This window comes from Cornus florida, unplaced genomic scaffold (genome assembly GCF_030987335.1).
Source record: "Cornus florida cultivar Cherokee Brave unplaced genomic scaffold, ASM3098733v1 CherokeeBrave_3.0.0_Hap2_Chr05, whole genome shotgun sequence".
NCBI classification, from domain to species: Eukaryota; Viridiplantae; Streptophyta; class Magnoliopsida; order Cornales; family Cornaceae; genus Cornus; species Cornus florida.
In genome coordinates this window covers 100869825-100994964 of record NW_026775575.1, presented here as the reverse complement: position 1 = coordinate 100994964, position 125140 = coordinate 100869825, and the positions used below count along the sequence as shown (strand labels likewise).

Below are 125140 nucleotides of genomic sequence, written 5' to 3'. Positions count from 1 at the left end.
TATATATATATGTGCATGTTTGAATTGATAGGAAGAGTTACTTCCTAAATTAAGGCATTGATTAGTGAAGGGCGTGAAAGAGCTTCTTCCTACACACAAATAGAAAGCTTCAATTGATCTCATTCTAAATCAAGACTTCCAATGTGAGGTATAGAGCCGTTTCCTTGATAAACTAATACATTGATCCCTTATGTATATGTGAGTGAATGATTTGCCTAAAAGGATACACAGTGACGATCATTCATACGTGTGACATGAGTACACGTGTGAGTGATCATGGTCGTTTGTTACTGCACAACGTAATGCATTGTACTGTAAAATTAGGGAACATTATACCGTAAAATTAGAGATCTATATGTATAGAATTGGGGGTCGAAATTGAGATATCCATATTGGGTACATGAGAATGGTATCCAATCAAATAAAATTCTTGCTAAAGCTCAATGACCCTTGAGAGATTTTATGATATAGAGAAGATTGACTTGGTCAGCTAAGAAAATGTTGAACAGTATTGCAGTTCGCTACTTCCATTTAAATTGCACACAAAACCAACAGGATGCCTAATTCCATTATAGAATGACTGATTTTTTTTTTTTTTTTTTTTTTTTTTTTAGTTAAAGGGTAAGCATTTGACATCAGTATGCCTCATTCAACGACAATCTTAGTACTTAATTATTGAGAAAAACCATTATCTTAAAGATTATGTGGAGACTCGATCAACAAATTAAGATGGATTCTCTAAGATGAGCCAAATTAATAAATGCAAATTTTGTACAAAAGAAATAACGACATGTGACGGAAAAATTAAGATGGTTTCGCTACGCGTTTATGAACGTTCCTTAATCAAATCCCAACGAAGAAATTAATTAAATTAGGCTTGATTTCAGGGCTCGTTGAGTGGTTACTGTCAGATCATAAAAAAAAATTCCAAATATAGAAAACGCCATGACTTCAAAAAACATAAAGATTTTCACAGAATACAGCACCATGCGTCAGTATTCAAGGTATCAAATGATATTCCAAGATTATCAAATTATATTTTTACTTTAAAAAATTCAAAACATTTTTTAAGGTTTTCAAATTATCTAAGGTTAGTATATGAATTTTATTCATGTTAAACCGAGTCCAAACATAGGTCAAAAGTGATCCAAACTATGTAAGCTTTTACCAGCTTATTTCCGAAGTTCGATTAGAACACGCTTAAGTTTTTCAAAGTGTGATTGAACGTCATAAAGCACACTTCTGAGATACTCCGATGTACCTTCCATCTCCATAATTTAATCTTCATTTTGAATTTAAAATCATACAGAAAGGTTATAAATGGCTAAGCGGAAGCGATGAATATTCAACAATGAATTAAGAAACAACTTTAAATCCACAAATTTAAGTTATTGTATTAATAATTGAATACCTAATTTTGTTCTCTACATACATGTGTTTATAATGAAAAAGGAAACTGTGACTAAAAATAAACCTAAAAAGAAACTTTAGCTAAAAATTATGAAAAAAATAGAATAAAAAACTCTTAATCAATAAAATTACTGAAGCACAATTCGTGTCTGTTTAGGCCATAAATAACAAAAATTCTGAAATATTCAACGTACTTTTTATACGATAGAAAAACTCGATTTTGAGGCCCTAAATGATGGAATTTAGTCAAAAAAAAAAAAAAAGGGCACAACAAAGTGACGAGTAATGCTCATTGGTTCATTTGTACTCGAAAAATTGTCCTTTCGACACTCTCCCGAAAAAACTATGTCCAAACATTCTCTTCTCTGTAATCCACGGTTAAACCTTCACTTTTCACTTTGAACGCCAAAGAAAATACCCATTAAACTACAATTTTTGGTAAGCCATCAAATTCAAACATATCATTTTCTAGACATTTAATATTCTGATAGTACTTTTGTTCAAACTGCGTCATTGTTTTTGAATGGTTGATTTGGAAATATATAGATTTAGTATTTACTTGTGGTATTATTTTGAAAATGAAGGCATTAAACCATAACCTCCATTTCTGCTGAAAAGCTTTCAATTGCTTCCACTTGCAAGAACTTATTGATATTTTGGTGGGTAGTTGTCCGCTTGTACTTAGAAATTGTTAGATTGTTATTGATGGATTTGATAGTACAGTATTACATAAATGCTTGATTAGATGACCTTCAATGGGCTCATTCATTCATTTCAATCATATCATATTAACATCTTTAAGTCATCGTCAATATTAATTATGTAATCCATCAACTAGACCCTTTAGTTGACATAATGTCATCTCAAGTATCGTGTCTCCTATATTCCAAAAATATCTTTTTAAAAATCGATCAAGAGAGGATTACGTATTTATTTCATGATAAGATTATAAGATAGAATAGATTGATTCAATTTCGTATGGACTTTTTACTCTCTTCCAGATAATTCGAATTAACATTAGATATTATTAATGTCTCTAACTTTCACTTGTAGAACTCTCATCTAAAGTTTTCTTTTCCATTTGTCTATCACGTACACTAAAATATAATACTGTAGTAGTTAATTAATGTTATTGCAACCAAAATTCAAAAGAAAACAAAAGGATTGTTTTTTGGTAAATGAGCAAAAAAAAATAAAAAATGGTGGTTAATTTGCCAAACATTGCCTGAGCTAATTTGAAAGATTAATTTCAACTAAATGTTATTGCCAAACAAATTTCTTTAATTTTGCTTTTAGAACTGACCGCGATCGAGTTCAAGGAATGGCATTAACTAAAAGCAAGAAAAGTAAGTTCACTAGCACGTAAAGGAAGCCTCCATATATTGCCTCACATAGTGAAACTTTCACACACAAAATCACATAGTTGGACCAGTGAAGTGAAGAGAGTCAAGAGACCCCCTTTTCTGATTTGATTGTCCCATCTTCCAAATAAGTATTAACTCAATTCCTCATGTTGAGAGCAGAGAAAAAATTCAGCCAATTATCGTGTTCGGACACTCATCCGTGGATGCCAAAAACAACAACCAGATTACAATCAATAATACTGAACATACTTGATCAAACCTTACCTTTCAGAACCAAAATTAGTGTAAACCAGGGAAAGATTTGTAGCTAGCTAACTAGGGTTAACTACAACAAAACTGACCTATAGCAGCGGAAAAAATCGCCGCTATAGGGTGAGCAACCTTTCCACCTGCATTTTTCACAAGAGTAGAGAGACTAGAAAAGAAAACATGCACAGAGAGGACGTTTAGATGGCAGCTTATTTTTGGCCGCCAATAAAATTTAGCCCTCTAATCCGTATTTTCTTGCGGTGGTTTTTCGCCAAGTCTTGAGATCGACAACGTTCAATTGGAGCCTCTGTCATAAGTATGTGATGGTTTTGGTTCACATTTATCCGGATGCAGCCTCTGCCGTACTTATGTGATGGTTTTGGTTCACATTTATCCGGATGCAGCCTCTGCCGTACTTATGTGATGGTTTTCGTTCACATTTTTCTGGATGCTGTTTGTTGCATGGCCGATGCAGGTTATGCCTCAACACACTATAATCAATGGTTTTTGCATCCGTGGTCACATGACTGAGCAAGAACAAGCATGTCACGAGCACTATGATGAGCAAAGCTCTTGTGCCTTTGGACATGCTTGTCATTTAAATTGATATAGATCAATTTGCATGCAGATATATGCATGTTTGAACTTATAGGAAAAGTTTCTTTCTAAATTAAGGCATATATATATGGTTTGTGAAGGGCGTTAAAGAGCTTCTTCCTACACACAAATGGAAAGCTTTAATTGATCTCTACCTAAATCAAGACTTTCAAATGTGAGGTTGGAATAATTGAGTGATTTGAAATGTGAGGATGGAATAATTGAATATTTCACTTTCTCAATTATTCATGTTTCATGTGTGTTTTGGTTAAGTTTAGATCTAATTAGGACTTGAATAGCATAAAATTAATACGTTAGAATTGATTCTGAGCAAGTTTCGTCTTGCACTATTCTCCACCTGAATAGTCCAAGATGAATATGGACCGGTACAAGTGTTCTCTGGACCAAGTTAGACCCGCGCAAACCAACGACTGCTGCACCTTCGTTATGAATTTGTTTTTTGAAGACTTGCTAAAGACCGAGTTGGCTTCGAAAAAGTGGTTAAACAAATTTGAAGTTAAGTGCATAATATAAATTGAAACGAAATTTGTCAATACGATGACCTTATGGGAACATTTCTACACCTAGTTGAAGAGTAAGCACGATTGCCACCAATTAATTGGAAATGTTACAAACAAACTTAATTTGGATAAGGAGACATGTTAAGTCTTTTCCTTTAGCATTGATATTCCTACATGTCGAGGGTGAGTGATGTCCCACATTTTGTTAGTTTTTTCAACCAAACAGAAAAAAAATGTAAAAACATTGCATGTAAGATTCTTGGAGTAGTATACTTGCAAGAGAAACCCTAGAAATTCTTATATGTAATTAGGTGCCAAGAATTAACTAGTATGTGACACGTGAATTTAAATGGCATGGTGTCATCCTTGCATTAAATATTTTTTTGATATCAATATCTAAGTCATACTTGCATCATTGCATAAACGCTTGGTAGAAATAAAAAGTTGGTGCTAAATGAAGTCTTCATGGATCGCTTAAATTTTTTCCCCTTTAAGTCTAACTAATCCAATTATGATGTGCCATCCAAGTTTCATCACGAATTCATGCACTAGTTATTTAATCACTTAATTTAGGATACAATTAAATACTAAACAGAAAAGTGAAAATAAAACTTAGCGTCCGTTAAAATATTTTTTGGAAATTATTTTTCGGTATTTGAAAGATTCAAGTTTTGAAAATGATTTTCCATGTAAATTATTTTATCTTCAAATGACTGAAAATAATTTATCAAAAAGTTTCCGTAAGTCATTTTTTGCAGATTATCATAGATCATTTAACCATTCGTATTCTTATTGAACCCCTATTTTCCTTCAACAATTAATTTTTTTCAGTTTATTCTCTCTATATGCATATATAGAGTGAGAGGATAGAGAAAGAGCAACACAAATTTGAGTTTATTGAGGAACAATTTAGACAGAGAGTATGTTCTGATATAGAGAGAGAGTGAAGAGAAAAAGTAGCGTGTAGAGGGACGGTTAGCATGGAGAGGAAGAAAGTAACGAATGAGAAAGGGACAGTTTAGGGGGTTGCTCATTACCCCCACCCCCGAAAAATAAATAAATAAATATAAATTAAAAAAAAAAAAAAAAACAGTAGGGAGCAGTACTAATAGTAGATTGCAAAATTTGTACTATACTTTTAGCTCCCTCGATCCATATTGGAAGCATGAAAATCACTTACTTTGACTCCTTGCTCCAGGTTGGAAGCATGAAATTCAAAGATGTGTAGAGTGCTCACAGCGCAAATAAGGTCATAATTTGACGCCATCAAAAAAATTTTTTTTTTTTTTTTTAAATCTTCTAGTATTATTATTATTATTATTATTTTAATCTTCTTGAAAAGAAACTCTCATTTGTCAGATTCAATGATATCGTATTCAGTGATATCAAGTCTTTAATCTTCTGATAGTTTTGTTCAAACTGCTTCATTTGTTTTGGATGGTGGATTTGGGAATATATGGATGTTGTATCTACTCCTGGTATTATTTTGAGAAAGTAGGCATTAAACCCTAACCTCCATTTCTGCTGAAAGCTTTCAATGGCCGGCCACTTACAAGAACTAGTCATTTTCCGCCCACTCATCCACATGAACCCGTCCTGTCTCTCTTTTTCTTCATCCCTTTCTTTCTTTCTTGATATTCAGTGGGTAGTTGTACATTGACAATGGTACATTATTAATGATTTGATAGTAGAGCTAGAATTATGGGGCTCATTCCTTCATTTTGCTTCGAGCTTCTGATTGACATACTTTGGTTAAAATTTGCTTCATTTAAATCATATCATACTTACATCAATATTAATCATGTACTCAATCGACTACGTACCCTTTCGGTTACAAGTTAGTTGTCACCTATCTATTTCATTATTAGATTAAAATCTAATAGTTCATTAATGTTATCGCTACCAAAAGAAAAGAAAAGGTTTTATTTCAGTTACATGTTATTGTCAAACCACCAATTTTTTTTTTTTTTTTTTTTTCCTCCTTCTAGAACTGACCGCGAGTTCAAGGAATGGCATTAACTAAAAGCAAGAAAAGTAAGTTCACCACTAATGGAAGCCTCTATATATTGCCTCACACACAAAAATTCACATAGTTGGGCTCGTGAAGTGAAGAGATTTGATGGTCCCATTTACCAACCAAATATGCAACATTCATTTTTTCCCTCATTGTCTAATGAGTCATGCTAGGTGTGGTCAGTCCTACTGACATATGAATTTAAGTATACGCACCTATCATTTATTAATTAGAGCTCCCAACAAACTTCTTCACTTAATTGATTTTGGCTGTTATTTATTCATCACAAACCCTTCTTTCACACTTCATAGCCAACATTGTTGGAAAACAAGGTGAAATGGGATACATGGTCATGTCATGGCTCTTCTTGACTCAATTCCTAATGCTTCATGCTGAGAGCAAAGCCAAAGTTCCCGCTATTATCGTGTTCGGAGATTCATCCGTGGATGCCGGAAACAACAATCAGATTCCTACCATTGCTCGGAGCAATTTTGAGCCTTATGGCCGCAACTTTGCTGGTGGTAGGCCAACCGGGCGATTTTCCAATGGCCGGATTCCTACTGATTTCATCTCCGGGGCTTTTGGGCTCAAACCAATCGTCCCTGCCTACTTAGATCCAATGTATAACATATCGGATTTTGCCTATGGTGTCACTTTTGCTTCAGCAGGAACTGGCTATGACAATGCCACTGCTGATGTACTAGTAAGTCCCCAATATTCATATATCTGTCTATATGCATAAAAGTTCACTGATTTTGTAGTATAATGGTTCACTTTTTCTTTTCTTTTTTGACCCAAAATGGGCTTTTTGTGGGGCTTTTGACCCGTTTCTCTTACGGTTTTTGGAGTTTGCTTGGAGATAGCACCTGAAAGCCATAATTCAAAGAGTGAGAAAGAGAGAGAGAGAGAGTGAAATCTTTCGCCAAATCTTAACGGTGGAAGTAGACTTTATGCTGTACTGTGTTGGTGTGTGTCTACTTTTCTGCCAAATAATTTTTATTATGTTCTTAATTCGCGGTGTTTGTCTATCATGCTTGACTTTCTACTGTTATATTCATGCCTTACAGGATGTGATACCACTGTGGAAGGAACTGGAATACTACAAGGATTATCAGAAGAAACTGAGAGCATTTCTAGGTGTAAAGAAGGCCAATGATAGATTAAGTAAAGCATTGTATGTTTTGAGCATGGGAACAAATGACTTCCTCGAGAACTACTACACACTTCCTGACCGGCAATCGCAGATGTCCATAGACCAGTATGAAGATTTTCTCATTTCAATCGCCAAAGGTTTCATCCAAAACTTGTACGGTCTAGGAGCTCGGAAAATATCCCTCGGAGGGCTTCCTCCCATGGGGTGTTTGCCACTGGAGAGAACAACAAACTTCATGAATGGATATGAATGTATGGAGAGTTACAACACGGTAGCTTTGGCTTTCAATGACAAATTGAAGGGTTTGGTGGGAAAACTAAACAAGGGCCTACCAGGGATCAGAGTTGTCCTATCAAATCCCTACCAAATTCTCCTGCAGATAATTCAGAAACCTTCCTCATATGGTAATTAAATACCTTTAATCACCACTCCACGTTTGATCATATATATGATTTATCTCTATCACTAATTTTTTTCTTTTTCTTTTTTGGGGCAAATAACTTCAGGCCACCGTTTGTACTTTGTAGGAGATTTGAATCATCTTTCTTTTACTTTGAAATGAGAAAAAATACCGTTATATCACATGTCCAAGTAATTTTTTCACTAGTTAAGTCATAAGTTTTGGAGTAGTTAGCTAAATAAGGAGGAAATGTATTAACAATATTTAACTTATTTCTTTCTTTTCTTATAGATCGACCATGTCTAGAACTAAAATATTTATACACTTCCTGTCTGAGACAACTGTATAACTTCCCCTCCCTTAAATTTGTCATTGAAGAATTTAAAGTATCATAGTGGATATATTTAGTGTTTGTATATAAATATTTATCTAGAATTTGACTCAACACACACGTGTGATCGCTGTGTGTCGTCCGATGAATTACAAAGTAAAAATTTTTCCAACTTTCCAAAATTGTAGTTAAGAGTGGAAACATTTGTAACCGTTTGATCTATAATGAATCCTTGGTTTCTTGATTGGCAGGATATGATGAGGCAGCAGTGGCATGTTGTGCAACCGGGATGTTTGAGATGGGTTACGCCTGTGATCGATATAATCCATTTACATGCACGGATGCCAACAAATATGTATTTTGGGATTCATTTCATCCTACTGAAAAGACTAATCATTTAGTTGCTGATCATCTCGTTAAGACTGTTCTATCTGAGTTCCTTTGATATGTGTCGTCCTAGCTACTGGTTGAACACAAGCAGCAGCTAAGGGTTTGTTTGGTAATAGTGTGAGACTTGAGTTTTCTTCGTGCCTATATGTAAGTATGCTTTTAATTAGAGCATAATATTTATTAGATTACTGTTGTTATTCATTATATTTTTATTTGCTTGTTCGATTTCTTACCATTTTGATCCAACAAAATAAAATTATTCAATTAAAATTTCTGGTTAATTTGAAGAAAAAAAAGGAGAGAACAGAAGAAAGGAGTGTTGTTCCAAAAGCTCCCACCAGCGAGTAATGGAACACAACAAGCAGCTAAGAGTTTGTTTGGTAATAATTTTTGTTTTGTGACATCAGTCCCACTGATATTAATCAGTCGGAATTAGGGGCGGATTCAGAAAATTATGTGAGAGGGAACGGTCTTTGACAATATAAAGAAAAAAGAAAATTCAAACCATTAATGGGGAGCAATAGTGAAATTTTTCTATATTTCCAATGGGGCCGGGTAATATAAGAAAAAAGCACAAGTATAATACCGAAAATAAAAATTCCAGTGGAGACAATTGTCTCCACTAGGCCTTACGTATATATGTCCGTGCGTGTCTGATTTTTGAACTCAAAATCATTATTTGCGTAGTTAAAATTGCCCGACCTTTGAACTCCGAATCACTATTCTTTAATTTTTCTCAGGCGACTAAAACACAATTTGTTTCCATAGTGGTGACACACTTCTTAGAACATCTCCAATGGCCTCTCAAATAGGCTTTCAAACTCAATATATAGTAGATGGATAAAAATAAGGCACTCCAACTCTCACATTTTGAGATTCTCAAATGTATTCTCAAATGTAGTAGCTTTCAAATGGTCTCTCAAACTCAAAATATAGCAAGTGAATAAAAATAGACACTCCAATAGGCTATCTCAAAAGTCCTTTCATATTTTGAAATTGTCAAAAGTTGTTAAAATGAAAATAATGCACCACAATGGGCTCTCAAAACATGAAATGATTGTTGTATCAAAAAATAACGTTTTGAATGAAATGCACCATTAAACCAAAATGATAAAAATATAACATTTTGACATTGTATCTCTTCTTAAAATATAAATTTAGTATAAAAAATATGGCATTTTGCATTCAACATGAGAAAGATAGAGAATCTAAAGAACAACTATGGGACAACAAGAAAAGCAAGACATGTGCGGATCGTTTAGCAATATCTTTGTGCGAACAAAATCATAACACTAGTTTAAACACATAGGGACATACAAGTTTTTTCTTTACCTAATCTGTCGAAACCTCAAAATTATCTTCACCTTGTTCCATTCTTTTTGGACTCACCGAAAAAGTTCAAATTAACAACCAATCATGTATACGGATCACATGCTTTTAATAATTCTTTCTTGTCTAAGTTCGAGACCTATTTGTATTTTTGTATATTCCATGGCCCTCGTGAATGCCAAAAATAACAACAATATTAATAATAAAGTAAAATAATAACGGCTTCATATTTATTATATCAATTCATTTCGTTCATTTCTAAATAAAATAGATTTTTTTTTTTTTATTAACGTTTATTGTTGTAAGTATGATCCTCTTTTATGGACAATGACGAAGATGTGGAGTTGGTATAAATTCCAAAAATAACAATAATAATAAGAGTAAATTAAGGAAAATTAATAAGGCTCTATGCTTATCATATCAATTACAACGTTGTTCATTTCCGATAAAAATTGTATTAACGTGTAAGTTAAGTATATATGATCCTCATTTATGGACAATGACAAGAAGTGGAGTAGGTATAAACCTACCACAAAAATAATATATTGTTGAATTACAAATAACTAATTAATAACATGTCAAAAATATTTCACAAGGCACAATTATATGGACAATTATTATGGAAGAAGGTCAAGTTTACAAATTTAATCTTTGACATTTCACAAGGCACAATTATATGGACAATTATTATGGAAGAAGGTCAAGTTTACAAATTTAATCTTTGACATTTATTACATATAAGTGTTTTTACACTGGATAGTAGGAATTTTTTTTAACTAATTGTACTTAAAATTGTATAAATTTGAGATTGAACTCAAGCATGTGCAACCAAAATAATAGAGGTCTTATTTTTAGGTTTGAATATTATGACTAAATGCGAATCCAAAGTTGGACTCGCAATTCAAAGTAGTTGAAAATTTTATTTTAAATATTTTTTCCCCAAATAGAAGTTGGATATTAAATATTATTATATTAGTGGGGAAACATTAGTCTACAGAAGTGTACGCCACTGGATCCAATCGAGGCTCTCCTTGGTTATTCCAAATTATGAATTGCACTCTCAATAACCCACGCGCTCTTCTAAGATTGTTTGGCAACACTTCCCACCAACTTGACAAATTACACACATACATGCATACATACATATATATATATATATATATATATATATATATATATTTCTTAATATTGTGCCTCTAAACTAAAATTCTGACTCCACCCTAAATATGGTTAGATATTAAGATAAATATGGCTAAATATTAAGAATATCTATCATTTATTTTGTAGAGGTGAGCATGAATTTAACACAAGTTATGGGGTTGGGACAAGTTTTGAGAGACATTTGTCACGCCGGTGCCTCCCTTTATACTTTTATTTTTAAAAATTAAAAATTATATATATATATATATAAGTATATACATTATTGTGTTCATATTTATACATATATATCATTATTTACTATGTGCTTACATGGTATAGAATTTATAGTTTTTATCAATTTATTTATATAAATAACAAAAACAAAACAATAAAAAACGTAAATCGGCATGGTAGGGTCAAATACACCCATCTCCTTACGAGGTGGGTATGATGATTTGTGAACTTTAAACCCGTCAAGGGTATAGGCCGCGGGTATAAATTTACTCATAATTCAACATTCAGATACAAAGTTGTCTAAATTCAACCATACCCACCCCAATACCATCCCTATATAAAACATGCGATTCAAAAAAAAAAAAGGCATAGCAATGATTCTCAAATATTTATTTCTAAATGATATTTTGAATTTATTATCCGGCTCTAATAAAGATAATTTTGGACTTACAACAAGTTTAATCTATACATTCTTCAAATTTTCAAATACTCCCAACAAATTATTTTGGTATAATATTCTTAAATTAATTAACCTTTTATATGACTAAAAATAAATAATACGGAGGAAAAAATAATCTAAAAAGTGAAAGAAATATATATATATCAAATTTAGTATGTAGTCCAATTATATCGAGGAATATTCCTCCTCACGCGCCATTATTGTCTATTTGTGGAAAGCTGAAACTCTTAACCGCGCGTGAGACGTGAGTTTTATTTTTTCCTTTCTTTACTAAAATAGAACAATATAAAAATAGAGTAGAGAGTAGAATTTCAAAGAAAGACTCCTTCAAAGTCCAAAGAGAAGCTCTAACAAAAACCACCACAACCAAAGCCTGAAACAAAATCAGACCATGAAGAAGCTCTACAGCAAAGGCAAAGTGCATCCATCACCGCCGGCCATCGCCGACCATTTATCATTGCTTCCCGCCACAATTCTCACCCTCACGGTGGCTCTCTCTCCTCAAGACAGAGAAGTGTTGGCCTACCTCATCTCCTGCTCTCCAACATCCAAAAACTTCTCCGGCCACCAAAAAACCACCCGCAAAGGTGGTCTTGGTGGCGGAAGCGGCGGCGGTAGTTCTAAAGACCACCCTTCGCTGTTTCAGTGCGACTGCTTCCGGTGTTATATGAGCTATTGGGCTCGTTGGGACACCTCACCTAACCGTCAACTCATTCACGAGATCATAGATGCTTATGAAGATAGGTTGTATCAGAAGAACAAGAAGAAGGATGTCATGAAGATCAAGAAGGAAAGAAGAAAGCGAGTTTGTAACGTGTCCGACGAGGATCAGCGCGACTCCGGTGAGTCGGAACCGGTGGTGGAGGTGAGTTGCGGCGGTGGTGTTGAGGTGAAGGGTGAGGATGGTGGACAGGTGGGGTTGGAGAATAAGGGATCGTTGAGAAGGCTTGTAAGCTTCATTGGAGAGAGGATTTGGGGTGTTTGGGGCATATGAAAATGTTTATCAAGGACAAGAAAATCAGAAAGTGGTGGGTTTTTTTCGTTTTTTTTTTTTTTCTCTACATTGCAAATTTCTCTTCATTTTATTTTCCATTATTAGCTCATATTTTGTACATGATCATCCTAGTTAATTTTGTAATGTAATTAAGAAGATGGGGTAATTCTAAGACTATCTATCTTTCTTTTTCTCTCCCTCTCCATTAAAATCATAGTATATAATTTGTCTATTCATGATCTTAGAGTTATAGTTGGATGCATATAAATTTTTCAGATTTTAATTCCTTATAATTTACCATTTCAATTTCAATTTTACTTTCGTCACCCTAATTAATTTGACTTTCGAAATATAGTTAATTTGTATTTATTTTATTTGTTTATTTACTTTTATTTCGGTTCTTTGGGTCATCAGTTAAAGTTTATACAATGCCAACATTTCTCAGCATTTTTTTTTTTTTTTTTTCTCTTTAGCATTTCTCTCTCTAGCTATTTTCCCATCAAATTAATGTTAGTACTTTTTCCATCGTTAAATTATTTTAAATAGATTGATTTTTTTTTTCATCGTAAATTTTTATTATAGAATGATGTTAAAACCAAGTCGACCTATTTTTAACTCAATTTAAATACTAGAGATCTTTCAATAATTATTGTGTAGAAGAGAATGATAGTTAAATTTCTCAGTCTTATAAATAGGCAAAGTAACAATTATTTAATTAATTAAAAAAAAAAAAAAGACTGATTCAAAGTGCATTTTATAAGTTGAACGAAGCAATTATTTTCTTATTTGAACGTGTCAAAGGTCAATATTGGGTGGTGCTGATCAGCGACCATAGAAGAAAAAAAACAAAGCTGGCGTACGAAGACTTTGACTTTTCTACCTTTGGCCGGTGAATTCGAATCTCTCGTGCTCCTTCATTCAGTATACGGACTCGGTTTGTAACGCCCCCGCGCGAGAGAGAGTAGTTTATTCGACTCGCTGAAAATAAGTGGGTGCAGATACAGTACGATACTCATGTTGCACAATATTGAATTCGTAAAGCACATTAGTTGATGTTTGGAAAAAAAAAAAAAAAAACTTACTCTTATTTTTTTTTTAAAGGCATGAATTGTCATAAATTAGATTAATAAATATAGAGAATCAAAATTTGACACTTTAAAATTGATAGGAGGTACTAACCCACTGAATTTTGCGTCCTTCAATTTTTTGTTATGTGAAGTTCTACAATTATTAATTACTTAATCCAGCATATTTTTAGTTAATATGTGAATTATTTATCATGATTATACATCCTACATAAGTTCACAAAATAACACATGAAAAATGACTTTGCTGCCGGAGCCACAAACAAAAAGAATGTGTATTTTTTTTTTTTTTTTTTTTTAATTGTTACTCACGCACACTTGTCATTTCTGAGACTTGAACTCCTAACCCCCTTTTAAGAAATAAGAGGCTGATATCGTTAGGCCACCGACCCGTTGGTGAGGGTTTTGACATTGATGGTGTAAAACCTTGATTCCAAGAAAATAAATAAAAAAATCACAAGCCCATACTAGCCCATGACATTTTTTTTTTCCTAATTGTTACCACACATACTTGTCCTTTTCTGAGACTTGAACTCCTAACCTCCTTTTAAGAAATAAGAGACTGATATCGTTAAGCCACCGACCCGTTAGTGAAAGTTTTGACATTAATGGTGTAAAACCTTGATTCCAAGAAAATAAATGAAAAAATCACAAGCCCAAACTAGCCCATGAATTATTTTAACCAAGATTCACATAATGACACATGAACGTTTTCAATGAGAAAATTTAAATGGTGCTAAATCGATACTTGGTGGTTCAGTTCAATTTAACTCTTCGATTATAAAAAGTAGGGATAAGTGTATAAAATATCCCTAATGCTCTGTTCGTTAGGAAGGAAGAAAATTGGATGGAAGGGAATGATGAGACATCCCTAGGGAAGAGATTATGAACTTCTCTTGTTTTGTTCGGTTGGATGGAAGAGAAGAGAAGAACCTATCAAATTCCTTTGTTCGTTAGGAGGGAGGGATGATAGAATTTAAATTTATTTTTACCATTATACCCTTCATTATTTTTTTTCTAGTTATTATCTTTGTTACTCATTTGAATAGTACCATTAATTTCACGACAATTTGTTGTTTGCTTTATTTATATATGTATATATATAAAATCATATTTCATCATGAATAATAATAATATAAAAAAGTACCCCACTATCTACTTGACAAATATTAAACAGGCTAATGGTTGATAAATATTAAACAGGCTAATGGTCGGCAAAACACTAGACAAGTGCATATATGTCTACTACGAGCAATTGGTCAATCAAATATTTATTTCCTATTAAAATTGCACCATTTGTAGTCACATAAATTGCCTTCAACCATTTAAAATGACAAACACTTGCCAAAATCAAAATTCCAAAAGACATAACTAAAATCCACCATTCTTATGAGGAAAAAAAACACATTAATGTCAAAGAATGAAAATAAATAAATAAAAGAAGAAATCCGGTGAAGTTAAAGACTCCAAAACAATAAACATTCAAGAGTTGGTTGAAGTTAAAGACTTCAAAATAATAATCATTCAAGGGTTGGTTGCATCATCCATCATCTTGTACAACAAATCCTTGTGTCTCTCAGATGGCACGGCAAAGAATGCACTTTTGTGAGTCTGACTTTTAATAAGAAATATCAATGCATCCAACTGAAGTTCCTCAGGTACCCCAATGTTCAACAATTCTGCAAACATTTCATCTTCTGAATAGTAACGTGGTCGAGCTCTCTCAGAAATAACAATTCTTTTTTCTGCAATTGCAAGCCCTCTTTCCGCAACAAGATTTCCCTTCTCGATTGCCTCTGTTACTTTGTTAATTCCACCTCCGATAACTTCACACTTTTTCTCAAATAAATTAATCACTGACTCCTTTCTTTTTGTACCCCTTGAAGATGTAACAGCTTCTGAATTTGGTTGAGAAGATGCACTCATGGGAGAATTTTTTTCATTGTTGTTTGAATTTTTATTAGTTTGGTTCGAACTTCCATCTCTTGCCCATCCTTGAACTTTTTCTTTTGCACTTACAGCGCCATCACCATTAGCTCTATCTTTTGCAAAAAGATCATACAATTTCTTATAAAATTTTATTTTAGTATGCCTCCATTTCGATGCTGATGGCTTTGCCTGCAAAATGTTTATTATAAATAAATAAATCATAACAACAATATTTGTTCTATAAATAATTTCATACCTCTGTAAGGGCCTTCCAAACTTCGGGTTCTGCCCCGAGCAATTTTGTTTCTGGACTCCATGAAAATCCACTTAAATTTTTTAATAGATCATAGCATGTATTGAAGTTAAGTTTCAAGGTTTTCATCCGGTTTTTTATGTGGTCCTTATCAAATGGATAACCAATTTTTTTAGTGTATTTTTTTTTACGACATTTGAATATGCTGTAGAGGTGAATGTTCCATCAACTCTATTACCATTTTCTTCTTGCTCCAACAATGCATCAATTAATACTTCATTCATTTCTTCTGTCCATCTTAGTGCATCATTCTTATTTTCAGTTGCATTTATATCTTTATTCGCTTTCTTCATCATTTTCCAAGTCTGCATTTTTCAATGTCATATGAAAAATAAATATAAGAAACAATTAATCACATCAACAGATTAACACAAAAATTTCACCATATTAGAGAAGTCACATAGACTATAAAAATGTAGGAGGTTTTATTGCTCTACTAATACGACACCAACAAATATTAAAATAGTTAAACAGGAAAAACGAAAAACAAAAAAAACAAAAAACATAATTATGCTCCATGTCCTAAATAATCCTCCCACATGCTAGCTGCTATTAAATTCCTTATAGCTGCTCCTTCGATAGCATCTGCTTCATTATTACTTGTATCAAGGTTTTGTCCATTGTCTAGATCAGCATTAACGTGATCGCGATCAACTTCTGCAATCAATCTTTCATCCGGATCAACACCCATTAGATAATTATGAAGTATACAACAAGCCAATACAATTTCTGTCACGGTGTCAACTCTATAATGAGCTTCTGCCCCACTTGAAATAATTGGAAATCTCTTTTTTACTACTCCAAATATTCTTTCAATTACATTTCGTAAAGAAGAATGTCGGTGGTTAAATAACTCTTCCATATTCTCTGGTGCACGTGATGAGTATTCTTTCAAGTGGTAGCGCACACCTCTATATGGTGTAATTAGCCCACTGTTTAGCATGTAACCTCCATGCACTAGATAATATTTACCTATAGCAATAAGTAATAAAAAAATCATTTATTTGTTTAAAAATTAAAAACTATATATTATTGTCTCTGAATTACCTGTATGGATGATTAGTTTATCTTAACGCTCTTTTAGTGCATTTTTAATTATCCTTGAGTCAGTTGCAGTTCTTTCCCAACCCGGTAAAACATACGTAAACTTCATGTCGAATGAGCATGCTGCTAAGACATTTTGTGTTGGGTAGTCTTTTCTTCCTCGATATCTCGGTGCATCTGTTTTAAACACTTTGACACGAATATGAGTTCCATTTATTGCTCCTACACAGTCCTGTAATTATTGAAAGCACTTGTATAATTTTCATATGTGGATATAATAATGTGAATTAGTGGTTTAACATTCTGTTACCTTGAAATACGGAAAGAATCTATTGCTGTTGAGTATTTCTGGAGGGACGTCTGAACCACTTGGTTGTTGTAGAAAAATTTCTTCTAATGTGATTATTGGTCTTAACACGTCATGGAAATGACGACTAATAGTGTCACCGGATTGGCAAAAAAAAAAATCAAATGGCACGGTTTTTCACATTATGTGCTAATATATAGAGAAACTTAGCCACTTACTCCTCGACTAAAGCATTTTTATTGTCCTTGAGGCGACCAGTGCCACGGAGTATATGGCACAACTTGGCAAATGCATGTGGCCTCATACGAATTATGTCATGACAATTTTCATTTGAAGCAAGTTTATTCATTAGTTGTTCTCTTGCTCTTTGTTTGTCTTCATTGATGTCGTTGATAGGCCTATCTATATAATGTGAACGGAATACTTCTCCCATCAAATAAAGAGCATAAACAACATAACAAATTACTTGTACCGCTACCATTCGCCGTCGTTGTTCCCAAGCATTCAATTGCCCTACTCTATCTTCCCACCAATTTTCTTCGCTACACTCATCTAAATTCTCCTCTTCATTCTCATCCCAATTATCATGTATATTTTCTCCAAAATTATCATGCCAATTATGTTCCTTGTCCATCTACCAAATAAATGTCATTTGTATCTAAATAATTAGTGAAACAGTTATTCAAATCACACACAATGTTATAAAGGTAAAATGTTTAATTAATATATATATATATATATATATATATATATATATATATTTCTCCACAGTTATACAATTATTTAATAAATGTTTAATTAATATTTTTATTTATTAAATGGTACTGTTTAGGCATTTGATGAACAATGAAAACCTACCCACAATTTTTGATGGATTTGCAGAAACATGAACATTTCAGGTTCTTGTGTCTTCCTTATTTATGCTATTTTCTATGATGGTAGTTTTTGTAATGATTGTTAGAACACCAATTATTCAAGTTAATTTATGTAAGAACTACAGAAACATGATGGGGTTGTGATAATTTTTTACATTATGCTAAAATATCTGACTTGTAGAAACAAGCTCTTCTGCTATTGTGTTGAATTGTGTATTCAAGTATCTGTGATCAGGCCTGTCATCCTTAGATTTTTAACCTATGCTCTGTTCGTGGTCAGAACAGTTTAGCGTTTCATAAAGCACTCTCAGAGCAACCTAAGGATCCTTTGGTAGTCGCTGCATTTAGCCTTGCCGTCCACAATGGTGGAGATATGTCGGAAGCCTTAAATATAACGAACAGTATCTCCAGAGCACATGATGACATCTTAAGTTAATTTATTAGAACCTCATAATCTAAATTCTGATGCACTGGTGGATGAGGTTATGAACAGTATCTCCAGAGCACATGTGTTATATCTATTATTTTAAGTTAATTTATAAGATAATATAGAAATCCTATATTGTAGATTATTTAAAGTTCATATGCAGCATAGCAAACAGTAGATTAACATCCGATTTCAAAATTTTCACCTTGCATCAATAGCAATATATATATATATATAACACATGAATCAAATCTACTTGTAAATTTTGTCGATCTATATATATGTATAGAGAAGAGAAAGTGCAAGAGAGAGTTTCTTACCTGCGTGAGAGAGATCGCTGGAGAGAGATCGCTAAAGAGAGTTCAACGTGAAGAAAAAATTTGTTTCTTGATAGGGTTTTGCGTGAGACGAGATGTGTATAGGGTTTATTTTTTAATTTTTGGGAAGGATAATCATGTAATTTAATAACTCCACTTGTTTTCTCTCTTGTCTTCTGCCCAAATTTGGACGGATGAAAATTTATAAAGAAGGAGGAATAAGCCATCCCTCCTATTATCCTTTCTCTCCATGTCTCCTTCCTACCGAACGAAGGAATTTTGTTCCTTCCCTCCTATTTTCCTTTCACCCCTCTTCCTTCCTTCCTACCGAACAGAGCCTAAGGGCCAGTTTGGTTGAGAAGAAATGAAAGGAAAAGAAAAGAAAAGAAATGGAGAAATACGGAGTTTTGTGTTTGGTATAAACGTTTAGAAGTAAAAAAGAGGAAATGGAAGGATTTTGAGGGATATGTTTAAAGCTTGAATAGTTATTTTGTTGTCCCTCTAAAAATTAAAGGAAATGGAAAGAAAGGAAGGGAAGTGGCAGCATTTTTAATGAAATTTTTAGCATATCAAATTTGCCCTTATATTTATAAAAGACAAGAACCATGGAAAATGTTATATTGGTAAATTCATTAAAATAGTTTTGTTTTTTTTTTTTTGTTTTTTTTTTTTTCAAACATGATTATTATCATTTTCTTCATTAGTCAACCAAACACGATAAATAGCTCACACTATCCTCTCATTTCATTTCATTTCTTTTCTCTCGTAACTAATGTTATCCATTCTTTTCTTTCCACTTTACCAAATATAGCCTAAAATATACTCCGCGTACCACTTTTATCCCTATTTGAAAATGTGTGTAAAAAACACCCTTAATATTTTTCGATCATTTTACAAAATTATTTAATTTTATATATTTTATAAAATAGTTCGAGTAATTTAGTCAACTTGGGATTTAAATTTGTTAGAGAATCTATTTGCACCAAATTAAAACTTTATGATTATTTTTTTTTATGAGGGATATGATATGCAGTGTCTTTACATTTAAATTTTTATATGAGTATTTAAATTTGTTAGAGGGACCCTAAAAAGTAGACTCACAAAAATAAATAAATTTGAATATTTTAGTTTTGGTTGAACTGAACTCGTCCTCAAGACAAAAAGAGTTGGTTTATTAGATTTAGTGAATAAAAATAATAAATAAATAAATTAGCTTATTTTGATATTAATGTTGTGGAGAAATGGACCACAAGTCCAAACTAGCCCGTGGATAATGCAAATCAAAGGTCACATAATGGACATGGATGTTCAGAACTTCAGTGTTTTGGGCCTTGCGGTCCTTGTCTAACTTAAGTTTTGAAAGCCCATCTTCACGGCCTAACGTAATATCCTAATAGCAAAACGTTCCCGGCGTAAATTAGCTTCCACCGCCGATTTCCGGCACTCCCAACTCTGCTTCTAGTATTCTCTCTCCAAAATTCTTCATTTTTCTAGAGAGAGAGAGAGTCCAGATCATCATCAATGGACGTACTCTTCAACTCAATCGACGTCCGAGATCTCCTCTCATCCCACGACCTCGACGACTCCTCCCCACTGTCAGCACCCGATCTCCGCCTCGTCATCGATCGCCTCCAAGTCCGTTCCCTCCATATCAAGTCCAAGGTCCAGAGCTACATTCTCTCTCATCACCAGGACTTCGCTTCGCTCTTCGCCCAATGTTCCGACGCCGTTTCGAGATCCGAACAGATATCGGGCCAAGTATCCGACCTCCTCGGGCTCATCTCGGACCACTCGGTCGACGTCGAGATCAGAGACGTAGTGGCGGAGATCGGGAGGAAGCGGAAGGAGGCCAAGGAGAAGAAGGAATTGTTGGAGTTGGTGAGGGCAATTGTGGAATTGAGCGAAAAGTTGGCGCGTGCTAAGGCGGAGATGAGGGCGGGTAGGGTGATTGAGGCGGCGGAGGCCATGACGGGGTTGAAAGCAGCGTTGCGGATGCGTGATGAGGCGGCAGCGACAACGGAGGAGAGAGAGCCAATGGTGTATGCTTTGTTGAGGAAGGAGTGGACGGAGTGCTTTGAGGAGGTAAGATGGACTAGTCTCTTGTGTGGTTGCTGAGAAAACTGAGGAAAACAAATTTTTTGAAGATTTTTTGCATAATTTGTTGTTTAATTTATCTATAAGCCAAATGATTGTACACCACCAGGTTTTTTGCCTACTGAAAGAATGACAAATTCAGTTAAAAATAACTATTAAGTATCTGAGCAAACTGAGAAGAAGGGAAGAAAATTTGTTGAGAGAAATGTTTGAAGATTTATATTTTTTAGTGGCTTGTTTAAGTTTGAAGATTTATATTTTTTAGTGGCTTGTTTAAACATGGAATGATTGAACTTAATGTGGACGAGTTAATGTGCTTGAAGTAATTGAATCAATTGCTTTTTCAACCAAATGAATGGAAGAATTTGATGTTTTAAATTCTTTTTCTTTTGTTCTTTTCCTTTTGTCAAGCAACTGAATGTTTTTACATTGTTTTTTGGTCAATTTTGAGTTATTTATTGGTGATTTTTATTGAGTTTGTGATTGTCTTTTAGATGAATTGGATTTGGGTTTGTAGATACAAGAAGTGCTTGTGAGGTTTATGGGGAATGCTGTGCGGTTTGAGCAGAAAAGTAATGCAGTTCGAGTAAAGTATCGGGGGAGTATAAACAAAACTGATGGGATTGAGCTTCATACGGTATTGAAAGCAATGGATGTAAGTCATAGGATTGTGTTCTTTCTACTTCAATTAAGTTGGATTTTGAATTCTTCTGGCAGGATTTTTGCATTTATGTTTGAAACAGGAAATACGGGTAAAAACTTTGAATCTTGGAGTAGAGGCGTATGAACTAAACACGCCCTGCCCCATATAGAGAAACACCTACTGATTTTGGAATTTCGTATTTAACTTGCTTTTGGAAGCTCAGATCTAAGTGATGATTTCACTTTTTGTGATTTGGGTTTGATGTAGGTGGTCGGAATTCTAGATTATGGGATTGGTAAAGTAGCAGACTTGATGATTAAATATGTCGTCACTCTGGCAGTTAATAGTAGATCTCCTTCTTCATTCGTGGAGGAAACAAATCATGACTCAGGACATTTGACCGATGCTGTTCTGAAGATAGTCCCTTCTTCTGATCCTGAGGTAAATCTTGTGATTGATGTTATACCAATTCTGTTTGGAGTCTTGACTGAAAGCTGTAGTTATATAAATAAAAAAATCCTAATAGTAGGGCATGCAAAGCAAATGAAATACCAAATTCTTCTTGGTTAACACTTTATTAACTGCCAAGCAAGAATAAGCACATGCTAAGCAACATCAATTATTTGTTCTGAATCTTCTAATACATAATTTTCTGAGACATAATAAGTATTTTACTTCTCACGTTTTAAATTTGTGTATGTGGTCCCTAGCCTAGCTGAATAGGTACTAGTTAAGAAGTTCTAAACTCTAATCCAATTGTTATTCTTCTAAGATTCTGAGATAGAAAGGTAATTGTTAATAGTTTTAAACTCTCTCATGGAGCTCCAATATCTCTAATTAAATTGTTTCATTCGTGCAAAATGAACTTCAAACTTTGAGTTTACCTGTACAGTATTTGTACTGATATATGCTACACATGTTATTCTCCTTTAAAACCTTTTGTTATGTGATAAGTCTCATACATTCAATCCTTAACTCAGCGTTTTCTTGATTAAGTTTGACATGAGATTGAACTACAGACATTATACAAAATCTATGTGATTGGAGACACTGGTCTATGAGCATAACCTCCTGCTTTTACATAGTCCCTTATGAAATGTATTTAGTGTGGATGCAAGCCACAGCATTGCATTTGTTATGCAAACTCGATCATGGAAGATGGGAATGCAAAGAGCTTGTTTCTTCCACTCACAATTTTGTTGAATATAGAATTAATGGTGGACCTTCAGTGTCTATGTTATATCAATTTATTTAACTTGCTAAAATGATATGTTCAGACACAACTTTTGTGAAAATTAGAATCCATAAGTTCTTTTCTAGAGTATCCTGAAGTGGGAAGATTCTGGTCGAATATTTAATTTATGGCTCAGGTATCTTTGGACTTAGATGGATTTTGTATCTGAAAATTTATTGTTCTAGTGTACGCTTTCTTGATTTCTCCAAAGTGGTGCTGGTTGCACTATAGTACAATGTATGGAACAAAATGATCCTCGTGTTATGAACTTATGATGCTATTAGTATGTCGACTGCCTTAAATGCTTTGCTCTTGGATTTGCTAACGGCATCTGCAATTTTTGTTGTACTTTTAGATTGAAAATGTTGATGCCGGAAAGATCTATTCAGCAATTATTCAGGCCATTAAGTTTATCTACAATTCAATTTGTTTTCAAAATGGTCATTGGATGCGATGTTTTGGAAGATTGATGTGGCCTAGGATGTCAGAGTTGATTATCTCCAATATCCTTTCTAAGGTTTGTTTTCCAAGTATTTTATTGGACTCACTAGGTTTTCCTATACTTCACAGTTTTGTCTCAATCTGGTGAATAAATTTTTATTACTTGAATTAATTATTTAATCTTCCTTTTTTACCAAAATAATAATAATAATAATAATAATAAATAAATAAATAAATAAATGGTTACTGAATAATCGATTAGAATTTTGAGCATTTTGTGTATGATTATTTGTGGTTGATTCAGCTAAAAAAGAAAATTCCGTTGTGCTTTTATATTTTTGTGATGTTATTGCTTTAGAATAGATTTGTCAGATTTGATTATGATGTTATTGCTTTTTTTCATAAGCAAATATAAGGTTGTCATGCAGCTCATACTTATCCCTGGTAACAAACTGTTACTTTCAAACAAGAATCTTATTGTATCATTTTAAGAGATTAAATAAATAAAAGTGATAAAATCAGTCAAAATAATCCAACCCAAACATTATCTTACTGTTCTTGTCTTTTCAGCATTGATGACAATCCGTGTTCTAGGGTGTAAATTTCTGTAAAGCATGCTTAATATATGTGTTCAACAGTACTTATCAAAAAAAATATATATTTATATGTGTGTCCTACAGTAGGAAAACCTTTTCATAACCAAGAAAATATATTGCTAATTGTCGTACAACCACACCGTCCAATCCACAAAAGGATGGACCATTTACGTGACAGTGTACCATTGCAAATTATGGGAAGGGTTGGGTATTGGAAATTTGTTACCTTAGAAATTATTCTGAAAGTTGTATGAGCAAATTCCAAAATGGATAAACAGGTTATGTGGTTTAGACTTAAAGAGAGGCTAATAGGTTTTCAACTTGTTCTTTATTCATTTGTTAATTTTAATTAAATCACTTAGCCACACAACGATTAAAACACAGAACACAAAATGAAATCAGTAAATTAAGGGCAAATTTCAATGTGAAGGACCTAAATGGGGAACTATCATGAGACCTGTTACAGAGCTCAACAATGCACTATGTAAGAGAAAAAGTTCAACTTTACCAGCCAATTCAGACTCCACTCTCTAAGTTTAGTAGCTCTTTGATGTACTTTCTGTTTAGTGTCCCCATTAGTCGACACAGCTCAATCAGAAGTAGGTTATATCATTTAGCTTATGATAAGTTTCTTCTGTAGTAAATTGTCATGTTTTACTAAGAAGATACAATTGCAGCTTCTTCTTCTTCTTCTTCTTCACCATTTTGAGAAGTTCCTTCTGTAATTAGTGGAGTAAACATTGTCATGTTTTACTAAGAAATTACAGTATTCGGCTTCTAGTTCTAAAGAAGTTTCAGGTAGTTTGTTTGGGAACATAGTTTTCATTTTTCTTGTGAGACCAGTTGTCAGTCAGGACCAGATTGATTGGTTAATTTTACTTCATTGGTTTGTCAACATGGAAGCTTAAATTACTGCTGCCACCCACCTTTACCATTGTGTAAGCAGTAATATTGCTTGTTGCATATGTGATTCACTTATGGCTGTGCTGTATTACAAAGAAACTGCTATACATAAAAGGGTTTATATACAAAGACAAGAAAGGCCTATTTGCATAATGGCCATGAGCTCTATATACAATTACAATCTGATCCCAACATAAATATACATCTACATGTAAATGTTGTAACACTCCCCCTCAAGCTCGAGAATATATATCATATAATCCCAGCTTGGAACATATCACCTTTAACTGATTATGACCAAGAGCCTTAGTAAACATATCAGCTAATTGATCTTCAGACTTCACAAATGGAGTAGAAATGTTCCCACTCAATATTCTCTCTCGAATGAAGTGGCAATCAACTTCAATATGCTTGGTTCTTTCATGAAATACCGGATTGAATGCAATGTGAACAGCTGTTTGGTTATCACAGAACAATGGAATAGGACTCTTGACTATTAACCCAAGTTCCTCAAGAAAATGTTGTATCCACGTTAACTCACTAGAGGTATGGGCTATCGCACTGCACTCTGCTTCAACGTTAGACCGTGCTACCAATGTTTGCTTTTTACTTTTCCATGTAACAAGATTTCCACCTACAAATGTGCAGTAGCCTATACTAGATCTCCTATCTAAGGGAGAACCAGCCCAGTCAGCATCTGTGAAACCTTCCACCCTAAGATGTCCATTTGATTTATATAGCAACCTAAAACCTGGAGCTTGCTTGAGGTATCGAATAATTCGAAGAACTGCATTCCAATGTGGCATCTTAGGAGATCCCATGAATTGACTTACAGCACTAACTGCATATGAGATATTCGGTCGAGTGATAGTGAGATAAATTAATTTCCCAACAAGACGTTGATATCTGCCAGGATCATCAAATAGATCACCTTCATCTGACAAAAGTTTTGTATTTGGATCCATAGGAGCATAAACTGGACGACCACCCAACATACATGTTTTTTCTAATAAATCCAACACATATTTTCTTTGAGATAAACTTATACCTTCCTTGGATCTAGCAACTTCAATACCCAAGAAATATCTGAGTTGACCCAAGTCTTTAGTGTGGAACTGATTTTGTAGAAACAACTTCAATTTAACTATACCTTCAGAATCATCAACTGTGATCACAATGTCATCTACATATACCACAAGGAAAATGAAACTAGCTTTAGTGTGCTGGTGAAACACCGAATGGTCTATCTGGCATCTTTTAAGACCAAATGCTAATGCTGCCTTAGAGAACCTGCCAAACCAAGTCTTTGGAGATTGCTTCAATCCATACAGGGCCTTCTGAAGGCGACAAACGGTATGACGATACTCCCCCTGAGCAACAAACCCAGGTGGTTGCTCCATATAAACTTCTTCAACTAAGTCACCATATAAGAAATTATTTTTCACATCTAATTGAAACAATGGCTAGGCAACAATGGAAATAAGGACCCGGATACAAGAAATCTTTGCAACAGGGGAAAAGGTCTCAACATAATCAACACCATAAGTTTGGGTGTGCCCCTTTGCGACAAGACGAGCCTTCAAATGCTTAATAGACCCATCATGAAGGTATTTGACAGTGTAGACCCACTTACAACCAACCGGTTTGGAACCAGGAGGTAAGGGAGCAAGATCCTATGTCCCATTACGATGAAGAGCATCCATTTCATCAACCATTGCTTTGCGCCAATCGGAATTAAAAAGGGCATCCTGCAAAGTCTTGGGTAGGGGTGCACAAAAGAACCGTAGAACCGGAACCAAAATTTCGGTTCTCATGGTTCCGGTTCCGGTTCCTAAAATGAGAAACCGTTGAGATTAGGTTCGGTTCCGGTTCCGGTTCCGGTCTCACTGTTTGGTTCCGGAACCGAACCGAACCGATATATATATATATATTATATTTGATTATATTATTAAATATTAGTAACCCTATTTCTAAAGCTTTAAAACAAAATATTTTAGGGCAAATCATTTTAGCCTCCCCAACTCCAAGCGCCTCCATCTCTATTCTCGTTCTTTACTCTGAACTTGCCCTCTCTCTCTCTGCAACTGTAAACTACAAAATCTACAAGAATCAGAAGTTCAAAACCCATATATTTCAGATCTAGAAAATCTACAAGAATCAGAAGTTCAAAACCCATATATTTTAGATCTGTCTGCAAGAAGTTCAAAAAATCAAAACCCATATCTTTCAGTTTCCACCGCCCGTTGTTTCAGTTCGGGTTCGCCGCCGTTCGCAAGCTTCAGCCGTTGTCTCTCAACTCTCAAGCTTGCCCCTTTCTCTCTCTGTGAGACTGCTAACTTGTATGTATGGGTTTTGTTTTAATTTTTTTTCTAAATCAACTATCAAGGTCTATAATTCTTGATTTTGTGTATTCTTGTTTTGTATATCAAGGTCTGTAATGTGGCCAGAGATTTGTGTTTGTGTATGCATATATATATATATATATATATATATATATCAAGGTTTGTAATTCTTGATTTTGTGTATTCTTGTTTTGTATATCAAGGTTTGTAATTATTGTGGCCAGAGATTTGCGAAGTTGATTCAGACAGTCAATGGTTCCTTGGAACCGAACTGGAACCAAACCGTGCGGTTCAGTTCCAGATCTCAACGGTTCGGTTCCGGTTCCATTTTTAAGGAACCGTTAAGATCGGTTTCGGTTCCGATTCCGTCAGGAACCGAACTGAACCGTGTGCACCCCTAGTCTTGGGAATAACAGTAACAGATAATGTGGATAAAAAACAGGATAAAGAGGGTGAAACATGATTATATGAGACAAAATTAGAAATGGGATGTGCAGTAACACAAGAACGAATACCTTTACGGAGGGCAATAGGAAGATCATCAGCAGGAGAAGGAACCTCAATAGAAGTAGACAATTGGGGTGGGGTTGCCTGTGATCGTCGACCATACACTTGTAGTGGTCGTGGTGTGACAGACTCTAATGAAGTAGACACAACCGGTAGCGGAAGCAACAGATCAGTATTTAAAGATGAACCACGGGCAGAGAAGGAAGGAGTGTCCTCAAAAAAGGTAACATCCATACACATAAAAGCACAACGAGTGTTAGGATCCCAACATTAATAACCTTTTTGAGTCTTAGAGTACCCACTAAAGACACACTTAATGGCACGAGGAGACAATTTATCAGTGCCAGGACGTAATATGTGAGCAAAGCGCACACACACAAAAACACGAGGAGTAAATGCAAATAACGGTCGATTAGGAAAAACAACAGAATAAGGGCATTTCTAGTTAAGAACGGAAGATGGCATACGATTAATTAAATAGCAAGCAATTAAAACAGTATCGCCCCAAAATGGCTTTGGAAGATGCATATGGATTATTAAAGTCTGAGCTATTTCAATTAAATGCCTATTTTTCCGTTCTGCTACGTCATTTTGTTGAGGAGTATAAGAATAAGAAGTTTGGTGCAAAATACCACGAGAGTCACAAAATGTAGAAATAGCACCTTTTACATATTCCATAGCATTATCAGATTGTAAAATTTTTGTAACACAGCCAAATTGGACATCAACAAAGGTAACAAAATATGAAAACCCTAAATTACTCACATGACGCACAGGACCCCAAATGTCAGTATGTACCAATTCAAATAAAGAAGACCGGCGATTATCAACTCAGGGAGGAAACGAGACTCCATGGTGCTTGCCTAATTGACACGACTCACATTCTAAAGTAGACACTAACCCAAGAGAAGGAATGGCAGACTTCAAGTACCTTAAGGATGCATGACCCAACCAATAATGCCACTGTTGGGCATTGGCTGAAGCTTATGAATGGAGAGCAGTACCACTAGTAGACGACTGACAATCCAAGTAATAAAGACCATTTTTCGCAAAACCACCACCAATTGTCAACTTCGTTTTGAGATCCTAAAAGACACAAAAATGAGTGATAAAAGGTTACAGAACAGTTGAGTGCCTGAGTGGGCTTGCTCCCTGATATTAAATTGAAAGGAAACTCAGGAACCAATTGCACAGAAGATAACAAAATGGAAGAAGTGAGGCGAATGGTACCCTGCCCAGTAATGGGACGAGTCCTACTATCAGCGAGAGTAACAAAAGTAGGAGAAGTAACCTTATGAAAATCAAAAAATAAGGATTCATTACCCGTCAGATGGGTAGATGCACTAGAGTCAAGAATCGAAGGAGAAGATGAAGATGGAAAGTGTGAAAAACATGCAATGTTACCTGATTAGGCGAAGGAAACAACACCGTCAACAGTTCCGGCTTGTGCCGAGTTAACTAATGAATTGAACTCGGCTCTGGACAGTGTGACACTATCAGTACTAGAAAATTTTGACATTGGAGTTTTTTTATTTTTTATTTTTTAAAATAAATAAATGTGTTCCCAAATAAAACAAACTCCCGAGAAGCCTAAAGAGCCAAACAGGCCAGGAGACAACAGAGGAGAGGGAAACAAAGAATTGAACAGCAATTAAACAAGGGAAAAGGAGAAAGAAAGAACACACATATATATATATAAGGAACTCACAACCTGATGTGAAGAATGACTGAGAAGGCAAGACAGAAAACTGGACTGATTTCAGATCTCGTAAATGGGTCAACAGAACCGGGTTGAACCATAACCGAATCTCTGCAAACCTGGTTTTAGTAAACCAAGGTTGGGATAGCTTCACATCCATAGCCAAACACAGCTCTTCTTCTTCACTGTGAACGCCGACGAGGACCACAATCTGCTGCCGACAACAAACACACAAGGATCTGAGGTCAAGAATGGAGAATCGAGACCTCCACAAGGCGAAGCCCCAATCACAAACACGGTGAAGCCTCTGCAAATCTCTCAGCTACAGCAAAGAACCACACTCAGTTCCAAATGAAGAAGCATACCACAAAATAAGTCGCAAATGGCGATTAAACAACTAATCCACAGTTGGCGACAACAACACAGACGGTCGTCGATGAAGAAAACGGCCACAATCAGGAACCGCAACACTGGTTCGAAACTTCCGTCAACACTCGCAGTGACAACAGCCTCTGAAAATGGTGATGAAGATGATGACTGTTCTCTGCTTCGTTCTGGCTATCTGGGCAGTCCAAGAGCAGTGCTCAGTTGGGTGTGACCTTGGATGTCACCAAAGCCCTATCTCTTCCCTCTGCTTGCAGTGCTCTGATACCATGTGCAAGTTTACATGAGAGAGAGAACAGATGGAGGCGCAGCCCCTTTCTTTTTCATTACTTCAACCCCAGACATAAAAGGGTTTATATACAAAGACAAGAAAGGCCTATTTGCATAATGGCCACAAACTCTATATACAATTACAATCTGACCCCAACATAAATATATATCTACATCTAAATGTTGTACCAGTTTACTAATGTAGATTGAAATTTCTACAATTTCTGGTTTCAGGTTATCCCTGACGATGCTTCCAAACTTTCTGACTTTCAGAAAGTAGTAAACCTTACATCTGAATTTGAGACTAAGTTAAAGGAAATGATGTTCATTGCGCCTGATAACAAGGATGAAAGATTGAGCAATTTTGCAGACAATGTTGAGGTTCACTTTGCATCAAGGAAGAAAGTTGAGATCCTGGCGAAGGCGAGAAATTTGCTTCTACAATCTAACTTCAACCTTCCTCAAGTGAGTTTGATATGCTGTAACGCTGTATTTATGTAGTTATTTGGGATGTTTTTGGTTTGAATATTGAATCTTTCTGCAGGACTATACAGGGAAGGCTACTAAATTGAAGAATGATGGAAATGCTGAAAATTCTCCTGATGGTGTTGTTGACTTGCTTTTTTTGTCTGAGAGGTGCACAGTGTCTAAAGCAGCTTCTCAACTAATGGAACTAGTGCATCAAACCCTTAAGGTGTTTTATTATTATTTTATTTTTTTCCCGGAAGGTAACCCTTATACCTAAAGAAGAATATTCATCTTCCACCCAACAACCAACCCCCCCACACCCCCCCAAAATGGTGGAAATTTAGATATTTCTTTTCAATTTTTAGGTGCCTCTGCTATCTTTATATGTGTGTGTGTATAAATATACACGATCCTTACATTATTGCCCATGCATATAAGGAATTGGGTGATGCAAGTTTTTTTTATTTTTTTTCATTGGCAATGCAAGTTTGATGGGCATTCATTTTTACAGTGGTCTTATTATAACTGAGCAACGTTTGTACTATTTCTTGAGCAAGCAATTGAAATAACGCAACATGTGCAGGATGTTTGCTTGTCTTCGACAAGAGTGGCACTGCAATTCTATCATGCTGTTAGAGATGCTCTACTTCTTTATGGAGCTGTTATTCCTGTCAAGGTTAGTGAATGGCAGTTACATGCAGGAAAAAGAAAAAGAAACAAAAAAAAAAAAAAAAAATTAAAAAGGAGATAGAGAGAAAAGAAAGGTTCAGCTTGAGACATGATTTATGTTTATTCTAGACGTATTGCATATTGCTATTCATGCAATCTTCGTATGGCGAAAGAAACTTACTTTTCTACTATTTCTTGCTCTTTACTAGAGCTTTTTGATGATCTCTCTACTACCAAAAGGAAAAAAGAAAGATTATCTCTCTTAATTTTCAAAGCTTGAGTGAACCACCAGATGTGTTATATCTAAAAGTTTCATGCTGTAACTTATTCATGACTACGGTGGTAATCTATTTTTTTTTTTACTTGTGAAGCTAGAAAGGCAGCTTGATGGCATCAATCAGGTTGCTGGTCTAATTCACAACGACTGTCTTTATCTGTCTCAGGAAATTCTTGGGCTTGCATTTGAGGTATGGTTGTGTGATCTTATGCAATTAACTTATTTACATTGATACTTCTCTATATTATTGTGCATCCAGTCTATTATATTGGCTATTGGACTTAAATATTCTTGTTAGATTAGGAGGTCACCTCACATTTTGGTAAATGACATGTACAACATTTAACTCACCACATACACCTATTTCAGAATTTAAGGCTAGTAGCAGAAGTGTATTTTAGTCCTATCAGTATGGTTTCCTGAGTGGGTTCAGGCATATAAAACTTATGCTAAAATGGGGTTATGATGGGAATCAGGGTGTTTAGATAACTTAGATGAATCCTAAGCAGGTTTTTGTGTGTGAGTGGTCGTCTTTTTTTAATCTGTGTAAGTAAATGATTGCTTTTGAAATGTACAGTTTTTTAAATTCGGCCTTTTGGATTTGTTTTGACTTTTGCTCCTTCTTGTTACCTTTATATTATATTATTGTAAATTATGTTATAGGATTTATTAACCAATTACAATGAAGGAACATAAAAGAGAAATTTGTTGTTATAGTCAAATTTCAAGAACGGCATACCTTGCCTAATGTTGATGGTTAAATCCTGGTTATAAATTGCTTGGGTAGAAGTGTTATGGTAGTAACCTCAACTTAGACTGAGACCAAGGTTTAAGATTTTGAACTCTTAAACCAAACTATCAAATGTTTATAATATTTCTTTAGATTTTGCTTGGCTTTAGTCATGCTTGAAGTGAATTAATAAAACTGATTTATTGAAGAATAAAAATGATTGAACAATGACCTGGCAGACACACAGAGCTGATTCAACTTTTCTTTTATGCTTCATTTGGCATGATGGAAGCATAAGTGGACAGAATGGGGGATAGAAGGGATGGAAGATGCATCTCTAGTGAAGGAATGGTGTCCTTCCCTCTTTTTTTTTGGTTGGGTGGAAGGGAGGGGAAAGAGGTGACCCCTTTGATTGTTTGGTATGAGGGAAGGGAAGAGTTTATTTCTTTTCTACAATTATAACCTCCATTATCTAAATTAATACACAAACAAAGGTTGAACAAATTTTAATGAAGGGTAATTTTGTCATTTTACAATTTATACAATGGTTTTTGTGATGCTGTGGCCCAAATTTTGTTTTGGCCTAAGTCTCGTTGTGACCTGTTTTGACCCGAAAAATGGTGGGAAATTTGTTTGATATTTTCTATTGCAGGTCATGGACCCTGTTTAGTACTCACGTGCAGCCCGATATAAAAGGGCATTTAGGGTTTAGAGTGGGATAACAAGAGAAAACTAAAAACCACAGGAGAGAGAGAGAGAGAGAGAGTGTGTGCTAGGGTTTGGGGGCCGAAACTTGTAATATGTTGATTTTCGCATAGTGAAGTCTTTCGCTGGATCTTCACCGTGGACGGTCTTTGGCGAACCACGTAAATCTTTGTGTTCTTTGCGTGGCGTATTATTTTTTTCTATCGTGATTCTTGATTGTGTTCTTGGTTCGCAGTGTTTGTCGTAAAGTTTTCCTTCTTTTCCAACCTCCATTCCATCCCCTTTTAGGAGAATGAAAAATGGTGTGCCCGGACGGAAGCATCATCCCTCCATCGTTCCCTTCCCTCTTCCTCTCTCTCATACCAAAAAATAGTGACCTGCTCTATCCTTCTTTTCCTCCCTCCGTTCCTCTTCCTTCCTTCCTACCAAACAAAGGTTTAGTCATGGAATTGATCTGATTTGTCCTGCAATAGATAAACCTTTTGTAAGCTCATACAGGTGTACTCCACTGTTTCAGTATCGCTCAGACTTTCCAAGTTCCATCAAAGAGCTTGCTGTGTTTATTGATTTGGCTCCAAGATTCCAGTTTATGGCAGAAGAAATATTACAGAGACAGATTCAACTCGTCATTTATAACTTAAAGGAGGTATACTTGTTGAAATGTAAACATGGACCATATTTTCTTTTTACTCTTTTATTTATTTATTGCTAGGCTTCTTTGATTCATTACTCCGGAAATCTTGTGCTTTATTAGGCTATTGATGGTGCCGATGGATTTCAAAATACCCACCAATTGCAACACTATGGGTCTGCAAAGTTTAGCATAGATCAGGTAGCAATGATGTAAATTAATGGATGCATTTTTGTTAAAATTATTTTTTGCACCTTTTGTTCTTATCTGGGGATAGAAGTAACTGTTTCTTGATCAGGTTGTTTTCATCCTTGAGAAAGTACGTATGATTTGGGAGCCTCTTTTGCTTCCATTGACTTACAAGAGAAGTATGTGCATAGTTCTGGAGTCAGTTTTTTCTAGAATGACTAAAGATATACTCCTTTTAGATGACATGGCAGCGGAGGAAACATTGCAGGTGCAATCAATGAACTTTCGTTCGTAGTTTCTGTCCGTTGAAATTTTGATTATTAGAGGCTTACATGTTATTATGTTTCAGCTTCAAAGACTCATTCATTTGATGTTGGAGAACCAATCTTCTTTATTGGACTCACTGGTTGCTATCAACCAAACAGGGAAGTCGTCACAGGAGGGCTTTACGTACTCTATAGACAATCTCATTCCCTCCCTACGTAAATTACGCAGACTGTCAGGCATGATTCCTTGACACATTCTTTTGTGATATTTGATTGTGATTGTTTAACATAGTCGTTGATTTGCAATTAAAAAACTAACTCAAATTTACCTCTTTCTCACATAGATTTGTTGGACATGCCTTTAAAGTCTATTACAGCAGCTTGGGAAAGTGGAGAGCTGGTCAATTGTGGTTTTACATCATCTGAGGTACAATAAGATGGATAAGATGAATTTGAACACTTCCAGCCATTAGATTCACATACTCTATTCCATTTTGGTTAATTATATTGGCAATCAACTCGTAGATTTTTAAGCAGAAATCTTTATAATGTTCCATGTTGGTAAATCATAGTGATTGGACAGAGTTGCTTTTTTTTTTTTTTTTTTCCCTTTAATATTCAATGTTCCTCTGATATCTGCAACCCTTTTCTTTTCTTCAATGGCCATTTTCTTGTATAAATTTAACTACATGGTCGCAAATTTGAAGATTCAAAACCACATCTATTAATGATATTTGTTACCATTTTTCTGTCATATATATTTGATCCCTCTTCTATGAGATTGTCTTGTGGATGAAAAAATATTTTGTTCCCTGGGGGACTGACTATATAGTACCTCCGGCCATTGAAAACTCGCTATTTTCCTTGATGATATGAAATCATTACAGTACTCACTATTGGCTGGGGGTACCACATTGTTGGTTCCCCCCGGGTACCCAATAATTTATCCTTGTGGATTGATGTTTTATAACCTAAGCTGTTGACTTTTGCAGGTGGAAGATTTCATCAGAGCCATATTTACAGATTCACCTCTGAGGAAAGAATGCTTGTCAAGAATCGGAAATTCCTACTTTTAGAAGTTTCAAGGGCAGATATGACCCCTCCCCCCCTTCCCCCTTTTAAACCAGCAGGTCGAATTTGCCCGTTTCTTAGATTTTTTTTTCCCCGAACCAACTAACAAAAAGCAGATGCAACTCTCTCTAAAGTTTTTGTTTGTATTTCTGTATTTATAGAGTTGAACAGGAAAATCTTCTATCCAAGGCATCATTTTGTAAAATATGTGCTTGTAGTGACTTTGATGAAAAAAGAGGAAAGAGAAAAGTTGATTTTAACAGGAGATTGTAAAGGACTTCTAATATATATATATATATATTATATGCGTGTGAGTCTATATACGTATATATGGGTGTATTCCTTACTTTGGTGGTGGAGGGCTGATCCTCCGAGACCTCCATGATCTTCCAGTCAGAATCGCCTAAATTAACCTTCCCACCTTTGCAGGAAGGAGACGCTCTCCCCCACATTAAGTTACCAAAAGTTTCAATTTTTTCCTTCAGCTCATGGCCATTTTTGCATCCACAAATGTTGAGTATAGTTTTGTGCAAAATAAAATTTCTCCTTTGATATTGGGTACAGTCTCTTCATTCTTCTCGTTGTTAAATTATAAATGAAAACCGTGAAGGGATATCATACCAGTGCAAATTCGTCATTTCAGTCTACACTCTATAGAGAAATATTTGAACCTATGGATGCTACACAATCAATAACTAAAAATGATACCTTCTGAAAAAAAAAAAAAAATAGTAACTAGAAACTGAAGCATTTATTCTTTAGCGAGTTCTGGAGTTTGAAGTAGAAATTGATACATTTGTTTCGCCATCAAAGAACGGGACCAACCATTTCATATGAACCTATTTGTTTAATCTAGTATGCTAAAAAGAACATCTTGATTGAATGAAAATAGACAAAGCTTTGTTATGCAATAAATTTTTTATAGGTAAACTAGTTGCTTTAGTACAGCAACAATCAAGCAACCGAAGATGCATTGCTTGTGAGGTATAATGCTCATAACATCAAAATCATTTCTATAAGATGTCACTCTTTTCCTTCTAATTAAGATTAACTCCGAACTGATTATCGTTAATCCTTGTTTGTAATTACTCAGCCATAAGTTCATCTAGGGAGAACTCATCTTCTTCAACAATTTCTCCGTCTTTGCCATCCCATGGCTCGGTGTTAACAATCAGAGGTGTACTCCCTAGACGCAGATTACCATTTCCCCCGAGTCCAGCTTTTTTCACAAATTCTCTGAGAAATTAAATGGACTGTATTCATGGTTGCTTCATTTGATATCATTACATTTAAATGGAAACGGAAACAAGATACTTACACTATCTGGTCATGCTGAAACGCACTACGAAGTGGTGCATATGCTCCTTTCTTAAGGTTCAGGGCTACTAAAGCTGGGTACCCGTAACCACCAACACGTACATGCTTTTCAAGATCTGGCTGCTTACCTGCACCCGCCCAAACATAGCTGCAATATATGTCAAATCTTAATTTTAGTTATAACTGGAGACTATTGTCCATCCATTGAGCCATACAGCTTTCATGTTTCTTTCAGCATTTTAAAGGTGTATTCATATGATGTTAGACAGACACTCTGCTGCGTTGAATCTGAAAATGATGAATCTCATGGTGGGAATTTAAGAAGATGAACGAAGATGAATTTAAGCAAAGGAAGCATTTATTATTGCCTGTAGGAACTCATTTTGAACTTCTCTGCCACTGATAACAACATATCTAGGTACTTGTTCCTTCCTTCTGCCTTGGAGTCCAAAATGTCAGGGAGGAAAGAAACAAAACAAATGGCAGCTGAACCACACTTCTCCACCATCACATCCTACACCGAAAGATCACAAAATGTCATTTACCATGGAAATATTTCATACAGAGAATATTTGGTTGGAACAAGAAAGCATACTGGGCCAGTCAACTCAGTCACTTCAGGAGGCAAAACATTTGTTTCGAGCTGCTCTAGAGCAAATGATTCAATCGCCAAGGCAGACATTGCACCTTCATAAGGGGATGGACTCTTTTTGTCGGCACCAAATACCAAGATAGTGGGGAAATCTTGCACGTTGTACCTGTTCATTAGAGACTGGTAACCACACCGTCATTATAACAATACATTTTGATAAGCAAACAAGCAAAGCCAATAATTCTACACCAAACAAATAGTCATCATATTTATCTTATGTCTCATCTTCAGAATCAAACTGGTGCTAACGCGAAAATGTCATCTTGTTTTCATTGCTTCAGGGGGAGAGGTTCTTCACCTATGAAGTATGAATTGGACACCAGAAGCATACAAGGAAAGGAAGTACCGAATATGGGCACAAATTATGATGATAAGAGAAACCTGGTGGTATAGGTAGTTCAAAAACTCATTTGTACCCAATATAAAAATAAAAAAATAAAATAAAAACCCTAACAGAAAATAATGGACACCCACAATGCTTCCGATAAAGCTAAAGTCCAAAACTTGGGAGGACAAGTTAAGAAATCCAGTGAGTTAATTGTGGTGACAAATTATTATTACATAATATAAAGACAGGTCAGAAAGGAAACAGGTTGTCAATATACCAGGTCAGGAACAAAATTCAAACATTACCTCCTCCGCAACAGAGTCCACATGACCCAACTTCACTCTGCCCTTCAAATTATTTGCTGCCTTCTTCCAATCCGGAGCTAGCCTCTTGCAGTGTCTACACCTTTAAATGAAAATAAGTTGAAAAATATATATATTACTAGAGCTATAAAATTGATATGTTATGGATATTAAAGCACTAGTCGATGCAATCTAAGCCCAAACATTAGGACTTGCTATTCAATTTATACCACATAATTGTGTAAATATCTAAAGATCAAGCGCCACGAAGAGGCAAATTTCAACTTCTTGTTCTGTACATTCATTTAATGACAATACTCTTTTAACACCATTCATATTAAGATTTTAGTTCCCAGCAATATTTAGTTTTATTTTCAATAGATCTGTCACCTGCAGATCCCAGAGATCCCCTCAAAACTCATTCAAATGCTCAAGCAAGTACAATTTGCACCAGCTTGTGCCAAAACATCTTGTACTCATAAATTTCATTAACAATAATCTCTGTGAGATTATAGTAGCATTAGCCAAGAATGAATTAAGTTACAGTTCGAAGTTCTATTCTAAATCCTCAGTGACTTGAAATTTGTCCAGTGAGTCGCCTTTAAATTATATACTAAAAAAATGAAATGTTCTTTTGAGCACTCGTGCTATATGTGGAAAGTGAATAATCAGCCAACCACAGCTAACACAAAATCATCCAGGAGTACTGGATATATTGACCATAATCTATACCAGTCATATGATGTTACGATTCATGATAGATCAGAGCATCTAGTGACTGGCCTTCAAAATATAATTAATATTTTGAATTTTCTTAAGAGCACTTATGATATATATGGACAGTGAAAATCATTCAAAACGGTTAAAACCTAAAACCAGTAAGCAATACTTACCAAGGTGCAAAGAACTCCACAATCCAAAGTTCTTTACTTTTAAGCACCAATTCATCGAAATTAAGTGAATTCAATTCTACAGATGCACTAGGCTCAGATTTTTCATTTGATCCTCCCAATGCTTTTCCATTTATCCTCTCTTTTAGAAGTGCCTTTATCTGTAAACAACTGAAATATCTTAGCATTTTCATTTCTGATAACTGGTACCTAGAATAAGCTAAGATGTGTCGTTGCTCATAACGATTTAATCAGGAGCTTCACAAGGAAATATGGTACCATTAATTGGGTACTCCATGCACACCTCAAAAAAAAAAATTAATTTTCAAATTCTAGGTATTTGAAAATGCCATTGCATCAATGGTTGTTTGCCACCTTTTTTTTTTTTTTTTTCTTTTTTTTCTGACAGTACAAAGAGAACTAAAGAACAAAGAGAACTGATTTTAAGGCTTGGAGGAGCCAAGTGGACCAGATGTCCCACTCTAGATCTCAAACTAACTTAGAGGAGGCCCATTTACTAAGAAGATTGGCCGGCTGCACATCCGAGGAGCCCAAACCAACTTAAAAACAGAATGGGCTTTCATGATTTGTTGAATGTCGTCTAAGATAACTGACGATAACTCATTAGTGGGAGAATAGCTTGTTATGTTTAAACAATTTTCAAATATATATTAGTTTTTGCTTTTGACTATGTAACTGGGCATGAAACTCTGGCATCATGAAAATCATTCCCACATTTTACCACAAACAAGTTCCATAAATAGCATTTAAGCAGTTGGTTGCTTGGTGCATCATATTCAAAGAAAATTGCATTATGTTAAAAAAAGGATTGATCCTTTTTCTTCTAAGATAATTAGATAAATAAGAATACATCACACTTTTCTTCTCTTTTTTCTTTGCTCATTTAATTATCAAAAGGAGATGCAGTGCAACATTTTATGCCACAAAAGAAGAAAATATAAGAACAAGATAAAGCTACTGTAGATGGAATTTTTAAGTTGAGTAGATAAATGTAATAACCTGTTGGACTGCAAATTCTGCAATGGGTTCAACATCCCTAGCTCCTTTGTAATCTACTGGAGATTTTCCAGCTGCAAACACCTTCATTGTTGGAAACCCTCTGATCCCATATTCCTGGAAGAAAAAGAGAGGGGAGGGGGGGTTTTAGGAAGGGGGATAATGCATTAAAATAGCACTAACAAAATTAATCATCATTATAAATTTTTAGTTACTACTACAGGAAATTAGATAAATGAAAGCTCCAAAACAAGTGAAAATTTAATCTATGTGCCATTGGTTATTATAGTTTCTTGTTTCTTTTAATTTGTATTTGGTTTATTATTTTACTTTTTGGAATGCGGTGCCATTGGTTTTTAAAATTGAGAATATGACATTTCGTGACAAGCCCTATAGCTATAGAAAGCAAATTGAATGATCAAGATAAATACTAGCACCAAGAAAATGCCAATAGTTCAGGAATCAGATCCACTGTTCGAATTAGATTAGGTAACTAATTCCAACTAGATTATTGCACAGTTGTACTGGTCATCAGTCCATATCAAAAAGAAAATAGAAGTCCCTAATTGTGTTTATATTGTTACACCTTTATGATATTCAACTTGCAATAACTGCCAGTGCCAGCCCAGCATATTTGATTTACTTCGTTTTATGTAAACGCAGCTCACTTCTTTTTTCTCCCCTTGTGAAACCTTTTACGCATATCCACTACCAAAAGAATAGAACAATGTATCCCATCAGATTATGTTCAGAGGCAGTCGATCACAAAAACAAGAAATAGAAAAGCTAAAACTAGGTATTGTTTTGTTAATATTTTGGTAATAACTTCTGTGTGTGTGGCTTTGGAGCAAATTAGTGAAAAAATGCAAAGAAAGTCATGTGTGATAATAGACTATAAAAGTCATTTTATAGAGGGAAAAAAAAAAAAGTGTAAGACATGCTTTTAAGTTGAAGTAGAAAAAAATTCACTTGCAAAAGAAAATTTTACTTTCCCTCTGGTGCTAGTGTTATCATTACCTCTCACAAACCTTACTACTACCACCGTCTCTGCACAATATGCTACCATCTATCAATCAGTGTAGATTTTTTCAGTTTTTCTCAACCTTTATAAGATTTTACCATCAATAGTTCAATACAAACAATTTACCACCACCTAAGCTAATGCAGCTAGCACTACTAGACACTCTTCTGCCTCCAACATCAATATAACTGTCGCTAACATTACCGCCATTATTGTCACAACCATTAGGTCCTCCGCTATCCGAATACTATCTTCCTTGCATCACCAACAACTTATTCCAGAAATATCACCAAACCAAACTGCCACAGCGACTAATATGACCATCACCCACAATGACCATTACCAACTATGCCACACCCATAAATGCCATACAGTTTTTTTTAAAAGCTCCTTTTAATTTCTTTTTCAGAGCCCAATCAGACGGTGCCTTAATGATATCTACCGTTTTTTAGTTCTTACATTACCTATGGTCAATCAATCTTGTCATTGCTCATACTGCATCCATGGACAACAAGAAAACAACATATTTCTAGTAATCACATTAATCACATAAGAAGAAATATATCAACTATAGAAAACCTGAGCAAGAGACGGGTGAGCAGCAGCATCAAGAGCTGCCACAGTAGCCACACCTTCCAAGACTGCTGCAACCTTTTCCCATGTGGGTGTCAGAACCTGACAGTGGAGGCACCAAGGTGCAAAGAACTCAACTAGAATGACCCCAGTTGAATTTAGGACCTGCCATCATTCCAAGCCCCGGGAAAAAAAAAAAAAAAAAAAAGTAAAATAAAATAAAATTTGTTAGAAATTTAGATACCTATGTTGTTCCAAAACACTTTATTTTTTTCTTAGGCAAAATAGTCATTGTCCAGTAATTCTAAGAAGCTTCATTTTATTTATTTGTATCCTTTTTATTGAGACAAAAGGTGACAAAGGCCTAAGAAAATATTAACTTTGCCAATTAAAATTAATATAGAAAAAAAAAAAAAAAAAAAAAAAAAGAAAAGAAAAAAAAAAAAAAGAAGAGGTAAAATGACGTTAAAATTAAAAAATACAAAAAAAGGTACATTAAAAAGAAAACAAATTGAGACTCACCACCAGTCCTCATGCTTATTTTTAGAAAGGAAAAAAACTGCATTAGCACATTGGCAATTTGGAGCTCCTGCTTTAACATATAGATAAAATTGCACACAGAATCATAGTTTGGAAAGGACCTCTTGTAAAGAAAAAAGGGAACGAAGAATAAAACTAAGAAAAATTCATCAACAATTTGTATTCGAATCAATAAAATCGTTTCCCTAACAGCGCTAAACGAAATTGATATGTAAATGTCGAGAATATATACATATATACCAGCAACTACACACCATCAAATAGACCCATTTTAAATGCTAAAACTAAAGATTGATAACGTTTATATTTAAAGGTTTTTGCATGACCCATTAACAGGAATTTGAAAATTGACTCGGATCTAAGATTTATATGAACAGACACAAAGTACCCATTAATTAAAACTTGAAAAATTTTGGATAAAATTATCTAAATTGAGATACAAGGGCATCTAATTCGACGATCGTGTCAAAATTAGAGATTTTTATGAGCATTTACCTTGGACTTGAAGTTTGAGGGGTTTAGTTGAACAACTGGGGATGACGGACCGTACAATGCAACAACGCGGGAAGAACTGAACTCGGAGATTAATGCCAACAACGAAAGTGCGATCAACACTTGTGATGAATGATGCATTCTCTTTCTCTATCTAAAAAAATTGTCTTGGCGCGGCAATAAAATCAGAATAGAAAACTGTCGACGCAAAGAAGAAAATTGGATAAATTACAATCAATTACCTCCGTCTAGTTAGGATTTATTACACTTTCCTCCCCTGTATTTTAGATAATTATATTTACCTCCATGACCGTCAGTTTCAGATGATATGTGGCAAAAAATTTTAAAAATATATCTTTCAAATTATTGTAAATTACAATTATACTCCCAATGGCATTTTGGTTAATATAATTTTCTTTAGTTTAATACTACTATTTTATTTTTAGCATACACGAGCAAATGAAAAAAAAAAAAATTACTTTTTTATTTTTAGCACAAGGAAAAATAATTTCACCAAGTATGATGATATACGGATCATGTGTAAATTTTAATTACCAAATTTTACAAAAGATGTATTACGCTTCCATTAATAAATTTATTCACAAACGTGTTTGTAAACTCACGAGTCGAACTAAAATATACTTGAGGTCGGCTCGTTTATTAATCGAACAGATATATTTTGTTCGGTTCGTTTATTAAATAAATAAATGCGGGCCAAACTTTTAGCAAATTGAGCTCGAACTGCTCGGGAATAGATTGGCTTGTTTGCGGTCCTGATAACATGATTATTATGAAATTCTTGCACTTTAAACTATTGTTTTGAACAATAACAGTTGGTTCGATTTCAGCAAGCAATGTTATGTTAAAATTTCATGTTCTATGTTTGAACTTGGTTTTGATGTGATAGGCCCAAATTGATTTTGAAAGAAAGACAAAATGGTTGTTAATTTGGTGAATGTGCTGAATCAGAAATTTTAGGGTTGTGGTCCTTGAGGTGAAATCTTAAAGAAGCAAGGAAGGTATGATTGTATAAGTTACGCTAGGATGAAGACCCAAAGTTTGGGTATTGAGAGTTGGGACTATGTCGCTGCGAAAAGTTGGCCCCTGGATACCTCTCACAGGGCTACCATTGGATTTGATAGATGCAATTCACCAAATGTATGACAAAATATGAAAATTGGGGATATCCTCTGATTATTTAATTTGGGTATTGATTTGAAAAGTTTGGGTCAATTTGGCATGCGTTATGATATTATTTTTCTGATATCGATATTTAAATTTGGACCCATATTATATTTGGGACGTATTGATTTGAAATAATTTATAACATATCAGATTTTTTGGTCAAAACCCATATCACAAAATTGGTGATATTATGTGTTTTTATATTATAACAGAGGAATTAAAAGCAAATTTTTTAATATCTCAAAACAAAATTTCGTTACCAAATATGATTTCGATTTTTACCCAAAACACTTCTACAACAAAATAAGTGTTTTGGTATTGACAAAAAATATAATGATTAAAACACATCGCATGTCAAATGGGTCCTTAGATTTGAAAACTGATGGGTGTACTTCATTATTGGATTTGACGGGCTGGATTTTTAATTGCATGATTAAATCTTGTTTAACAAATTTATAATATGTCATGTTTCATGATAATTTGGAAGAGTGTCTTTTTAAAATAATCCGGTTATAGTTGTTCTCATCAGTTTTGTATTAGTCTTTGTCAAACTCTTTTTCTTTTTCTTTTTTTCTTTTTTTTAAATAAATACTTACACACAACACAAATAAGGTTGTACTAACAGGTTAAACCTAGTAATTATTATCAAATTCCTTTTGTTACGCAGATGGCTTTCATTACAACAAATGAGGTTTTGACATTATTTTTTGGCAGATAATATTCTGGATTTTAGTACACTTTTCATTTATTATTTATTATATATATATATATATATACACACACACACACACACACATTTATTTGAGTAAATTGACATCTTTTTGGAGTTTTCACCTATTTATTAAAGAGATATGATGGTTGGGCCAAATTGGACTTGGGCCTATAGTATATACACAATGTAGGTCGCTCCCCCACCCGACTCTCTCATTGAAACAAACAGCAGTCAGCAAAGGCCCAAATGAAATGCGGGTACGTTCAACGAAAACTCTCTGCGAACAAGAAGGCGATAGCCGCAGTGTGACCACAACCCATCGCCGGAACCCTTCAGGTGAGTTCTACTTTACAACTTTCTCCTCCTCTTCTTCTTCTTCATCATCACAAACCCTAGTTTTCCGAAAAACTATAATTTCTCTTTATTTTTTCTTTGCCCTTTCACAACAGATTTTATTTCCTTTTTGTTTATTTCTCTTGGTAAGTTTCTTCAACCTTTCCGCTCGATCTGTTGTCTGCAACAAAATTCTCATTTTTTCACTGATTTTCTGCTCTTTCTCCTTTCTCACCCCTCTTTTATTTTTGGCTGCGTTTTTGAGAAGTGGTGGCTACCATGACACTGTAATTTATAGCTTATTACACTGGACAGTTTAATTTGAAAAACTATGGAACGTGGTTGCTATTATTATTAATTTAGTTGAAACTTTGTAAACTTGTGAAAATAGAACTAGCGAATAAGTGAAAGAAAAAGAAAAAGAAAAAAGAAGGAATTTGTCTGCTAACTCTACAAGTTACGGATATTTTGTCAACTGCTTGCTGTAAAAAAAAGGTTGGTGTTTTGTTTACCTTTATCTGTATGGGTAATTTTTGATGCTAAAGATATAATGTTTTGATGATAAATATGTGAGATTCTGGATTATTTTCATGATTATGTATGCCATCTTCTTGACTCACTGACTCTTATAGATGCAAACCTTATAATTATATGTTGTACAGTTAAAACTTTAAATGATTGTATTGTTCCATTGCTTCAGATTTTCGGTGTTATATGATTTATTTGTATGTTTTATATACAGCATGGACCTTACTTCACTCAGGCTCTCACATTGTCTTGCGCCTTGTGTCTAGGCTCCAGGGGACCTTTTGTGCTTAGTGCACCTTGAGGTCCTTATGCCTTTCAAATTTTCAGTAACTATGTCGCCTTAAACTTTGTTTTAGGGGGGTCAAATAACCCTCTAAATTTACTCAGTTTTTTTACAATTACCCTTTACTATCATACTACTGTGAAGAGAAAAACACAAGTAATCACTTGCAAAGCACGACATATGATATGACTATTATGACTGACCATTATGATGACCATATTTGACCCATAATAACCATTTTCTAACCCAAAAAACCAAACCCCCTCTCTCCCTCACACACACACGCACCAAGTGAAGCAAACAATAAAAGGAACAAGTATCCTTTTTTTTTTTATTGATAAGTAAAAGGAACAAGTATCCTTACAGTAGTAAGGAAGAATAGGAATACTCCAATCACCGTCGGAGCCTTAGATTTCTAAAGGGAAATCTGGGAAAGCCTTAAGAGAAGTTTATACTCTGAAAATAACTCAAAATATGATTATGACTTGAATACAATAGATATAGAGGTCTGTCCTTTTTTATAATAAGACTATTAATGACTCTTCAATTTTCTAGACTGACACTTGACTTCTCCTAAAATGACTTTTAGACTTCCCTTCCCACACTACATTAATAACATTTTACCACTTCCATAAGTAAACACCTAGTAGTTCCAAAGCTTAATTAATTAGTACCCAAAAACAAGAATGATTCTTTGACTTTTTTCCCCAAGGCACTTTCCAAGGCTATTAATTTTTATTTGCACCAAGGTTTTAAAATTTCTATTTAGCTGAATTGGTAGTCAAATCAGGATCCCAACATTCTTGCGATCCTATAGAGATCCAATTAGGTATTTACCCTGCTGGGATTATTTGTGGGTTTGGGATTGATTCAATACTTTTGCATCGTAGAATTGTAGGATCAGAATCTGGTCAGGAGTTTATTAACTATGACATACACACCCACACAAATTTTGCAGCAAATATCAAAACCAGACCAAAGAGGCATCTTAGAACCATTTAGCACATAAGAAATGATCACTCCACAAAAGGAGTGAGGTCTATGACAAAGCTTATTGGCAACCTATATTCCAGGGACACTTAAAAAATGAGGGAAGTATTCGTATTAGACACTCAACAGTCGAACATGAGTCTAGGATGTATGTCTGACACTTACAACTATCACAATGTATTAAGTTTAGTAAGGTAGTAGAAGATGAAAATATAACTATGGCAAATCAAGACCAAAGGGTCGCTAAAAATAACCATTTTTGATATTTAGGGTCCACAATACAAGGAACAATAGGTGGTGATGTAGTAAATAGGGTTGGAGCAGGGTGGATAAGATGGAGACAAGCTAGTGGCGGTCTATGTGATAGACAAATACCAAATAAGTTCAAAGAATAAGTTATAGGACTGTTATTGGGCCAACTATGTTATATGGAATGGAATGTCGGACGTTAAAAAAGAAACAAGAATGACGGATTCATGTGGCTGAAATGAGAATGTTAGGATGGATGCTAAGAGTAATTAGGAATGATATGATTAATAATCAACATATGAGGGAAAAAGTGACGCCTATTAGTGATAAAATAACAAGAAGTAAGGTAGACCCATCATAAACAACAGAGACCCATGGATAAGAAAAGGTGGATTTATTTACGTAGAAGGTAAGAGACAAAGAGGCTGACCAAAACTCATTTGGGATGAAGTAATATAAAATGATTTTAGAAAAATAAATATAATAGGAAACATGGTTTGTAACAGAAAAGAATGGAAAAAGGGAATTCATACGGCTGACCTCATTCATATGGGATAATGGCAAAAATGATGACAACTTATGGTTGGACATGGACTTAGTAAGCATGTACAATAATTCATATTTATTATATAATTATAAGTAAAACTCTCTTATTAAGTTTCTTTTGCTTCTAAACAAGTAATGCTAGGAACACAAACAGAATATCAGGAGAGTAAGAACAACAACCTCTAGGGTTTAACGAAGGGTGTAGCACAAGTGTCATTTCCTCCTCAGTGGAACAAATGGGTATATGTGTTCAACCAAAAAATAATTTAAAAATAAATAAATAAATAAATAAAAATCTCTATAGTTTAGGCATTCATTGTTTCCCGTTAGCCTCCAATTGTTTTATCACTCCGTGTTTGGTTACTAAAATAATATATATATATATATATATATATATATATATATATATAAACTAAGCCATGTAATCATGGTAAGAGAAATTAGATATTCAAATGATAAATTTAACAATAAAAATGTTGAGAACTGAGATTACAAGCCTAATAAAGAAAAGTTAAATGGGTAACGAACAACGAAATGTAACAAGTAAAACTTGCTTAGACCCTAAAGCAAATATTCAGTTCCGCAAGAGAATTAAGTTGTTCTTAGATGAATTTGGTCTGCAGTTCTTCACTGATAATAATTGAGAAGAGAACTTACTAGACTTGAGACTAGGGTTCTCTCTGAAGAAGAATGCGCCGAGGAGAAGAACCACTGAGGAGCTATTTACATTGAGAGAGAGAGGGGAAGAGGGGGGGGGGGGGGGGGGGGGTGGCGTGGGGGAAGACTTGAGGGTGCATATGTTCCGACTAGGTAATGATAGGGTTGGATCTTAGTCGCACTCTCTGTTTGTGTTCCTAACAGAATGTTTAATTATTATGCAGATTTTGTTGTAGATATTTGATCACTTGGAGATATTCATGTCCATTTGGGTTATTTAAAAAATATACGAGAAAGGGAAAGGAATTAAATTTTTATAAATTTCAAATTTTCATTATCTGGGACTAAATAGAACAAAATTATCTACTCAATGGAGCCTAATTTGGCCTAGAGAGATTACCTTCTTCTTTATTTATTTATTATTATTATTGTTATTAATTTTTGGTTTGGGGTGGGGGGGGGGTAAAATATTTCAAATAATTTATTGTGTATAGTTTCCTTAGCAACCAAATGGAAGGTAATGGAAATGATAAGTGCTTAAGGCCTCATAGATTGATGCTCTTAATATTCTATTGTTCTTGCTGTTTTTCTGATTGCCAAATTTATGTTACATATTTTTCATCCAGATAAATATACGTGTGTTGGAGGTAGTCAATGGGGCGTAATTTATCAAATGACTCAGAATCTCCGGTTAAAGGACGTAGATCTCCGAGTAGAAGAAGCCCATCTCGAAGAGAAAGATCTCCTGTTCGGCATAGGAGTTCACACGCAACAAGCTCACCACCAAGAGAGAAACCTTCTAGTCGCACCAAGTCTACCAAACACTCAAAGTCAAACTCTCCAGTTTCTCGTTCCCCTTCACCGCGGACAAAACGATTAAGAAGAACTCAAGTTGAAAAAGAGTTTGAGAAAGGGAGTGATAGGGAACGTGAGAGGAATCATGTTAGAGGAGGCAACAAGGCTACACACAGGGAAAGGGTTTCAGATAGGGAAGCTCCAAGTGAGAGAAGGGATAGAAGTTCAGGAAGGGATGCTGTTGATAGAGGTTCTTCTCGATCAAGACATGGGCGATCAGCTTCTCCTTCAGATCATCATCACAGGAGTAGACACAAATCTCACTCCCCTCCTTCGGCTGCCAATGACAAAGCACGTCACAAGGTTTCTGGTGATAGCCACTCCTTTTACTCCTTTTACAGACATATTATATATAGTGTTTATGTTCTTGCATTTGAAAAAGCATAACTCACAATATCTCACTGATGCTTGCATACACTGCCTTTCAATTATTTTTAGTTTGAAAAAGTGCATTTGTAAACCATAAGATCCCCTAGCTTGTTTTTTAATCCCCAATTTGGTTATTGCCCATAGGTTATTGATTTATAGTAAATAAATTATAAAGGGGCCTAAAAAGGGGCCTGCAGTAATTTAAGTTGTACTTTTCTGGTTTACTACATTTACATATGCATTGTTTGTGGTGGTTCATTTCCCCCTTGCTTCTAGCTTGTACCATTTGAGTGATCTTAAAGAGGCTTTCTCCTCACAGAGTCAATTCTTTAGTTAGAAGTTCAATTGCTTCATCTATCTTGGGTTTGCCTCGTCTTTGCTTAGATCAAAACAGGAATCATTTTAATATTTGAATGAAAGAATGGCAAATTGTGAATTTAATTTAGTTGTCTTATGTTTAATCTATAATAGCCTTATAAGTTTTTTATTTCAATTTTTTTTTTTTCAAATTTCCTTTATAATGATTTGTTAAGCCTCTTACTGATTGATATGATATTATTTTGTCTGTGTTCATAATTCAAACATAAATTTATGTTCTTTTACTCTATCTCTATGTTGTTGAGATAAACCAATTTTATTTTTTCTATTTGATTTTTTCTTAAAAACACTTGACATAGAAAGTGCTTTTTTTAGTTAATGTATATATGCTTGACATATAAATTAAATTGTTTTTCTTTTAAATGTATAATACGTAATGCATAAGATTCAGTGTTGTTTCTGCCTTCATTGATGTTCAAATAGAGTGATTGACCTTAATTCAATCCTTTCAGGGTACAAACTCAAGAGAAGATGAACAACGCCCAAGAGAAGATAAACAACGGTAAGCTCTTGATTGTACTTTAAACTTTTGTTGAAATTAATCAAAAACCCCTCAGATACAAAATGTCTGAAGTTAGCTTTGCACACACATATATTTCAGATTTTGCCATATAAAACAAATATTAACGTCACCAAATTGTTGAAGCAATATACGAAACCCTATTTTCTTACAAGTTACATGAATTTTCCCGTAAGTTCACAATCAGTACATTTAGGGAAAAAAAAAAAAAGGAGGTCACAAACAGTACGTGAATTATTTGCGTATGAACATCTTTTGTTTTACGGTAAAATAAGTTCAATCAATTGTGAATGTTTTTTTTTTTTTTTTTTTTTTTTTTTTTTTTTAAATGTACATTTAGGAGGATGATCCTCCTCCCTAATGGGCGGTTAATATGCATTACAATCAATAGTTAATATTTAGTTCAATAACTCTCCACATAAGTATCAATATATTTTCAAACTCTCTACTTTTCTAGAATCTTATCCAATCTATCAATTTTTCCGAGCGCTTCAAAGTTCTAGGGTCCTCCATCTCTCTACAACATTCCATACTTCCTTATTATTTCTTGTCGTTTATATATAAAAGAAAATATATGAGGCATAAGAAAAGAAAAATAGTATATGTGGTAAAAAATTTAATGGCGAACTTTGAAACAATAAAGCTATTATATCCAAACATATCCTTATTCGTGTTTTTTCATTTTTCGTTTTTGTATGCCGCTTTTTTTTAACGTTTTTTAAACAAGAAAAACAAATTATATTCGCACGTTTACAAACACACACATATATATATTTTGATAAGTACAAGCATGTATTTTTATTTATTTATTTATTTGATAAAAACAAACACGAATTTTTTCAATACCGTAATTTTAAGTACAAATACATATATATGTTGACTCCAAATTGAGTAGTGGGACTCCGGGGGTTTTGTGCAAGCTGGATATCGAGAAGGCATATGATCATGTGAGTTGGAGTTTCCTCCTCTACTTGATGGAGAGGATGGGATTTGGGGAGAGGTGGAGGAGATGGATTCTGTTTTGCATCTCTTGTGCTCGTTTTTCAGTTCTTATTACTGAACCTCCGATTGGTTTTTTCTCTAGTTCGAGGGGATTGAGACAAGGGGATCCTATTTCTCCGTTCTTGTTCCTTTTTTGTGATGGAGGCCCTTAGTAGATTGATTCAGAGGGCAGTGGAGTTGGGGTTCTTGAGAGGTTTTCGAGTGGGCAGGGATGTGGCTAGCCAGTTGGAAATTTCCCACTTGATGTTTGCTGATGATACTTTAGTGCTCTGTGATGTTGATGCTAATCAGTTGAGATATCTGAGATGTGTTTTGGTTTGGTTCCAAGTTGTTTCTGGGTTGAAGGTGAATGTTGGGAAGAGTGTTCTTATGCCGGTTGGGAAGGTCCCTGAGATTGAGTGGTTGGCACAGATTCTTGGTTGTCTGGCTTTTTTCCTATTTCCTATTTAGGGTTGCCCCTGGGCGCCCCTTCGAGATGTGTGGGGAGTTGGGATCTAGTTGTGGATAGATTTGAGAAAAGATTGGCAGGTTGGAAGAAGCAGTATCTCTCTAAGGGGGGACGGGTCACTCTGATTAAGAGTATCCTTTCTTGTCTCCCCACTTATTTCATCTCTCTCTTTCAGATTCCTTCCTCCGTGGCGGAGAGGATTGAAAGATTGCAGCACAATTTTCTTTGGGGGGAAAGAGGAGAGGAGTTCAAGTTTCACTTGGTTCGTTGGGAGCAAGTTTGTTGTCCTATTCGGAGGGGTGGCTTAGGGATTAGGAGGTTGTTGCCTTTCAACAAGGCTCTCCTTGGGAAATGGCTTTGGAGGTTTGGGGTGGAGAGGCGTTGGCTCTGGAGGAGGGTTATTGCGCTCAAATTTGGGTAGAGCAGTGGTGGGTGGTGTTCTCTCGTGGGACGTGGTCCTAAGGGAGTGGGGGTTTGGACTGGCATTCAAAAAGGGTGGGATAATTTGTGCAAGCATGTTCGTTTTCGAATCAGGGATGGTAGGAGGATCAGATTTTGGGAGGACCTTTGGTGTGGGGATTTTCCTCTTGCGCTCGCTTTTCCACGACTTTACAAGATTGCTTCTAATAAGCAAGCCTTGGTGATTGATTGTTATCATCTTGATAACGGGAGACTGACTTGGGATGTTCTGTTTAGGAGGCACTTCCAGGATTGGGAGATTGAGGACGTCACCCGGTTTTTGGACCTTCTGTACCGTCAGACGATCATAGTTGGGGATTCTGATTGTTGGCTTTGGATTCCCAACCCTCAGGGTCGCTTCGAGGTGAGGTCCTTTTTCAAGTGTCTTACGGTAGGCGCTGGAGGCTTTTTTCCTTGGAAGTCTATTTGGCGATCTAAGGTCCCCTCAAAGTGGCCTTCTTTACCTGGACTTCTGTCTTGGGTAGGATTTTGACCCAGGATAATTTGAGGAGGAGGAACCAAGTGGTGATTAATAGATGCTATTTGTGTTTGCGTGATGAGGAGACTGTTGATCACCTTCTGATTCATTGTTGCATGGCTAGGGGATGTTGGGATTTGATGATTGGGTTATTTGGGATCCCGTGGGTGATGCCTTGCTCCACTAGAGGGTTGATTGAGGCTTGGAGAGGGTGTTCAGTGGGGACTCTCATCCGGGATGCTTGGAGGGTTACACCTCTTTGTGTTTGGTGGTGTATTTGGCTTGAGAGAAATCGGAGATACTTCGATGGAAAGGAAACGCCCATCTCTATGATTAAGTTCTCTATTCTTTCCACTCTTTTTTGTTGGATTTTAGGGAGGGATTATCGATCTGTTGAGGAGTTGGTTGTTTTTTTGGCCTCTTTGAAGGCTTGAGGCGTTTTGGCGTTGTTATTTTGTACTTGGGTCTCGCTCCCCTTTTGAGCGGTTTTTCAATCAAATTTATTGACAGGTGAACTCGAATTGAATCTGTTGTTCCTCTACATGTAATGATAGAAGAAACTATTTTTGTTCAGTTTGATGGTGGAGAAGTTTTCTTACTAATAAACGGAGAAATTGTTGGAAATTGGGTTCCCCTATTTTTTCCACTACATTCAATTTGGTTTAAATTTTGGTCAAGTATACCTTAAAGTACCAATGACATTATACATTACCAGGGGCGGAAAGAGGAGGAGGGGTGCATTTTTTTTTCTCAAACTCTATTAATAGTAAGTACTAATAGTATTAATGTAATTTTGTATAGGAAAATTAAAGTTGGCCCCTCAAATTTTTATCAAAACTCTGTTAATGGTAATTATTTATAGTTATTAATAGTGATTTTGTATAGAAAATTAAAGTTGGCTTCCCCTTTTTTTTTTTTTTTTTTTTTTTTAAATTCCGATTTATAATTACCTATCTATGGTAATTAAAGGTGGTTTGCGAAATAAATTACTTGTGAGCCCTTCAAAGTCTTTAGTCCTGCTTTTAACAAATTCAAATCTAATAAGAAAGTGTTGTAATCCTTGCTACAACATATCATTACTCTATTTATATACACACAGACACATGTATATAAATTATTTGTTATGATTTAAACAGAGAAGAAAAAATATCTCCACAATTGACAACCTCATTTATCGACTGTTAACTAAACTTATCTCCATTTATTTTTCTCATATCATGTAGATATGCTCTTAAAACTGTACATTACAAATGCATTGTAACAAAAATTGTTACAATTAAATTTTATATTACTCCTTCCCCCCCCCCCCCCACCCAAAAAAAAAAAGAAAAGAAAAAAAAGCTAATATTTCTGGCTCCGCCCCTATACATTACAATATTTGTATCATTATTTTCATAACACGTATTTGGAATGTGCATAAAATGTCGAAAAGAATCATGCACTACATCTTGTTGCTTATTAGACTAATTCCTTTTATAATTTGTTTTATTTTTATGTTGCAAAGCTGTTCAGAAATTCAAATACACTTAAATATATTAAAGTTGATGGAAAGTATTACTAGGCTTTCCAAAAGTGATATGATCATTATCTTTACCATAGTTGTTAAAGGATGAAAGCGCACTAAGGCACCAAAGGTCTTTTGGAGCGTAAGCGCTAGGCGTATTATAAGGCATGAGGCTGATCAAAGTACGGCATGTGTGTGATCTTAATGCATATTAATTATAAAAATATAAACTAATTATAAATATGTAAATTAGTTATGCAACACAAACTTGTCATTATCAAAATAAGAAACCTAACACCCTAAATTGAGGTTGGATTCAAAATTGTCAACACAAGCCCAATCCGAGCAACAGAAAGAGCTTGCCAAGCTTGTCTAAAAAACCTGTTGGGGGTCGGGTTAGCTTGCCTAAGTTGTACTCCAACCTTATGTGTATTTACTACAGCAGTCAGGTAACTTGTTGTAAAATTTGTAAATATTTGGCATATATAAGTACAAAGATGAATTAAGGGGTGCAGATGAGAGTTTCTTTGTGCAAGCATACAATATGAAGCACATGATAAAGTTTAGGCATGAGATTGCCCAGATGAGTTACAAATGTCATTGCTCCCCTCATAGCTTAAACTTATTTGTTCAAGTTTGACAGTCTAGGCATTCACTTGAAATTGCATACCAGATTCTTGACATATCATTAGCTTCCCCAATGGAACTTGTTAGTCTTTAAGAACCATCAACACCTTAATTATGCCATTTGGTAATTCTTGTTAAGAGAGAGCATAACAATTCTGATTTTGTTTGAAGGTGGCAACTATCATGTTCCCTTTTTGATTTCTTACTGTTCCTTCAATACCCACCTGGCACATTTTCCCAATGAATAACCATCAAATTTTAGTATAATCTTGTCCAAACGCACACCATCAAAGGGTCGTGTATGTTTGCTTTGCCATTCAAATAATAATATATATATTGCTGCTTTTATTTTTGATACACCTTCATATAGTTCCTAATTAGAGATCGATTACTTGGTTGGGCAGCAATGGTGATGATGATTCAGTAGCTAAAATGAAGGCTGCTGAAGAGGCCCTAGAAGTAAAGGAAAAGGTAAAAGTCTGCTTGGTCTGCTGAGTGCTCTTATTCATCGCATAGTCACGAAGTATCATTATTAATAAATTTTTGTTCCTTACACAATTTTTATATGTTCTGGAAATTATAGAGAAGGATAACCATTGTTTCTTGCCACGGCTCTGAGTTCTGAGCATTAACATAGTGCACGTGTTATGCTTGATTACCTATGCTGCTTTGTGTCTACATTCTGTTGTCTTATAAGTTCACTATAACTCGCAGCAAAAACCTTCATTTGAGCTCTCTGGAAAACTTGCTGCGGAAACGAATCGAGTCAGAGGTAATATTTTCATTGCCTTCAACTTAAGAATAATGAATTGTTGTGTTCTCTTTTAGCTTGGCTGGAGAGGAACTCTCTAATAGAACTCTTTACATCCTTGTTGAGTTTTGGGCATCTAAATTTATTGAAATAGTTTGATGGATATAGATGATAGTCTCCTCCTTTCATCTCCTTTATGTATTCTTCGACTTTGCTCATCTTACTATATTCATGCAATTTTGCTTGTTGATTCTTGGGTGATTGAATTATTGCACGGGAAAAAGCCCCTTGCTCTTATAGAGTATAAATAAATTACTATATTTCCCTGCAGATAATTTATGTGCTGCATTAGCATAGCTGCAACATCGGACACGGTATACCTGACCTGCTAGAGAAATCTATAAACATCGTTTCTGTTAGTTAATTTACGGACCAAAGTCAGTCTCAATTCTCAAAGAAGCACAGTGGCTCCCAATGTATATTTTGACGATGTATTGCTCTCTAATGAACATGTTACAACAATTTGAAAGTCACTGGCAGAACCCTTGGGCCTTTGTATTCCTGACGGACAGTAAACTGATAAGGATAACACAGCTGCTTAAATTCTAGCAAAAATTGACCAATTTAAAAGTTTCTCTCAAATTTTGAAAGCTTTACATGCTGTCTTAAGCTCAACTCTATGCTTTCTATTCCTTCACACCATGCAAAGCTGCTCTCCCACTTGCAACTTCTCACGCATATCTTACCTATAAAACAATCCAACCTGGGGCTGCTCAATATAAGATGAGGCCTTAGGTGAAAAGTATAAAAGTGGCGTTAAATAATAATTAATAAAAAATGGTCACAAACAAAATATACAATTTTATTGTAACAAAAAATAATAAGACTACAAAATAATTTAAGTTAAAGAAGAATAGAACTTGAGGCTAAAAAAATCCGGTTCAATGCTCCGGCAAATTCAATGGAGAGTATGTAATGAGTGGAGGATAGAAAAAAATTGTTAACCCGAGGAAGAAAAAATGTGGGGAATAAGGGGAAAAAAGGAGATAAAAGTTAATAGGTGAAGATGGAAAGTTTTACCAGTATTAAATCGCTCCTATTGGTTGGGGTCTAATAATATGAGGAAATAATTTTTTTTGGGGCCTTCTATTGGGAGTTATAGGCCATTTTCATTCCATTTTTATATGCTTCAAATGGGTGGTTTTCTTATTGTTGTTCTCATTATGCATTACTTATCTTTTAACTGTCGTCTTTCCCTTTAATTTCACACTGTCATATTACTTTGTGGATGGATTTTGTTAGTTTGCATTTTTTATAATTTTATATTTGGTCAGACTCTATTTGTCTGTAGTTTTTTAATTTCTAACATTCATACATTTAATGATGTTACTTTATTTTGAAAGATTGAAATACACATTTGAAATGAGATCATCAAGGTTGAAAGGCTGACCAATGAAATACTCAGCCTAAAAGAATTTTTTTATTATGGCTCTACGGCTGTGGTTGTGATAAGTCTTCGCTGTACCCTTTAATGTAGAATTGATGATAATTTCTAAGTAAAACTGTATAGATATTTATTACCTTGTGTTACTAGCTGATGCAAGACTTACTGGTTGTCGTCATACTAAATGTGCTGGTAGAAGACTTATAGGCCATTATCATTCTAAATGCGTGCACGCGTGTGTAAAGGAGGGAGGCTGTTTTACATTGACTAGGTACCCTATTCACTTGTCCTGTAGAAGCTCTTTGAGTTTTCATTGGTATGAGGTTTCCATGCAAGGATATGTGCAAGCAAGATGCTTTCTGAGACGAATCGCATACTTTGTTATTTTATGCTACTAGCAGATGCAAGACTTCTAGGTTATTGTAAGACTGAACGTGATAACTAGTACAAGCTCTTGGGCTTAAAAGCTCCTGTATGGTTCCTACTTCAACCATTAAAATCTTCCTGTGGGGTCCTGGCGCATCACCTGTGTTGCATGATTGCATGATCCTGGCAGATTCAGAATAGTGCAAAAAAGAAATGAAAATTGATAGGGAATAGATAAAAAGAGTCCGTTCTGTTCTCACTTTTACCACTCAATAACCTCATTCAATGCACCCAAACATGAGTGAATAGAAGGAAAGAAGAAAATGCTTTACTTTGTCCAACCATATGGAGTAGTGCCACTGATGATCTCTGATTGGGCAGATTTTTTCCCTACTCTTCTGGTACATTCATATTATACGTGTGATCATAACTGGAACAATTTAAATAATAATCCTGAGCATTTGTTGGTTGAAACGACAGTCATGCGAGCTTCTTTATCTATGGTTTGATTTTTCTGTTCATATACTAATTAGATATCATGCATGTCAGGTGTGACACTGCTGTTCACTGAACCCCCAGATGCCCGAAAACCAGATATAAGATGGCGACTGTATGTTTTCAAGGGTGGTGAAGTGCTTAATGGTAAGTTTTCTAGGAGCCATATTCGTGTATTATATTGTATCATGAATGCAACCTTGTGTTTCCTTTTTTGGTTACATGTATTTTTCCTTGCTTGGCTCAAGATAAACATTCCCCCCCACCCCCCCTCTCCCTCCCTCTGTTGACACAATTTTCATTGAAGTTTGAGGTCGTACTTTAGTTTTTGACTTTATGATTTGAAATTGGTTGACATGCCAAGTGGTAAATTCCTTTGTTGAAGTTGAAGTTCTTTAATATTGTAAAAGAGGCAGGATCAGATTAAGCATGGTTCTGGAACTAATATCTAAGTAATATGACATAATCAACTTTTATTTGATTCGTCTTTTGACAAGCTCAGCTGTTAGATTAAATGTCCATCATATTTCTCATGTGTGCCAAATATGAATTTGATTAGAGAGATGAGTGCTTCTCTTCCACATCATAATTCATATTAGAGTTTCATTTTAGTATTCATTAGAATAACTGTGAGTTTAGTGGATTGCATAGCATGTTAGTGCATAGGGTATCTAACCCATTGGTGGGCTTAGAAATTTATGAGTTCCACAAGAAGTTATTTGAAGGTGCCTAAATAGAATTTCATATTTCATCTGCAAGGCGATCCTTATTCTCTGTATATACAATTATTAAAAAAAAAAAAATCATGAAGTATTTTGGAATTAATCTTGATAGTTCACATTTTGAATTCAGTTTATCAGAAACATGGATGTGAAATGGCTGAAGCCTAATGTTAATTGTTTAAGCTTCATTTGATTTAACTTTGAGTTTCCTACTACTCATTGAGCTTGAAGTTTGGCTTTTGTTGCTGGACAGTTAGGAGTATATGTAATTGTTTACACCTTGATGAGCCTTTGTGATTCCCTGATATCGGACGGTTAAGAGTATAAAAAAATTGTTTTAACCAATGAAACATTATGATTTCATTAATAATTGTGTGAATTAATGTGACATCTCCTTTTTTCGGTTTATAAAGGTTTAAATTCAAGTGCCCAATTCTGACTGTCTGACTGAGGTTTACAACTCTGAAGCCTAGGTAGTATATTCGCGTACGTACGAATTTTTGGATAATACTTCCATTCAGTGTTGTTAAAGGTGTGCCTAGGCTCGAGGCTCAGGTTTAACGCATGTTGTCATCCCAGGCTTATTGATGTTTACTAGGCGTGCGCCTCGGTTGCGCCACACTGATATTTGTTTAAAAAAATACGATTGTTCTATTTCTTAAGCCAAAAAGGGTACTTTTGGAACTTAATAAACAAAAAAGAAAGCCCAAGCATACGATAGAAGGAACTTTTGTTCAAAAGAATAAACAAATAAGAAAGCCCAAGAGTTAAAAGTGTTAACCGAACAACGATAGAATGAGATTGTGAGACGAAAATGAAGCCCTGGTCGAAGAGATGAACGACGAAGCCACGTCAGTTCTTTCTTCTTTTTTTCTTTTTTCTCTCGTCCTCTACTTCTCTCTCCTCTCTTCTTATCTTTGTTTACGTCTCTCTCTTCGTCTAGTTCTCTTCTCTCTCTCTTTCTTTTTTTTTTTTTTTTGGCTCTGTTTTTCCTTCTTCTTTTTTTTCTTTTTTTTTTTTTTTTCTCTTTCTCTTATCAACAATTTTATTATTATTATTTTTTTAACAGATTTTTTTTTTTTTTTTTTTTTTTTTTTTTTTTTGTGCTTTGTTTTGCCATTCAAAAAACACATTTTGCATTGCCTTTCAAGAAAACAAATTTTTGCTTTGTTTTATGTTTGTATGCTTGTATAGTTGATGGATTTACTTTTTTATATTTGATATTAATTTTTAGAATATTGATATGACTTATGAGATATGAATGTTATTATGGTAATTTAAATTTTCAATTGTACACCACACTTCACTCAAGCGCGCACCTCATGCCTAGGCTCCAAATGACCTCTAGCGCCTTGGGCCTTTAATAACACTGCTTCCATTTGCCATTTAGGTTTGAAAGATATGGTAAAATACGCGTTTTTTTTACGCGTTTATTCGTTTAATACTTTTGGGTCACCGTTTAATTCGTCTTTTATATTTTCTTATAACCTAATTGTTTTTTTATTTTTCTTCACGTTTCTGATGGTGTATTTTTTTCAAACACACCTTTAATCCATAAACTATCTTCTTTTGTTTGGCCATTCTCTCACACTTTTATAGAAAAAAACAGGTTATCTTTTTTCTTTCTTATTTATTTATTTATTATTATTATTATTATTATTTTAAATCCCTTATCTTTGTCACTAATCAAAGTAATGAAGCATATATATATACACACACACACACACTTGATGGAACATTGAAACTTTAGAGAATCATGATTTTTGTAGATGTTAATTTGTAGATATTTATATATTTTTATTTTTTTTTTGAGATATTTTAAATTTTGTTGATATCTTCTTTTTTTTCAAATTTGTAGACCACCTACACTCACTAGATGGTTATAATTATATATAGACAGTTTATTTCTTCTATGATTATTGTGACATAGTCAATTGTAATACATTTATTTTATTATATGATATATAGGAAAATAATAAGATGTGAATAGCCGAATTTTTTGTTCATACAACGTATTATATACGTACGTATCTGTATTTGTATTTTTACGTTTCTGTTTTTTTAGCTGAATTTTTCTAACGTATTTTTTTTAAGAAAATCAAATTATACTCGTACTTTTCCGTATCCGTATATTTCCCGTACCGTATTTTACTAACTATGCTATGAAGAAAGAACAGGAAAAGTTTGAGATCAAAGGCCAAGGTCCCTGGTCTCCAAAATCCTACACCCATGGGCATACTACTTGGTAGGCCTTGATTACTACTTTCGCAAATGCCCACTTTTGAACCTGTACCTGTTTGAATGAATTTTTGTTGATGTGTGAATATAAAGATGATTTTATTATTTGTTCCTTTTTTTACCAGATATTTAGTTATTTGTTCTATTTACTTGGTTATTAGTGTGATATCTGATATGCTTGAGATTGATAGATATTTGTGTATCGTGGTGTTAATCCCATTTCCATTTCTCACACTTAAATTATTAGTTAGGGAAAAGTGCAAAAAACCCCCCTGAACTATTGGATAATCAGCAATTAACCCCTGAACTATCAAAGTTACAACTAACCCCCTGAACTATGCATTTTTGTTGCAGATAGCACCATCCGAGTCATCCGACACTGTTCTGGTCGGATCCATCACTGTTCCGGTCGGATCTTACCATTAAATTGACCACATGTCATATACTATAATTTTAATGACCATAATACCCTCGTGAGCATAAAAAGACACCAATGCCCCTTATTGTAACTATTAAACCCAAACACCTTTTAAACCCCCCAAACACACCCTTATGTCTCTCTCTCTATATATATAGTTATAATTTATAAACTACTGTTGAACTTCTTCCCAACGCGCATGATTGGGAAAAAATAAAAAATTTCGTGTTCACATGTGGAACTAAAAAAATTCGAAATTAGGACTGGAATTTGAAGAATTGATAGACGCACACAATCGTTATTGTGCAAAGATTTTAACGATGGTTTATATGCTTTAACATGTCCACAAACCCTAACCCTTATATATATAGCTCCCTCTTTCTGTGTGTGTGTATATATATATATAGCTTGTATGGTTATGTAAATTGCAAAACAATGGAAGGTTTTTTAGAGGAAGCTTGCAAGCACAGGATGGAGAGATATAGTCAAAGTGGGTCTCTCAAAAAAAAAAAAAAAAAAAAAAAGAAAAACCAAATGTTTCAGTCTTGATTCTTGAAGTGTTTCTTATCCAGCAAACGCTTCTATTGTCCCAACAATCTATAATTTATAGAGCAATATATATACACACAGAGGGGGAGAGGAGAGGAGAGACGTCCCAGAACACAATATTTTTTATATAAAAAATAAAATAAAAAATAAAAAATAAAAAAACCACCACCAGGACGCACATGTGTTTGTGAAGAAAATGTACAGTACTTATGGGATTGAAGAGTGTATCCGCAATCGACTGCTCTCCATCTCCTTTCGGGATTGCAAGGCCTCCCTTTATGTCGCATCCGCTTGGCACCTCCCTAACGCTGTGTTCAGAGAGGTCCATCCTTTCAACGATCTCTAGCTTCCGTACACCAGCATCGTGGCTCCATCTTCCTCTGTTACGGCAGTCGGATTCACAATCGCTCGTCCCTTTGGTTTGTAGGGATTTCATTGATTTTAGGGATTTCGTTTTTGTTTGACATTTTGATTGTGGTTGTTAGCCTTAGAGCTATTTTGGGGGTTTTGGACCTTCTGTTTTATAATCTTTTTTCTTAAAAAAAAAAAAAAAAAAAGGAAAAGAAAAAAAAGAAAAAAGAAAAAAAGAAGAATTATAGTACATATAACTGTGTGTATGTGTATATATATATAAAAAAAAAAAAAAAAGAAAAAAGAAAAAAAGAAGAAGTATAGTACATATAACTGTGTGTATGTGTGTGTGTGTATATATATATATATATGAATTTTTTTTTTGATAAATAAAAGAATATTATTAAAAGACGCTCAAGAGGGGAGCGAAACCCAAGGAAAAACAAAATAGCACAAAGGACTCAAGCCTTCGTAGAGGCCAAAAAATCAACAATTTCCCCCAACGATCTATGATCTCTCCTGAAACCCAACAAAAAAGAGTTGAAATAATCGAGAACTTAAGCACCGAAATCGACATCGCCTTTCCTTCAAAGTATCTCCTATTCCTTTCAAGCCAAATACACCACCACACACAAAGTGGCGTAGCTCTCCACGCATCCTGCCTGAGAGCCCCCACATGGCAACCTCTCCACATCTCAATCAACTCTCTAGTAGATCCTGGCATAACCCAATAAAACCCAAATAAGCTAAGCATCAAATCCCAACACTCTCTAGCCAAAGAGCAATGAATAAGAAGGTGATCCACAGATTACTCATCACGAAGACACATATAACAACGATTGACCACCACCTGGCTTCTCCTTCTCAAATTATCCTGGGTTAAGATCCTACCTAGAACCGAAGTACACATAAAGAAAGCCACTTTGAGAGGAGCCTTAGAACGCCAAACAGACTTCTAAGGAAAATGAACTCCAGGATCAAAAGAGAGGCACTTGAAGAAAGACCTCACCTCAAAACGTCCCTTGGAATTTGCGACTCAATACCAACAATCCGAATCCTCCACCACAATCCTCTGGCGATATAACAACTCCAAGAGACGAATTGCTTCATCAATCTCCCAATCCTGAAAGGCACGCCTGAATCGAACATCCCAAACCAGTCTCCCATTATCAAGATGATAACAGTTAACCAAAAAGGCCTGCCTATCCGAATCAATCCTGTAAAGCTGAGGAAAGGCAAGAGCAAGAGGAGTATCATCACACCACACATCCTCCCAAAAACAAATCCTCCTCCCATCTCTAAGACGAAACCGAATGTGCTTGGAAAAATCATCCCAACCCTTCCGAATAAATTTCCAAACTCCCACCCCCCGAGGATTTCTAACTTCCAAAGAGCTCCACCCTCCTCTCATCTCTCCAAAACGACAAGCCACAACCCTCCTGCAAAGCCAATGTCTCTCCACACCAAACCTCCACAACCATTTTCCAAGAAGGGCCTTATTAAAGGGCACCAATCTACGAAGACCCAACCCACCATTCCGAATAGGCCTGCATACCTGATCCCATCTCACCAAATGGAACTTAAACTCTTCACCTCTGCCCCCCCACAGAAAATTACGCTACAAACCTCTCAATCCTTTCCGCAACTGAAGATGGAATCTGAAAGAGAGAGATAAAATAAGTGGGAAGGCTAGAGAGGGTACTCTTAATCAGAGTGACCCTACCGCCCTTGGAAAGATACTGCTTCTTCTAACCTGCCAACCTTCTCTCAAATCTATCCACAACTGGATCCCAAATCCCCACACACCTCGAAGGAGCTCCCAGAGGCAAACCTAAGTAAGAAATGGGAAAAGCACCAGTGCGACATCCAAGGATGTCAGCAAAAGACTCAATCTCAGGAACCTCCCCAACCGGAACCAAAACGCTCTTGCCCACATTCACCTTAAGGCCGGAGACGACTTGGAACCAGATCAAGACACATCTCAGATATCTAATCTGGGACACATTCGCATCACAAAGAACCAGAGTGTCATCAGCAAACATCAAATAAGAGATCTCCAACTGAGAAGCAGCATCCCTGCCTACCTGAAAGCCTCTCACAAGACCCAAATCAGCAGCCCTTCGCATCAATCTACTAAGGGCCTCCATCACAAGCAAGAACAAGAAGGGGGAGAGAGGATCCCCCTGTCTCAAGCCCCTTGAGCTAGAGAAAAAAACGGTAGGAGCACCATTAACAAGGATCGAAAAGTGAGCACTGGAAATACAAAACTGAATCCATCTCCTCCACCTAACACCGAACCCCATCCTCTCCATCAAGTACAGAAGAAAGCTCCAACTCACATGGTCATACGCTTTCTCAATGTCCAACTTACAAAGAACACCCGGGACCCCACTACGCAATCTGTGGTCCACACACTCACTAGCAATAAGGACTGAATCCAAAATCTGACGGCCTCCTACAAAAGCATTTTGAGAGTCCGAAATGATACCATCCAAAACTTTCCTCAATCTAGAAGCGAGCACTTTGGCAATCAACTTGTAGATACAACCCACCAAACTAATAGGGTGAAAATCCCTCCCATCCAATGCCCCCCCCTTTTTCGGAATGAGAGCAATGAACGTGGCATTCAAGCTTTTCTCAAAAAATCCCCGAGAATGGAAAGCATGGAAAGTGCCCATCACCTCTCCTTTAACCACCTCCCAGCAATCAAGAAGAAACCTCATAGTGAAACCATCTAGACCTGGGGCCTTATCCCCATTGCAGCTCTTCAAAGCAGTCAGCACTTCCTCCTCAGAAAAAGGCACCTCCAAACCCAAGCACTCCTCCTCAGAAATAGAGGCAAACTGCAACCCTTCAAGCAAAGGTTTCCACTCAACAGACTCAAAGAACAACTTCTCAAAGAACTCTGAAATTCCTTTGCAGATGTCCTCCTCCTTACAAAGAGTAACCCCCTCAACCCGAATCCTCCCTATGTGATTTCCTCTTCTATGAGCATTGGCCAATCTGTGGAATAATTTTGTGTTTCTATCCCCCTCCTTGAGCCATAAGGCTCGAGATTTTTGCCTCCACGAGATCTCCTCCATGATAGCAATCTCAGAAAACTCGGCCTTGCACTCTGCCCGCCTAAGCTTCAAAGCTTCCACCAAATCCCCTTGACCCTCCATATGGTCAATAGCCGCAATCTCTGAAAGAACCCGATTTTTTCTCCATTCCAGATTCCCAAAGACCTTTTTATTCCAAGTCTTAAGATTCTCCTTTAAAAGACGCAATTTGCTTGCAAGCAGATGACTAGGGGTACCCACCACACCATACCCCTCCCACCAAAGACGAACCCGCTCAAGAAAGCCCTCAGCCCGCAACCACATATTCTCAAATCTGAAAGGAAATCGTCTACTGCACAACTCGCCACAATCCAACAACAACGGAACATGGTCAGAGATAGGACGAGGCAACGATGCTTGAACAACTTCCGAGAACCTCTCCTCCCACTCCCCCGACACAAGGAATCTGTCAATCTGGGAAAGGGTAGGAGGGGAACGGCCACTGGACCAAGTAAACGGCCCTCCAACCAAAGGCAAATCAACCAACCCGAATTCATCAATAAACTCCAAGAAAGCCACCATATCAGACGTCCACCTACCACCCGTTGACCTCTCAAAAGGAGAGCGAACCACATTGAAGTCCCCACCAATACACCAAGGCAAACACCATCGACTTCTAATCTCCCCCAACTCCTCCCAAAGCAAGTGGTGCACACCATCCTCCGAAGGACCATAAACACCCGAAAAGACCCAATTAAAACCATCCTCAACCAAAGCAAGAACACAAGAAACAGAGAAGCGCCCCACCTGAGCCTCCACTTTAGACACCTCTCTGTTATCCCACATGATCAAGATGCCCCCCGAGGAACCAATAGCATCCAAAGCAATCCACTCCAGAAATCTTCCACCCCAAAGACTCCTCACAATCCTATCAGACATCAAAGAAAGTTTGGTCTCTTGGAGACATACCACATGACCCCGACCTTTACGAATAACCGACTTCACCACTTTCCTCCTAACCGGATCATTGAGACCTCGGACATTCCATGAAAGAATTTGTAACTTCATAGGGAAACACTTTAGAAAGCAAACCCTCCCTTCCTTCCACCACCTCTCCCTCCTGATCTGGACCCCTTATTTCTCCTTTCATACGTGATAAAATCATTGGGGCTTTGCAACACTGTCTCCCCTCTCTCCTCCTGCAACCTTATCTCACCACCTGCTTTTTCCTGAAAATGAGAATTGAGAACATCATTAAACAAACACAGTGCCTCATCCACTCTACCCTCAAAAGAAACCCCCAACAAAGGACCCACTTCCAATCCCTTCTCCCTTACCCACTCCTCCTCAAGATCATTCACTCCAACAACATTCGAGTTGCAAACCCAATTACCCCCAGGCGGAACAACAGCCAAAGGAACAGCCAAATTCACTGCTTGTTCCAAGTCTTCCCATGGAATCATGCCCGAGTCACCATCCAGAGAAGAACCTGCAGCTCCCTCCCAATCATCAAGAACAGAAGAGGAATGCGAGCAAAACTGTGAAACAGGCTCCTCCTCTGTCAAAACTCCTCCTGAATCACCAAGAAAGCCTTTCGACGCCAAATGGTCACGTATCTCCTTCAACAGAAAGGCAGCCGTATCATCATCAAGCTTCACCTTCACATCCCGACCAACACAAACTGTAACTCCCTCGCACGAACCTTCACCTCGCCGAGAGAAACCATGTCTAAACCCAGAATCACCATCCTGTCTGTCCACAAGAACGGAGTCCCTCTCACCCTCCGATTCTGTAGAGAACGAAGCAGAAGCTGTCCCACCCTTCACCCGTTCCAAAGACATTGACAACTCCCCCAAAAAAGGAGAAGAAGAATAATAGAAACACGGTTTAATAGGAGAAGAACCAGAAGGAACTGACAACATACCCGATTCAAAACTGGATTGCAAAGATACCACCCATTTTTGCTTATCCTTTCGTGACCATTTCTTACGAAAAGCGGGATGGATCACCTTTTTCTTTGGCAACCGACGTCTCAGGACCGGAACCTTCACTCGCCGATCAACATTCGATCTCGTTTTCATCGACCCAGCAACACAAGGAACTCTATCATCTCGCAAGGAAGGCAAGGGCTCAAACCTGTTAGACAACGGCCCAGATCCACAACTCGGCCCACCTTTTAATCCCGCAGACCCATCAACATTAACTTCTTTAGAAGACTGGACGCTCGGCCCACCAACCACAGCACAAGGAACATGCACATCACATTCAGATCCCAAAGAAACAGCCTCTTAGAGACTGAAATAGGCCTTTCAGGCCCAACTAGCGGCCCAACAGACTTAGGCCCACCATTGTAAGAGATAGTAGCCTCGACACTAAACCTTCCAACAGGCCCAACTGAATGGGAAGCCAAATTTGAAGTGAAATTTGAATTGACCGTGGGGACAGCTGGTCTCCATTGGGAACGGACAAATCCTGAGCGCCAACCACGTGGACGCTCTGAAAACCTCTCTCTCCCACGCGCCTGATGTGCGGGGAAACCACCTCTTCGTCTTGATTGATCCCGTTGCTGCACAAAAGTCCGACGACCAAATCCGGTGAAACCTCCGCCCCACTGCATCATTCGAAGCCCACCATTCCGACGGCGATTCTGCAAAAAAAGGAAGCCCTTCCTTCCACTTCTGATTGAAGATCCGTTTAAAACACTCCGAATTACAAATCCAAAGTGTGTCCCTCCATTCTTTTCATTCCTGGAATTCTGCCATTCCTTTTTTCCCCATGGATTCCCACCGCAACCATTCTTTCTCCTTAAGCAAGTGCGAACCATCACCCCCTTCCAAGCTATCTGTCGTTGGAACATGCTCGGGAGGCTTCTCCTCCCAAATAAACACCTTATAGCAAAACTGATCAACGTGAATGAACACAAACGGAAGGCAAACCCGACCATCAGCGACTGTAATACGGACTCTTTCAGCGTCCAAAGCTTCATCAGCTTCCACCCAAATAGACCCACCACAAAGATCACCAACTATCACGAACAAAGCATGACACCAGAGATGGAGAGGAAGACCGTACAGCGTCACCTTCTTCAGCCCCTTCTCTTTCAACACTTCTGAGCACCCAACCCTAAAGCTCCAAGCCTCCAAACAAAGAGATGCTGTATCCCAGTCACGGCGACCCCCTTTAAGAACACGAGAGGCTTCCGTCGATGAGGGAAACTAGAAAAGCAACAAAGAATCCGGCACAGTTGAGACCGTCACTCCTGCGGAGATCTTCCAAGTACGCTCGGCCCAAGCTGCAATCTGAGCCCCGTCACCTACTTCCTTATCAAATTTCCCAACCAGACACGATCGATGATCTTCTCTTCTTCTTCGTACCGAATCATCATCCAGGAAAATTGATGGGCCTCTATACGGATTTGCAGATCTAGCAGATCCACCTTGGAACAACCGAGGCAATCTAGCTACCTCCAAGAAAGATCGCATGACTCAAAAACTTACGACCCACTTGTTCATATAATTATAGATTATTCTATTATATATGCTATTACTATCTTACTTGCAGTTGTATTGTGTTGCTTTGCTGTTGAGAAAAATAGAAAACATGTTAGGTGATGTAAAAATATTGCACAGAATTTCAAAACAGAACAAAGCAAAACATGTTTGGCGTGAGCATTAATTTTGTTAGGATAAGAAACAGAGAAAATAGTCTCAGATTAGAAGAACACAAATTGGGATTAAAAGAAAACAAATTTATATATATATGAATTAAAGAAGATGAACAGTGACAGAGGGCGTAAGGTTGTGTTCAGGTGTGGTTTTTTTATTTTTTTTGGCTGAAGATAAGATTGGCTTTGTTGTCACTTTTTTTATTGGTTTAGGAAATGATCAACTGCCACGTCATCAAGTTAAGGTATAATTCTCAAAACTACGTAGTTATAAATAAGGGTAATTTTGTCTTTTAATATTTCCGACCAAGTCACCTGCCGGAATGCAAAAAATCAATAGTTTAGGGGGTTTCTTGTAACAAATAAATAGTTTAGGGGGGTTTTTTGTAGTTCAGGGGGTTTGTTGCAATATGCCAATAATTTAGGGGGGTTAATTGCACTTTACCCTATTAGTTATTTACTTATTTTCATGAACTGTAGCAATTTGAATATTTAATTAAATGCTTTTGAAGGCAGTAGCCAATGTGTAAATTATGAAATATAAAATGACATTAGTAAAATTCACGGATGTACTAGTAACTCCTCTAATTTATGTTTATGCATCTAATAATAGTGACTGATGTGAAGGTTTAACTTATAACTATACAACCTTCGTTTATGATGATGACAGGAGCAGCTCCGCTTCATTCTTCTTTCTTTATCATTACTTGTTTATAAGAATAAATTCTGATAATTAGGTTAGTAGTTATGCATTTGGTTTAATTTTTTTTTTAAAATATACAGAGCCCCTTTATGTACATCGTCAAAGCTGTTACCTTTTCGGGAGAGAGAGGAGGGTAGCAGACATCCCTACGGATCACCCATCTTGCAGCAAACAACATGCTGTTCTTCAGTACAGGTAGATTTACTACTTGAAGTTCTAATTTGTCGTCATTGATGTTATGAACATGCTCTTTAATTACTTTTTATTTGTTGTCAGGCAAGTAGATAAGGAGCAAGCTGATGGTATGTTATCAAAGCAAGTAAGGTAAGAGCTAGGATCTAAGCTAATTTGTGATCATTTCCCAAAATGGGGAGCGGATAAAATCTAACTAAAATTTTATCTATTTATTCTGTCTACCATGATAGGCCTTACTTAATGGATCTTGGAAGCACAAATGGAACTTTTCTTAATGTAAGCAATTCTTAAAAAATGTTGTTTCCTTTTATTATGGTTTTGTTTGTTTGGGTGGGTACTATGAATAAGCTAAAATTTTATTGTTTCTGCTGTAATTTGATTTAACATTTTCTTTTGCATTTGCAGGATAATCGCATTGACCCTGAACGCTATTATGAACTTTTTGAAAAAGACACTATTAAGTTTGGTAATAGTAGGTAGGCCATTAATAAATTTTCAGCACGTGCTTTTCATATAATATCTATCTTTTCCAATGTGATGACCTTGGTCAAGTTAGAGTGTTTTTCCAATTTGTACAATGTGACTCCATTCTGGGCATTGTCATGAAAAAAATTCATCTCATCTATGGATATCAAATTCTCCATGTAATTTGATTTCTTCTCATTACACATAACTTTTTGTTTTTTCCATTTTTCTCTCTCTTTTTAGGATGTTAATGTAAAGAATTCATTTACCAAGGGCCTTGTGGCCTAATGGTACTTCCTCACCTTCCAAAGTGGAAGGTCGAGGGTTCAAGTCCCCATAGGGGCAAAAGTGGGTGTGTGAGTGTGTTTCTTGCCAATGGAAAGAAAAAAATTGTAAACAATTCATTTCATTTGTTTCCTGATATCTAAGATACATGTTGAGTCAATGGTAAAATATATTTGATGGTTGAACTCTTAGTTCAACACACGCCATTTTAGTTGGTTTCTCCACTTCGTCATTTGAAAATTTACCACTACACTCTCAGTTGATGATTTTTATTCTTAATTATCCTATTATTGCCATGTCTTTGTTGCTGCTGTGTTGGTGTGTTGGCAAGTAGGTCACCCTTCCTGTAAAAGTTGTAAGTTTGTGATGATTTCAGTTGGTAAGAATTTATGCGAGTTTGCATCTATGATTGCAATAAGTCATATCCATCACATGTAAGTGGAACCAATCTTTTAGTGGGTAATTTGGCTCCTTGTTTGATTCTTAAGATCTTAAATGGCTAGTTCTTTTGCTTACCTCTAGCCTCTTGGTTTTAGGTGGAGATTAGGTCCGCGTGAGTTGTAGGCGGGTTCAGTTGGCCTTCTGTTAGAAAAGCATTTTATAGTATTAACTCGAACCCATCTGAACTGGGCTCAGGTTTGGTTCACAGGTCAGGTCCAAAATTTCCGCCCCTGCTTTTTATAAGCCAAGCTTCACTTTTGTTTGGCTAATTGAGTTAGCCATACCTTAAGGCACCATTGCTTGGTGCAATTGGCTGTCAAGCATGAGAACTGAGTTCAGCTATGTGAGCGACATGTGCATTATAATCTTGAAGGTTATAACTAATTGTTGTCAACCTCTCTGGTCACTCCAAGCGGGTAGTAGCAACACTGGGGGTATGAGCAACATGGGCTTCAAGAACCATCTGATCCGTGCAATACTTGGCACTGTCACCTTATGCCATTAACTTGGCATTGTTTAGTTTTGTGGTTTTCCGAAACCTGTCAAAAAAAACCCTAAAGCAAGTTGAAGTTCTCTCTCCATTCCTATTTCCTTGTCAAAAAAATAAAAATAAAAATAAAAAATAAAAAATTGTAGTTTCTATTTCTCTCATTCACCGACTGTCAGATAGCTTTAATCTGCTCATCTCTTTCTCATTTCGTTGAATTAGTATTATTACATATAGTGTCTGCCTATCTGGTCAACCTCTGTATGAGTTAGTTTGTTGTACAAGTTTAACGTGGTCCCGTGCTTAACCATTGGATTCCATTTCTACAAAATAAACTAACTATTTACAAAGTTCCTCAGTGGTTAGTGTCATTTATATAAAATGGTTGTCTGCTTGGATGGGTGAATTTCATTCTTGGATCACTGATGAGGTCAATCTTTGTTGGGCTAGGGGTGGAATGTGTGAAAGAATTATTGACATTATAAGCTGTTTTTCACTGAAGAGATGATGTTTTTGTTTATACCGCTTGTCTATATATATTTAACCATCTCTCCGGAGGTTGATACCCTATATATTCTTACGAAGGATACGTAGCGAGACCTATGACAATATTATCTAGTTGCTATTGGCTTGTGGGAGGCTTCAGCTTGACATTATGTGTTGATTTAGTGGAACTGAAAAGGTTTGTGCCCATGTTGACACTGCAGTTTGATGGAAGGACCTATGCCCCCATGCTCAATATATAGTTATTGTCCTCAAGTTCTTTTAATATTTTTTTTTTTGGTAAATTGTGTTTTTTTATTTTTCTCTGATTTGTTTCATTTTGTTTGATTGCTTCTGATATTCTAGTTTATTGTATTTTCATAATTTTTCTTTTTCATCATAAGCTGCAAAGCTTGGTTACTTCCCAGAGGGTTTCCGGTGGTTTAAGTTATAGGGTTTGTCCCTTCCCCATTCTCTGTTTTCTCTTTTGTTGATCCTACGGTATCAATCCTATTTCACTTAATATGTGGCTGTTGTTTCTCTCTCTTCTTGATGGTTAACTTTATTGTTACTCCATATCCGTATGTGTTACCTGTCAGGATTGTGTGATTGCACTCAGCCTTTTTTATTTTTTTCCGCTTTCATGCCTTTCCCTTCTAAATTTGAAAATGCTTCATTATAAAATTCCTTTAGCTCCTCGTCATTTGAAACATTGGATTTTGCCCTGACAGTAAAATTTTACTGTAGCGCTGCTCATTAACTGTCTTAGCAATGCATTCCTTTTTTCTCATTTGAAGTATTATATAATTGTTCCTATATTTGGTTTTTTTGCAGCCGGGAGTACGTGCTGCTACACGAGAACTCAGCTGGAACATAAACATCACATGGCTGCTCCAGTTTGGTTCTCTTATCAGTATGTGAGAGTTATCGGAAATCTTGTTTGGAGAGATTAACATTATCTTTGTGCAATGACACTAACACGAGACCTTAATTTAAATGTTGAACTTTTCGAAGTGCCTTACTTGCAACATTTTAGAACTATTAAAGCTCCGCATCACTTGATGGAAACTGTTTCTGGCAAGCTCTCCTTGTTTTTTGTATCTTATATATCTACAACATCGTTGGTCTTTCAGTGTATGTGACATGATCATTAGGTGCTTTGGAAATTCACTTTGAAGTTTCAGCTGAATTTCTTTCAATTTCATGGTACCAAATTCAAATTCAAGCCACCAATTCGGTACGTTTGAACGCAACATTGGTTGGTTAATGTTGTAGAGTGTTGAAATGTCTTGGGAACTCGTGTAATTAGAAGACAACGGTGGTCTTTGTATTCTTTGGCTATGTTAATGTACAAATGGATTGGAACATTTATGGTAAGATTGGTTTAGAAGTCAATGATGGGTTCTCCGAGAGAGGTTTTTTTTGTCAAGTTAAAGATGGTCATTATAAATTTGAAGATGTTGTAGCCGTTGCATTGGATTGGGTTGGGTTGAAATGAGCTTTTACCTTGGTTAATATATATAACTGAGGTATATATGTATATACACACACACACAAATTCAAGTCCATTTAGGATGATCCATTTGGCTATCTCGTCAAATGAGATAGCCGCAAGTTCACTGTCGAGCACTGTTGAGCGGAGTAGCACAGAAGCTAGCACTGTAACATCAAAAATAATTTCAAGATCGCTTGAATATGTATAGATATATTCATATTCACGAGCTCGCTTGATTACTGTAGGTTGAAGAAGGCCATGAGAGGATCATACACAACTTGATTGGCATTTACAGCCATCACAAAATCGGCGTGTGCATAGTCCTCCCTAAATTGTACCACGAGCTTATCAGCATCATGGTCTTTGAGACTGCCTAGCAGCAGTGTCTGCACATCATTCACATCCGAAAGCCAGTCCTGCCCTCCGTAGCTGAGGAAGAGAGGAAGGTCATTGGGGATGCTTGACATGTTGTACAAAGGAGGAGTCGGCTGTCCATAGTGTTTGTTGTTCTCATCTTCACTCCCATAATTATACATTGCTATGCTCCCTCCTCTAATCACTGTCGCACCACGATATAACGCCATTAAAAGAAAGTCTATCGATGAAATGGACTTTCATTTCAGATAAAATGTCACGCAAGACTCTTTACTTTCAGTACATACAAACTTAAAAGCAGCTTACTCTGAGCTAGATGGACCATGTTCTTTGTTGCTGTTGACTGAGGTTCATGATCGAGAAAAACATCTGTTCTAGAAGAATTCAGGCAGCAATTCTGGCCTATTTCAGCAATTATACAAACTCGTCAGTAACGAAAGTTGACATTGTCAATTCAAGATGCTAATGATTAGGCCAGGAAGGCTAATACTACCTGTTAAAGAAGTAATTAGGTCAGTGCAATTATTGTTCGGTTTATTGCAGATATCTTCCAGAAGTTTCGCGACAGCCTCCCTGTTCACCCGAGAAGAACAGCAGTTTATATAATTTTTTGTTATATATATAACGTAGTTAAAAAAAAATAAAATAAATAAAATAAAAAATTAATGCATTATTGTGAGACTTTGAAGTTTCAAGTGAACTAGAAGGGTTACTATAATAACTAAACCTGATTTGGTTCTTTTTGGATTGTTTGGCTTGCAATTTTCTTTCATTTTTTGAAGGAAAGATAGGTAAAAGACCAAACTTTTCTAGTGTGTTTATAGGAGTGAAGTTAAAATACTGTAGTAGTATTATATTCTCACCCTCTGGGAGCAAATTCATTGAGACCCAACCAGTACAAGTCCTGTGAAGAAGAGATGAAGAAAGATTATTAGCCTTCCATTTAAAAAAAAAAAATTTGAATTCTGAAATACAAGTGGTGAGTTTTATTATTTACTTCAGCCACAAAAGCTTCAGCAGCACCTCTTGCAAGAGGTGACGGCACCTGACCTAGATAAGCAATAGGGCTAAGCAAGGCAGCTGCTCTTAACATGTTTAGCAGCTTCTCTTGGGAAAATGCAGCAAAAGCAATCAATGTTCCCTATCAAGTATCATCACATTCAAAATCAGTTTTTAGAATCAATCTCATTTTTTGAGTCAAACAAAAGCATAGAATTTAGGTTATTTTAATTGAAAAATATGCAGATATTTACCAAGGAATGGCCAACATAGTGCAGTTTCTGACCTGTCTGATCATGAACATACTGGAATGAAGACGGTAGATCATAAGCGACTAGTTCATCCCATGACCAATCCCAATAAGCCTACAAAGTATAAATGCATATGAAAATTAGGAAAAAAAAAAAAAAAAAAACACAAGATTCATCGCAGAATGGAAGCTAAAGACAAGTCCATAATATGAAGAAAACCGGATCATTGGGACTGAGTGAAGTATGTCCACGGCTATAATTTGTCCCACGGCTGTTGGCTAGCCAAACATCGAATCCATTATCGGCCAAGATGAATGCTAAAGACTCTTGTGGAGAATTCAATAGCCATGTTATCCCATCCTGCAATAACACCATAACTTCTGTATTTGTTTATCAATCCAAATAATGCTAAAATATCAGCAAATATGATGAAATAGATGTTGCAGACCACAATATATAAGCACTCACCATCAAGAGCCCATGTTGTAGAAGAACAGGTGGCTTGTCTGGTTTCTTGCTGGACCTTCCTACTGGAATCCTCTGCATGCTAAGAATATAACCATCTTGTGTTGTTACCTGTAACATATCAAAATCACATAATCAATCCATAAATCTCATGATTCAAGTAATTTGTGAACTAAAAGGTACATGGTGTTGATTATTTTACTGTATGCTCTTCGCAATCATAGCCTTGTGTCTCCACCATTGATTTGCAAATACCATTTACTGAGTATAGTCTTTTTCTTGCTTCGGCTGCTGAGAGAAAGAACAGAACTACAAGAATTAGTTTGTTTGCCATTTAATGATATATGGTTCTGTTTTTGTTCCACCTATGAGGACCATCAATCTTCCTGTTTTTATAGTAGAAGAAATCCACATACAGACATAATATGGTATATATTATAGTTGTGGATGTCTTGAGCCTTCTGTTTATACTAAATTACTCTGTTAAAATGGCACAAGTTGTGAGAGCTTTTCGTCACTGCCACGGTTTCATATTTAATAAGAAAATTCCTGGTCTTCATGTTCACACTCAGAGATTGCACCGTTGGGGTTGGACAACGGGTAATTTTCTCCCCAACTACGGATCCCATACTACCCCCCATAAACTGAAAATCCATAACCCCAATTGCTATGGGAATACCGTTTAGTTGGCCGATGCCTGTTTGAACAGCCTCAGTTAACCCTATTTTTATTTGATAAGAATCGATACGATCTTTATAAGGCTCCTCATCCGAATGAAATTCAATGGGATCCAGAGAGACCATGTCTTCATCCAGAGGATCCCAAGTGCACCGTTGGGGTTGGACAATTGAGAGTACTTTCGTCTGAATGTTCATATATTTGATGGCATTGTTGTCCAGATGCGAGTTGGATCGAGTTAAAGAGGCAAAACATCATAGTATAGGTGGTCCAAAATAGTTATATAAGAACACACTCTCTCTCTCTCTCTCTCTTTCTCTCTCACACACACACACAAGCACGAGCTTTTTTCTCTATTTTCTAGTTATAACTGCAGGTTATGTAGAGTGCACATATAGGTTCCATTTGTTTAAACGTAAAATATTTTTCAAATTTTTTTTAAATTTCTGTTGTTTGGTTGCCTTAAAATATTTATGAATAAAAAAATATTAAAATTTAACAAAAATAATTTATCCATAAATTTTCAACAAATTATTTTACATGCCCTGCACGATGATCTAGACCTCAACCTCGACATAAACCTTTGCAAAATGCCACGTAAACCTTTGCAAAACACCGACAAAGTAAAAATAAACGAAGCCCTAATCATCTAGCCAATGATGACTTTTTTACAGTAAATACAGGACCAGCATTTGACGGCAGGAGGCTCCAATAAGAACCCTTACTATCTATACAACAACTATGCCATTTAATTCTGTAAGAACCCACATGGAAAGCAGAAACATCAAGCAAGCAAGTAGAGAACCCTTGTCCTCTCTCATTAGGTTCAAAACATACACATGCTTCCACAACCCCACTGTCACCAGCATTATCTCTATTCAGCACACCTTTAGTCGTTCTGGTTTCCCCGGTCACATATTGCAATAATTTTTCATTCAAATCTACCATGTCATCAGCTCCCCAATCTTGAAAACCCGATCCCTTTTGCCCCTTCTCTTGTCCACTTCGACAATAAAGGATGCAGTACAACTTGGTCAGCTGAACCGGGAGACCTGGTGGTACGTTCTTAAGTTGAAGACAAAGATTTAGTGACAGGTGGAAGCCTGGCAACACCGATATCCCATCTGAACTTTTATCATCTCCGCTTAAGGCAAAGAGCTCAGAAGAAATACAAGGCCTGAAACATGATATCAATTACAAATGTTAAAAAGAGTACTTAATAGAGTGGCAAAACAGAACCACAAGTTCCTCCAGAGATCATAAGTATTATTGTATGTGGGGTTTGCAGTTTAGGTGGTTAACATTTGTGACCTTGTTTACAAGATAAGAAAAACCTAGGCCCCAATGTGCAAGACGATTGCAAATCATCAACCAAAGTCTACTGCCATTTTTAAGCCTTTCTAGAGATGTAGCCACTTTTCATCAGATTTTCAACATTTGTTAATAAAACTGGTTTTAGGGGCTTGACCTAATTTGGAACTGAATAATGAAGTGTAATGAACTATAGTGGCCCTTTAAAAAAATAGAGAGAAGCACAATGAACCAAACCAAACAAAACAGGAGAGAGAGAGGTAAAAAAGAATATATTAGAGGCCAATGAACAAGCAAACAGGGAAAGGGCTATAAAAATAGAATGGAAGAAGCTGTATCAAAAAGATGTTTGACATTCATGAAAGTTAATAATATCAGCTTTGTAATAGACAGATATTAAATATGAGCACCATTAAGACGCCATACAAATACACTCATACAAAAATAATCCATTCATGAAATATGCCATAAAAGGAATTACATAAGGTGTCATTGTACATGATTGAGCAACAGGACCAACATCTGTTGCCACCAACCAAGAGGCTGACTCTTGAAATATAATTGAACTGTAAATGTGGAATCCCTGATCATCATAGCAGTTGGAACTTTTCCATTTAATTTTTTGATAAGTAATATGGCTAAATTTGGTGGTTGATTATTAGATGTAATCTTTAATTTCAATCAGTAGTCAACTGCATAAGCCATAACATAACCACGTTGAGGACAAATTAATGCAAATTCTTTACATTTCATAGAATTTACTGTTTAGGCTACCGTGTAATTGTTTATTTCTCGAAAATCTCCAGCAGGTGCTTTCAATAGCATAAATTATGCATGTAGTTTCAATTTAAAAACAAAGGTTTGTTCACAGAAGGAAAGCCTTGTATCATATTTGAACACCTCACAAATTGATGACTTGAACCCAATGTCAGTTGTCCTCTAGTTTTAGCCCCAAACATTTAGAAATGAATAGTTCGAAATGATACATCTAGGATAAACCAAAATTCAAAGTGAAAAATTGTCAAGTAGAAACTCATAGATAGCGATTGTAAGACGTGGACAGGAATCTAAAAGACAAATGTTAGTAGCCTAAAGTCAGGAATGTGGAGGCATTTAAAAGGTCAATGACATTTCAAATGGTACTAGAATTCATTGTGTAAATTGCTGAAACTCCTTGCCACGCCACAAAAATAATATCTACCAGAAAAAATTTACCATTTGTTCTTAACAACGGGCAACATGCAGATGGGAGCCAAAACATTAAGAGCATCACAAAAGTTCTACCATTTAGTTATTCATCCTCTTATAGTTGAAATGGCAATTAGAAAGACCTTCAATGATACATATAACTATGATAGGACTACGAAGATTTTAGTAGAAAGAATATCCAATATACCTTATTCGAAAGAAGTGACATGGAGTCCGGAAAGGTATGTGCATCCATTTTGTAACTATGTCCAACAGAAGTTGCAAACCGTTACAAGTCAGTCGGAATAGAATTTCATCATCGTTTGCTCTGTTTGCCTCGTTTTGCAGGCCAACGACCTTTGTAACAGCATCGCTACAAACTGTAAGAATGCTTCTTGCTTCATAACCAGTCAACATTTGATTTTTGGACCGAGGGAGAAAACAGCTCTTAGGATGTCCATAAACCTTCAAAAGCAAACTGAGCTTTGAACTGGTTTCACAGTCTCTTTGCCACAACCGCTGAAGTAGATCTTGTATTAGCGTAGCATGTAAACAATCCTCCGAGTTCTCCAAACTGCAAATTATAAGATTTTCAGCATGCAAGTTTGGGATTAAAGGAGCAAATCCAGTACTGAAGGCCAACAGCGAACAACTTAGTGCAAGTGCTGAAATTACTTTCAAACTTCTGTTATCTATGCCAATGAAAGATGTGGCAATTAGATCAAATTCTTGTGCTAGCCTCTTCAACCGAAAAGATATTTGAGTGAGAGGACGCACCAAGAAGGCAACCCTTTCCAAAAGTCCCGGGCACTTAGTAATAATACTTCCCTCTACTCGTCTGTTGTCATTAGTATTTTCCTGTGTAAACGGTATGGTATCCAAAAGTTTTAGTATATCCACCACACTTTCTAGAACCTTTGCTCTAAGAGCTAAAAACCACCTCTGAAAACAGGAGGAACCTGATGGGATTGTAACTCCTAATGTTTCCTCTGACAAGTGCAGAATGCCACAAGCTTTGTCAAGATTTTCAATGAAGATAGGAGAGTTGATCTTCCAGGCAGTACCCCATCCTGTTTCACCTAAATCATCTTTGAAAGGTAAGACAAAGTTTTTGTTAGTTTCTAACCAATCTCTCAAAATGGAACCTTGTTTTGGAAAAAGAAGCAACTGTACTCTCCTTTCAGAATGAGCAAACTGAGCCAAGGATTTTAACCAGCAATAACAGGAATTAGATTGAACTACGGTTGTTAGATGCCCAAATATAAAAGCAGCTGTGAACCATGCTCCCTGACATGCTGCAAATTTCGCAGCTTTGTAAGCAGACCAATTATCCTTCCCTGTCAACATCTTCTTTGCACAATCAAGGGTAAGAATTTCATGCCGAACAGAATAATCATGAAGAGATTTAAACAAGTTTCTAGCAAGATTGTTGCCTTCCACTATCTCATCCGACATGCAAGCAAATAAATTGTGTGTAGCAATCTCATAGCAAGTGACATGAGAATGCATCAAAAGAGAGTAGACTGCGAGTGTGTAGCAATCAATTAAGCTGCATTGGTGTACATGTTTGACCAGAAGGTTCAATATACTAAGAACCTTAGTAAAGGCACCATTTTCATTTAAATTATCAAGGCAACCGACCACAACTCTGGATATATGAAGCAGGAGCCTTGATATAATGAATGTGCAATTTTTTTTCCCAAATTCTACAATCTCATGACCTGATAATTCTGGTAACCCGGTGCCAATAATGCTGTCATTGATATTCACCAGATATTCAAACAATAAGCAAATTTTGTCCAGCAACAAACCACCAAGATCTGGATGTTCTTCAACCAAAAGGAGGAGGAGGCTGAGTAAGCTTTGACTTTCTCGCTCCATTTCTGAGTCACACTGATGAAGATCCAGCACTGGATTCACCAGCAAGGTGATCCGGTCTGTGACACATGAGATCACTAAGGATGCCAGAGGAGTGGACACAACTCCCTCTAAGGCCATTTCCTTTCTTCCCATAAGCTTTGCTGATATATCTACTAGAACACGAATGGCTAAGAGCCTCTTTTCCATGATTGGAGACTGGGATGCATTCTCAATGATTGTCAACAGCTTGGGAAATTCAAGCATGTCCACACATGGCCCGATGGGGAATTTATATAAGAGGATCTGCAAATTCCCGATTTAAGAAATTAGTTAGTTTAAGAGTCCAATAGAACACATTAAGCCACATGAGCGAACTAACAACCTTATGCAAAATTTGTAGAGCTCCACATTGTAAGCCTGGTGGAAATTTGGATTCAGTTAGCATGTTGAACAATATATTGATGTAATCGGCGCTAGCAGAGAAATGACATAATCCTCTTACTAAGATAAAATTAAGGCATCTCAATGATATAGCCTGCAGGCGCAAAGATTTCTCTTGGCTTAAAAATGAGAAAAGCAAGTCCACCTGCAGCCAAGCAAGAGATTTATTAAAAGTATTAAATAATGATGTAAAATAATCTTTAAAATAAACCAACATAATCCTTGAACATTTGTTTTAATAGAGTAGCAATTATTGTAGTACATCACTGAATTCCAACCATCTTTGACTCCAATTTTCTCATTTTTTTGCCAAAAATTAATAAATAATTTTTTTTAAAAAAAATATCCTAGTGCTACTTAAACTCTACAAATTGCTATGCAACACAGATACTTCTATAAAGAATCGTATCCATATTGTATTTACGCCGATAACCAATGCTCCTTGAGTACTTGCAAATACATGTATGAAATAATGAAACTTCCAAGACGTATTCATAATTTGAATTTTTTCTTTTCTTTTTATCTCGAACATGCAGATACTGTAAGAGTAAGACACTTGTCTGACAAATTTTGAACATTAAAATACAACATTTTCATTATAGCATGATAGGATGAAGGTTAGATAAAGAATAGCAAGGGTGCTTACAAATATTTGGACTTTCTTCGATAATAATATTAAGAAATAATGAAAATATATTTAGTCCAAACCCAAAAGTCCATGTCCATGCAATACAACTCTCAGTTTTTTCTTGGATTTTTTATATTATAAAATACAAACATGAAACATTTGATAGTTCCAAAATATATATATATATATATATATATATATATATATATATATATATATATATATTTGTCATAAGTTTTTGTTAAGTGTACGTTAGTCATAATATAGTTTGAAAAAAATTATTATCTTAAATTTATAAACGGATACATATTTTAATTTTATATACATGAACACACATACAATGTACGAATTTATGTCGTATCCTCACCATATCCATATCATCTTTCTTAAGAATTTGTTATATTATTATCTATATACTGTCAAATCCAAATACCTTATCCATATCCATGCTGCACAGAAAGGGGAATAGATAGAATGAGAAAAAGAAAAAGAAAAAGATATTCTGTTGAACCTGTTCCATACAAACCCACATATTTTTATTCGTTGAAAGGCTGAAGTATGCAGTCAATATTGCACATTCAACCAAGACATTTCAACGCACCACTCGTAGAATATTGATTACCACTTCAGCCTAATAAATTACCATATCTTGAAAATTACGCAATGAAGCCAATGAATTTTTTTTTTTTTTTTTCTTTCCTTTTTTCATTATCAAAAGAAGAAAGAGCAATTGGATGCTTGTTTAGCTGCTTTACAGAAGCTGCTAGGATGGACACTTTCCATGTTGAAGAAATATCCAGAATATGCATGCCAAAAATTCATGGATGCTTGGGATGCATACCTGTCCCGAAATCAAGGGTGTCGATTTGGAAGCAATTTTTGAAAGTGAAATCAGCATTGCAACCAAGAAATCCTCTTCTGAAGAATCTAATACTAGCTTTAGACCTGCCTGCAATAAACTAATTGTGAGCGTGGCAATATAAACTGTACTATGTAGGTACATAAGTTTCTATGCACATATACACGCATCTATACAAGTATATAACTATATGTGCATCATTTGGAATTTTGGACCATCACTATAAATAATGCTGGAGATGGGTTCTCTGCCTCGTCTACCTTCTTAGCACCCCTCATTGACAGCAAGACCAATACTGCTAATGCTGTTTTTAGTATATTACTCTAGGAAAGACATCCCATCAATATGCACGAGTGGTTTGTTGCTTCAGATTGCGAGACTCGCTGATTCACTCAGCTGAGTTGATTGGCTGATTCGAATTTCGAATGCTCCCTCAGGGGGTCTATGTTTGTTTTATCTGGTTACAGGACAATTTTATGTTCACTGATGTTGTTAAAATTTGTTTCATCCATTGAAGTTGTAGCTCACATCGTGTGGTAGGAAATCAATCTATTTTGGCTAAGGGGAAAAACAAAAAACATTCCCAACATATAAAGCACGTTAATAGTTTTTAGATATGATGTGCTTCCATATGTCATTTACACAATGTAATTTATATTTCACCAGCCAACAATCTGGACAGAGCTTAAGTCAATATTTTTCAAATACATTAATGAACTTCTACACAATCTTGCCCTATAATATAAAGGTGCAATATGCATAAGCGAACCATTCCATCTATGTGTTCATCCTGCACTAATTAAACTGCCAAAGAACAATTTGTTTAGAACATTATTCTGCAGAGGTCATTCCTACGCTAGTTGTCAAGCATTTAATGATATCACAAAACCATAAATAGAAGAGATTAAAGGCCAAAATGTCATTGATTCACAAAATACAAACATTTCGTGATCATGATTTTGTGAAGAAAAAATAGAGTTGTTTTTCACATGCATATAACTGCATCACAGTACTAAAGATTTAGAGGGACATAAGCATTCATTAGTTAGTGCTGATGAGGCACATAACATGTAAGAGTTAATGAAAACCCAACCCATTCCATCCTATGCATGTAAATGAGCATATCATTTGTTACGGAAAATTATAATAGTATAACAGGAAATTTGCATCATTGCTCTAAATGACCTTTATGGCAACTGGCAAGGGTCATGCCTATGTTGTTAAAAATGGTTGTGGCATCCTATGGTCACCAGAAATGTAGAACACCTATGCATGTTTATCAGGATATGGAATATGGAAAAAGAAATGTAGAACCTTGTAAGCACTACTTGCAAGTGAAGATGAGCACCCAATTTTTGCGAATGCTCGCACTCCTGCTAACCTAACAGCTGGTAGTGTTTCAGATGATGTCAGAATATTAAGCAGCATCTCCAACAGAACAGAAGCAAAGTCATCTGACAACTCACAAAAGCATCCTGCGGCAAATAGAGATGCCTTTACCTGCAAAGGGTTGCAGATCAATTCCAGTCAAATGTCTACATAATTGGTTGACTACAGAACAGCTGGCAGCAAACCATATGTTTGAGAACAGTTGAAAAATAGGGAATTCTTTGAAAACTTAAATAAGATTAAAAAAAATAATTAAAATTTTGAAGTTTTCAAGCTTTGAATTATCCACATTGAGGGTAATGCTTGAGGGAGGGAAGACCAAAGTTACCTTGAGTTGGAATATTTAGAAAGCCATGACAAAGTGTGGATTGACTAAAGTTATTACAAATATAAAGTAAAATAACGAAACAAGACTCATAGTTGATCAAACAGTGGGAACAAGGCTTCGTTTGACTTTAGTTATGCATGAAATCATAAAATAAATGACGAACAAGCCAACCATGAGGTATCGACTAATTTATATAAATCGAGTCCTCATTACATTACCAATGAGGTATCCACCTCTATGTCCACACCCAGTGAATAAGAACTAAAAAAAAAAGAATAATAACATAAGGAGAATTAAAATTATATTACCATAGTCAGCACGTACCCATTAAGAAATTTATGGTACCAACAAGTTTGTGTCGGGACAATGATTTTCAGTGGAAGCTTGCTTTCATGGGTTCCCAATTCCATATTCATTTTCAATAAAGAAAATAGAAAGAATAAATTCCAAAAAGTAAAAAGTACAAAATAAACGCAAGCACCCCAAGAAATCTGCCTAAATCAAGTCAGAAAGCCAAAAACCAAAAAAGCCCATATCAGCAGCAACCCCACGTCCACTCGGCCTAACGTGAAGCAGACCGTAAGTGCTCCAGCATAGGAAGGAAGCGAAGCGGGCAGCTAGAGCTCCGGGGGTGCTGGAGGGGATGTGATGATGCACGCAAGTAACCTTAGGCCAGTGGTACGGTTGGCGGGCTATGGTATGACCTACAATCCACTATCAGGAGCGGTGCCAGGTCAGTTATTATAAATTTTGCAACATTACAAAGATCAACTTCATTACAATAGGTTGCACAACATTTTGTTTCAAATAAAACTGACCAAGTGAAATTGTCATAATTGTGAATAAGATGAGGGAAACTTAGATACAGTATGATAAATTACATAAATCAGTGAAAAACCCTAACAATTTTGCAATGTGTATCCTAAATCCTAGTAATATCTTGGGGCTAAACTAGAGCAGACTCTAGGTTGAAATTCCATTATCTCTACAAAAGAATAATGATATTGAATCATTCTTTTTTTTTTTTGGTTAGGTAAGCACTCACAAGCACATAAGCGAAAAAAAAAAAAAAAAAATGTACTCACCCACACACATAAGGTTAAAAAAAAAAAGTACTCACACAAACATCTCAAAAATTGCCCATTATGTGGCTCAAACCCCTCACCTCCCCCTTGAGGGAGGATAGGTTATACCATTGGGCTAATGGCCCATAGGTGATATTAAGTCAATTTTAATCAATCACAAAAGAAGCACTGACGCACTAATTGGAACACAATGTTAGGCGTCAAAAATAAACAAGAGCAACGCATTCATATAGCTGAAATAAAAATATTAAGATGGATTATAGGAGTGACTAAAAAAGATAGGATTAATAATCAACATGTGAGGGGGAAACTAGGAGTGACGATTAATAATTAATACGTAAAGGGAAAACTAGGAGTGACACCTATTAGCGATAAAATAAGAGTAGATTTAGGTGATATAGTCATTTACAACGTAGACTCATAGATGCAAGAGTGAGAAAGAAGTTTAGTTTGCGTAGACTGTACAAGAAAAAGAGGCCGACCAAAACTCACATGAGAGGAAGTAATTAGAAATGATTTTACCAAATTGAATATAATAGGAGACATGACTTATAATAAAAAATAAATAATAATAAAAATAAATAAATAAATAAATAAATAAAAGAGGGAGAATTCATGTCGCCAACTCCATTCATATGGGATAAAGGCAATAATGATAGATGACAAAGGAAGCACTAATACTAAACATAAAAAATAAAAGAAAAATATATTATGGCAATCAAATAGCTAAACATATACAATTTAAAAATAGACAGTCAATTCCATAAATGTTTAACGTTTTTTTGCATAAAAATCAATTAATTGAACAAAACTTAAAAATTAGAATTTCAGAATTCTATCTCTTTCTTCTAACACTGTTGAAGCAATAAACTCCATTTCACAACAAATAGCTATCTCCTTCCCTCTTTTTCCTCATTTCTATCTTTTTTTATTTTTTATTTTTTATTTTACTCCAACAAAAAATAGAAGGCATAGTAAATTGGTCACTTTAAAGGAATATATCAGCATCTTCAAATTGACTTTTAAAATTATTTTATACAATGAAAAGCTTTTTCACCACCTTTTGATACCTCAGGTTGATGCACATCATTTAATTTTTAAGAGTTTTGAGGGTCCATTATAAAATTTGAAATTCAGAATCATTAGAAATTGAAATTCAGAATCCATTACAGTTTCAAATTTTCAATTGGGCCAACTGATGTCAATAGTAACCTAGAACCCCGCCCATGGTTATTACAGACAATCTCCTACTGCAGCTTAGAAGTTCTGTAGTGTGCCAGATATGCAATACACGGGAATTCACTCTTTGGTGGATCTAGTGCAGATGTCTAACACAAAAAAAGGTCAAACTGATAAACTGGAGTAATCTCATAGCAGTTTTTCTGCAGGACAAAGACCATAATATCTTCATACAAGATCATATATATTCATATGCAAACATAACGTGTGACAATTTGTTCCAGGGAAAAAAATGTCACTTTTTGGGAGCATGAGCAATGTTCACAATAACACGAACACAGATAAGCATTTAGAGAATATTTTTATAAATAAATAAATAGACATGATTAGGATAAACAAAGTCAATGACGATATCAAAATGTAGACAATAAATCACAACTGACTTGCAGAAGAATTCCAGCCAGGGATGCTGAGCTCACCTCTAGACCATGACATGAGACCAAACTCGCAAGGATAAGGTATCTTATTTCAGCACTGTCTTTCGCAAAAGCAGCCCAGCAACCAAAGAGAACCAAAGCCAATGTCCTTGATTCAACATCCCCAGTTTCAAAAACCAATTTTACTTTTCTCAGCAGTTCTAAGTAGTTTTCCAATGCAGGTTTTGACAGAATTTTATAGTGATTTCGTTTACTTGTTTTCCTACGGTGCCTCAGTTCTGATAAGAAGATCCTTACAACAGAAAGCTTGGTATGTTTGTCACTGGAGCTAAAAGCGTCTGCAAGCCGAAGGAGGATGGTGTTCGCAAACAGCCTATCCTCCCCGGGGACTAAGCCAAAAAATTTATATTCTGCGATAGTAAGTTCTGGCTCTCTACTCCACTGCTCGAGCCGTGGCCCAATCTGTAGTATGGCTTTAACAGATTGACCTGAGAAATTATAAAATCTTTAGTAGTCCAAGTAGTAGCATTTTTAGATGGATACATATACATACATACATACATTTTAGATGTATACATATACATACATACATACATATATATATATATATATATATATATATATATATAGAGAGAGAGAGAGAGAGAGAGAGATGCAAAAGAAGTACTAATGTAGTAAATTCCTAATGAGAACAATTCAGTGAATTTTCATTATGCATCTCAATCAACATATTCTAATAAATTAATGGAATTATTAATAAGGATGCATAATGTATGGGACTGCTATAATTTTTTTTTTTTTTTTTTAATGGAATTTTAATTTGAAAAGAAGTTGAAAACTAGAAGGTATAATAATAAATTAAAAATCAGCTTGAAATGGAAATTGTACAAAGTGTAGGAGGATATTTAGAATTGCTTACCGGGGACTTTTGATCGAAGTCCCTTATCAAGCTCAATACTCCAATCCATGGCACAAGCCGCAGAAATTCTCTCCATTACTGCTACTTTCGTTGTTTAGCTGGTTGTTTGTTTGTTTCAAAATATTCGAATATTTGATTATGACAGGTGAGAGCAGAGAAAGAAAGCTAGGGTTTAGTTTAAAGGTCGGCAGAGACTGAAATTGTGGAGTTGATTAGATGACAAACAAAAAGTAGAGCAGAGCATTGGAACTTGTAATAGATTACGCTCAGCCTGTTCGGCAAGCTTGGCGACAAAGACGAAGTTATCGCGTTCTTTGGAGGAAGCCATGTCCGGTCAGTGAAATTAGGGTTTCTGAAAGGAATTGTTTTGTTGCTGGACGAAGAGTTTTGGAGCAGACAGTAAAACAAACCAGGGGTGAGTAGAAAGAAAAGGGTAAAATATGATTAAAAAAACAAAAACAAAAACATTTCTGAAATATCGCTTATGTTCTTTGTGTTTTATACTTTTATGTAGCATCACTCTAGTAATTCAAATAATTAATTAATTAAATCTAATTGGTAATGCAATATTAATATCATTTAAATTGAATAAATTACACTAAAAAAGTGATGAAATTTTAAGTACGAGAGAGACTTCCATTTTCCCTCTAACATTGAATTCTAACAATTCAAATAGATGTTAAAATGATGTTAACAATTAATAATTAACACTTCAAACTTAGCTATTAAACATTTTAACAATCCCTCTAGAATACTTTTTGCCCTTTTTAGCAACTCCACTATAGAATTGTGAGAGCAAAATGTGAATTAATTTTACATGATGATTTAAAGAAAATTGTTTAAAGAGAGTGGAAAATGTGAATTATGTGCGAGTGTGTGTATATACATAAGGCGGTCAGAATTAGAGATAAAACTTTAAAAGAAAATACAAAAGTTAGGCGACTATGAATTTTAAAAAACCTTTCGCTTGCTTGGTTTGTAACTTTAAAAAAGTTCTCATTAAATTAAAAAAATAGAAAATGATTTGTTATAAAATTATGTACAAACATTTTATAAATAAATTTAAAAAAAATCGAACCAAATAGAAAACAATTTTATAAGTGACAAACCAAACAATCCCCTAAGTTCTCCTTCAGACAAATTCACCAAACTTGGGACCACATTCACATAGGACTAATTTTCGGACAGTCACTAGAAAAATTGTTAATATTAGTATGCACACAAACAAATTAATTTGATGAACAGGATCCTCGGTATTACAAGTGAACTTCAAAATGTTAGGCAATGATCGGGCACCACGACCATAACAGAAGAACCACGAATCATCTTTATTGTTCTTGTTTTGAATCATCATTATCGTTCTTTGTCATCTTACCCCGACTCATCATCTTCATCATTCTTGTCTCAAATCATCATTATCGTTCTTTGTCATCTTACTCCGACTCATCATCATCATTCTTTGCCTCTTGCCTTGGTCACATGAATTCTCTTTTTTTTTAGTTTTGGTCGACCTCTTTGTCTATCACCCAAATCAATATTCCTCGTATAAGAAAAGAAAACCACAAAAGGGGGATCCAAAATAACATCAATTATGAACAGCAAAATGACATTATCATATTATGACTCGCATTATGAACGGCTTGAAATAGAACAGTTAGTAATTTGTCCCCAAAAACAAAAAATAGCAAAATAGTTAACATCAAAATTGCATTAACATTGTTGGAATTAGATAAAGCAAATTGGCGGAAGAGAGTAGTTTATAAAAATGCTTCAATGCACAGATTAGGTATTTTCTGTAAAAATATATTCGTTCCAACCATTATGATGTGCATGAGTTGTGGAAAATTCAGGAGAGAAGACGCAACAGAAAGAAAAGCACAATTGGCGGAACATTTAGCAAAACTCGAATTATAGGACATTCTGAAAATATGCATATCTTACGAGAAAAAAGATGAGCAATATCACAAAAAATGGAGTTATAATTAAGAGTTTAATGCAATTCACACAATAGGTTTGCAGATTAACTGGAAGCTGCAAAAATAAGTTCATTTAGCACATTGTAGTTCCACAAAATGTGAATACTATACTTGCAGAGAAAAAAAATGTGAACATTACGATTAAAAAAAAAAGGCATCAATATTCAACAGACAAAAAATGACATAAAGGTAATATATATATATATATATATATATATATATATATATATATATATAATCCCAAACAAGATACCAAAATCTTCCAGTGCTTAAATAGCTATTCCTGGTAAATGTAACATCTAGACCAAAAAAAAATAATAATAAATAAATAAAAAAACCCAGCTCAAAATTAGGACTGAGCAACTAGCTGAATTGTAAATCAACAAAAATTACTAGCCCTGATCATCAACATCATGTGAATGTCAAACCTGTCCAAAATTAAACTAAAAGTTGCTCTTGCATGAGTACCTATTTCTCAACCCCGTCATGATGGGGTTGCCTCTATGCATCCCTATACCACCTCCCCAGTATTTACATATTTGACAAAACCAATCAAATAGCAGCATGTACATTTAGAAGAGTTTTCACCACCTTAACAAAAGAACATAGAACCCGCTACATCCTCATGCAACCTGGGCAGTGCAGGAACAAGTGCACTCCCTACAGACGTGAGGCTTTTCTGTCCCGAAGAAGTTTCAGACAAGTCCTCAAATTTCATAAATTGGCCCATCTGTTGAGCTGCTAGATGGGCATAACAGACTGGTGCCACTGGAGAAGGAAAAAACAGTGAGATAGAGAATTACCATCTAACCAACCAGCTTAAATTTCTACCTTTTATTCAATATCTATTTTTTTCCTCTTTTTTTTTAAAGGTGAGAATTTAATAAAGTTGGTGAATATACCTATTGAAACAGCACTAGTGCTCCTTTGGTACCTGAAATGGGCCAAAAATCACGAGATTAATGCCTTTTTGACCAGGCTAAAACATTAGACACACACATGAGAGGAATATGGCAGCTTGAGAGCTTACACGTATGATAGTGAGTGGATAAGATTCTGCAGTTCATCGGGAGAAAAACCAATCTCATCAAGCAAGACATGATAGTGTGCAGGCCTAGAAGTACCCTGTAATTTTGATTACAAATAAATATTTAAATGGAAAGAAGAAGAAGAAGAATAAAGTAGCTAATACCACAAGAATAAAAGCACGTTATGCAAGGCATTTACTATTAGTGGCCAACAATATATAAAAGCCAATCAAGTTAGATAAATCCAAGTATTCAATTTCTCTCTTTCTTTCTTTCTCTTTTTTTAAAAAAAAATAATAATAATAAATAACCTTCGCAAGTAATTCGCACACCCATTTTGTCTCAAATGAGAATTGATCCCTCACCCTTCCACTTTGGAAGGTAGAAGAGATACCACTAGGCTACAACCCTTTGTGATAAATGGTAATCCAAGTATTCAGTTTAGTCACCCACTTTTTAGCAGTTCAAAAACTTCCAATATTTGCAGAGAAAAGCTCAATAAAAATATCTAACCTTGAGTCTCAATTATTAATTATTTAACGAGAAAAAGCCTACACTCAATTGAAACTGAGAAGCCTAACTTATAGGGAGTAGTTGAGATTTTCTACTTTTTGGAACCCGGAGAGAAAGGAGAAAAGAAATGGCGGGACTTGTTTGGAAATGGAATGACTTCTTTTCTGTTTTACATGTATATATAAAAAGTCATTAGATTTAGGCTCCGTTTGTTTGGACATAAAATATTTTCCTGAAAATATTTTTTTATTTTATGGTGTTTGGTTGTCGTAAATTATTCACGAAGAAAAAAAATGTTAAAATTTAGAATTAATTTCACTAACACCTCCTCAAGTTTGGCCAAATATCACTCTGAAACAACTCTCAAAAATTACTATCACTTATGTCCAATTTCACTTTTTCATCACCAACACCGTTAAAAACGTGCGAAAAGACAAAACTACCCTTATTTTTAAAATTCATTTTAAACTAAAATATCAACAAATTAAAAAAGACAACATTGCCCCCAATGGTTTCTCTCTCTAAAATATATGTGTGCATATATATATATATACACAAATAAGCGTGGCCTTCCAACAATGACGGCTATGGCGACGGCGACGACCTCTCCTTTATCTATATATACATACACACAGTTATATATATATGTGTGTGTGTGTGTGGATTCAAATGAAGGAGGAGAAGAGTACCCAAATCATTTAATTTTCTAGCACCTAGTGCTCCAATTCCACTCCTCTACTCATTTCCAAACTATTCTTTTTCATTAATACTATCCATACTTCTACAGATTATTGCACCCAATTCGTGTCCTTGTCATTATTGCAGAACCCAAAACCAAACCCAAATCACTTTGGAAACCATTGGGAATGTGAAATTAATTAAATAATCGTATGTAAACTATATATCCGGATGTATATGGGCTATGTGTGTGTATATATATATATATATGCATCGCAATTGCATATTATCATATATTTGTATACCTTCACAAACAAATGAAAAAAGAATGCGTCAATTTATATGATCATGCGTATAAGGGTTCCGATATGTGAATTTGTTGGAACGCTGGTGGAGGACGAAGAATTTGAGGAGGTTGTTGGGTTCAGTACTAGTGTAAAGAGAGAAACACCAATTACGTGAAAGACACTAATGAATTTATTTCATAAAAGCAAACAAAGATAACCTTCAGTTTTTTTTTTTTTTTGTTTATGAAAATGGAAAGAGAGACAGAAAGGGTGACAATGGTGGACTGTATAATTGAATATAATTGTAAATTGCAACCTAGGAAGCACGGACACTCCAAAATGGCCGAAGAATCCGTATCCGACACGTGTCGGACACAGATACGCCCTGACACATGTCGGACACGCCAAAAAATGTGTCTGGAATTTTTTTTTTTTTTTTAATTTTCGGACACTGCTCGGATACGTCACGGACACTCCGTGAACACGGCACAGACACTCCACGGACACTTCTGGAATTTTTTTTTTTTTTTTGAATGCTGATATGTTCTTTTTTTTGTTTTGTACTACCCTTTTGGTATTGTAAATGGTAAAAGTCCTAGGTCAAATGATGGATGGGAATAGATGATAGTACAATGAGTTTTTGTATCTTTTTTGGGGACTAGCCTTTAGGTTTTTGTGAATGTTAAGTGCTAACAGTAAAGTCCTGAATGTTAAACAGTCATGAATGTTAATAGTCCTTTCTGTCTATGCTTTTGTATTTGGAGTAAAGTTGCAATGATGATTAAATGATACTAGTTATTATTCTAATGTCTTGTTTTTTATTTGGTTTTATAACTCTGCAACATTGTTCTTTTATAGTTTATTAATTATGAGTTATGATTTGTGTTTTTTTTTCATTGTGAGGTTGATGAAAAATAGCAACACTCAGTAATTTTTAAAGTACTACATCTATATATATACTATTCGCCGTGTCCCCGCCGTGTCCGTGTCCTAATTTTTTTGGATTTGCCGTGTCGGTGTTGTGTCGTATCCGTGTCCGTGCTTCTTAGATTGGAACGCATTTAGGGATAATTTAGTCTTTTAATTTAGTTTTGTAGGTTAAAGAACCCTTTTGACAAAGTCAAAGGGTATTTTAGTTAAATTTACATGGTGTCAGAACTCTGCATTTGACGGTTGGGGTGTGCGTGAAAAACAGAACAAACATTTGCAGTATGAGTGATAGTAATTTTCGAAAGTTGTTTCCGTGTGATATTTGGCCAAACCTGAGAGGGTGTCAGTGAAATTAACCCTAAAATTTAATAAAAATAACTTATCCATCAAGTTTTGGCAAGTTATTTTACATGCCCCGCCCGATGGACTTGACCTCAATCTCGACCTAAACCTTTGCCAAATACCGAAAAAATAAAAATAAAAAAATATTTTACCTAAAAAAAAAAAAAATTCAAAAAAGAATATTTTACGTCGAAACAAACAGAGCCTTAGAGAAAAAACAGAGTAGAGAGAAAGATACAAGTATTAGGGAAAAGCATGATCCACCGAGGAGGTTGAGTAGAGTGATAGGTCTGTCGGCTAGTAGGCCTTGGTTGCTTAAAAAAAGTCAAAATTGACCTAAATTGTATCTTAAGGCAAAGTCAAAGATGAAGAAGATAATGCAATAACAATTAGCAACTATGCATTTAGGAAATGCCATTCCAAACATGTCCTATAAATAAAAAATAAAAAATAAAGAAAAACTCCCTTTCTTTCCTTTCCCTCAACATTTCTCAGAAACAAAGGGATGACCCTCAAGATAGGGATACTAAAACATTGGAGAGTGGTGATGCCACCGCAACATACTAAATAAATCGGTCCAGAGGAAACAGAATTTAAACTAACATGGATTATATAATACTCCAGAATCTAGGCAGAAAAGAAGGTAACAACTCACAATCATTCCTGCTTGTGCACACATGTAAAAGTCGTAGTTTCTTGGATGCACAACTTTTGTGTCCACAACAGTTCCTGGAGAGAGGGGATAACACTTTAGCACAAGCTAATATTAAGTACAATAAAAGCAAAACAACACCACCATTGAGTAGCAGACCAGGTGGAACATTTTCCGGCACACCACCGGCTTGAAATAGCTTTGTGTGGTGATTCTTCTGAGCCACAATCACTGTGAACTTGGGAATGTCAGACTCGCCAAGATGCTGGTAAGCCTGCAGCAAACTCACCATTATTAGCACATGCCAGAGGTGACCTACAATCATAATATATATATGCTCTAAGAATAAAATGCAGTATCAAGAGCACAAGCCTCCTAGTAAAGACTATGCAAATATCAGCATTAAAAAGTGGTTATTTCTATGGGATACCAGCTCCAGTCATTTAAAATGATCAAGGATAGACCTACTTTAATAATCATAAATTGATTTCTGTCTACTTGGCAGGTGCATGTAAGTCACCTACTGATGAGGGAGGCAACTAGTGTTTATGTGTAATATTCATGTTGTGTCATCACATGGGCATCCTGCAATGTGGCCGACACAAACACGACACAATTATTCTCCGTCTCAATGAATCTTGACACAATTATTAAATAGTTAACACAACACGACCTATATAACTTATTTAATACAGTAAATGGGAAAAGATCTGGAACGACACGACGTAATTAAAATTCCATACTATTTCTATTAGGGTCATGGGTTGACGGGTCAAAAACGAACACGTCACATTTAATTAGTGTGTTGACCTGACACGTTTACGTAAACATGTCTAATCGTGTTATAAATGGGATGACAGGTCAAATACGATCGCCACACGTTTAATTAGCCTGTCAATTCGGATCAACACGATAGTGACCTGAACACGATTAAGTCAAACCCAAACCCAACATGTCATTTAGCGTGTCGTGTCAAGTATTGCCACCCTACCTACAGAAAGGCCACAACCTGTGTGGTCCTCATTAGCCAAGGATGTTGAAAGGAGCAAACTCAAGCTGCCAATCATGAAGTGATTGCAATCCATTTTGACATTATTGGCACAAAGTGCCTGTCCTTAGGCAACCCAATGATCTCATGCTTGGCAACTCAAGCTTCAGCCTTTGCACCAAACAATAGCCAAAGAGCCCAATATTTACAATAATTGACTCCAAATATCCTGAAAATACAATTAACTTTCTTCGATACGCTATTAAAACTAATAAATTCAAAGCTGAATATAAAGAACCTTTATCATTTGATCCAGCTCATTGTTCAGAACTTGATTAAACTGTGACTCGCTCACTCCATCCCTAAGGAAAAAAGGAAAAAATAAAGAAAAAGGATTAAATAATCATAGTTCACTCAAACAAATATCAAATCACATTGTCGGAACTAAAATATAAACCAAACAGTTCAAAGTTCAAACAAGGGACATAAAATGGATATGATTAGGTGCAAGATTGAAAAACTAAAAAACTGACATTCTTTTACCTCTGTGAAATAGTTTCACTTTATATGTATAGAAGAAGAGGAAAAAAATGAAAAAACAACAATGCAGCAACATTGCATTCTAAGCCAGTTCAACACCTAATATTGAATCCAACTATGAATATTTCAACCATGGGATTGAGGAGACAACACGTAAAAACAGCAAGCGAGGCTTCTGGATATTAACCTAAAAATAATTTCTGATGAGGAGGACAGCAGAGAGTGCAATTTTCACTCTCTTCCTATAACTCATCTGACATTCTCACATGATATTTCATGATTAATTTTATCTATTAAATAGCATTTCAAGATAGGAATTGACTGTATTGTGAAGCCAAAGCCTTTTACACAGTACTCTTGATGCAGACAATGAAAGACTAACCTCCTTTCATTTGACTGTTAAATCGATTGCCAAACTCATCTCTAGAGTCAATCGCAAGTCATTAAACTAACTAGAAGAAGCAACATGATCAACATCTAGATAAAGTTTATATACCATGCAGCCCCACCACTGACCCCCAGGCCCCAACCCCTCCCACCAAGAGGAAAAGTGAAAAAAGTCATCCAGATGTAAATTTATAAATGTTATTCCATAAAAATTCACCATCTAACAAATGCCTAAATTTTTTTTTTTTGATAAGTAAGAAATGTATAAAAAAGCGCTCAAGAGGGGAGCGCATCCCGAAGGAACAACAAGAAGCAAAAACCACTAGGCCTTCAAAGAGGCCAAAAAAACAACAATGCCTAAATGATAAGTCAGAACAGAGAAGTATACAAGAACAATGTAGCAATACCTGAAGACAATTATCTGAGTAGGTTTTCGTCCATTGCTTGTTTGATAGAAATCCTTAAGAAGCTCCCTGCACAATGGAATTTCAAAATCTATATATTAGAATTCACTTATATCCAACTAAATTTTTTTTTTTTATTGGTATAGAAATTCATCCTCTACTAGAAGTACCTCATGATACCGTCATCCTCCCCATTTGCTAAAGGTTTGAAGAGAGATTCTATCATCTCCACCTTTGACGATTGTGTTCTAACAGCTGCTCTGTATCTTGATATCAGTGGCCAAGATCGAGAGCCAACAACCTGGAAGTATTAAATTAGCACCCAAATTATTAAGGAACAGTAAAGTTAGTGACTGAGCACCATACTGCAATAAAAATAAATTAATTAATTAAAAATAAAAACGTGTAGAAGTATCATAGCAGAAGTACCGCAGCAATTGATGGGCTATCTGATTGACCAGGCGACCCATGAGAGACATCCATACCTAAAATCATTGTTGGAGTATCTTTGATACGGGGGATACGAGATGAGTGCTCAAGCGCCAACAAAGAATTAATCCCCCCAAGCTATAAAGGGAAACAAACAAAATGAATAAGTAATTTTGTAAGATAAATTATAGAAGAAATCACAATACAATTTCCTAAAGCTTTAATTCTAAAAATACCTTGGAATTGATTTTAAGAAGCACATTCGTAAGATACTGGTCATTGATCTTGGTAGGGGAAATACATTGGGTGGCAATTCCAATATCACTCAGACTTTTCTTTTTCCAAGGTCCTTGATAACATTTAGAAAAATATACATATCAAGTTAGCACTAAATTACCATTAAAAACTATTAAAGAAAAAAAAAATCAGTCATACCATAAATATCAGAATTTTTTCGCTCGGGCAGAACACAAAGAAGAAATTGAGGAGGGGCTGGGAGCTTTGCCATAATCTGTTCAAACATTTTTTCTACTCGTACTATGGGGCTAGCTCTTCTACAATGTTGATCTTCCTCAATTAGAGTATACGGGCGTTCAATATGCTGAAAATAAAGAGGAAAAAAAAAAAACATCATCAAGCGCAACATGACTAAAACAATTAAAATCTATTAGAAAGACAAAAAATTGTAACAATTAATATCTATTAGAAAGATAAAAAAAAATTTGTGTAACCTACAATTCCCTTGTTCCTTCCGCAATTAATAAGCTCTCTGGAAATATGACTTGTATCACAACGAGCAGAGAAGTTGACAACTGCCCATCGTTCTATCCGGACAGGATTTAAAAGTTTCTTCATAAGAATATAAAAGAATGTTATAAACTGGCAAATCAGATATTATAGTTTTATAAATATATACAAAACAAGTGAGTTGATAGAATCATCTCTCTTAACATTTTTTCATCCCAAATTTTCAAGAAACCAAGGTAATACCTTGTTATTAAAATTCCATCGTCCATTACGGGGGATGCAATCTTCACTGTTGCCAACCTTCAACTGTAAATTACAAGTGAAAATAGATTGACAAGCACATTGTTAGTCAATTTATCATGAAAAACATGCACAAACACATCCTTTCAAGAAAGAGCCAACACCTACCTTTGGTGCTTCGAGGACACGACCATCAACTTGAGTAAGCTGCTTCTCAATTGAAATGCCGCAAGCAGCAAAAATTGGGTCTTCATCATAACTATAGTTTCTCACAGCCTGCCAAACTAGGTGAGCAGTAAAATTGAAACACTAAAACTGAAAGGTTAAGGAAGGTGTTAAGAAAATTTTACATCAGTCACAACTCGTATTCGTTCCTGGGGCTTTTGCCTCGACTTTTCAACTAAAGATGCCCTCTGCATTGAAGATAATGCCTTTGTATAGCGTTGAAGAGAAACAAGTGAACAGAGCTGGAATAGAAAGAAACAAATAAAAATCTTTTAGAGATAGGGGAATTAAATAGAAAAACAAAAAAACTAAATATGATAAATACACTAAAAACCATACAAACCTCTAAAGGAAGATAGTTGGGCCTCTTTGGTTTGCCAACATCAAGGCATGGCATGTATGCAGAATAGGTAAGTTCCATTTCACGGTGTTTAGTAAAATACTCATAGACAGTAATTTCTGTAGCCTGTCCTCCATCATTCACACGATCACCATTTTTCACTTTCAAAGGAAAACTTGAGGAACATGAAACAATGTTGGATTAAAGTTCTTCAGGCGGAAAAGAGCTAAGGAAAAAAAAATTGGAATTCTACAAAACACTCACAATTGCTGATTGCAAGGCTTTTCACTTAGACCTGTGATCTTATATTCCATGTTGCTGTGCCTTGTCTTAACTCTCATATTTTTCAGCATTTTTTTAGCCTGTACATGTCCACCAACAAGTTGAAATCCTGTGCACAAAAACAAAAGAAAATATAAATACACAAAACCCAGTTTACTACCTTTGCCCAGTCAATAAAGCGAGGCTCTCGTGCATTCTGGTTAGCTAGCAGAAAATCAATCACAGGTCCAGGTGATAGGATCATAGTTGTAGATACATCTGCACGAGGAAATGTAAGCAGCATTAACAAAAATCAAAATTCATATTAAGCAAAAGGGAATACACAAGAAGATGCAGCAACATTTCTTTAGGACATGCTTTGAGTTATACCCATATTCAAGGACAAACCACCCTGAGTTGGGCGAAAGCTGGAATGAAAACCCCGACAGCCAATTACACCTCCTCCAATATCAGTAAAGTTCCTTGTGTCATCATGAAAAAATGATTGCCTCACCAGTAAGCATCCTCTGCATTCAACATTGAAAACATTAATAAATAAAAGCTAGTAGCAGCAGAAAACTGACAGAAGACAACAAATGAAGGGGAAATTTATAAAATACCTGTTAGCTGCTTGCTGCCTCAATATAATATCAAGCACTCTTAGTGAATCCTGAATATTTTCGGCCACACTTCCTTGGAGGACAAGAGATATGGATTTCAAAGGTATTTTAGCAGCATAACTGATCTCTACCTTGAAAGTTTTTGGCTGAAAAGAACGCTTTGATCTCTTACTAGACTCGCTGGGGCTCCCATTCCCACTACCACTAAAAGAAGAATGTATCAAAAGTCAGGGAATAATTATGTAGAAGAATGCAATGCATTTAAGTGATAAAATAGTGAAGAACAATTTTCTACTAGGAAGAGAAAGCATACCGCTTGGCAACCGAATCCTCAAGTACCACTGTGAACTCCAAATTGTTTTGCGGAAGAGGCCCCACTGTATACAGACTCTTCTCTCCATCATATGCACATCTCTTTCCACCAAGTTCCAAAGCGTATGTTTGGTAAAGTCTGTCAATTATTTTTCTTCCAATCCCCTTGTTCTCTACAGCTTTCCCATCTTCATAACTAATAGAAACCTGCACATAATTAATGTGGATTCTAAATTTCACACCAAACTATTCCTGGCTCTGAAATACTAAAATCGGCACATGTAAGCGTACACTATACTGGTAAAACATTTCATCTGGATGTCTGACAGAAACTTTAAAGTGGTTTGTGAGCAAAGAAATGTGTCGTCCAGCACTTCCAAACCCACGCCGGCTGATTATAGAACGCTTAGGAGGGTCCACTTGTTCTGGCTTCCCATTGGGTGGTACAACTGGTGGTTGCGAGGGCAAAGGCAGTGATTCACCTGCCTCCTCATTACCTGCTTTCTCCATCCGTTACTTTAACCAGTAACCTAAAATATGAATAGAAGAAAAAAAATAAGCATCATGTTTAAAATCAATAATTATGAATTAAGCAAAAGGACCCCTGCAGATAGTCATGAAAGGTTCCTTATTAAAAAAGATCATCAAAAAAGTATTCTCGCAAGAACGATCCTGAAGAAATTCATATGATTTTGAGTTAAACCACTAAACCAAGGAGTGTTTGAGAGAATGAAATTCTAACATGCTTCAATTAATCTGATCAGTCAAGCAAATAAAATAACAATAGTAACAATTAAAAGTTAAAATGATGTCAGCAACATTATCATTTGTACAAGAGTATTTGTATAAAAATCATATGTATAAGAACAATATTAAAACGAGATTAATATCATCAATAAAAGATTAGTCATGCAATGCAAATCTGCGGAGAAGGCTAGAGGTCACAAGGTTTGCAGAATGCAATAGGCAACTTTTTAAGAATTGAGCCAAGAGAAAAGCCATGAAAGAGAGAACCCACAAATAAATCATCTATTTATCTTCTTTAGTCCCACCAAAAATTTTAGTTCTTCTCTGTTTCTTTCTTTTTCATTTTCTTTTTTCCTTCCAACAAAAGCAAAGGTTAAACACCTGATATAAATATCACTTAAAAGCAAGGGAAAAGTCACCACCTCTATAGGAAGTAGGTTAGCCATATTCAACTTGGTAGGCTCTTGAACAACTATAAGATGAATATACAAGTCAATTGCATCTAAAGTATGCCTTGCAATGGTTAAAATTCATCCCAATAACCCAAATGATATAGGTCTGAGAGCATATATTTGAGGTAGATATACTGCCATTAAAATTTAAGGAAAAAATCAAAAGATAATCTATACAAGTTAAGACTAAAACAAGAATCTAACATAAATAAAGCTTAGAAAATAAATTCTCACTCATGAGTAAAAATCCCACAAAGATAGACAAGGAAAGAGAAATAAATGAAGAGAAACTAAACCCACCCACTAAACACCCCCCCCCCCCCCCCCCCCCAACCAAAAAAAAAAAAGCAACAGATAAAACTAGAGTGATTAGATACACAAATCAACAAGAAGTAATCAACATAAGTCCAGACAAAATTGAACAAACAAATAATCAGAGAACAACCAGAACTCTCCAGTGAACATGCAAAACAACCACAAATATAACAATAACAAGCAGTCAAAATAAGAATGGAGCTCGAGATTTGAAGAGAGCAAAGAAAAAAAAAAATTAACAAATTAAAAAATAGCAAAAGTATTAACCTCGTGTGTGTATAACAGCGGAGACGAAGAACAGCACCGGAGTCACAGAGATCAATGCAGTAAGCGAAATGTACAAATCTCAACCCATACAGTGAGATATAATCTGCCTGCATATATACATTAACATATAGATATATAAATAGAGCGACAAAAACATGAAGATCTTCAGTAAGAGAGAGTGTATGTAACTGAAAAAAAAATAGTGAAAGAAATACCAAATTACTCTCAATCTTACCTTTCCATGATTCTAAGACAGCTTCGTTAGGGTTTCTGAAACAGAGGAAAATAAAACTGGAGGAGTCTCTCTCCTCTCTGCACCTTAACCTTGAAGAAGGGGGGAGAGAGAGATTGGAGGGAAAGAGAGAGTATTTTTGTGAAGGAAAATAGTAAAATTACGGCTTTATATATCCCAATAACAAAAAATTGGGGTAACACAGAGTATCGGGACAAGTAATTTTCATATCGGTCGTGCCCTTGATTTCTAATCACGGCCGTCGATTCGATGATTATCAAGTATACGTACGGTTCGGATGAATAATTGGGTGCACAGTGCACCCAAGTCGGACCCTTATTATTTATTTATTTAACATATAGAACAATTAAATTCAAAAAAATCTCTTAAACCATAGAAATTTGTATATTACCTTTGAAATATAATTATTCATAAATTGTTGAAATTTTGCAAATAAAGTAGCAATGTCTCCTTAAAACAACTAAATTATCTTCAAATTTATCTGTAAGAACCTCTAAACGGTAAGAATTAAGTGTTTATTTCATATTCTTGAAAAAAAGGGAGGATTTTAAACCAAATTTTATATATTTTATGGTGATTTTATAACATGAGATGTCCTGCAACAGAAAATAAATAAATAAATGTTTTGATGGTCTAACCTAACAGTGTGCTATGTAAATGTTTTTGGTTTTTTTAAGATAGTATTTGCCAAAATTAAAAATTACAGGGTTACGTTAGTAATTTAAATTAGAACTCATCCTTTACTATAATAGGCTGCAGCGTTTGGTACTTACTGTTTTTACTTTTTACAGAGTCGTGGTGGAAGGACGGACTGGGCATTAGATGGACACTGAGTTATTATTCTGTACAATGTACAAAAGTTGCATTCGCCTGGTGACGAGGGTACATAATGTACAGATGCGAAGCGTGATTGGAATCATATATATTTCAACGGTTCACTTTTAAACCTTCTTGCGCATGTAACGTGTATGATAATATGATATCATGTTTTGGTGCTACAATTACTCCCTCCATTAGTAGTCCATTTTTCTCTTTTTAGATGTCCCAAATTATTTGTCCTCCTTAAAAAGTCAAAGTAAATAAATTCTATATTTTCATCATTGTCCTTTATCTTTTTAAAAAATTTCAAACTTTGTAATTATATGTAGGATAAAGTGCAATAAACCCCCCTCAATTATACCCCAATGAGCACAAAACCCCCTTGAATTTCTAAAGTAGCATTTAACCCCCCTCAACTTAGGGGTTTGGTGGCAATTTACCCAATCCGACCACCGGCTAATTTTTTGGCCATTAAATTGAGTCTCTCAGTACCATATTTAAATTAAATGACCATTCAACCCTTGTCATACAAAAATACTATACTACCCTTATATTATAAGATTGTTACCCATTCAACTCGAAATCCCTAATTCCTCTTTATCCTCTTCACCCAATTTTCTCTCTTTTTTCTATCTCCATTGGAGACCAAAATGAAGAGCTTCATCTCTACACCATGAATATGACCAGGTCGTTTTTATGACCTGGTTCTCGCCGTGGATGGTATCGACCTTTGGGTTGCTACATGTTGGAGGATGGGGTCGCTACTGTAGCGACCCAGCAAGTTATGGAGAACAGCGACCGTAGCCGTCCGTGGGATATACCAGGTCGCCGCCGGAGTCCTGGTTGAAGGAGAATAAGGTAGTGGCCGGCGTGATCTAAGATAAAAGGTTCGTTGCTAAAACAAGACAATTGTTACTTGAGAATTTCAGTGACCCAAATCGGAAAAGGTTTAGAACAATGACCAACCGTCCGTTGAAGTTCAGTCTAGACCCGAGAGTTTCAGTTCAAAACAGGAACGTCATAACTCAATCCAGTGAGTTACAGTACAGACCCAACCCCTAAATTGAAATTTGAATTTCGATTTCTTGAATTTAAGCAAAATCCAATCGCAAAACTCCATCAATATCTTTGTGGCTGATTACCAAGCAAACCCATTCGAAAAAATCATAACCCCATCTTCGCCAAACACATATAATTAACAGAACATTAATTGAAACCATTGCCGCTACAACAACTACGTCGGCGGGTCTCGCCATTGAAACACCATCACAACATTCTCACAACCATCGCCGTTGATCAGGCCTTTTATCATAGTTGTTTAAGCCTTTCCCGTTGTCGCCACTGGACTAATTTCTGCTGTGGCCATCCAAATCTGTCACTGTCATATTCCTTGCCAACTCTTTGTTGTCGTTGGATTTGTTGGTTGTCGCCACTACTTCACCTTCCTCAATCTGCTAGGAGAACTTGGTTGGGTTGACCCTTATATTTCACAATTTTTTTTTTCTCTCTGTAAATATAATTTTTATTTTAAGTTACACGAGGTGTCATCATATAATTGTTTATTAAATTTATTTAAGTTCATTTAAGTTCTTGAAGGAAAACAGTGGCGTTTTTATTGTGAAGTGACACCCTTTTTATGAGAGGGGTAAAATAGACTTTTTCAATTTCTGGTGACAGGAGATGACCAGAAAAACCTTCTCTGTCCTAAGACTACACCAAGACTATAGTTGAGGGGGGTTATTTGTAGTTAAGGGGGGTTAGTTGCACTTGGAATATAATTGAGGGGGGGTTTATGGCATTTTACCCTTATATATATTTAAATTAGAAGGGACAAATTGATAATTTTAAAAAGGGACAATGCATTAAATGCATGTCCCCTTAAAAACTCCCATTTCTAAAAATGGACCTCTATTTTGGGTCGGAGTAATACTAAAGTAGCAACTTTAACTCAATATCTATAGAACTTGAAAAAAAATTAAAACCAATTACGAAAAAAAAACCTATCACACTAAACAAAATGTCCTTCAATTCTATTCCGTGCAACGCCTGAAAAGTTACCGAACTCCCATGGGTGAAAATGTTACCTTTGAGCTCAAGGTAGGACACAATAAAAAGGACGCTATTATTTTAACATTCATGTAAAAAAAATTTGAATTAATACACTCAACTGAGTTTTACATCACTCTTAGTTGATTAAGGGAGGTAATATTCGCACTCCACTTTTCTCTAATTGCACCTTACTTTATCTTTTTCTTTTATAGAAAATGACAAGAAAGTTTTTTTATTCACTAATGCATTTATAATGTCATAACTACCCTTTGTATAACTTTAAATTTTTTTTTACATTCTTTAGTTCTTTTAGTATTTTTGACTCTTTTTTGTGCAATCAAGACAAATAATTTTTTCAGTCCATTTTTTTTGTGATTTTTTATGGGTCCCATTAAAAGAAATAATTTATTCAATAGAAATATATATATATATATATATATATATATATATATATATTTGGGTATTATCAAAAGAGATAATTTATTCAATATATATATATATATATTAATCATCTATTTTCGTTTTTTTTTTTTTAATCTTGACAAAAGAGATAATTTCTTCAATAAATATTTTTTTTGGATTTTTTGTCTGCCAAAAGAGATAATTATTTTAATGGTTACTTTTTTTATATTTTTGGTCAGGTCAAAAAAGACAATTTATTCAACAATTTTTTTTTTGTCTTAGAAACAAAATATTAGTCAATTATATATATATATATATATATATATATATATATATATATATATATATATATCTTGCCAAAAGAGACATAAATATTAAAGATTAGAAATAAGGAGAGAAAATCTGAAATGACAGTTATGTCATTTAAAAAGTAATAATAATTTATTTGTAAAGTTAAGGTTATAATTGTCATTTCATTTAAAATTGTAGTTCAAAGGTGAAAAAGTAAAGTGCAAATAGCTTCATTGATTAATTGAGTTTATCTACAGGACAGAGAATTTTCTCGACTATTATTATCTTATTATTTTCTTTGACCTTCCACCTTCTGTCATAAAAAGGTATTTTTACTTCAATTGTTTTTATACTCTTTCAAATTCCTTCACCCTTCCCTTTCTCCGCCAAAATGTCCACAATTTACTTGAAAGCCAACATTCAAAACTTTAGTTTAATTGTGTTTGTCTGCATAAAAATAATGCCTTTTGTGGCAGATATTTTGACCCATAAAACTTTTGGCAAAAACACAAATTATATGTATTTTTAAAACTGTGAGTGGAATTTCGTCCCCATTGTATGACTAACACTTCTGTGATCACCAAACAGGCTATTAATCACTTTTTTTATAAAATAAATAAATAAATAAAGCCAAACATTTGCCTCCATAAACAAAGCAATTCTAGCCAAACTATAAGCAGCCCCATTTCCCTTCCCTTTAAATATAATCACACAGCCACCACGACGTTGATGCTTCACTGCTTTTAACTGAACCTCACAGCTGGTTTACACCATCTGTGCTCAAGAACTGGGATCTCACTGACGCATATATCACCAACTAGGGCTTGTTGATATACTATTAAGGTTAGAAGAGTTACAAGTCATCACCACCTTAACAGAAGAACATAGAACACTTTACATTGTTATGCAACCTGGGCATTTCAGGAACAAGTGCACTGCCTACTGCAGTAAAGCTTCTCTGTCCCGAAGAAGTTTCCGATAAGTCCTCAAATTTCATAAATTGAGCCATCTGAGCAGCTGCTAGGTGGGCATAACAGACTGGTGCCACTGGAGAAAGGAAAAACACTACCACTGAGATGCAGAATTACTATCTAACCAACCAACTTAAATTCTACTACATTTATTAACAATATCTATTTTTTGCATTATTTTTAAATGGGAGAATTTAATAAAATTGGTGAATATACCTATTGAGACAGCAGTAGTGCTCCTTTGGTACCTGAAAAGGGCCAAAATGAACATATTAATGCTCTTTTTACTAGGCAAAAATATCATAGACACAAGTCCCGATGCTATGTAAAACAACACACGTGCTGTAACAACAGAGGATCCAAACACCAAAGGGTAGAGACACATATGGCAGATTGAAAGCTTACACGTATGATAGTGAGTGGATAAGATTTTGCAGGTCATCAGGAGAAAAACCAATCTCATCAAGCAAGACATTATAATGTGCAGGCCGAGAAGTTCCCTGTCATTTTAATTAAAATAAATAAATAAATATAAAGATAAAACAAAAAAATGAAAAAGATAGTAACCAAAGAAGGTAACAACTCACAATCATCCCAGCATGTGCACACATGTAGAAGTCATAGTGTCTTGGATGCACAACTTTTGTGTCAACAACAGTTCCTGGACAGAGGACAGATAGAGAGATGGAAGAGCACTTTAGCACAAGCTAACACATTAAGTACAATATAAGCAAAAACAACACCATTGAGTAGCAGACCAGGTGGAACATTTTCTGGCGCACCACCAGCTTGAAATAGCTTTGTGTGGTGATTCTTCTGAGCCACAATCACTGTAAATTTGGGAATGTCAGATCCGTCAAGATGTAAATAAGCCTGCAGTAAACTTTCCATTATTAGCAGATGCTACAGGTGACCTACAATCATATGCCCCAAAAATAAAATGCAGAACCAAGACCATTATTAGCAGATGCAAACATCATATAATTAAGTTGTTGTTGTACTAGGGTCAACAGGTTGGCAAGTAAATAAATTGTTGACCTTACACGTTTACCTAATCATCTTATAAACGGGTTGAAGTGTGTCAATTCTGATCAACACAATTCTGATCTGAATACGACTAAGTCAAAAACTAAACTCATTTAACATGTATTATGTCAAGTATCAACTCATTTAATGTGTTGTGTCAAGTATCGCGACCCCTATAGAAAGGACACTGTGATCTCACTAGCCAAGGTTGTTGAGAGAAGCATGAATGCAATACACTTTGACGTTATTGGCACAAAGTGCCTGTCCTTAGTCTTGACCCCATGCTCTCATGCTTGGCAAATCGAGCTACAGGCTTTGCACCAAGCAAAAGCCAAAAAGCCCAATATATACGATAATTGACTCCAAATATCCTCAGAAAATAGAAGTCTAACTTTTTTCAATAAACTATTAAAACTTATAAATTAATTTGATGATGATGAATATAAAGAACCTTTGTCATTTGATCCAGCTCATTGTCCAGAACTTGATTAAATTGTGACTCGCTCACTCCATCCCTAAGAAAAAAGGAAAAGTAAAGAAACGGGATTAGATAATCTCCATAAAAAAATAATCATAATTCACTCAAACAAATATCAAAAATCACATTGTCGGAGCTTAAATATAAATCAAATAGTTCAAAGTTCAAACAAGGGACAAAAAATCGATCTGCTTAGGTGCAACTATGCGAGATTACAAAACTAAAAACCGAATCTCTTTTACCTCAGTGACGTAGTTTCACTTTATATGTATAAAAAAAGAAGTGGGAAAAAAATGAAAAGACGAAAATGCAGCAACATTGCATTCAACACCTAATATTGAATTCAGGTATGAACATTTGAACCCTATGGGACTGAGGATACAACACAGACTGCAAGCAAGGATTCCGGATATTAACCCAAAATTAATTTCTGATGAAGATGACAGCAGAGAGTGCAATTTTCACTCTCTTCCTATAACTCATCTGACATTCTCACGTGATCTTTAGTGAAGTAGTTTATCTATGAAATAGCATTTCAAGATAGGAATTGACATATAGTAGCAGTCCCTATATATAGATAACAAAGGAAAAACAATATGATATCCGGATGTAATATTATAAATGTTATTCCATAACAAAATTTCACCCTCAAAACAAATGGCAAAACGATAAGTCAGAAAGAGAAGTATTCAAACAACAATGTAGCAATACCTGAAGACAATTATCTGAGTAGGTTTTCGTCCATTGCTTGTGTCATAGAAATCCATAAGCAGCTCCCTGAATAATGGTAATTCAAAATCTATATATCCAACTCAATTCCTATTTTGGTACAGAAATTCATCCTATACTAGAAGTCTAGAAGTACCTCATGATACCATCATCCTCCCCATTTGCTAAAGGTTTGAAAAGAGATTCAATCATCTCCACCTTAGACGGTTGTGTTCGTACAACTGCTCTGTACCTCGATACATGTGGCCAAGATAGAGATCCAACAACCTGAACATATTACATTAGCAGACCAATTTATTAAGCAGTTAAGCTAGTCACTTAACATACTGCAATAATAATTAAAAATAACTTATCAAAAAATAATAATAATAATAATTAAAAATAAACAATGTACAAGAATAGCATAGGAGAAGTACCGCAGCAATTGATGGGACATCTGATCGACCAGGTGAGCCATGAGAAACGTCCATACCCAAAATCATTGTTGGAGTGTCTTTGATCATGGGGATACGAGAGGGGCGCTCATTTGCCAACAAGGAATTGACCCCGCCAATCTATAAAAACAAACCAAATAAAATAATCAGTAATTGTTTAAGATAAATTAAAAACTAATTACCTTACAATTACAAAAGTTTTTAACTCCAAAAAATACCTTGGAATTGATTTTAAGAAGCAAATTCGTCAAGTACTGGTCATTAATCTTGATAGGGGACATACATTGTGTGACGATTCCAAAATCACATAGACATTTCTTCTTCCATGGTCCTTCATAAAATTTAGAAAAATATAATTAAATTACCTTTAAAAACAATTAAGGAAAAAAAAAGAAAAAGAAAAAGGGCAACAACAACAACAATCATACCATAAATGTCAGAATTCTTCCGCTCCGGCAGGACACAGAGAATAAAGTGAGGAGTCTTTGAAAGCTTTGCCTTAAGCTGTTCAAACATCTTTTCAACTCGTTCATTGGGGCTTTTTCTTCTACAATGTTGTTCTTCCTCGATTAGCATCTCCGGGCGTTCAATTTGCTGCAAAAAAAAAAAAAAAAAAAAAAAAAAAAAAAAAAAAAAAAAAAACCCACATTGTCAAGCAAAACATGAAAAACAGTTCCCATCTAATGGAGAGAAAAAATAGTGTGTGACATACAATGCCTTTGTTCCTTCCGCAATTAATAAGCTCTCTGGAAACATGACTCGTATCACAACGAGCAGAGAAGTTGACAACTGCCCAGCTTCTTATCGGGATAGTATGGAAGAGTTGCTTCATAAAAATTATAAACAGGAAAATTAGATATCATAGTTTATTAGTTTTATATATTAGATGCAAAAAAAGGAGTCGATTGAATCATTTCTCTCTCAACAATTTTTCATCCCATATTTTCAAGGAACCAAAGTAATACCTTGTTATTATAATTCCATCGTCCATTACGGGGGAAGCAATCTTGACCACTGCCAACCTTCAACTGTATATTAGAAGTGAAAATAGATCTATAAGCACACTGTTGGTCAATTTTGTATTTAAAAACTTGCAACAAACACATCCCTTTCAAGAGAAAGGGAATACCTACCTTTGGTGCCTCGAGGACACGGCCATCAACTTGAGTAAGCTGCTTCTCAATTGAAATGCCACAAGCAGCAAGGATGGGGTCGTCCTCATAACGGTGTGTTCTCACAGCCTGCCATACTAGGTAGTAAGCAGTAATTCCATAAAACTTAAAAGGATTAGAAAGGTGTTGAAGAAAACTTTACATCAGTCACAACTCGCATTCGTTCCTGAGGCTTTTGCCTCGACTTCTCAACTAAATTTGACCTCTGCGTTGAAGATAATGCCTTTGTATAGCGTTGAAGAGAAACGAGTGAACATAGCTAGAATAAAAGGAAACAAATTCAAATCTTTTAGAGAGGCCAGAGGGTAATTAAACAAAGAGAAAAGAAAAAAAACAAAAAAAAAAAAAAAACAGAATGCTGCAAGAACCACACACACCTCTAAAGGCAGATAGTTGGGCCGCTTTGGTTTGCCAACATCAAGGCATGGCATGCATGCAGAATAGCCAAGTTTTATTTCACGGTGTTTGGTAAAATACTCATAGACAGTAATATCTATAGTCTGTCCATCTTTCCCACCATCACCATTTTTTACTTTCAAAGGAAAACTTGAGGAAAGCGAAACAAAGTTGGATTAAATTTCTTCAGGTGGAAAGAGAGAAAAAAGAAGAGGAGAAATAAATTCCACAGAAAATAACAAACACTTACAATTGCTGATTACAAGGCTTTTCACTTAGACCTGTGATCTTAAATTCCCTTTTGATGTGCATTGTTGTAATCCTCATATTTTTCAGCATTCTCTTAGCCTGTACATGTCCACCATCAAGTCAAAATGCTGGGGGACAAAAACAACAAAAAAAAATATAAAAACAACGTGAACCATTTTAATAGTTTATTACCTTTGCCCAGTCAATAAAGCGAGGCTCGCGTACATTCTGGTTAGCTAGCAGAAAATCAATCACAGGCCCAGGCGATAGGATCATGGTTGTCGTTACATCTGCACAAGGAAATGTAGCAGCATTAACAAAGATCAAATTACAGCAAAAGGGAATACACAAGAAGATGCAGCAATGATTCTTTAGGACATGTTTCGAGTTATACCCATGTTCAGGGACAAACCACCCTGAGTTGGGCGAAAGCTGGAATGAAAACCCCGACAGGCCTTTACACCACCTCCAACATCAGTGAAATTCCTCGAGTCGTCTTGAAAAAATGATTGCCTCACCAGAAGGCATCCACTGCATTCAACATGTATATTTTTAACAAATAAAAGCTGGCAGCAACACGAAAAATGACAGAAGACACGAAACGAAGGGGAAATTTATAAAACTACCTCTTAGCTGCTTGCTGCCTCAGTATGATGTCAAGCACTCTTAGTGCATCCTCAACATGTTCACCCCCTCTTCCTTGGAGGGCAAGAGAGATGGACTTCAAAGGTATTTTAGCAGCATAATTTATCTTTACCTTGAAAATTTTCTCTCGAAAAGAACGCTTTGACCTCTTACTAGACTCACTGGGGCTCCCAATGTGAGAAGGGCTACCACTAACAGTAAATGAAGAATGAATCATAAGTCATGGTAAATAATTAGATATCAGAATGCAAGGTAATGGATCAGTGATAATTAAAATAGTGAAGAAAAAACTTTCTACTAAAAAGAGAAAGCAATACCGGTTTGCAAATGAATCCTCAACCACCACTGTGAACTCAAAATTGTTTTGTGGAAGAGGCCCAACTGTATACAGAGTATTCTCTCCATCATATGCACCTCTCTTTCCTGCAAGTTCAGAATTGTATGTCTGGTAAAGTTTGTCAATTATTTTTCTTCCAATTCCCTTGTTCTCTACAACTTTTCCATCTTCATAACTAATTGAAACCTGCACGTAATGTGGATTAAGAAATTTCACACCAAACTATTCCTGGCTCTGAAATACTAAAAATCGGGACATGTAAGCGTACACTATACTGGTAAAATATTTCATCTGGGCGTCTGACAGAAACTTTGAAGTGGTTTGTGAGCAAAGAAATGCGTCGTCCAGCACTTCCAAACCCACGCCTGCTGATTATCGAACGCTTAGGAGGCTCCACTTGTTCTGAGTAGGAAGTCAGGTGTTTGCCTGTCTTCTCAGTACCTGATTTCTCCATCTTTTACTTGAACCAGTAACCTAAAAAATTGAGTAGAAGAAAAATAATAAGCATCATGTTTAAAATCACAGATTGTCAATTAATTAAGCAAAGGGACCGCTGCAAAAAGTTTTGAAAATTTCTCTAAAAGGAGATTATCTGCAGAATTTCATATGATTTTGATTTACTACACTAAGGAAAGGAAAATTTGAGAAAATGAAACAACTAACACAGTTTCAAATAATCTGAGCAGACAAATAATTGACTAAACAAGAGTGACAATTAGAAGTCAAAATGATCTCAGCAACATTTGCATTTGTATAGGAGTATCTGTATCAAAATCTTTTGTATAAAAAAATAATACAAAACAAAATTAATATTATCAACAAAAATAATAGTAATTAAACACATACATATCCATGCAAATGCAATGGCTTAGGCATCGTTTCAAGACTTGAGCCAAAAGAAACATAAACGAAAGAGATATAACCCATAATTAAAATCATCTATTATTATTTTTAATTTCACAGACTACTCTGTACTAAAAAAATATGAAAATCAAAATCACTTTCTTTAATTACTTAAAAGCAAATGTTAAACATCTGATATAATTAAAATCACTTGAAAGCAAGGGCAAAGAGCCTGAAGGTGCTGATTTGATGATCACACAACCTCTATTATGGTGTAGTTTAGCCACATTCAACTTGGTAGACTCTTAACCAAATATTACATGAATAAACAAATAAAAAATCAACATGATTTTACAATCTACAATCATATTCCCTCCAAATCCTTCCCAAATACAATTTTTTCATATCTAAAATAACTATAACACAAGTTTATACATAAATAGGATCTAAAGTTTGCCTTGCAATAGCTAAAATTCATCCCAGGAGTACTGCCCCACTACTCCAAATATTTGGGGTAGATAAAGAATTGAAATATATCCTTAAAAATGCCAATAAATCAAGAAAATTGTATGGAAAGCAAACGGAACCCTGCAGATTGTCATGAAAGGTTCTCTAATTTAAATAAATAAATGACGATTAGAAAAATATTGTTCGAGAACGATCCTGAAGAATAATTGATTTCAGTGCTTTTGAGTTACATCAAGAATAATTGATGTAACTCATAACACAATTAAAATAATCTGACACAGGAAAATAATTGATCCAATAAGAGTAACAATTAGAAGCTGAACGTGATTTCAGTGCTTATCATTTTGTACAAGAGTATATGTATCAAAATTATAAGTACAAGAAGCATTATAAAACAAAAATTAACATCATCAATAAAATATTAGTCATGCAACACAAGTCTATGGAAAAGTAGAGGGATGGAATTACAATAAATGGAAGTTACTTCAAGTTAAAGGTACAAGCAACGTAGACTTAAAAGACTCATTAATGAGAAAGACTCATTTATGAGAAATTATTATATGGTCGTGGACCACTTGGTAGTTGATTGGTGGGTCAGGTCCTGAGGACCATCGAATAATTTATTCATTTGCTTGCTTTATTCAAGTATTTATTTATTTTTGTTATGTAGCAATCTGTTATTGGTCAGAACCACGTAATCCCAAATAATGTAATTAAATTTTTCTCAAAAATGGTTCCTGCTTTGTAGTTTGTACACTGAGAGCTTGTGACATATATGGCCATTAATCATTGCTTCCAACTTTGGCACGCCCATTATATTGAAATTTACTTACCTCGGAAACCATGCATATGATGTATGACATATTTATGTGTATATGTGTGTATTACATATTTATGTGTGTATATGTGTGTGTGTATATATATATATGAGCATGGTTCAACAAAAGTCTGGTATTTTTTTGTGGAATATTAAATTCCAAAAGAGTAGAGAAAAGCTAGATGGAATAGAGAAAAAAAAAAACTACCACAAAAGTTTTAATTAAAAAAAAAAAAAAATCAAAAGATTTCATATGATAAACACTAATACAAGATACAAAAATAACAATAAGGAGTAGTAGAGAACACAATGGAGGTCGGAAATTTAAGCTAGCCAGGAATAAATAAACAGATTAAAAATAAAACAAAAGTATTAACCTCATAAATTGATGGACGAGGGAGAGAAAGCAACAGTATTAGAATCACAGGGATCAAATATACAAATCTCAACCAATACAGTAAGAATTAAACTATTGCGTGCAGTGTATATACATTATATTATATATATATACACACACATAAATATACAGCAACAAAAACATGAATATCTTCGCCGAGAGAGAGTGTACATGAGTGAAATAACAGCAAACGACAGACAAAATTACTCTCAATCTTACCTTTCGATGATTCTAAAACAGAGGAAATAAAACCAGAGTCCTCTCTCTCTCCTCTGCGAACGGAACGAAGAGTCTATTGGCTAGGAGAGAATCTGTTTTTAATTGAAGTTGGAGTTCTGACAGGCACACATGGAAAGTTATAACTGAATCAGGGAGTTCAATAGTCTCACATATTTAATATCTATATATATATATATATATTTAAATTTTTTTAAAAGTTTTGAAACTAAATACAGTAATTTGTTTCCTTGGAGAATTGCTTCCCTAATTACTGTAAACTTGTAGAGCAAGTTGTTTGTTTGTAATTAAGAAATTTATTAGGCTTCTATTTTAGAGTTGTGACCAATATGGTAATTTTTTTGTTAGACTATCAAAATTCTTGTCCAAAAAGAATTTAATTTTCTCAGCTCTCAACTAAAAAAGAACTGTTTTCAAGTATTCTTGCTTTCATGGAGTAGTACCATTCCTTCAACATTGAATGATGCAGGACGGCTTGAGCCTTAGGCGGCCGCTTAAGGCCTAAGTCAATAAGAAAGCCAATGGCTCCTAAATATTATAGTTCTCTAATATAAGTTATATTGTATTAATTGTTTCTTAACATTGTTAAATATTAATTCTAAAGAATTTATCTCCTATATATATATTTGTTTTCTCTCTCCTCATCATCATTATCATTCAGGCTTTTTAATTAAACTTTAACCAAATTTATCTCCTAAAATAACTATTTTTTTCTCTCAAATTCTCTCTCCTTCTTAAACCCTAACAAATACACACACTTAATATGAGCCCAAATGTTTATATTCTTAAAAAATATTTTTTTTTTTCTTTCTCTATCTTGTACACTTTTTTTTATATATATATTAGTTGCACCAAATATTAAAAGATGTTAGCATGGGGAAGTGAAGAAACTTTCCATATTCTCTTTTTCTAGTTTTTATTTCTCACATTCATTCTCCCATTTTCATCAAACCCAACAAGTTACAAGTCATCTCTTATTACACTTTACAATTTTCTTTTTTTCTAGACTCAATATTCATTAGTCTCAATTTGAACGCACTTTTCTTGTATTGAAGAATTTGCAACAGCATTGAATTGGAACTTTTTAAATCAGGTTATATTGTTCTTTTTCTTTAATTATTTTTTAGTTTTTCTAACTTTTGTTATTATAAATTTGAATATATCTATATTTTTCATATATTTGTATATTTGTTTGTGAGTTATGACTATTTTTACCCATATTTTATGGTAGAATCTGTTTACTAGAAAATATGAATATGGATTTGAAAAACTTCAGAAAAAAGTGAAGAATATATAAACTAATTCAATCTCAGAAGAAAGATATAGATAAATTTGTTACAACTAATAATCAAAACCTAACAAAAAATTTAAGCGAAAGTTCAGCAAATGAACAATCAAATCATCTAGAAGAATTAGAAGATTGTACAATAGTGATAGAAAAAAGTACCAATGACCTGATTCACAATAATAATCAAGAACAAAAAGAATTGGAAGAAAGTGAAATTAGTAATCAAAAATCATATTATATTTCCACAAATATATATGATCCTGGACAATGGAAAAATATTGATACAAAAGTAAGAGATTTATTAGTAGAAAATGGTCCAATTAGATTTAATGATTTTAATTTTTCAAAAGATGAAAACTTTAGGCATTTTTTCGCTTCATATTATGTTCGAAAATTACCAAATGGAGAGAAGCATGATAGAAAATTGCTCGTTTATTCAAAAGATTTAGATGGTTGTAAGTTGTTTAATTCAAAATATAACACAAGTCAATTAGCTAATGATGGAATTAGAGATTGGAAAAATATTAGTGCTAAGGTAAAAAATCACGAAACAACAAATGAACATATTACTAACATGAACACTTGGGTAGATTTAGAAGGTTGTTAAAGAATAAGACAATTGATAAAAGCATCCAAGATCAAATTAATAAAGAGAAAAATCATTGTAAAAAAGTTTTACAAAAAATTATTGTTATTGTGAAAAATCTTGCCAAAAATAATTTGGTATTTCGTGGGAAAAATATATATATATATCAAGAAAATAATGAGAATTTTATAAGCCTTATTGAAATAATTGCAAAGTTTGATCCAGTAATATAAGAACATATACGACGTATTCAACACAGTGAGACTCATAATCACTATCTTGGACATAACATACAAAATGAATTAATAAATATGTTAGCATTTGATTGCACTCCAGATGCAAGTCATCAAGAGCAAATGTCTCTTGTATTATGATATGTGGATATTTCGACAACTCCAATAAAAGTACAACAATATTTTTTAGAATTTCTAATAGTTTTTGACATATCTGGAAAAGGCCTTTTTGATTAACTTATAAATGCAATAAAAAATCTTTGAGCTTGATATTAATAATATAAGAGGACAAGGATATGATAATGGATTCTAACATGAAAGGAAAAAATCAAGGTGTACAAAAAAAACTACTAGACATAAATCCTAGAGCATTCTAAACACCATGTGGTTGCCATAATATTAACCTATTACTTTGTGATATGGCCAACTCTTGTCCTAAAGCTATAACTTTTTTTGGAGTGGTATAACGTATATATTCATTGTTTTTTTCTTCTACAAAACAGTGGAAAATTTTACAAGATAGTGTATCCGGTTTAACTATTAAGTCATTGTCACAAACCCGTTGAGAAAGTCAAATTGAAAGTCTTAAAGCAATAAGATTTCAAGCTCCACAAATAAGAAATGTTTTACTTCAATTAGAAAAAGTAAGCGAAGATCCTAAGACAAGAAGTGAAGCTAAATGTTTACCAACGAAAAAATTTGAAATTTTTGAGTTTTTATTGGGTATGCCTATTTGGTATGACATTATTTACGGTTCATTCAGTTAGTAAAAATTTACAATCTCAAGATATGCATATTGATGTTGCCATAGATCATTTAAAAGTTTTTTTTTTATTTTTTTTAAAATTTTTTTTTTATAACAAATATTGAGAAAATGAATTTACATTGACTATTATTTCAGCAAAAGAAATCGCTAATGAAATGAGAGACAATTGACCCTTGAGTTCCGGGTTTTATCTCCAAATATCATTGAAGAATTCTAATATATTTTAAAGTTGCAAGTGGAATCTTCTCAAAAAAAAAAAAATAATAATAATAATAATAATTGCATATTACCTCTTAATAAAATTACCCTTGAATTATTAAATGTTTGCAAATAAGGAATGCCACGGTCTAACAGCCATTTATGTCTCTTTAAAGTTTTAATCGCCATTAAATTTAATTGTACAAAATTCCCCAAATTTTAAGAATTTTTTTAAAGTTTTAATCGCCATTAAATTTAATTGTACAAAATTCCCCAAATTTTAAGAAATTTTTTAAAGTTTTAATCGCCATTAAATTTAATTGTACAAAATTCCCTAAATTTCTTAAGATTTAGGTATACTCATAAAAATTTTAAAGGACATTAATATGAAAATTTTTATTTATTTTTTACTTGGCAATGGTTAGTGGGGGTGGGGTTAGGGAGTTGACCATATATGGTTAGTGGGGTTGGGTTAGGGAGTTAGATCATAGACGTTAAAGGCAAAGGGGAAGTGATGCTGGTGTGTTTTGAATGCATGTCAAAGGCCTCAAACAATATTCGCCTTACCACTGGACTAGTACCACACCTATTTATTTAGTTATCAAACAAGTCGAAAATTGAAAAGAGGATTTGCCAACGGCTAGTTACTTCGATCGGGCCTTTATCCTGGGCCTCTTTTGAGAAGGCTAATTTGGAAGCGGGCTTTACTGTTTGAGCAGTAAGGCCGGAATGGGCTTTTACTTGTAAAACAAATTGGGCCATCAGTATTTCCCCCCATATATAATCCCTTACTTTTAAATTGTTTAAACTTCAATATATATATATATATATATATATATATATATATATATATATATATATATATATATTTTAAAATCTTTAATTCTAAATATCTTTTCTTTCTTAGTCTTTTTATTATTCAAATTTCTTTTTATTTTCTTTGAAAAAAAAAAATCGCATTTCCTTTTTTTCCCCTTAATATTGCATTTCATTTCCACAATCAAAACAAGACTTTTTCCCTTCAAATTCTCCCATATATTCTTTTTCTTGCACTCATTAAAGATTTATATACAGTACCTTCTTTCTCTCTTCTTCATATTTTATTATTTTATTCTTTAAGTTTATTATTGAAATTTTATACACTTTGGACATGTTTGGTAATCTTTTATGTATTTATTTATAGTAATCTTTTATTTATTTATTTTTATTATTTTGCTTTTGTATTTTCGTTGGCAAATTGGTAAAAATGATAAACAAGTTGTGAAAACACATTAATGCACTGCTACTACACGAATATTCTAATATTTTTCGGCTTGTTGCGCACTATTAGTTTTTATTTTATTTTATTTATCATGCTTAATATATGCTTAATATGCCCATCTGCCCTTTGAAGGTGATATAATGGACGTTTTATGCCAATGCCATTAAGTTTCTGATTGGAATTGTTTCTCTATCTGCCCATGCTTAATATGCCCATCTGCCCTTTGAAGGTGATATAATGGACGTTTTATGCCAATGCCATTAAGTTTCTGATTGGAATTGTTTCTCTATCGCTAAAAATCGCATTGGTTTTAAAAAATTGTGGTTACATGTGTTTAGTGGCTAAAAAAAAGTACGTGTAGCCAGTAGAAAGCCACACAAAATCCTTAAAATAAAAATAAAAACTTACCAATCGACATTAATGGATTGTAGAATCGAGCTGTCGTCAAGTTTCAATGAATTTTAAATGGTTTGATTGTCATGAGTTAAATGTACCTAGAAAGTTGTAACATGGCTAAAATGCTTCATTTTTCTATCCTGTGAGAATCAGGAATTTTTTTCCATTTTTTTTGGGTACATATGCGAAAATTTTAATCTTCACCCTTCCCTGTCAGATATCATACAGCAGACTTATGGTTACACAACTTAGACTTCGATTTTTAGGATGATACATCCAAATTCCATGAAATGCCAGACAAGATATAAATGCTACAAATACAGAAAAACACACACATTAAAACAAAAGGTCTTATATATATATATATATATATATATCATTCCTTACATATCCTTGGAACAAATATATTCAAGCAAAACTAAAAACAAGAAAGTGTTTTTTCATTCTGAAACAAACCTGTAAGGGTGATGAGATATACAAAACCTAACGGTGAGAGTACGTTAAAGAAAAAGTTCAGGAGGGATAGAAAAGAAAAAAGAACTTCCACCAGCCCTAACGAAAGATCTTGCATCCAAGCATTTGAACGGTGCACAGAGTGGCAACGGGCTTGCAAGGTCAAGAAAACTCGAACGGCCTTGGCGGGGTCCAAAGAAAGAAAGGAGAGGCATAAGAAGAATAAGCTCAGGAGAGATATCACCATATCTTGTTTCAGATTCTCAATTGTTGTCTCATGTTATCATCATGACCTTGGTCGACCATATGAGCTATGACTAGGAGGAACCAAGCTCTAGAGAAGATGGCTGATAACGTTGACACAGCTTGTTGTAACAGTGCCATGGTGGTGCTTTGTGTGTGTGTGTGTGTATAGATGAGGAGGGTGGTGTAGCTTTTTTTTTTTTTTTTTGGGTAAGTGAGGAGGGTGGTGTAGCTATTTATATACAAGTTCTGGATTCATCAAGAAATAAAGGATAAGGGTATAATTGGCTGTTTAATAAAAGATGGGATTGATGTGTCACTTTCTAGCAAGGAAGGAACAGATGGGATGATAATAAGAATTTGTTTTTCTTGCTTTTGTAGAATTAAATACTCTGTTTTCAAGGTTTGACATTTTTTTTCTTCTCTTTTTTTGTTGGTTGAAGGCTGTATGTATAAAATATCTTTTCTTGGGCATTAAGACATTTAAAAGCATTTGAGCAACAATTATGCCCATTCCTTCATTATATCATTGGTTTTAATTTTTGTGAGCAACAATTATGACTATAAATATTATTGGTTTTAATTTTTGTGCTTATTATCAATGTCACAAGATTTCTATATTTTAGTCTTATAATTACAATATAATATTATACCAAATCACAAACTAATGAAGGTCTGTGATGTCATTTCAGTGGTCCCCTAGACAGTATAAAGACCATCAGACTCCATTAAAATGATAAATAGGAAAACAGTGGTGCATTTAATTGGTACTAATACAAGCAGTGTGACCTTTGACCATTAAATCACACTTGCTCTATCTTCGTTTTCAAAAACCTCCCTCCCCCTCTCTCTCTCTCTCTCACACACACACACTTGCTCTATCTTCGTTTCCAAAAACCTCCCTCTCTCTCTCTCTCTCTCTCTCTCTCTTCCTCTCTCTCTCCATTATGTCAGAGAGAATTGAAAGAGAAAGAACATAAACACAACCCTAGGAACTTAGCTCCAAATGGTTCTCTCCCACAACCTCTAACTTTTTCATGACTGTTCCTTTTGTCTCTCTTTGCATTTCCCAATTTCATACACAAAATAAATGTAGCCACTAGTGCTAGTACCCTAATTCCCATGTCTTATATAATAATTACTACTATTCATATAATGCAGTAGTCTCAGAATGCCACTGCACTGTGAGGTCAATCTCAATCTCGGTCTACCATTTAATGTTTCTTTGAAATTGCTTTCAGACATTAACACACACAACAAAAGATCATTTTGGCAAAGCAGTATTACACCACTAATTGTACCTATATATATAACTCAAACATCACATTGTGTTTATATATATATATAATAATAATAATAATATATATATATATATATATATCCACTACTGCTGCATGCCTGCATGCTTGCCTTGGCAACATCAATTGCCTTTTTGTCTATATATATATATATATATATATATATATCTACTATACACACTTAGAGTGCACCAACCAATCTAACCTTTATTATCTAATTTATCTTTTGCTAGCTAGTAGCTCTGAAGAGCACTACATGCAGTCATCATGAGTTTCTTACCTCATGCCACCTCACTGTACTAAAGGATTTACTGGGGTTTCTGTGTGGTGTTGGAGAAAATATACAATAATGTGGGAGGATTTTTTTTTTTTTTTGAAGTTAAAGTAATTATGCACATATCTATTTTCACCGGATTCGAACCCCCAACTCCTCTTTGGAAAGAAAAGGGTGATATCGTTAGGCCATTTGGTCGTGAGAGTACTTTCATGTGGTACTCATGCCCGCCAATGGGGAGTCCTAAAAATTCTTAATTTGTATTGATACCATGAGAACGAAGAGTTTTCAAGGAAAAACAAGGCTCTCTATTTGATTGGGCACCACATAATAAATTACCGGAATATTCCGTACTTTATTTACATATGGTCCTATCAGTCCCGGTGGGGGTGTTCAACTTTTATTAGGGGAAGTTGAGTATTACAAGTATCTTTTTTTCTTTTTTTTTTTTCCTTCTTCTAAAGTTCAAGCAAACACATACACTAATACACACTAATAAAAAACGCACAAGAGAGCATAATCTTAACTAATGCATATATTATTCAGAAATTATAAGTTTCAAACACAAAAACCTTTGGAATTATATGTTTATAACACACGCTGACACTGCTGTCAAAATTAACGAGCATTGGACTAGCCAGAAGTTCAGAACAAGTGGTGCTGTAATAAGTTGTACTTAACGCTTTTAAAGTTGCACACTACTCTGGTAGGACTCAACAAAGGTTACACAACAAATCATGTTCATGTGACTTCAGGGTGAATGCGTAAAAGAAAATATCCATTGGTGGCTAATCGAAAACAGAGGACTTAAAAATCATGTATAGGGTGAATGCGTAAAAGAAAATATCCATTGGTGGCTAATCGAAAACAGAGGACTTAAAAATCATGTATAGGGTGAATGCCTAAAAAGGAAAAATCCATTGGTGGCTAATCGAAAACAGAGGACTTAAAAATCATGTTCACGGTGTAGGCTTAAATAGGTGTTGCCATTGCAGCGTTCCAAACATCCCTCAGGAACCTTTTAACTGAGTTTGGCGTGTAAGAGTTACAGTTTTACTCATGTGACTTACCCAGTGTGTCGAGGGTTTCAGTTCTTCAAGAAAGTTATCATGTTATGCACAATTCATGACCCCTCTTTACCCCATATGGTAGTCGGGCTGAACCAGATTTTGTAGGTCTCAAACTATAGTTTCTGACCAACCAATTTTGGTCTTTACACAGAAGGCATTATAGCCCAATGGTACTTCCCCGCCTGCCAAAGTAGAAGGTCCAGGATTTCAGTCCCCAAAAGGGCAAAGTGGGTGTGTGTGTGTTTCTTGCTAACGAAAAAAAAAAAAAAAGAGAGAGAGAGAGAGAGAGGTTGTTCAAAGGAGTGCTGAGATGGGACGAAAGTTCATTTTCGCAACTACTTACAATAAGAACATTTAACACAAACACTTGCTAGATTGTTGAGACAAAATGGACAAAATTGCTAATTAACAATACATACCAAGCACAGGCATCCATCCAAAACACGAACCAATAATCCCAAAAGACTGGATTGCACCACCCAAAGGTTGTTAGCCACAAGATCAAAAGAAGCAATAAATTCGTCCATAGGTAACCCAGGCTGCGACAAGCTACCCAATGCAAAGCACCACGAACAAGCACAACAGAGTCATATACTCATATCTAAGGCGATGAGAGAAATTATCATGAACCCTTCTCCACAAATTGGATCTCAACCTGTAAACAATTAGTTCAAAGTGGACTGTGTTAATGTTTCTTAGAAGACTTAGTAACTTTTACAATCTTGTAATCATCATTAAGAGTATTGTACCCTTGCTCGCCCATAACAAAGCGGAGAAAATTAGAACTATAAAGTAAAAACACTTCCTATATTTACTACGGAACATTAACATTCCACAGTGGAGAAAACAAAAATTCAGGCTCACCAACAACAAAGGATGCACTAGAAACCTCTTATTATGAAATCACAATTACCTACTTGAAACAAACTATATTATACCACAGGTGATTGCTCCCATATTTAAACACTTGTTCTCATGCTTAATAAAATAAGGAATTAGTTGCACTATGGAGTAACTGGTAACACATTATCTATATGTGTGTGAGTGTGTGCATATGAATATCAAAATTATTGGGGACTGAGAGGCGACGATTAGAACTATACAAACTTCATATGTTTAGTACAACAAATTAACATTCCACCTTTGAGAGAGAACAATTAGTATAAATTGATAAATTATAGGGGTGCTCACCATTAACAGATTTTGCACTAGAAAACTGAAAATTTGACTAAAAGAGAACAATCAGTTTAACATTAACAAATCTTGCACTACAAAACTGAAAATTTGATTATGAAATCAGAATTACCCACCTGATAATAGTATCTTTCAAATATTAATTTCAAACTTTCTTCTAAACCAAAAATAAAGGAGAATACCAAATTCTTTGCCAAAATGCAACAAACTTGTGGAAGAAAAATTACAGAATGACATTTCCTCGATCACAGGGAAGCTTCACAAGGCTAGCGATAAAAAGCTCTTTTTCATATGCAGGGATGTCAAGATGCACAACTTTATGTTGTTTCAAATCTAACCAATGGAGTTGGTTATTAATTTCCATTACGAGTACTTCGCTGCTGCTACTTGAATAAGCTAAAATTCTCACTCGGCACCTATGAAGAATCTTACATACTTGTGAAGAGAAAGATAATGAACGTTTGGTCCAAGACTCTTGTACCATGTAATCCTTCATAACCCATAATTGAACATGGTTATCATCATCAATCCAACCTGCCCACAAGCATCCACCCGAAACCCCCAAAGTCACAGTCTCATAATCCGAGTGGTTTGGGAGTTTCACCTCTCGGAAGTTCTCAACCACAAGATCAAAAGCAACAATATAAATACTATAATTATCCAAAGGTGACTCGTGCTGGCGAGTAGCTACCCAATGCAAAGCACCATTAAAAAACACACCAGAAAAGTTATGTCTAAGGAAATGAGGAACACAATGTGGACTCATTCTCCATTTATTCAATCTCGAACTAAAAACTACTACTTCAGGGCCAAAACCCTCCCCAACAAATCTGGAGACTCTTACAATCTTGTAGTCGTCAGTTACAGCATCATACCCAAATCCATAAACTGGGTACGAACTCCAAATTTGTGGCTCAGGTGGTAAAATTTGGTGTTTCTTGGTGGAAGGGTTTAACAAAATGGGTGCTTTAATACTACTCAAAGTAGAAGAAAGCAAACACATCAAGCCATTGCAATAACCTACTATATTAAAGTGGTGAGGTAATCTCAGAAAAGGGTACTCGTGCTTTACTGGTAGAACATTATGGTAACCATGTTTCAGGATATCATCAAGAGATTGGTACCCTATGCAATAGAGGTTCTGGAACGAATAGCGTCTAGAAATCAGACTCCAGTTAGTGTTGGTTCTGAGTGATTGATTGAGATGCAAATTGATAAAGTTAGGGGAGTCGATTAGGGCACGCCATTGTTTCGAAACGCACCTGAACCTAAGCAGAGACTTCACTGGAAGTCGGCAGAGAACGTCGGGGATCAAATCGTCGGGAATGTTAGACATCGGCGCTTCAATGGATTGATAATTTCTCTTCTTCCCTCTTGTCATCATCGCTTGTTAGGGTTTTGAGATTTTGAGAGACGAAAAGTTAAGAGAGAGAGTGGTAGCTTGGTTGTAAATTGTGATACTGCTTTTATTGTAAAATAAAAAACTAAATAAATAAAAGGGAAAGTAAATATCATACACTAGTAGATTAAGGGACTGTAAAAAAGAGTTGGAAAATTAACATGGATATTCAAAGTTTTTATTTTTTATTTTTGGGTAAAATATTTTTTAAAAATATATATTTTAATTTTTTTGATATTTTGTTATTGTAAAATATTTACAAAAAAAAAAAAAAGAAAAAAAAAAATTAAAACCTAACAAAAATTACTTAGAGCATCTCCAATGCTAAAAGTTATTTTCCGCTGCCAAATCTATATTTTAACAGGTGCTATAGTGTCAAAATGCTACATTTTAGTAATTCTGCTCCAATGGTGCATTTCATGCAAAATGCTATTTTTTGACACAACCACCGTTCTTTTTTAATTACTATTCCCACAATTCATATTTGCACGAGTAATATTAATATTTAGCACATTCCAAGTCAAATTGCAAACATTACAAGGAAAC

At 35.1% G+C, this 125140-nt stretch overlaps 10 protein-coding genes across 16 annotated transcripts; 4 read left to right on the top strand and 6 right to left on the bottom strand.

Annotated features, from left to right (window-relative positions):
* Positions 1 to 6445: 6445 nt before the first annotated feature.
* Positions 6446 to 8633, top strand: LOC132308014 (GDSL esterase/lipase At2g04570-like). The gene is made up of 3 exons (XM_059805957.1): positions 6446 to 6858; positions 7223 to 7712; positions 8291 to 8633. Exons 1-3 carry the CDS (start codon positions 6493 to 6495, stop codon positions 8482 to 8484), a joined length of 1050 nt encoding a protein of 349 aa, XP_059661940.1. The 5' UTR covers positions 6446 to 6492; the 3' UTR covers positions 8485 to 8633.
* Positions 8634 to 11902: 3269 nt separating this feature from the next.
* Positions 11903 to 12787, top strand: LOC132308013 (uncharacterized). Its single transcript, XM_059805956.1, has one exon. It carries the CDS (start codon positions 11984 to 11986, stop codon positions 12584 to 12586), a length of 603 nt encoding a protein of 200 aa, XP_059661939.1. The 5' UTR covers positions 11903 to 11983; the 3' UTR covers positions 12587 to 12787.
* Positions 12788 to 20235: 7448 nt separating this feature from the next.
* LOC132308011 (centromere/kinetochore protein zw10 homolog) lies at positions 20236 to 35262 on the top strand. The gene is made up of 14 exons (XM_059805954.1): positions 20236 to 20965; positions 21495 to 21632; positions 21888 to 22061; positions 23210 to 23371; positions 30231 to 30461; positions 30541 to 30690; positions 31048 to 31140; positions 31505 to 31600; positions 33363 to 33491; positions 33600 to 33677; positions 33775 to 33933; positions 34015 to 34168; positions 34276 to 34358; positions 34924 to 35262. Exons 1-14 carry the CDS (start codon positions 20405 to 20407, stop codon positions 35005 to 35007), a joined length of 2292 nt encoding a protein of 763 aa, XP_059661937.1. The 5' UTR covers positions 20236 to 20404; the 3' UTR covers positions 35008 to 35262.
* A 472-nt stretch (positions 35263 to 35734) lies between these two features.
* Positions 35735 to 42329, bottom strand: LOC132308012 (protein disulfide isomerase-like 2-3). Its single transcript, XM_059805955.1, has 9 exons — positions 42138 to 42329; positions 41109 to 41267; positions 39512 to 39625; positions 38495 to 38652; positions 37605 to 37704; positions 36915 to 37091; positions 36688 to 36833; positions 36321 to 36467; positions 35735 to 36238 (listed from the first exon to the last, which is right to left on the bottom strand). The coding sequence occupies exons 1-9, from the start codon at positions 42273 to 42275 to the stop codon at positions 36088 to 36090; spliced, it is 1290 nt and encodes a 429-aa protein (XP_059661938.1). The 5' UTR covers positions 42276 to 42329; the 3' UTR covers positions 35735 to 36087.
* Positions 42330 to 44228: 1899 nt separating this feature from the next.
* Positions 44229 to 72732, top strand: LOC132308010 (FHA domain-containing protein DDL-like). 3 transcript variants are annotated; one of them, XM_059805951.1, is made up of 11 exons: positions 44229 to 44367; positions 48244 to 48775; positions 49672 to 49721; positions 54662 to 54728; positions 54972 to 55029; positions 57368 to 57460; positions 69080 to 69194; positions 69276 to 69323; positions 69425 to 69470; positions 69600 to 69670; positions 72190 to 72732. In XM_059805951.1, exons 2-11 carry the CDS (start codon positions 48272 to 48274, stop codon positions 72230 to 72232), a joined length of 1095 nt encoding a protein of 364 aa, XP_059661934.1. In that variant the 5' UTR covers positions 44229 to 44367; positions 48244 to 48271; the 3' UTR covers positions 72233 to 72732. The 3 variants fall into 3 exon arrangements, with proteins under 3 accessions (XP_059661934.1, XP_059661935.1, XP_059661936.1); XM_059805953.1 differs by lacking the exon at positions 44229 to 44367 and having other exon boundaries at positions 48416 to 48782; XM_059805952.1 differs by lacking the exons at positions 69425 to 69470; positions 69600 to 69670 and having other exon boundaries at positions 69276 to 69318.
* A 173-nt stretch (positions 72733 to 72905) lies between these two features.
* LOC132309857 (triacylglycerol lipase 2-like) lies at positions 72906 to 75274 on the bottom strand. The gene is made up of 9 exons (XM_059808120.1): positions 75143 to 75274; positions 74940 to 75051; positions 74695 to 74855; positions 74479 to 74589; positions 74223 to 74366; positions 74089 to 74129; positions 73719 to 73798; positions 73532 to 73627; positions 72906 to 73409 (listed from the first exon to the last, which is right to left on the bottom strand). The coding sequence occupies exons 1-9, from the start codon at positions 75272 to 75274 to the stop codon at positions 73087 to 73089; spliced, it is 1200 nt and encodes a 399-aa protein (XP_059664103.1). The 3' UTR covers positions 72906 to 73086.
* Positions 75275 to 76112: 838 nt separating this feature from the next.
* On the bottom strand, positions 76113 to 87707 carry LOC132308009 (uncharacterized). Of its 2 annotated transcripts, none has more exons than XM_059805948.1 (7): positions 87243 to 87707; positions 86366 to 86811; positions 83220 to 83405; positions 81888 to 81995; positions 80360 to 80563; positions 78326 to 80280; positions 76113 to 76795 (listed from the first exon to the last, which is right to left on the bottom strand). In XM_059805948.1, exons 1-7 carry the CDS (start codon positions 87316 to 87318, stop codon positions 76264 to 76266), a joined length of 3507 nt encoding a protein of 1168 aa, XP_059661931.1. In that variant the 5' UTR covers positions 87319 to 87707; the 3' UTR covers positions 76113 to 76263. The 2 variants fall into 2 exon arrangements, with proteins under 2 accessions (XP_059661931.1, XP_059661933.1); XM_059805950.1 differs by having other exon boundaries at positions 80480 to 80563.
* Positions 87708 to 89468: 1761 nt separating this feature from the next.
* Positions 89469 to 101340, bottom strand: LOC132308008 (protein argonaute 16-like). The gene is made up of 24 exons (XM_059805947.1): positions 101158 to 101340; positions 100923 to 101029; positions 99433 to 99671; positions 99143 to 99348; positions 98830 to 99033; positions 98600 to 98736; positions 98391 to 98488; positions 98213 to 98310; positions 97952 to 98123; positions 97734 to 97850; positions 97552 to 97659; positions 97387 to 97449; positions 97132 to 97245; positions 96832 to 96997; positions 96633 to 96745; positions 96397 to 96534; positions 96138 to 96268; positions 95971 to 96036; positions 94935 to 94998; positions 93808 to 93922; positions 93652 to 93725; positions 90249 to 90343; positions 90121 to 90152; positions 89469 to 89986 (listed from the first exon to the last, which is right to left on the bottom strand). Exons 3-24 carry the CDS (start codon positions 99649 to 99651, stop codon positions 89811 to 89813), a joined length of 2706 nt encoding a protein of 901 aa, XP_059661930.1. The 5' UTR covers positions 99652 to 99671; positions 100923 to 101029; positions 101158 to 101340; the 3' UTR covers positions 89469 to 89810.
* Positions 101341 to 105607: 4267 nt separating this feature from the next.
* LOC132309856 (protein argonaute 16-like) lies at positions 105608 to 111627 on the bottom strand. Its single transcript, XM_059808118.1, has 22 exons — positions 111442 to 111627; positions 111154 to 111359; positions 110818 to 111027; positions 110586 to 110722; positions 110384 to 110481; positions 110193 to 110290; positions 109924 to 110092; positions 109689 to 109805; positions 109508 to 109615; positions 109340 to 109402; positions 109087 to 109200; positions 108803 to 108968; positions 108593 to 108705; positions 108357 to 108494; positions 108077 to 108207; positions 107923 to 107988; positions 107185 to 107248; positions 106466 to 106580; positions 106295 to 106368; positions 106113 to 106207; positions 105924 to 105955; positions 105608 to 105783 (listed from the first exon to the last, which is right to left on the bottom strand). The coding sequence occupies exons 1-22, from the start codon at positions 111625 to 111627 to the stop codon at positions 105608 to 105610; spliced, it is 2676 nt and encodes an 891-aa protein (XP_059664101.1).
* Positions 111628 to 118582: 6955 nt separating this feature from the next.
* Positions 118583 to 124731, bottom strand: LOC132308006 (F-box protein CPR1-like). Of its 4 annotated transcripts, XR_009482356.1 has the most exons (3): positions 123423 to 124725; positions 122421 to 122656; positions 118583 to 122183 (listed from the first exon to the last, which is right to left on the bottom strand). XR_009482356.1 is itself a non-coding variant. In XM_059805946.1 (2 exons), exons 1-2 carry the CDS (start codon positions 124577 to 124579, stop codon positions 122551 to 122553), a joined length of 1263 nt encoding a protein of 420 aa, XP_059661929.1. In that variant the 5' UTR covers positions 124580 to 124725; the 3' UTR covers positions 122258 to 122550. The 4 variants fall into 4 exon arrangements, 1 of the variants encoding a protein (XP_059661929.1); XR_009482357.1 differs by lacking the exon at positions 118583 to 122183 and having other exon boundaries at positions 122258 to 122656; positions 123312 to 124731; XR_009482358.1 differs by lacking the exon at positions 118583 to 122183 and having other exon boundaries at positions 122258 to 122656; positions 124458 to 124596.
* Positions 124732 to 125140: the final 409 nt, after the last annotated feature.

Excerpts from the sequence above, each read along its gene's own strand:
- LOC132308014 (XM_059805957.1), top strand. The coding sequence starts at position 6,493 with ATGGGATACATGGTCATGTCATGGCTCTTCTTGACTCAATTCCTAATG. Across the intron at positions 6,859-7,222 it reads ATGCCACTGCTGATGTACTA|GATGTGATACCACTGTGGAA; the intron begins GTAAGTCCCCAA and ends CATGCCTTACAG. Across the intron at positions 7,713-8,290 it reads TCAGAAACCTTCCTCATATG|GATATGATGAGGCAGCAGTG; the intron begins GTAATTAAATAC and ends CTTGATTGGCAG.
- LOC132308013 (XM_059805956.1), top strand. The coding sequence starts at position 11,984 with ATGAAGAAGCTCTACAGCAAAGGCAAAGTGCATCCATCACCGCCGGCC.
- LOC132308011 (XM_059805954.1), top strand. The coding sequence starts at position 20,405 with ATGGACGTACTCTTCAACTCAATCGACGTCCGAGATCTCCTCTCATCC. Across the intron at positions 30,462-30,540 it reads CTAACTTCAACCTTCCTCAA|GACTATACAGGGAAGGCTAC; the intron begins GTGAGTTTGATA and ends ATCTTTCTGCAG. Across the intron at positions 33,678-33,774 it reads CAAAGTTTAGCATAGATCAG|GTTGTTTTCATCCTTGAGAA; the intron begins GTAGCAATGATG and ends TTTCTTGATCAG.
- LOC132308012 (XM_059805955.1), bottom strand. The coding sequence starts at position 42,275 with ATGCATCATTCATCACAAGTGTTGATCGCACTTTCGTTGTTGGCATTA. Across the intron at positions 41,268-42,137 it reads CCTCAAACTTCAAGTCCAAG|GTCCTAAATTCAACTGGGGT; the intron begins GTAAATGCTCAT and ends GAATGATGGCAG. Across the intron at positions 37,705-38,494 it reads GTGGAGTTCTTTGCACCTTG|GTGTAGACACTGCAAGAGGC; the intron begins GTAAGTATTGCT and ends TTTCATTTAAAG.
- LOC132308010 (XM_059805951.1), top strand. The coding sequence starts at position 48,272 with ATGGGGCGTAATTTATCAAATGACTCAGAATCTCCGGTTAAAGGACGT. Across the intron at positions 49,722-54,661 it reads CCAAGAGAAGATAAACAACG|CAATGGTGATGATGATTCAG; the intron begins GTAAGCTCTTGA and ends TTGGTTGGGCAG. Across the intron at positions 69,471-69,599 it reads CAAATGGAACTTTTCTTAAT|GATAATCGCATTGACCCTGA; the intron begins GTAAGCAATTCT and ends TTGCATTTGCAG.
- LOC132309857 (XM_059808120.1), bottom strand. The coding sequence starts at position 75,274 with ATGGCAAACAAACTAATTCTTGTAGTTCTGTTCTTTCTCTCAGCAGCC. Across the intron at positions 74,130-74,222 it reads CTGAAGCTTTTGTGGCTGAA|GACTTGTACTGGTTGGGTCT; the intron begins GTAAATAATAAA and ends TCTTCTTCACAG. Across the intron at positions 73,410-73,531 it reads CATGGTCCATCTAGCTCAGA|TGATTAGAGGAGGGAGCATA; the intron begins GTAAGCTGCTTT and ends GTGGTGCGACAG.
- LOC132308009 (XM_059805948.1), bottom strand. The coding sequence starts at position 87,318 with ATGGAGAGAATTTCTGCGGCTTGTGCCATGGATTGGAGTATTGAGCTT. Across the intron at positions 80,564-81,887 it reads CACCCTTGATTTCGGGACAG|GTGGACTTGCTTTTCTCATT; the intron begins GTATGCATCCCA and ends GCTTGGCTGCAG. Across the intron at positions 76,796-78,325 it reads TGTCACTTCTTTCGAATAAG|GCCTTGTATTTCTTCTGAGC; the intron begins GTATATTGGATA and ends ATCATGTTTCAG.
- LOC132308008 (XM_059805947.1), bottom strand. The coding sequence starts at position 99,651 with ATGGAGAAAGCAGGTAATGAGGAGGCAGGTGAATCACTGCCTTTGCCC. Across the intron at positions 99,349-99,432 it reads AAATGTTTTACCAGTATAGT|GTTTCTATTAGTTATGAAGA; the intron begins GTACGCTTACAT and ends AATTATGTGCAG. Across the intron at positions 98,489-98,599 it reads TGGTTTGTCCTTGAATATGG|ATGTATCTACAACTATGATC; the intron begins GTATAACTCAAA and ends TTCCTCGTGCAG.
- LOC132309856 (XM_059808118.1), bottom strand. The coding sequence starts at position 111,627 with ATGGAGAAATCAGGTACTGAGAAGACAGGCAAACACCTGACTTCCTAC. Across the intron at positions 109,403-109,507 it reads GTGTCCTCGAGGCACCAAAG|TTGAAGGTTGGCAGTGGTCA; the intron begins GTAGGTATTCCC and ends TCTAATATACAG. Across the intron at positions 108,208-108,356 it reads ATGTCCCATCAATTGCTGCG|GTTGTTGGATCTCTATCTTG; the intron begins GTACTTCTCCTA and ends TAATATGTTCAG.
- LOC132308006 (XM_059805946.1), bottom strand. The coding sequence starts at position 124,579 with ATGATGACAAGAGGGAAGAAGAGAAATTATCAATCCATTGAAGCGCCG. Across the intron at positions 122,657-123,422 it reads GATCGAGGAAATGTCATTCT|GTTGAGATCCAATTTGTGGA; the intron begins GTAATTTTTCTT and ends AATTGTTTACAG.